This window comes from Anolis carolinensis, unplaced genomic scaffold, assembly GCF_035594765.1.
Source record: "Anolis carolinensis isolate JA03-04 unplaced genomic scaffold, rAnoCar3.1.pri scaffold_12, whole genome shotgun sequence".
NCBI lineage: Eukaryota > Metazoa > Chordata > Lepidosauria > Squamata > Dactyloidae > Anolis > Anolis carolinensis.
Window position 1 is genome coordinate 16,746,339 of NW_026943823.1, and position 118,622 is coordinate 16,864,960.

At 41.3% G+C, this 118,622-nt stretch overlaps 1 protein-coding gene and 1 pseudogene across 4 annotated transcripts; one reads left to right on the plus strand and one right to left on the minus strand.

Moving 5' to 3' along the window:
- Positions 1–17,393: 17,393 nt before the first annotated feature.
- slc6a14 (solute carrier family 6 member 14) lies at positions 17,394–60,186 on the plus strand. Of its 3 annotated transcripts, none has more exons than XM_062963820.1 (13): positions 17,394–17,897; positions 26,134–26,296; positions 29,158–29,289; positions 31,281–31,445; positions 34,923–35,061; positions 41,288–41,420; positions 49,369–49,509; positions 49,786–50,014; positions 51,323–51,448; positions 51,714–51,832; positions 53,743–53,842; positions 54,287–54,396; positions 58,439–59,406. In XM_062963820.1, exons 1-13 carry the CDS (start codon positions 17,850–17,852, stop codon positions 58,826–58,828), a joined length of 1,995 nt encoding a protein of 664 aa, XP_062819890.1. In that variant the 5' UTR covers positions 17,394–17,849; the 3' UTR covers positions 58,829–59,406. The 3 variants fall into 3 exon arrangements, with proteins under 3 accessions (XP_062819890.1, XP_062819891.1, XP_062819892.1); XM_062963821.1 differs by lacking the exon at positions 17,394–17,897 and adding an exon at positions 60,013–60,186 and having other exon boundaries at positions 24,979–26,296; positions 58,439–58,606; XM_062963822.1 differs by lacking the exon at positions 17,394–17,897 and having other exon boundaries at positions 25,842–26,296; positions 58,439–59,407.
- Positions 60,187–84,730: 24,544 nt separating this feature from the next.
- On the minus strand, positions 84,731–85,403 carry LOC100565528 (selenoprotein W-like; annotated as a pseudogene). The gene has a single exon (XR_010001033.1). The product of XR_010001033.1 is annotated as a selenoprotein W-like (transcript).
- Positions 85,404–118,622: the final 33,219 nt, after the last annotated feature.

A 118,622-nucleotide genomic window follows, 5' to 3' on the forward strand; every position in this document is an offset into this window, starting at 1 on the left:
GGTCTGGAAAACCAGGCATCGAATGTGGAAAGATGCATTTGGATAAGACCTCCAGGTTAAGGTGAGCACTTCAGATGCAGAGATGGGACCACATTGCTACTTGGCTGGTCTCCTTATGGTTCGAGTTCTGTTGGTGTCATTGCTGTTGTTGTTGTGTGCCTTCAAGTAGTTTCCAATTCATGGTGACCCTAATGTGTATATGACATTGTTGTTGTTGTTGTTGTTGTTGTTGTTGTTGTTGTGTGCCTTCAAGTTGTTTCCAACTCATGGTGACCCTAATGTGTATATGACATTGTTGTTGTCATTGCAATTGTCGTTGTTGTTGTTGTGTGCCTTCAAGTTGTTTCCGACTCATGATGACCCTAATGTGTATATGACATTGTTGTTGTTGTTATTGTTGTGTGCCTTCAAGTTGTTTCCAACTCATGGTGGCCCTAATGTGTAGGTGATGTTCATGTTATTGCTGTTGTGTGCCTTCAAGTTGTTTCCAGCTCATGGTGGCCCTAAGTCAGGTTTTTCTTGGCAAGATTTGTTCAGAGGAAGACTGCCTTCCTTGAAGGCTGAGAGAACATGATGTGTTGATGCCACCCATTAGGTTTCCATGGCAGAGCGGGGACTCCAATCCTACTCTCGAGAGTAATAACACTATGTTATTGTTCCTGGATTATAAAGGTCATTTTCTAATTTGATCTACAGTGTTCCCTCACTACTTCGCGGTTCATTTTTTGCAGATTCGCTATTGTGCGGTGTTTCAATAAACTCTAAAAGAATATTGTAAATCACTAGCTGTGCCCGGCCATGCGTTGCTGTGGCAAAGTATGGTGGCATGGGAAATAAAGTATCTTATGTTATCTGCTTAGAACTGGATTATATGAGGCCCCTTCTACACAGCTGTATAAAATGCACACTGAAGTGGATTATATAGCAGTGTGGAGTCAAGATAATCCAGTGCAAATCAGATAATATAAGATTATAAATGGGTTATATAGCTGTGTGGAAGGGCCTTGAGTCTGCACTGCCATATAATCGAGTTAAAATCAGATAATCTGTATTTTATAGGCAGTGTGGAAGAGGCCTAAGTGAGGCCTAACTCTGCCTGTCCCCTGGGCTGAGTGGGTTGCTAGGAGACCAAGTGGGCGGAGCTTAGCCTTCTAACTGGCAGCAATTGGCTAAAAACAATTATTCCTCTCCCTCTAATTAGGACTTTATTTTTCTTTTCTTTTTGTTGTATGAACGTAGAGGCATGGATGAGGGGTTGTGCTGCCAAGTTTAGTGTTTCTGGGATGTGTAGTTTTGTTGTTTTGTCCTAGGCTGAAATTTCATTACCCTTTTATATATATAGATAAAAAAATACAATTTACAGCCTAAGGAAGGGAGGAAGGAGAAGCTCAAGGGAGAGAAAAGGAACCCAAGCGGCAACGGGAGGAGAAGGAGGCGATTTATCAACACACGATTGGTTGATAAAGACTTAAAATAGTCTATAACTACTAAAATAATGTATAAATATATAGCGTTCCCTACTTCGCAGATTTTCACTTATTGCGGGTGGTCCTGGAACCTAACCCCCGCGATAAGTGAGGGAACACTGTATCATAAAAACATGGAACTGCAGAAACTTTGTCTTTGCAGGAGGGACATTTTGCACTAGCTTTTCAATGAATATCTATCTCATCGAGTCTCAACCAATTCAACATAGTTTGCGGCAGTCACAAAAACGAAGTTTCGGGAGTAGAACAACTACTTTCAAAGTAAGTACTACACAATTAAACATAACATAACACTTTCAAAACAGGGACAAAACATTTTTCAAATTTTGTCACATAAAGTAGAGTCTCACTTATCCAATGCTCACTTATCCAATGTTCTGGATTATTCAACGCATTTTTGTAGTCAATGTTTTCAATATATCGTGATATTTTGGTGCTAAATTCGTAAATACAGTAATTACTACATAGCATTACTGCGTATTGAACTACTTTTTCTATCAAATTTGTTTTATAACGTGATGTTTTGGTGCTTAATTTGTCAAATCATAACCTAATTTGGTGTTTAATAGGCTTTTCCTTAATCCCTCCTTATAATCCAACATATTCGCTTATCCAACGTTCTGCCGGCCCGTTTATGTACTTTCGAAGTAAGTACCACACAATTAAACAGGACATAACACTTTCAAAACAGGGACAAAACATTTTTTTAATTTTGTCACATAGCGTAATTGGATGATTTAGCAAATCATTTAATGACCTTAGATGTCAAACAGCATCTCATGGTATCATGTAGCCGAGTAGGTAGAGAATCAGGCATCCTCACAAATGTCTCAAGGGTCCTTGGAGGACATTGCTCTGGAGGTTCAGAAAAATGACGTCCTCCTTGCAAGTTCATTTGCAGAAAACTAGCCAGATCCTATCCTATCCTGGCCACCAAATGGCCGAGGGACAATCTCACCAGCAAAAGGACAAGTGGACCTCCAAGGGGGAGAGGGAGGGGCCACCAAGAAGGCTTGGCAGGACTTTGTGGTTCTCCCACCTGATCAATACAGAATCTCGTCCTGCATGTTCTCTCCCCTGACATACTTCTGGCAGAGCCAGGCTGAGGGATCATTAAGCGGGTGGAGCTGAGGACAGCTGAAAGTGTTCCAACTATGGAGCAACATGTTCTTTCGCTGGCTTGGTTAAACCAGGAACCACTTCAGGGGTGGCGAAATCACAGTTTGGCACATGATGTTCTTCCACTTGGCATCTGTGACAGTTTGGTGTTCAGGCAAAATGGTGAGAGAGGTCCTGGTTGCCTTTGAAGAGGGCCAGGAGATACAATCGGCATCTTTGTTTGGCTCTGAGTTTCATGATGTTGTAGATGAAGGGAGAGATACCAAGAGAGATCCTTCTGAGAGGCCAAAAAGTCCGGTTTATTATATTCAGCTGAAGACTCTGGAAGTGGAATCTTTTCCGAAAGAAAAACCAGAGCCCCGATCAAGGCGTGGACTTGCCTTTTATACATTTTCAGACAAACAACATGCTTCTACATACATCTCGTCATTAGTACGTCACTTCACATGCTTACATACATGGGCATAAATATGCACAGTCAGCATTTCCTATCTTAAGCACTCTTGAAAGCGTGTAGTAAGCCCCTTGTCAAAAGGAGGGGAAGAAGTCAGCTCTCCTTCCATTAAGCTGTGGTAGGAATGAATTCACACTGGAATGTATAGATAAAGGCCCCCCTTCTCCCTCTGTCCTGTCACTTGTGCATCCCTAAAATCTAACACAGAGAGAGTCTGATTTTATTCTACATTTCAGTGCATCTAATGTGCATGCAATATATGTCTAAAAATCCATATTTTCCGTTCCTCATCAATGACTCTCCTATGGAGGTTTCGGCATGGAGCATCATAGGATCATAGAAGAATAAAGACCACAGGGGCCATCCAGTCCAGCCCATTTCTGCCAGGCAGGAAAAGCACATTCAAAGCACTCCCAACAGATGGCCATCCAGCCTCTATTTTAAGAGCCTCCAAAAAAGGACTTTGAGACAGGAAGTTCACCTGTTGAACAGCATTTCTTATGGTCAGGAAGTTCTTCCTAACATTCAAGTGGAATCTCCTTTCCTGCAATTTAAACCTATGGCTCAATTGAGTCCTAGTCTCCAAGGCAGCAGAAGGAAAGACTGCTCCCTCTTCTTTCTGACATCCTTTCAGATATTTAAACATTACTCTTATGTCTCCTCTCCACCTTCTCCTCTGGAGGTTAAACAGACCCAACTCCTTGTTAAGTTGTTCCTTAGAGGGATTCTTGGTTTCCAGGCCTTTGATCCTTTTAGTCATCCTTCGTCCAGCTTAGAGTCAATATCTCTCTTGAATTGCTTTGCCCAGAACTGGACACAGGGCTAGTATTTCAGGTGAAATGTTCTGACCAAAGCAGAAGAAGACAGGGGCTCCATGACTTCCCTTGATCTGGACACTAAACTCCTTTGGATGCAGCCCAGAATCCCACATAACATTAGTTTGTTTTCCACAAAGACTCCCAGATCCCTTCCATAAATGGACTGCTTTCAAGCCAGGCGTCACCCATCCTGAATTTTCTTTTTTCTCCTTGTTGAATTTTTTTGTTAGTTTTGGCTCTCTCATCTGTGAAGGTCCTTTTGCATCCTGACCCTGTCCTCTGGAGTGTTAACTCTCCCTCCCAGTTTGGTCCCATCTGCGCACTTGATCCGCTTCCTCTCAAGACCTTCCTCCAAGATAGTAATAAAGATCCCGAATAGCTTTGAAAGGCCCGGGACAGGATCCTCTTTATGACACCCAAAGAGTCCTTTCTTTCCAGGATGGAGAACCATTGGGGAGAAGCACCCTGTGGGTTCGGTTGCTTAACCAATTACAAATCCACCTCAAACTCGTATTGTCCAGCCCACATTTGACTTGTTTGCTTGCAAGAAGATCACATGGAAACTTGTCAAAGGCCTTACTGAAATCAAGAGATGCTACTGATACACCCCAAGGCTGCAAGAGCACCTGAAAACCAGACAGGATCCAGTATCACGTGCAAGCAGTTTATTAAGGTATATATATCTATATCTATCTATGAGCAGTTAGCGTATAAAGTCAGTATGAAAATAGTCCTTAATGTAGAGTCTTTAACAGTTCAAAACAAGTTCAGCAATGTCCCAATTGTAATCCACAAGTGAAACTCATTAGTTCCACCAAAAAAATCGAAGTTAGTCCATAAACCAAGAACAAGACACTGCAAATCTGCAAACTGCAATCCACTTGGAGAGTCCCACCACAGGAAAAAGGAAAACAATGTAAACAAACAAGGTGTACTCGAGAGTCACGGGACGCGGCGCGGCTTGGAATGGAACTGGAAACCAGGCACGGGAACAAGGCAGGAAACAAGGCTAGGAGCTGGATACTGGAACTTCTTCCGAGGAAAGTAAAGTTGACACCGCAACGAGAAACACAAAAGAGGACACCTTTAAGGATATCCCAAGGTTGCAAGAATATGGGAGTGCATGATGCACAAAACTTCACATGGGAAAATTAGTCATTATCGAGCCTGAGAACTAACCTTTTACTTCTCACACCCTCCCTTCTGATTCTATTTCTCGTGAAAGATTCCCTTCGATTAAAAAACCCCTCTTCGCCCAAGTCAACACCATCTGGCAAAAGCAACTTTGAGGAGACATCGGAATGCTCTCCCATTAGTGGATCTTCTGGCACCACCATTTCAGGCAGCTGCAAGGGCAACGAGCCTCGTTCCAAGTCTGGAACGGCCCCTAAATCTGAAGTAGAATCTGTTTCCAAATCCATCTCTGTAGGAAGTATAGGCCATGATGGCTGAACCACAACAGCTACATGCACAGCATTCCCTGCATCTACTTATAACCCTACTGAAAAAAAGAAGTAATTACAATCACATTTTATTGATTAGCCCATCAGCCGTATCAAAACATTTAGCACATAGTCATACATACAACATACAACCCGTGGTACAAAAGAAGCTAAAATAAACAAGCTGTTAAAAAGATCCCGTGCAGGATTCTGGCCGGCCTTTTTTTTTGGGGGGGGGGGGGGGCATAAAGCTATAATGAAGTTTATTTGGCAAAAAGAAAAAGAAAAAAGAAAAAAGAAACCCAGAATTAAAGTAAAATGCATGATTGATGAAAGACAGAGGGGAGGTCTAGCTACGCCTGATTTAAAACTATACTTTGAGGTGGCAGCACTATTGTGGGCCAAAGATTGGGCAAAACTTGAAAATAGCAAAATTTTTGAATCTGAAGGAAATAGACCTGAGATTAGGGTGGCACTCTTATCTCTGGTATGAAAAAAAGATAGAAAATAATTTATAAGGTCCTCAAATCTTAAGATATTTTTTATAATATAAAAAAAGTTATATGAAAAAACACCATTATGGATATCACCATTAGAGGCCTCCCAAAGAAGAAGAATAGGGTGGGAAAATTGGCTCAAATATAAAGATCTATTAATAATAATAAAAAATGGGAATTGGGCACTAAAATCACAACAGGAAATGAATAAATTAGATAAAAATATTTCCTGGTTTCAATATTAAAAAAGAAGAAGTAATAAATTGCAATCCCAGCAATTACATCACTATTGAAATGCAAGGATCTTTATTCACCTGTAGAAGGAGTCTGAACTCTTCAGGAAAGGAGTCCAAGAGTTTGGGAGAAAATATATACACATATATATTCACACAGTTACATTACACTATGTAACAAAATTTGAAAAATACTATGTTCCTGGTTTGAAAGTGTTATTCCTGTTTCATTGTGTGGTCTTTACTTTGAAAGCCGGGCTGTGGCGCAGCCTGGTTAGCAGCCAACTACAATAAATCACTCTGACCAAGAGGACATGAGTTCGAGGCCAGGCCTGTCAGGATGAGCACCCGACAATTAAAATAAAAAATAGCCCCTGCTCGTTGTTGACCTAAGCAACCCAAAAGATAGTTGCATCTATCAAGTAGGAAATGTAGGTAGCACTTATATGTGGGGAGGCTAATTTATGACACCATAAAAATCACCCAGCCGCCGTTGGAATGAGGAAGTTGCCGTCGCAGTGGATGATGAAGCAGCTGCTCCCCCTGTGGCCGGAATCAAGCATACCCTCAGGAAGCTGGAAGCTGGAGAAGGTTTAAATTGCCTCTGCGCCTGTCTCTGTCTCTGTTCTATGTTATATGGCATTGAATGTTTGCCTTATATGTGTACAATGTAATCCGCCCTGAGTCCCCTTTGGGGTGAGAAGGGCGGAATATAAATACTGTAAATAAATAAATAAATAAATAAAGCCATTATCTTCCAGAAACTTGGTTTGTGTGACTGTTACAAACTATGTTGAATTGGTTCAGACTCAATGAGATATTCACCTAAAAACTAGAGCAAAATATGTTGCAGGATGTCCCTCTCACAGAAACAAAGTTTTTGCAGTTTAATAAACTTTTTCCATGTTTTTATGATAGAACCAATTAGGAAATGACCGTTATGGTCCAGGGACAAAAACTGTGTTACATAGTGTTATAGACAATCCAACTGAAATCCACCCTTGGAATCAAATGAATCTTATCCCCATCTGGACTCAAAGAGCACAACTTTCAGCATGGGCTAAAACCTGTTCCTCTTCTGACCATTAGAAGCTGAACATTCCCCATGTCCTTTGCTGCAATGTGTGTTAACAGCAATAAACCACATTGTATTATGCTTCACCCACTTTTGAGCTATCTTTGCTATGTTTCGTAATCAAATGACGATCTATTGGGGCATAGTATTTTGTGGTTGTTGGATCCCAAAATACATGCCATCTTTATCCGTGGGTAAGCACCTCTCAGGCTGATTCTCTTCCTCCTTCCCTTGACTTCTGGAACATGACTCCAAATGCTCAGCGCAAGCGTGAGAACTACTGTGGCGCCCAGCCAGTTTCCTAGTTTAATATCGACAGATGATTCACATTCTAATCCTTCTTTCTGTGTGCCGGCCCATTTGCACAAAGGAAAGGGAGGATGAAACCTAGGCACATTGGATCCTCCCTTTTGCGGAAATGTTCTGAGACTCCAAGGTGGAGGACTCCCATGACAGTGCGGTCCCAAAACTGGTCCAGTTTTCATTTCATCTCTTAAAGGAGCCGAGTTGGGATTGTGTCCCTCCATTGACCCTGAAGCCAAAGAGCACAAGTGGAACCATTTTGTTGTCGACGGCTTTCATGGCCAGAATCACTCAGTTGCAGTGAGTTTTCCGGGCTGTATGGCCATATTCCAGAAGCATTCTCTCCTGACGTTTTGCCCACATCTATGGCAGGCATCCTTGGAGGTTGTGAAGTCTGATGGACACTAGGATATCTGTGGAATATCCAGGGTGCGAAATAGAACTCTTGTCTATTGGAGACAAGTGTGAATGTTGCAATAGCATTGAATGGTCTTGTAGCTTCAACACCTGGCTGCTTCCTGCCTGGGGGAATCCTGTGTTGGGATTCACCAAACTGGAGCCATTCTGCATCCCATAAAGAAGATATTTCTGACCACACGGACTTTAGACATTTATACTCAACATTTTGGGAGACTTAATAAAATCATTCCACTGATATAAGAGTGACTCGTTTCTCCTCAGTTCATTCCTGGACACATTGAAACTCACTGGGGACTAAATGCACACAAGGTACCAGGTTCTGCCTGGTTTTTGGAAGCTAAGCAGGGTCAACCCCGGTTAGTCCTTGGATGAAACTATCTAGATGGTCTTTGAGGGTCCCTTTCTTCATCTATGGTCTTCTGATGGTCTAATGAGATCGTCTAGATGGTCTTTGAAGGTCTCTTTGCTTAGCTACGGCCTTATGAAACCATCTAGATGGTTTTTGGAGGTCACTTTCCTTACCTATGGTCTTATGAGACCATCTCGATGGTCTTTGGAGGTCTCTTTGCTTACCTATGGTCCTATGAGACCGTATAGATGGTCTTTGAGGGTCCCTTTCCTTACCTATGGTTTTATGATATTGTCTAGATGGCCTTTGGGGGCCCCTTTCCTTACCTATGGTCTTATAAAATCATCTAGATGGTCTTTGAGGGTCCCTTTCCTCATCTATGGTTTTCTGATGGCCTTATGAGATTGTCTAGATGGTCTTTGAAAGTCTCTTTGCTTAGCTACGGCCTTATGAAACCATCTAGTTGGCTTTTGGAGGTCACTTTCCTTACCCTTGGTCTTATGAAACCATCTAGATGGTCTTCGAGGGTCCTTTTCCTTATCTATGGTGTTCTAATGGCCTGATGAGATCATCTAGATGGCCTTTAAAGGTCCCTTTCCTTACTGATGGCCTTATGAGACCATCTAGATGGTCTTTAGAGGTCTCTTTGCTTACCTATGGTCTTATGAGATCGTCTAGATCAGGGGTCCTCAAACTAAGGCCTGTGGGGCCAGATGCGGCCCTCCAAGGTCATTGACCTGGCCTCTGTCTGACTTTAGTCTTAGGGTTGACCTAAGGTACACAACAACAACAATCCTAATTTTTTACTCTTTCATCATAGTCCGGCCCGCCAGTAGTCTGAGGGACTGCGCCTGATGCTCTGCTCCATTTTTAAAACTACAATTTTTCACCTCCAAAGCATCAAAACACATCTTTCCTATGCAAAGTTGCATGACATTATATGTCTTTATATATCTAAATTTGGAGTGACAGTATAGCATTTACAACTACAGCCACTGAGTTGCTTGAATATTTTCTTTGCATACTCATCTCCTTAGGGTTGTTGTACTGTCTTACGAGAAAATTATGGTTCAATGCTGACCAATGCAACAAACGCTTGCCCTGGATAGTCATTCCTATAGGGCCAATCAGGTGCTTTTCTTGTACCGGGATGGGGAAAACCCACTTTCTGTGTCCATTACATAAGCGAGATCAGTGCAAGCGGGATGGCTGAAAGTCAATAGGCATCTTCATGGGATCTGGCAAGATGAAGCATCCATTGCCTTGTGACATCAGTTTCTACCTGGATGGGTTTGCATGCAAAGAGGACTCGTTCGTCAAGTTGAGATCGCTCTTTAAAAATAATTGCGTCACTAGGAAAACAATCCCATGGAAGCACTTCAGGGCAAGAAAGGGCACGATTTACATAGCAAAACTATGTGGCTTCAGTTCCTGGCACCTCGTGCTGTGAAAGTGCCTTCAATAGCTGCATCTACACTGTTCAATTAATGCAGATTGGCAGCACTTTAACTGCTGTGGCTCTATGCTTTGGATGTTGTAGTTTGGTGAGGCCCCAGCACTTTTTGGCAGGAAAGGCTCAAGGCAAAAAGAGCACAGCATTGAAAGCCCGTTGTTTTGTCTTTTTTATTCCTTTATTTTGACCACGAAATGGACACAGGTTAGAAACTCAAAGCTGACCAATTGAATAAGGTGTCTCAAAGGAAAGCAAATGGTTGTGTTGTCAACGGCTTTCATGGCCAAAATCAATGGGTTAAGGTGAGTTTTCTGGGCTGTATGGCTATGTTCCAGAAGCATTCTCTCCTGACGTTTTGCCCACATCTATGGCAGGCATCATCAGAAGTTGTGTGGAAACTAGGTAAGTTGGGTTTATATATCTGTGGAATAATGTCCAGGGTGGGAGAAAAAACTCTTGTCTGTCTGAGGCAAGTGTGAATGTTGCAATTGGCCACCTTGATTAGCATTGAATAGCCTTGCAGCTTCAAAGTCTGGCTTCAGGAGTCCTTTATTGGGAGGTGTTAGCTGGCCCTCAAATAGACAAGAGCTCTTTCTCCCACCCTGGCATAGAATGTAATTGCTGAGATAAGTATTGCTATGCTTTCGATACGGCAGAGATCTTGTGTTAGCCAATGAGGAGGGACTATCTGCACGCAAGGTAACAAGCAGCCGCCCATAATGTGTTTCTACAAGGAGCCTTGGCACATATCAACCTCAGTTTCCCCCTTCTCTTTCACTCTCCATAATAGAAGTGCAAGCCATCCATTGACAAGTAAACACATGACCGATGGCATCACTAATCTGAAATGGGCTTCCAATGATGAGTTAATGCTTGGGTTGCTTTAATTCCACGTTAAGCAGGTTTAAGCTCTCAGCCTGAGAAAGCCAGTTAAGGCTTCCAGAGTGTTAGAAACCAGGCGACTTTCTCCATGTAGTTGGCTATGGCTACACCTCCAGTGACCCCTTGGCTCCTTCTCTGGTGACACTTTGGCTCATTCTCTGGTGACCCTTTCGCTTAATCTCTGGTGATCTGTTGGCTTTGTCTCTGGTGACTTCTTGGTTCCATTTCTGATGACCCTTTGGCTCCATCTTCGATGACCCTTGGCTCCTTCTCTGATGACCCTTTGGCTTCATCTCTGGTGACCCATTAGCTCCATCTCCAATAACCCATTCGCTTTGCCTCTGATGACCTTTCACTCTTCCTCTAGTAATTCTTGGGCTCCATATCACTGACCGTTTTGCTTCATCTCTCCCAAACCATTGGCTTAATCTCTGGTGACCCTTGGCTCCTTCTCCAGTGGCCATTTGGCTCTATCTATAGTGACCCATTGGCTTTGCCTTTTAGCTCTTCTTCTAGTAACCTTTGGATCCATCTCACTGATGCTTTGGTTCCATCTCTGGTGACCCTTTGGCCCCATCTCTAGTGACCTCTTGGTTGCATCTCTGGTGACCCTTTGGCCCCATCTCTAGTGACCTCTTGGTTGCATCTCTGGTGACCCTTTGGCCCCATCTCTAGTGACCTCTTGGTTGCATCTCTGGTGACCCTTTGGCCCCATCTCTAGTGACCTCTTGGTTGCATCTCTGGTGACCCTTTAGATCTTCCTCCAGTGGCCCTTGGCTCTACCCCTCACGTACCACTTGATCCCAATATACTTTCTACCCACACTCAATGAAAGTACAGTAGAGTCTCACTTATCCAAGCTAAACAGGCCGGCAGAACCTTGGATAAGTGAATATCTTGGATAATAAGGAAGGATTAAGGAAAAGCCTATTAAACATCAAATTAGGTTATGATTTTACAAATTAAGCACCAAAACATCATGTTATATAACAAATTTGATAGAAAAAGTAGTTCAATACGCAATAATGTTATGTTGTAATTACTGTATTTATGAATTTAGCACCAAAATATCATGATATATTGAAAACATTGATTACAAAAATGCGTTGGATAATCCCGAACGTTGGATAAGCGAATCCTGGATAAGTGAGACTCTACTGTATACAAAACTGAATAACAGAAGCACTGTTTATACCTTATGCCGTGTGTGTGTGTATGTATGTATGTATGTACGTGTGTATATATGTGTGTGTGTATATATATGTATGATTTAAATATCCCTTAGTCTTCCCACAAACAGAGTAGCTGAAAACTGATTTGCCTTTGTTGTGTTTTTGGATTGGTTCATCACCATGACTTTGCATCTTAGAATCAAAGGGGAGAAAACAGCGTAACCTCATCACTGCGCAATGCATAATTTAATCCTAATAAACAGGGAGAAATGTCACCGCAAACGCGTGTGTGTTTGGCATCGGGTTGCATGGTATAGTAAATATATATTATCTAGGAGGAGACGTTGACGTCATCTAGCCCAAACACAGAGGATTACATACCCTCTTCTAGAGTGGCACATTTCTTGTTTGTAACAACCACAAGGGCTGTTTCTTCATTTGGAGAAGCCTGTAAGACATTAATACACAAAGACATACTTAAGACCTGTTTGATTTCTGTTCAATGCAAAGCAAGGCAGACATGGTTGTTGACTCCCATTCTGGTGGGATGGCGAATCCGCTCCAGGTTTTTATCCAGGCATTATCCAATGTTCTGAACTTATTCATTACTCTGTGGATGAACCTTTAAAAGTTCAGACTAAACTAAAACAAATGTATTCGTATGACTTAAAAGAAAATTGGATAAAAATGTTCCATAGATGGTACGTAACCCCAAAACAATTAGGACTTATAAACACATCTCAACAGACCAATTGTTGGAAATGTAAGAAAGAACAAGGATCCTTCTTCCATATGTGGTGGACTTGTGAGAAAGCAAAAAAAAATATTGGAAAGAAATCCACGAGACAACCCAAAAAATCTTAAATATAAAATACCAAATGAGACCAGAACATCTATTATTAGGGATCTCAGAAGAAAATTTAAAAGAAAACGACGAACTTCTACTCAATTATATGATGACAGCAGTGAGAATTGTTTATGCAAGGAACTGGCGGCAAGAAATAATACCGGACGTAGATCAATGGATACTAAAGTTAATGGAAATAAAGAATATGGACAGATTATCATACCTACTAGTTAAACAACAAGGATTACCAAAGAAAAATACTGACTGGCAACCATTAATAAATTTTCTTATGAAAGAAAAGAACCTTAGGATAACATAATCACAGAATAACTATGAGGAAAATAAGGAAAACACTAATATATATATAAATATAACAATAATATTGATGATAGTGAAGCTTCAACCACAAGAAAAAACAGAACCATTGGGGCAGACCCCCACACGGACTAGAGTCAATATAGATAAAGTCTATGAACCCAATTTTTTCTCTTCTTTTCTCTTTTTCCCCCCCCCCTTTTTCCCCCTCTTTTTTTCTTTCTTCTGTTTTTTTTTAAATCTACATATATTCTATACTTCCTACTTTACTATAATTTAAAATGTTCCCCCACTTGAAAAATCTTACAAATAAATATTTTTGAAAAAAAGTTCAGACTAAATAACAATGTGGATTCACATTCTCTTCTTCTTCTTGGGGCAATCCACACTGTGGAATTAATGCAGTTTGACACCACTTGAACTGCCGTGAGTTGGATACAGTCTTTAGCCTTCTCTGACAGAATGACCTCTATCCCCCTTCCTCCAGGACCTGCATAATTTTGTGGAAATACCTATAGTATTTCCTGTGGGGAAATTGAAGTTTGGCTATAGGAATACATTGGTTCCTTCTGAATGGCCACAGGAATGCGAGGCCTGAGGTTTTCTCAAGGGTCCTTTCAAACGCATTGAGGCTAGGGGTTGTCCGTAAAGGACCAAATCGGAAAATGATGGAAGAATTAAGAACAGGGACTGTTCAGAAAGGCATTCAGTAGAGAGTGGGGAACTCAAACAATAATAGCTCTGGACCTGTCATAGCTATAGGTCCATTTGTTTTGATAGTTGGGTTTCGGATTGCAGAATTTCAGCGGATTCCATTTAAAGCCTCTGTGTTAAACTGGTTGGACTGCTGAATTGGCTCAAACATGAGGTGGTCCAAAAAGTCACAGATATCTATACAGTATAGAGGAGGTAAACAAGGTTGTGTTTGTTAAATCACAGTAATATTATGTATATATATCCAACAAAATATTTAAACGCAGCAGTGTAGTATTTCTAAAATAGATATTACAGGATTAAATTCTCACAAGTATGTGTACATATAGCAAAACAGTTTGAGTTTAATACACTCTACTGCTTAAAGCATATAGTACAGGGTTAAGCTTTTACTCATATATGCATAAGTAACAAAATAGTTGGAGTTCAATTCCCTCTTTTGTGACTTTCTATGACAATATTATAGTTGCGCAGTATGCTGCAAGTAGTTGTCTTCTTTTGCTTTTCTGTATATGAGGAGGAGGTTAGTAAGTAGAAATGAAGGAAGTCTCTGATATGAGAAATGTTTGTTGTATCCTTAAAAGGATGCACGACAAAGAGTCCCGGGTTTTTTTTTCTTTGTTTCGGGTCGAGCCCTTCTTCTTGTTCATTCAGTTCCTGCGTTGCTCTACATAGAGTGTTGTACTAAGGTTTTTTTGTTTTCCGTAGTGAGCTCAAAGAAACAAAGAAAAAAAAACGGGACTCTTTGTCGTGCATCCTTTTAAGAAATACTACACTGCTGCGTTTAAACATTTTGTTGGATATATATACATAATATAACTGTGATTTAACAGACACAACCTTGTTTACCTCCTCAAACATGAGGTGGAACAAGCCAATTGCCTCAACTGGGAGATATGGGAGGGCCAGGAAGCAGCCCTAAGCCATAGAGCAGGGGTCCCCAAACTTTTAAAACTGGGGGCCAGTTCACGATCCTTCAGACCGTTGGAGGGCTGGACTATAGTTGGCCACCGAGCAATAATAATATAATAATAATAATTATTATTATTTAGGTAAAGGTTTCCCCTGACGTTAAGTCCAGTCATGTCTGACTCTGGGGGTTGGTGCTCATCTCCATTTCTAAGCCGAAGAGCCGGCGTTGTCCGTAGACACCTCCAAGGTCATGTGGCCGGCATGACTGCATGGAGCGCCTTTACCTTCCCACCGGAGCGGTACCTATTGATCTACTCACATTTGCATATTTTCGAACTGCTAGGTTGGCAGGAGCTGGGGCTAACAGCAGGCGCTCATTCCGCTCCCGGGATTTGAACCTGGGACCTTTTGGTCCACAAGTTCAGCAGCTCAGAGCTTTAACGCACTGTGCCACATAGAGAGTCATAAAATCCTAGGGTTGAAAGAGACTGCAAAGGCCATCCAGTCCAACCCCTTTCTGCCAGGCAGGAAAATTACAATAGTCCCTAAATATTACTATGCAAGTAACCTACTGATGGGCATGGAAAATGCAAGGCATTGCTTGAATTATTGGAAAGGAAAAAAAGTACAGTAGAGTCTCACTTATCCAACATAAATGGGCCGGCAGAATGTTGGATAAGTGAATATGTAGGATAATAAGGAGAGATTAAGGAGAAGCCTATTAAACATCAAATTAGGTTATGATTTTACAAATTAAGCACCAAAACATCATGTTAGACAACAAATTTGACAGAAAAAGTAGTTCAATGCTATGTAGTAATTACTGTATTTATGAATTTAGCACCAAAATATCACGATGTATTGAAAACATTGACTACAAAAATGCGTTGAATAATCCAGAACGTTGGATAAGTGAGACTCTACTGTATTAGACAAACCCTTTTTCCTGGCAGTTTGGGTTGCCCTTTCTTGCCTCTTTCCAAACCCCAAATTATCTTTTCATGAGACCAATCCGAACGGAGCAAAGCAACTGTGAAAATGCCATGGGCTGAAACCTTGAACTGAGAAAAATATTGTAACGTTTGGTGCCAGTTGGGTTACAAATCTCATAGCATGGTGCCATGGCAGTTAAAGTGGGATCAAACTGCATTAATTCTACAGTGCGGATGCACCCTGAAATGCTCTCATCTCCAGAGTATTGCAGATGAATGCATGTGCACCCTCTCCCTTTCCAAGAAGGACACAGCCTAGACTTTCAGAAACAGTTGTGTTGCTCAAAGGGAACACTTTTCTGGATTGCAAAGCAGGCAGATGGGGCAACACCACATTGTCCGTCTGAGATCTTCCTCCTTTCTGCCTCCAGCAAATCGTTCAGCTGATTTTTGAAGCAAAGCCCTGCAATCCAGATTTTAAGACATAGCATGACTACCTTTCCTGTCTCCACGCTTCCCTCCCACTCCAGGGTTCTGAGTTCAAATTAGCCAAGATTTCTCTGGTGCCTGTATGTATTTTCCAAGAGCCAGGATGACGGGAGGTTTAGTTCACTATGGGCAGAGAACACTGTGAACCCCACTGACAATGGTTCTGGACCAAACCTGGCACACAGACTCATCATGGCCAACTTTGAATCCAATTGACCTTGGATATTGGGAGTTGTTGGGAGAATCCTTGTTGGGAGGTGTTAGCTGGCCCTGAAAGTTTCCTGTCTGGAATTCCCCCGTTTTTTTGAGTGTTGCTCTTTATTTACTGTCCTGATTCTAGAGTTTTTTAAAAAATACTGGTAGCCAGATTTTGTTCATTTCCATGGTTTCCTCCTTTCTATTGAAATTGTCCACATGCTTGTGGATTTCGATGGCTTCTCTGTGTAGTCTGATATGATGTGGGCGAAACGTCAGGAGAGAATGCTTCTGGAACATGGCCATGCATCCCAAAAAACTCACAGCAATCCAATGACTATTTCTTACATGATTTTTGTTCCTGGGTGATAAATGTCATTTCCTAATTGGTTCTATTATTATTATTTTGGGTCAGCTGATGATCCAAAATCCAGACTGTGCAAGGAAGCTGACGAAACCATTGATCATCTCCTCAGCTGCTGTAAGAAAATCGCACAGACTGACTACAAACAGAGGCACAACTATGTGGCCCAAATGATTCATTGGAACTTATGCCTCAAGTACCACCTCCCAGCAGCAAAGAACTGGTGGGATCACAAACCTGCAAAAGTATTGGAGAATGAGCACGCAAAGATACTGTGGGACTTCCGAATCCAGACTGACAAAGTTCTGGAACACAACACACCAGACATCACAGTTGTGGAAAAGAAAAAGGGTTGGATCATTGATTTCGCTATCCCAGGTGACAGTCGCATTGACGAAAAACAACAGGAAAAACTCAGCCGCTATCAGGACCTCAAGATTGAACTGCAAAGACTCTGGCAGAAACCAGTGCAGGTGGTCCCGGTGGTGATGGGCTGTGCCACATTGGGTGCTGTGCCAAAAGATCTCAGCTGGCATTTAGAAACAATAGACATTGACAAAATCAAAATCTGCCAACTGCAAAAGGCCACCCTGCTGGGATCTGGGCGCATCATCCGAAAATACATCACACAGTCCTATACACTTGGGAAGTGTTCAACTTGTGATTTCGTGATATGAAATCCAGCATATCTATCTTGTTTGCTGTGTCATAATACAATTATTATTATTATTATTATTATTATTATTATTATTATTATTATTATTATTATTATTTCTTACATTATATTTGTTCCTGGTTCTATTACAGAAACTTTGGAGGGACTCGCAAGTCGGGGAAGTTTACTGAATTGCCAAAACTTTGTTTTCATGCGACATCCTGCTGCACATTTGGCTTTATTATGGTTTCAATGAACATCTCAGGGAGTCTCAACCCATTCGACACAGTTCGTGCCACACAAACGAAGTTCCCTGCATAGAACAACTCTTTCCAAAGTAAGGACCGCACAATGAAACAGGAAACTCCACTTTCAAACTAGGAACAGAACATTTTTCAAGTGTTGTTACATAATGTCGCAGAAGATGTAACCTGGGCACCCAGCAGGTACCTAGGTATTAAAGAAAGACAATGACACCTGGGAGAGTTGCAGCTGCCAGTGGGGCCAGGTGAGTGGCAGAAAGAAGGAGCCAGGGCCAAGGAGAAGCAGGCAGAGAGAGGGCTCCTCCTCCCCTTTCTCCTCCTTTTTCTTCTCCTTCCTCCTCCTCTTCTTTCTCCTCCTCCTCCTCTCATAAAGGCTTCCCTTTGGGGCGGAGGACCATCAGTCCACAAAGGAGCCAAGGACACTTATTTACCTGCCTCTCTATTTACCTGCCAGGAGCCATGGGTTGGCTCCGACTCCCGGCTTGGATGCGCTGCGGGAAGAAAGAGGTGAGTCTGGAACTTTTCTATTGGTGTTACTCTTTTCTTTTCCTTCCATCGCTGGGCATGGACTCAATGTCTCTCTCTGCCCCAAGGAGCTTGCATTGCAACAAAATCGAAGGCCTTCAGAAGCTCAAATCAAGAGACAAAAGTAGGATATGATTGTAATATAATATCCAATTAGGATATAATATCCAATTAGATATTACAGTAATAATAATAATAATAATAAAACTTTATTTATACCCCGCCACCATCTCCCCAATGGGGACTCGGGGCGGCTAACATGGGGCCATGCCCAGAGCAATACAACATAATAAAATATAAGAACAACATATCATAACACCATTTAAAATACAATAAATAATAATAAACAGAACATCAAGAAATCAAGAAAAAAAAAAACTATAAATCAAGGGCAGGCCACTTGAACATAAAGATAAAACCCGGAGTGAGAGGGACAGAGAAGTACTCCACTATGGGCAGGGACATTTGGAAGGGGTAATCTGGAGGATAGAAGTTCGGAGGGGAGTAATACGGAGATATATGACAGACATTACTCACCGAAAGCACAATGGAAGAGTCTCACTTATCCAAGCCTCGCTTATCCAACGTTCTGGATTATCCAACGCATTTTTGTAGTCATTGTTTTCAATACTTCATGATATTTTGGTGCTAAATTCATAAATACAGTAATTACTACATAGCATTACTGCGTATTGAACTACTTTTTCTGTCAAACTTGTTGTATAACATGATGTTTTGGTGCTTAATTTGTAAAATCATAATCTAATTTGATGTTGAATAGGCTTTTCCTTAATCTCTCCTTATTATCCAACATATTCACTTATCCAACGTTCAGCCGGCCCATTTATGTTGGATAAGTGAGATTCTACTGTATTACTAATTGGACAGCAGCTCCAGAATCCTCCCACAAGAGTATGCCAACTCTGGGGAGTTGTTGTCCCAAAAGGAACTTTTATTTCCTCTCCATCACTGGGCATGGATATTATTATTATTATTTTATTATGACACAGCAAAAAAAATAGATATGCTGGATTTCGTATCACAAAATCACAAGTCGAACGCTTCCCAAGTGTCTAGGACTGTGTGATGTATTTTTGGATGATGCTGCAGATCCCAGTTGGGTGGCCCTTTGCAGTTGGCAAATCGTGATTTTGTCAATGTCTATTGTTTCCAAATGCCGGCTGAGATCTTTTGGCACGGCACCCAGTGTGCCCATCACCACTGGGACCACCTGCACTGGTTTCTGCCAGAGTCTTTGAAGTTCAATCTTGAGGTCCTGATAGCGTCTGAGTTTTTCCTGTTGTTTTTCGTCAATGCGACTGTCACCTGGGATGGCGACATCAAAGATCCAAACCTTTTTCTTTTCCACAACTGTGATGTCTGGTGTGTTGTGTTCCAGAACTTTGTCAGTCTGGATTCGGAAGTCCCACAGTATCTTTGCGTGCCCATTTTCCAATCCTTTTGCAGGTTTGTGATCCTACCAGTTCTTTGCTGCTGGCAGGAAATAATAATAATAATAATAATAATAATAATAATAATAATTATTATTATTATTATTATTATTATTATATTGTATGACATAGCAAACAAGATAGATATGCTGGATTTCATGTCACAAAATCACAAGTCGAACACTTCCCAAGCGTTTAGGACTGTGTGATGTATATTCGGATGATGCGCGCAGATCCCAGCAGGGTGGCCTTTTGCAGTTGACAGATCGTGATTTTGTCAATGCCTATTGTTTCCAAATGCCGGCTGAGATCTTTTGGCATGGCACCCGATGTGCTGATCACCACCGGGACCACCTGTACTGGTTTCTGCCAGAATCAGAATCATCTTCTTCTTCTTCTTCTTCTTCTTCTTCTTCTTCTTCTTCTTCTTCTTCTTCTTCTTCTTCTTCTTCTTCTTCTTGTTATTGTATTGTATGACACAGCAAACAAGAAAGATATGCTGGATTTCGTATCCCTATTATTTCGTATTGTTATTATTATTATTATTATCATCATCATCATCATCATCATCATCATCATCATTATTATTATTATTGACATGTACATAACATCAGAGCATATTAGGGCCAATTGTCTGGGATTCATCTCTCAATATCAGGCTCTTCCCAGTTTAATGTCCCCAAAATGTTTTGGTGGGGAAAAAATAACTTTTATTGCCTGCGTGTGAAGCAGTTTGCAGCAATTAAGCACCATAATCATTGTTTGAGCGCATCATGTGGTGGAAACCAAGCATTGCAAAGGTGCCCCAGGACTGCACATCTCAGCACCCTTTGCCAGCAAGGAAGAGGCATGCTGGGAGTTGTAGTCCACCCACAACTAGGAGACTTGCACGATCACCAACCTCTGGAGTTTTCGTTTGGAGAGCAGAGAAGGCTGGAGACTCTTGCAAAACTACAACTCCCAGGACTCCGTAGCACTGAGCCAGGGCAGTTCAAGTGATGCCAAACTGTGTCAGTTCCACAGTGTAGATGCAGCCTTCTCAGTTCTGATTAATGATTGGGCCAAAGTATGGGGAAAGTGGAAAGCTCCACTCGACTTATACTCAAGTGAGGGTCCTGGCCGGCTTCTAATCCCCATCAAATGGTTAAAAAATGTTTCCATCTTGTTGATTGCCTCAAAGCACTTTATAACTATACCACTGCACCTTAGTTCAAATGTCCCTGACACACCATGCCCTTCTATTAACCTGGTGGTTCGTTTCATTCTTATTTGGTTCTCTCATTTTATGCTTTTAATGAGTTTTTATGATTTTTGTAATGCATTGTTTTTATAATGTTGATTTTATCGTGTTTTATTTATTGTACAATGTACAACAATTTATTGATTAGCCAGTTGGCCTTATCAAGCACAGACAATACAAACATGAAATACAACGTACATCTGGTACACTTAAAATAAAATAAAAATATGCAGGTATTTGCCAGCTTGGTGCCAATGTAGCTTAGCCATAGATGTATGCATCAACTATCCTTTTTATTTATTGTAATATGTCTTAATTGTTGTATTTGTTTTGTTTTCGGGCTTATGTCCCTGTCGGGAGATGGTGGCGTGGTAGAAAAATAAAGTTACTTACTTACTTACTTACTATTCAGGTCGGCTTATACTTGAGTATATAGGTACAGTAGAGTCTCGCTTATCCAATGTAAACGGACTGGCAGATAAACGAATATGTTGGATAATAAGGAGAGATTAAGGATTCTGGCTACTTTCGCTAATACAGTAGAGTCTCACTTATCCAAGCTAAACGGGCCAACAGAACCTTGGATAAGCAAATATCTTGGATAATAAGGAGGCATATTAAACATCAAATTAGGTTATGATTTTACAAATTAAGCACCAAAACATTATGTTATACAACAAATTCGACAGAAAAAGTAGTTCAATACGCAGTAATGTTATGTAGTAATTACTGTATTTAAGAATTTAGCACCAAAACATCACAATGCATTGAAAACATTGACTACAAAAATGCGTTGGATAATCCAGAATGTTGGATAAGTGAGACTCTACTGTACTTACTATTCAGGTTGGCTTATACTTGAGTATATAGGTACAGTAGAGTCTCGCTTATCCAACGTAAACGGGCCAGCAGAACGTTGGATAATCGAATATGTTGGCTAATAAGGAGAGATTAAGGAGAAGCCTATTAAACATCAAATTAGGTTATGATTTTACAAATTAAGCACCAAAATATTGTGTTATACAACAAATTTTACAGAAAAAGTAGTTCAATACACAGTAATGTTATGTAGTAATTACTGTATTTATGAATTTAGCACCAAAATATCATGATGTATTGAAAACATTGACTACAAAAATGCGTTGGATAATCCAGAACGTTGGATAAGCGAGTGTTGGAGAAGTGAGACTCTACTGTATGTCTTAATTGTTGTATTTGTTTTGTTTATGGGTTTTTGTCCCATGTTAGCCGGCTCGGGTCCCTGTCGGGAGAAAAATAAAGTTACTTACTTACTTACTATTCAGGTCAGCTTATACTTGAGTATATAGGTATTCAGAGTTGGATAGTCTTACCTTATTATTATTATCTTAAATTACAGTTTTATATAAATATTCAAAAACATTTAACCTACTGATGCCTCAAATAATGCAATTTTATTAACATCTATTTTTTAAAAATTTGACCCGTAGCTGCTGCATTTCCCCCTCTTGTCTTATACTCGAATCAATAAGTTTTCCCAGTTTTTGTGGTAAAATTAGGTGCCTCGGCTTATATTCGTGTCGACTTATAGTCGAGTATATACGGTATTCCATCGTCTCGTGTACACTTTATGTTAATCCTCTTCAGTCATTCTGCTTGTTTTCTTTATGCTCGGTTGCAAAAACTTGCCTTTGCACTGCTTTTCTTGACTTGAGATTTAAAAACCTACCTCCACCCATTTCTAAAAGGCCTGAAATGTCTTGTTGGCGAAAGTGCATCTACACTGTAACACAAATGTCACTTTAATTGCCATAGAATCCTAGATTTGGAAAAGACCTCATGGGCCATCCAGTTCAACCCCATTCTGCCAAGAAGCAGGAAAATTACATTCAAAGCACCCCTGACAGATGGCCATCCAGCCTCTGCTTAAAAGCCTCCAAAGAAGGAGCCTCCACCACACTTCGAGGCAGAGAGTTCCACTGCTGAACATTGAAACTCTCTGGGAGTTATCATTTAGTGAGGCAGACCTTGTAAAATATAATACATATAATATTGATTATAATATTATAATGGAATACAATATTATACTACTAATAATACAATATAATAATATTAATTATCTATATATATAAAAGGGTAATGAAATTTCGGCCTAGGACAAAACAACAAAACGACACATCCCAGAAACACTAAACTTGGCACCACAACCCCTCATCCATGCCTCTACGTTCATACAACAAAAAGAAAAGAAAAATAAAGCCCTAATTAGAGGGAGAGGAAGAATTGTTTTGTATCCAATTGCTGCCAGTCAGAAGGCTAAGCTCCGTCCACTTGGTCTCCTAGCAACCCACTCAGCCCAGGGGACAGGCAGAGTTAGGCCTCACTTAGGTCTCTTCCACATTGCCTATAAAATACAGATTATCTGATTTGAACTGGATTATATGGCAGTGTAGACTCAAGGCCCTTCCACACAGCTATATAACCCATTTATAATCTTATATTATCTGCTTTGAACTGGATTATCTTGACTCCACACTGCCATGTCAGGAGAAAACCTTTACCCTTTACCTTAACTACCACCAATTCCTCAATACTTTATTTCCCATACCACCATACTTCGCCACAGCAACGCGTGGCTGGGCACAGCTAGTATATTATATATTACATGTAATATTACTAATAATATTACCACATAATGATATAGGACAATATAGTAATTTAATGCTTATATTGTGCTATGCTAATAATATATTGTATGTTTATTTGATTTGTACGCTGCTCCGAGTCCCCTTCGGGGTGAGAAGAGCAGCATATAAATGTAGTAAATAAATCAATAAATAAAACGATAACTCTCATTATCCTATTGCATGAAGCCATGGCAGTTCAAACTGCATTAACTCTGTGGGTGCAGATGCGCCCTTGAGTAGTGGGAAGTGCCAAACGAGGCGGCACTCAGAGTCCCCAAACATCGCAGAGGCGGAAGAGCATTGGATCGAGAGGCAGGAGGTTTCTGTCACCTGAACAATGGACAGGTTTCGTTTGGCACAAGCCTTCCCTGGATCCCTTTGCTGACTCACTTCATAATTGATTCCATGGCTTTCCTGTGGGCAAGACGTCCTCGCCCTATTACCCTATTTACTCGAATCTAATGCTCACCTATTTTTGTCTAAATTACTATATACTCGAGTATAAGCCGACCTGATATAAGCCGAGGCACCTAATTTTACCACAAAAAAACCTGGGAAAACATTGACTCCACTATAAGCCGAGGGTGGTAAATTTCAGAAATAAAAATAGATACCAATAAAATTACATTAATTGAGGCATCAGTAGGTTAAATGTTTTTGAATATTTACATCAAGCTCTGATTTAAGATAAGATTGTCCAACTCGGATTAAATCATTATTCTCATCTTCAGTGTAAATGTGCTTAGGTATCCTTTTAATAATAATAGAGTAAAATAATTCATGTAATAATAATAATAATAATATTCAAAGACTCTGGCAGAAACCAGTGCAAATGGTCCCGGTGGTGATGGGCACATTGGGAGCCGTGCCAAAAGATCTCAGCCGACATTTGGAAACAATAGACATTGACAAAATTACGATCTGCCAACTGCAAAAGGCCACCCTGCTGGGATCTGCGTGCATGATCCGAAAATGCATCACACAGTCCTAGACACTTGGGAAGTGTTCGACTTGTGATTTTATGATATGAAATCCAGCATGTCTATCTTGTTTGCTGTGTCATAATAAAATTATTATTATTATTATTATTACAGGAAAATAATACATGTAATAATAAATAGAGTAAAATAATAAATGTAATAATAATAATAAGGTAAAGGTAAAGGTTTTCCCCTGACGTTAAGTCCAGTCATGTCTGACTCTGGGGGTTGGTGCTCATCTCCATTTCTAAGCCGAAGAGCCGGCGTTGTCCGTAGATACCTCCAAGGTCATGTGGCTGGCATGACTGCTTGGAGCGCCGTTACCTTCCCGCCGGAGCGGTACCTATTGATCTACTCACATTTGCATGTTTTTGAACTGCTAGGTTGGCAGGAGCTGGAGCTAACAGCGGCCACTCACTCCGCTCCCGGGATTTGAACCTGGGATCTTTTGGTCTGCAAGTTCAACAGCTCAGAGCTTTAACACATTTCACCACTGGGGTTCCTAATAATAATAATAATAATAATAATAATAATAATAATAATAACAACAACATCAGAGTGAAATAATAAATGTATTAATAATAAAAATAAAAATAGAGAAAAATAATAAATGTAGCATATATTCTCGGGTATAAGCTGACCCAAATATAAGCCAGCCAGGACCCTCATCCAAGTATAAGCCGAGGGGGGCTTTTTCAGTCTTAAAAAAAGGGCTGAAAAACTAGGCTTATACTCGAGTATATATAGCAATTCTGACTTTTAATACTAATAGTCATATTAATACTATGAATACTAATATTTATTTATCGTGTTAGAAGCGAATCGAAGGTACAAGTTGTAATGTATTTGAAAACACAAGCAAATACTAATACAGTAGAGTCTCACTTAACCAAGCCTCACTTATCCAAATTTCTGGATTATCCAAGCCATTTTTGTAGTCAATGTTTTCAATACATTGTGATATTTTGGTGCTAAATTTGTAAATACAGTAATTACAACATAATATTACTGCGTATTGAACTACTTTTTCTGTCAAATTTGTTGTATAACATGATGTTTTGGTGCTTAATTTGTAAAATCATAACCTAATTAGATGTTTAATAGGCTTTTCCTTAATCCCTCCTTATTATCCAAGATATTCGCTTATCCAAGTTTCTGCTGGCCCGTTTAGCTTGTATAAGTGAGACTCTACTGTACTAATAAAACAGTAATGATACAAAACAGTTTAGGCTACAAATTCCTAACCAAATTTTGCACTCCTATTAATAATATTAGGATGCTGACTCTATTATTAATGCAGCATTGCTGTTATTGAGGCCTGCATCATTTTGCACAGTTGCTGTTGCAATTGCCATGCCAAGCCTTTACTCTTCTATTTGTGTATGTGTCAGGAGCAACTTGAGAAAGTGCAAGTCGCTTCTAGTGTGAGAGAATTGGCCATCTGCAAGGACGTTGCCCAGGGGACGCCCAGATGTTTTGATGTTTTTACCATCCTTGTGGGAGGCTTCTCTCATGTCCCCGCATGGAGCTGGTGCTGACAGAGGGAGCTCATCCACGTTCTCCCCGGGTTGGATTTGAACCGGCAACGTTCAGGTCAGCAAACCAATCTTCAAGTCATCAGTCCTGCCAGCTCAAGGATTTAACCCACTGCATCACCGAGGGCTCCTATTATTCTATGATGACGATGACGATGATAATGATGATGATGATTATGATAATGATGTTTATATTTATACCCAGCTTTTCTCTCCACAAAGGAGACTTAAAGCAACTTGCAATAAAAGGATGTCAATACAAGGCTTGGACATTTTTGTTTGTTGGGTGCCCTGGCCTTGTCTTGACGTCGGTCTTTGGTTGTTTTTCCCCTTTTCTTCTCAAAAGGAGTTCAGTTTGTCCACGGAGAAGATCGCCGCGAAGGATGACGAGAACTCGGAGCGGGGCAACTGGTCCAGCAAGACGGACTACCTGCTCTCCATGGTGGGCTACGCCGTCGGATTGGGCAACGTATGGCGCTTTCCGTACCTCACTTACCAGAACGGCGGAGGTGAGATTGTGACCGTTTGCTTCTGGGCTGTCTGGCCATGTTCCAGAAGCATCCTCTCCTGACATTCCACCCACATCTATGGCAGGCATCCTCAGAGGTTGTGATGTCTGTTGGAAACTAGGACAAGTGGGGTTTATATATCTGTGGAATAATGTCCAGTGTGGGAGAAAGAACTCTTGTCTGTTGGAGGCAAGTGTCAATTTTGAAATTGGCCACCTTGATTAGCATTGAATAGCCTTGCAGATTCAAAGCCTGGCTGCTTCCTGCCTGGGGGGAATTAAGGAACGTGAACGGCACTGCAGACTAATTCAACCAGAGAAGTCAGCCATAGCAGGGCACTTGAAGAACCAGCCTGGACACAGGATATTATTGAAGAGGCCAGAAATACTGGACCACTCTCACAACCACCATATCAGACTACACAGAGAAGCCATTGATATCCACAAACATGTGCATAATTTCAACAGAAAGGAGGAAACCATAAAAATGAAAAAAATCTGGTGATCAGTATTTAAAAAGGTAAATGTTTCCCCTGACGTTAAGTCCAGTCATGTCTGACTCTGGAGGTTGGTGCTCATCTCCATTTCTAAGCCGAAGAGCCGGCGTTGTCCGTAGACACCTCCAAGGTCATGTGCCCGGCATGACTCCATGCAGCGCCGTTACCTTCCTGCCAGAGCAGTACCTATTTATCCACTCACATTGGCAAGTTGTTGAACAGCTAGGTTGGCAGAAGCTGGAGCTAACAGCAGCCGTTCACTCTGCTCCCCGGATTTGAACCTGGGACCTTTCGGTGTACAAGTTCAGCAGCTCAGCGCTTTAACACACTTCGCCACCGGGGTTCCAATTATTAAAACAAACTCTAAAATCAGGAGGGTAAATAAATATTAACATAAATATTAAAACCTGTATTAAAACAAACTCTAAAATCAGGAGAGTAAATAAAGAACAACACTCAGAAACCAGGAAATTTCAGACAGGAATCAATCAGGACCAGCTGACACCTCTAAACAAATGATTCAGGCAGGGAGCAGTCAGGCTTTGAAGATGCCAGGCTATTCAATGCTAATCAAGGCGGCCAATTTCAACATAGACACTTAGAATCATAGAATAGTAGAGTTGAAGAGACCTCATGGGCCATCCAGTCCAACCCCCTGCCAAGAAGCAGGAAATCGCATTCAAAGCACCCCTGACAGATGGCCATCCAGCCTCTGCTTAAAAGCCTCCAAAGAAGGAGCCTCCACCACAGTCCAGGGCAGAGAGTTCCACAAGCATGTCAACAATTTCAACAGAAAGGAGGAAACTATGAAAATGAATAAAATCTGGCTACCAGTACAGTAGAGTCTCACTTATCCAACATAAACGGGCCGGCAGAACGTTGGATAAGCGAATACGTTGGATAACAAGGAGAGATTAAGGAAAATCCTATTAAATATCAAATTAGGTTATGATTTTACAAATTAAGCACCCAAACATCATGTTATACAACAAATTTGACAGAAAAAGTAGTTCATTACACATTAATGCTATGTAGTAATTACTGTATTTACGAATTTAGCACCAAAATATCACAATATATTGAAAACATTGACTACAAAAATGCGTTGGATAATCCAGAACGTTGGATAAGCGAACGTTGGATAAGTGAGACTCTACTGTATTTTAAAAAAACTCTAAAATCAGGACAGTAAATAAAGAGCAAGACTCAAAACAAGGGACAAGAGTTCTTTCTTCCATACTTGGTACTGGGGGATTTTGGGATTGTTCAGGTTTGGTGCTGGGCATACTGAGATTGTTCAGGTTTGGTGCTGGGCATACTGGGATTGTTCAGGTTTGGTGCTGGGCATACTGGGATTATTCAGGTTTGGTGCTGGGCATACTGGGATTGTTCAGGTTTGGTGCTGGGCATACTGGGATTGTTCAGGTTTGGTGCTGGACATACTGGGATTGTTCAGGTTTGGTGCTGGACATACTGGGATTATTCAGGTTTGGTGCTGGGCATACTGGGATTGTTCAGGTTTGGTGCTGGGGATACTGGGATTATTCAGGTTTGGTGCTGGGCATACTGGGATTGTTCAGGTTTGGTGCTGGGCATACTGGGATTATTCAGGTTTGGTGCTGGGCATACTGGGATTGTTCAGGTTTGGTGCTGGGGATACTGGGATTGTTCAAGTTTGGTCCTGGGGATACTGGGATTGTTCAGGTTTGGTGCTGGGCATACTGGGATTGTTCAGGTTTGGTGCTGGGCATACTGGGATTGTTCAGGTTTGGTGCTGGACATACTGGGATTGTTCAGATTTGGTGCTGGGCATACTGGGATTGTTCAGGTTTGGTGCTGGGCATACTGGGATTGTTCAGGTTTGGTGCTGGGTTTACTGGGATTGTTCAGGTTTGGTGCTGGACATACTGGGATTGTTCCGATTTTGTGCTGGACATACTGGGATTGTTCAGGTTTGGTGCTGGGCATACTGGGATTATTCAGGTTTGGTGCTGGGCATACTGGGATTGTTCAGGTTTGGTTCTGGGGATACTGGGATTATTCAGGTTTGGTGCTGGGCATAATGGGATTATTCAGGTTTGGTGCTGGGCATACTGGGATTGTTCAGGTTCAGTACTGGGGGACACTGGGATTGTTTGGATGCCTGGATTCTTGGATCTCACCTCTTGTTTAGACTCAATATTGTGCCAACAAAAGCCAAAGTGTTGCCAGTTCCCCAATGCCCAACGGTCAGCGAATCCCATTGTTTCCTTGGGGACAGTCCATTGTCTCCGGTAGTTTTGTGTTTTGTTGCCATTGCACGTTGGGAGAACAAAAGGCCTGTCGGAATGGGACCCATGTGTCCTCTCTCTCTCTCTCTCCGCAGGGGCCTTCTTGATACCGTACACCATCATGCTGGCGCTGGCCGGACTGCCGCTGTTCTTCCTGGAGTGCTCCCTGGGCCAGTTTGCCAGCCTGGGACCGGTCTCCATCTGGAGGATCTTGCCCCTCTTACAAGGTGAGCATTGTTACCATTGTTCTGCCCCGAATGAATGGGTTTCTGGGACGAAAAGAAAGGGGGAATGAAAAACGAACTGTGTGAGAAGGCTTCTCAGTCCTGGCTGAGTCTCAAAGGCAGGATTGTATGTGGGAACACACCCGTGAACAAGGGGAGTGAGACAGTGGAATGCAGTGGTTCTCAACCTGTGGGTCCCCGGGCATTTTGGCCTACAACTCTCAGAATTCCCAGCCAGTTTACCAGCTGTTAGGATTTCTGGTGGCACAGTGTGTTAAAGCACTGAGCTGCTGAACTTGCAGACCGAAAGGTCCCAGGTTCAAATCCAGGGAGCGGACTGAGCGCCAACTTCTGCCAACCTAGCAGTTCGAAAACATGCCAATGTGAGTAGATCAATAGGTACCGCTCCAGTGGGAAGGTAACAGCGCTCTATGCAGTCATGCTCCATGCAGATTTGGGGCTCAGTGTGTTAAAGCACTGAGCTGCTGAACTTGCTGACTGAAAGGTCAGCGGTTCAAATCCGGGGAGCAGAGTGAGCTCCCGCTGTTAGCTCCAGCTTCTTCCAACCTAGCAGTTCGAAAGCATGCAAATGTGAGTAGATCAATAGGTACCACTCAGGCGGGAAGAGTAACGGCACTCCATGCAGTCATGCCAGCCACATGACCTTGGAGGTGTCTATGGACAACGCCGGCTCTTCGGCTTAGAAATGGAGATGAGCACCAACCCCAGAGTCGGACACGACTAGACTTAATGTCAGGGGAAAACCTTTATCTTTACTATCCCCTCTACCATAGTCCTCATTTTCCCTTTGTATGGTGTAAACCAGGTATCTCCAAACTAAGGCCCGTGGGCCAGGTGCGGCCCTCGAAGGTCATTGACCTGGCCCCTGTCCTAAACTTTAGACTTAGGGTTGACCTATGTCTACCTGGTCTTTGGAGGTCTCTTTGCTTATCTATGGTCTTCTGAGATCGTCTAGATGGTCTTTGAAGGTCTCTTTGCTTAGCTACAGCCTTATGAGACCATCTAGATGGCTTTTGGAGGTCTCTTTGCTTATCTATGGTCTTATGAGACCATCTAGATGGTCTTTGGAGGTCTCTTTGCTTATCTATGATCTTATGAGATCGTCTAGATCAGGGGTCACCAAACTAAGGCCCGTGGGCCGGATGTGGCCCTCCAAGGTCATTGACCTGACCACTGTCCTAAACTTTAGACTTAGGGTTGACCTATGTCTGCCTGGTCTTTGGAGGTCTCTTTGCTTATCTATGGTCTTATGAGATCGTCTAGATGGTCTTTGAAGGTCTCTTTGCTTAGCTACAGCCTTATGAGACCATCTAGATGGCTTTTGGAGGTCACTTTCCTTACTATGGTCATGAAACCATCTAGATGATCTTTGAGGGTCCCTTTCCTTACTGATGGTCTTATGAGATCATCTAGATGGTTTTTGGAGGTCTCTTTGCTTACCTATGGTCTTATGAGATCGTCTAGATCAGGGGTCACCAAAGGCCCGTGGGCCGGATGTGGCCCTCCAAGGTCATTGACCTGGCCCCTGTCCTAAACTTTAGACTTAGGGTTGACCTAACTCTGAAATGACTTGAAGGCACACAACAACAACAATCCTGATTTTTGACTATTTCATAGTCCGGCCCCCCAACTATCTGAGGGATTGTGAATCGGCCCTCCACTTAAAAAGTTTGAGGACCCCTGGTGTAAACAATAGTTTTCATCCATGAAACCCAGTGGGTGAGTCAAGTCACACTCTCTCAGCCACAGAGGAAGACAATGGGGAACCCTTTGGCATACATTTTGCCAAGAAAACCTTGTGATAGGTTTTCCATGGAGTCGACATCGGTTGGAAACAAAAGGTGCTCGGCAACAATATAAAATGCATTTCAAGCCAAGCTACTTAGGTTGGGGAAACTGGTATTACCTGTGATTAGAAACCATCCGCCTTCCCTTCCCAAAATGGGACGCCTTCTGTTGCCTTTCCTCTCCAGGCGTCGGGGTGACGATGGTGGTCATCTCCACCTTTGTGACCATCTATTACAACGTCATCATCGGCTACAGCCTCTACTACTTGTTTGCCTCCTTCCAAAGCGTTCTCCCTTGGGCCGACTGTGACCCCGACTGGGCCGACGACACCTGCAGCAAGTACCCAATAGGTGAGCCATTTGGGATAATTCAATATGTACCTCACTGTTGCTGTTCTGCAGCTACGTTTGCAGAAGGAATGTAGCTTGAGGCCACTTTAACTGGCATGGAAGCCTGGGAGCTGCAACTTTACAAGGTCTTTCCCCTTCGCCATACTGCAAATCCCAGGATCCCATCGCATTTGAGCCAGTTTAAAGAGCAGCCAAGCTTCTCCCCAAAGACTTGATTTTGCAACTTAATGATTGGATTGGAATAATTGTTAGTTTTCTTTTAAAAACACAGGAGCAAAAGGCATTTGTGTGAAATGACAACCTTCCCTCCTGAAAGTGACCTGGAAATAGAACTTGGGCAGGGCTATGCAAATGAAGGGGTGGGGCCACACTCACAATGTCACCCTAACAATTTTATAGAATCCTTGTTTTGGAAGAGATCCCAAGGGCCACCCAGTCCAACCCCCTTCTGCCAGGCAGGAAGATACAATTAAAGCACTCAGGACAGATAGCCACCCATTTTCCTTCTTCAAAATTGAACTTTTTATTGGACTATTGGATTATGGACTGTTAGGATCATAACATATTGGGTAGCAGAAGAGTTCCTTGAGTCTATTGGATAACAGAAGATCACTGGGCATCTAAATATCTTGTTTCTGTTCGAAGCTCTCAGCAGGCAAAGATTGAAATAGTCTCTTTAAAATAACATGTTTGTTTTACTCATAACTTCATATATTTAAATATACAAATACATTTCTTGTCAGGTTAAACTTTAAATGTTTCAGTTTGTATATTTAACTTATAGTCTTTAATAGTCTCTTCAAAACTGTATTGCTCTGTATGGCTCTCTTTCATAACGGTCTACTTCCAAGAGATTCGAGCCTCAACTGTCTTCTAAATCCTAATGCTGACTTCTGTATTCAAACAGACTCATGCCTCAACTGTCTTCTAACTCTTAACATTGGCTTCTGTACTCAGACTCAAGCCTCAACTGTCTTCTAACTCCTAACATTGGCTTTGTACTCAAACAGACTCAAGCCTCAACTGTCTTCTAACATTGCCTTCTGTACTCAGATTCAAGCCTCGTCTTCTAACTCCTAACATTGGCGTTTGTTCTCAAACAGACACAAGCATCAACTGTCTTCTAACATTGGCTTCTGCACTCAGACTCAAGCCTCATCTTCTAACTCCTAACATTGGCTTCTGTACTCAAACAGACTCAAGCCTCAACTGTCTTCTAACTCCTAACATTGGCTTCTGTACTCAAACAAACTCAAGTCTCAACTGTCTTCTAACTCCTAACATTGGCTTCTGTACTCAAACAGACTCAAGCCTCAACTGTCATTCCTCAACTGTCATCCTTTTTAAACTGCATTCTAAACAGTCACTGAAAATAATATGTTCACAGGGTGTTCCGTCAGCCAAAAATGTTCTATAAGATATGGATAACTACCGCTTGTTATTTCAAGGCTCTGTTCTGTATGCAGAATCTGAGTTTCCGCAATATAGGCACACAAATACACACCCTTCCTGTCATTAAACCAGAAATGTAGTTCTTCATAAGATGAAACCACAGCCGCAGCAAACAGAAATTGAAGATATAAATCATCCCTTTGTTTATTCAGGACAAATATTTGCCAAAGCTCTCTCCCAAATGGGCAAAACAGACAGAGAGTTCTGTGCCTTTGGGTGATTTTTTATGCTTTGAAAACAGAACATCCTAGGTTCAATGCCAAAGAAACAGAAGGATGCAGAAAAAAGGTGGTTTTCATGCTCAAAAAAGTATTTTTGCAGGGGGAAAAAACGGTTTTCGCACAAAGCCCAGATTTTGGTGGAAATGAACCCGCCTAAGAAAGCCCAGAATTTAAGGGACAAAATAGCAATAGTCCCTGAAAATATTATTTTCTGGGCAGAAAAGGCTTGGGTTGCTGTGAGTTTTCTGGGCTATATGACCCTGTTCCAGAAACATCCTTTCCTGACGTTTCGCCCACATCTAGGAAATCATGAAAATGAACAAAATCTTGCTACCAATATTTAAAAATTCTAAAGTCAGGATAGTAAATAAAGAACAACATTCAGAAAACGGGAATTTTAGACAAGTAGGGCCATCTAACATCTCCCAACAAAGGATGCCCCAGGCAGGAAGCAACCAAACTTTGAAACTGCAAAGATTTTCGATGCTAATCAAGCTTGCCAATTGCAACATTCATACTTGCCTCCAACAGACAAGAGTTCTTTTTTCCACCCTGGACATTATTCCACAGATGTATAAACCCCACTTGCCTAGTTTCCAACAGACCTCACAACCTCTGAGGATGTCTGCCATAGATGTGGGTGAAACGTCAGGAAAGAATGCTTCTGGAACATAGCCATACACTTCGGAAAACTCACAGCAACCCAGTGATTTGGCCATGAAAGTCTTCGACACACACAAAATTCTTCAAAGAATACGTCCTCAATTGCACAGAAAAAGCTTTCTCTGGTGCCAAAAAATTTGCAATTGAGGACGTATTCTTTGAAGAATTTTGTGTGTGCGAGAAACAGCTTTTTTAACTTTTTTAACTTTTGTTTTAACTTTTGTTTTATTACCATAATGTGCTTTAACCTGTGTATATTGTGCTAATTTATTTGTGCTGTTACTTTTGTAACAATGTGAGCCGTGCCGAATCCCCACGGCGAGATGGTGGTGGGGTATAAATAATGTTGTTGTTGTTGTTGTTGTTGTTGTTGTTGTTGTTGTTGTTGTTATTATTATTATTATTATTATTATTATTATTATTTTTGTATGACACAGCAAATAAGATAGATATGCTGGATTTCGTATCACAAAATTACAAGTCAAACACTTCCCAAGTGTCTAGGACTGTGTGATGTGTTTTCGGATGATGCGTGCAGATCCCAGTAGGGTGGCCTTTTGCAGTTGGCAGATCGTAATTTTGTCAATGTCTGTTGTTTCCAAATGCCGGCTGAGATCTTTTGGCATGGCACCCAACGTGCCGATCACCACCGGGATAAAGATTATTATTATTATTATTATTATTATTATTATTATTATTATTATTATTATTATTATTCACATAAATAGCATTTCTTTACAGAAGCATTATTAGTGTTTTCTGTGCAAATCAACCACATCCAACTTTTGAATGGAATAAACCCTGAATTGCAAACAGGGTTCAACAACTGTGTGGCAGGAGGGAAATAGCTGAAACGATTCACTACTCTTTTGAAAAGACAATGAATTATTCCTATAAATTCTGCATTGTAGAATGAATGCAGTTTGTCTCTACTTTACCTGCTATGGCTCAATGCTATGGGATTCTGGCAGAGAAGGCTTTGCAAAACTACACCTCTCAGGATCCCATAACATTGAGCTGTGGCAGTTATGGTGGCATTAAACTGCATCTGTTCTACAATGTAGATGCCTTCTTAGAATGGCTTGCCACCGTGTTCTCTTCTTTCTGCTCTGTCTCAAAATGGTGCCTTCTTCCTTTCCAGTCTCCGACTGCAATGCCACATGGGAAAACGGCACCGTGATCCATGCCAATTACTCCTGGATTGTGAGCCATAACTTGACTTGCCTCAATGACACCAAGAGCTTTGCCAAAACCCAAGTGCCCAGTGAGCAGTACTGGAAGTAAGTAACACACCAATTACTTTCCATGGTTTCATGTGTCGCTTCTCACATGCAAGGTTTTTGGGAAAGAGGAAAAGGGCTGGAGCTTAAAGACGTCCATAATATAGACTGTCCCAGGGTATATCTAGTAATGGTAAAGGTTTCCCCTGATATTAAGTCTACTCGTGCCCGACTCTGCGGATTGGTGTTCATCTCCATTTCTAAGCTGAAGAGCCAGCGTTGTCTGTAGACACCCCCAAGGTCATGTGGCCGGCATGATTGCGTGGAGCACTGTTACCTTCCTGCCGGAGCGGTACCTATTGATCTACTCACATTTGCATGTTTTTGAGCGGCTAGGTTGGCAGAAGCTGGGGCTAACAGCAGGAGCTCACTCTGCTCTCCGGATTCGAACCGCCAGCCTTTCAGTCAGCAAGTTCAGCAGCTCAGCGGTTTAACCCACTGTGCCACCGGGGGCTCTACACTGTTGAATCAATGCGACTTGACACTACTCTATCCAACATGGCTCCGTGTGATTAAGTCATGGGAGCTGGGGTTTTGCAAGGCCTTGAGGCTTCTCTGCCTAAAGCAGTGATGGCCAACCTATGACACACGTGTCAGCACTGACACGCCTAGCCATTTTTGCTGACACGCTGCCTTATGCAGATTGATTGGATGACTATTATTTATTTATTTATTTATTATTTACTACATTTATATGCCGCTCTTCTCACCCCGAAGGGGACTCAGAGCGGCTTACAATTCAAATGTACATACAATATATTATTAGCATAGCACAATATAAGCAATTAAATTACTATATTGTACTACATAATTCCATGGTAATATTATTAGTAATATTACATTTAGATGTCTTTTGTGGCCAAATTTGGTGTGATTTGGTCCAGTGGTTTTGTTGTTTACTCCATGGGAATTATGCACATTGCATTTATATATATATATAGTTTCTATTATTATTCTATTATTATTGTAGTATATTATCATATTATTACTATTATATTATTTTTATATTATTCATTGTTCATGACTACATTGAAACTAGAATAGAGAGAAATCAGCATGGAAATTGCAAGAGGTACCATAGATAGTTGTACATAGAAATAATGGTAGTACAGTAGAGTCTCACTTATCCAAGCCTCACTTATCCAAGCCTCTGGATTATCCAAGCCATTTTTGTAGTCAATGTTTTCAATATATCATGATATTTTGGTGCTAAATTCGTAAATACAGTAATTATAACATAACTTTACTGCGTATTGAACTACTTTTTCTGACAAATTTGTTATATAACATGATGTTTTGGTGCTTAATTTGTAAAAGCATAACCTAATTTGATGTTTAATAGGCTTTTCCTTAATCCCTCCTTATTATCCAAGATATTTGCTTATCCAAGCTTCTGCCGGCCCATTTAGCTTGGATAAGTGAGACTCTACTGTAAATAGTTCTTGATTTATTGAATGTAGCTATATATTACAATTAAATATTTTTGTTATTTAAACTATACATATTGCGAAATTATGGGGCTTTTTTTTCTCGAAATGACACACCACCCAAGTCATGCTAGGTTTTTTGGTGAATTTTGACACACCAAGCGCAAAAGCTTGCCCATCATTGGCCTAAAGGCTACTGTTGCCTCACCAAACTACAACTCCCATAAACCATAACATTGAGCCATGGCAGCCGAAGAGCTCTCAAACTGTATTAATTCCGCAGTGTGGCTGCACCAGGGGCAGGAAAATCAGGACGTACATTAAGGCGCTATCCAAAGTGCTGAAAGCCCAATACATTCGGCATCATGGACAGCTCTTTGAATGCTATCCAAATCCCTGTCTCCGGTATTCCAGCCTTGGAAAGACTCGTCCGATTCTGCTGTGCGTCAAAATAGGCATCACCAAACAACCGAGTGATGTAGTTGTCGCTTTATAACTTCCTAAAGCCAGTGTGGCATGTGCATGTTCCCAATGTGATATGTGAAAGTTCAGTTGGTTCCCTTTTCCAGAACCAGGAGTGTTGGAAATGAGTCTTCTCAAATCCAGTGGGTCTCATTATTAGCACGAAGCTTCCACAATGAATCTCCTTGGATTATAATCCATACTTCAAAGGAGTTCCAGAAATATAGATCCAGGACCTCGGATAGCTCATAGGAACTGAAACCAGGAGTGGATTCCCAGCCCCACTAACTTGGAACCATCAGCTACTGATGGGACTTGCAGACAGATAATAAGCATATATATAGTGGCAATCTTGAGTCTTTTTTAAGAGAAGAGAGTGGGATATTGTCGCACCTCAGGATAGTTCACCTTGCTATAGAGAGTCAGACATAGAAGGCAGTCTTTTGAAGTTTTATTGAGCAAAAGCAAATATATAAATCAAATCAGGCAATTGAAAGGTTTTTCAAAGTTGCAGTAAAAGAGTCAATAAGAATCCAAATAGTTCATAAGTCATGAAAATCAATTAGTCTATAAACCATAGTAAAACTAATAATCCATAAGGCAAGACAGCAGTCAGTAGATCCCAAAAACAAGGCCCAAAGGTACAAAAATCCAGGAAAACTCTTCCTAAGCCTGAAACAAGAACATCCACACAGATGAAGCGAGGATTTGCTTTGACAACGAGCTATCTGCAAACAGACACTTTTAAAAGCACCCGAGAAAGGCATTTCTTTTCCCAGAACTGGCCTCTTTCTTTCCCGCCAGCCTCTCACTCCTATGGACCTGAGAACCTCTCCATAACAGACGGTCAGCCCTAGATAAATCAAGGTCTTCGTTATCGTTATCTTGCACCTGAACCGGGACTGAGCTCTCTCGCTCATTAACCGGGACTTGAGAGCTCTCCCGCTCATTAATTCCCATGGGAATGTCATCCTGGCTGTTATCTATGGCTTCTGGGGTCAACAGTTCATTCTGCTCAAACTGCAATTCTCCAGCCTCAGATTCAGCCTGCATTCCCATGCCATCATCTTCTGGCTCAACTGGCTCTTGTATCTGAAACCCAGAATCCCCTTCTTTATCCTGACTCTGGCTATACCGTGGCTTGGTCATAACAGATATAAACCATCACCATCACCATCATCATCATCATCATTTTGTCTACGATCACGTAGCGGACCCATAGCAGAAGGGTGATTGTGCCAAGGGGTCTTCCAGATCTAAATAGACCTCCTTTTTATCAATGATGTTGGGATTGCTTTTTTATTATTATTATTATTTTAGTGATTTTTTTTTTATAGCGAAGCATAATACAATGAAAGTGGTGGAACAATATATCGATAGGAAAGTGGGAAAATATCAAGAGGAGGAATAGTCATAGAAATAGAGGCAAAAAACAGAGAAGAGAGAAAAAAGAAAAATTAAAGAAAATAACAAAAATAACAAAAAAATCGGTTGGACTTCCCATCTTGGCTTCAGAGTTGTCTCTTTCATTAATTGTATCTTTATGTATTCCCTTTAACTTTTTCCATTTGGTCTGTTTTATATATCAAACAGGTCTATCATAAAATCCATTCTTCTTTTTGTTAGGAATTTTGTAAAGTTTGTCCAGTCTGTTTTGTTTTTCCCTTTTCTTATTTTGTCCATTTGTACTATATCCAATATTCTTATTATCCATTCTTCGGGGGTTGGGAGTCTTTTTCCTTTCCAAATCTTTGCAATTGTAAATCTTGCCACTGTGCTTAAGTAAAAAAAAATATTCTATCTTCGTTTTTCTTAAATTTTGCATTCGTAAAACTTAGTAAATACATTTCCGGTTCTGATTTAAATTTAATTCCTACAATTTCTTGTGTCATTTCTTGGGGATTTCTTATACAAGCTGGTACCCAGCAGTAATTCTATTTTCATTTATTTTCAGTAGGAAAATAAAGCCTATTGATGGGAATTTAACATCACAGGGGATGGATCTTCAAAATGTTTGGATTATTATCTCTTCTCCAAGATTGAGTCTTCTTGGGAGACTCGTCTGCTCAGAATTTGAATACAAACAACTCTATTGTATACGCTATAACACTTACCGATGCATATTTTGCAGTTGTGTAGGTTGAACCCTTACTCCTGTTGCATGTGGGTCACGGTGCCTTTGTCTGATAATTAATAAAAACCACGTCGAGGTGAAGCAACGAGACACACCCCACCCTTGTGTGGGTGCCTCTGAGAATGTGCAGAGGCACACTGGGGCTTGTTTATGGGCGGAAAAATGCTACACCTCGAAGGACTTTGGTTTGAAGGCTAAATACTGCAAAACCAACAGTGTTTGAGGACAGGAAGGCAACCCTGGCAAGCGAGTTTGTGGTTGGATGCTGGCATGCAAAGAATGGCACATCTGTTGGGAATGGTTACATTTTAGAGTCGAGATCCTCCAAGTAATTCCCATATCTGTCACCTACACAGTGGCGACATCCAAAAGAATGAACTGGTTGTTTATTGCGCATTTTATTCATTTACATCCTGGGAAAGGCAGATAGCAACCTATTTAACAGCAATATAGATTAAAAACTATATTGTTGTTGGGTGCCTTCAGGTTGTTTCCAATCTTTGGCACAGGTTGCCAGAGGGGAACTCCAGACATAAAACAATCAGGACCAGCTAGCACCTCCCAACAAAGGATTCCCCCAGGCAGGAATCAGCCAGGCTTTGAAGCTGCAAAGCTTTTTTAATGCTAATCAAGGTGATTAATTGCAACATTCGCCCTTACCTCCAACAGGCAAGAGTTTTTTCTCCCACCCTGGATCTTCCACAGGGATATAAATCTCACTTTCATAGTTTCCAATATACCTCACAACCTCTGAGGGTGCCTGCCATAGTTGTGGGCGAATTGTCAGGAGAGAATGCTTCTGGAACATATCCAGACAGCCCGGAAAACTCACAACAACCCAATCATTAGATATATCACAATCTCAAGATATCACCACTTTGTTTTTTCCTGTCATTTCTCCTTCATAGTAATCTTTTGAAATTGTGAGACTCTTAAACTTTGTTTCGGGCTTTTTCAATTGAGTGTAATGAGATTGGCAGGAAATAATAATGAGGAGGAGGAGGAGGAGGAGGAGGAGGAAGAGGAGGAGGAGGAGGAGGAGAAGAAGAAGAAGAAGAAGAAAAAGCAGCAGCAGCAGCAGCAGCAGCAGCAGCAGAGGCATAACACCATTGCTCAAATGATTATTGGAACTTGTGCCACAAATACCATTTGCCTACGACAAAGAATTGGTGGGATCACAAGCCAGAAAAAGTTACAGAGAATGAACATGTCAAGCTACTCTGGGACTTCCGAATTCAGACAGACAGAGTTTTGGAGCACAATTCTCCTGACCTCACGATCTGTTAAAAAACAAAGTATGGATTGTCGATGTTGCAATCACAGGTGACAGTAGGATTGAAGAGAAACAACTGGAAAAGTTGACATGATATGAGGATTTAAAGATCGACCTACAAAGACTCTGGCACAAGCCAGTCAAGGTGGTCCCAGTGGTGATGGGCACACTGGATGCAGTGCCTAAAGGCCTTGCCCTGCACTTAAACACAATCAGTGCTGACAAAATTACCACCTGCCAGCTGCAGAAGGCCACCTTACTGGGATCTGCATGCATTATTCACCAATACATCACACAGTCCTAGACACTTGAGAAGTGTCCGACGTGTGATCCAATACAACAGCCAGCAGAGTGTCTACTGTGGACTCATCTTGTTGTGTTTCTAATAATAATAATAATAATAATAATAATAATAATAATAATAATTTATTTGTATTCCGCCCTATCTCCCCAAGGGGCCTGAGGGTGGAAAGTAGAGGATCCGAGAGGAGGGAGCTCTGCCTTAAGAACGAAGCTTCCTGTCTCCTCAAGTGTAATGAGATTCCCCACCAATCTTATTACTCTTCAGGAGACAGGACGCTTCGTTCTTAAGGCAGAGTATCCCAAAAGTGTCAAGTATCCCAAAAGTGGTGTCTGTTTTATGAATGATGCCTCCTGTCTCCTTTGAGATAAGGGCATTGGGAGGGAGAGCAGAAGATCTCATGGAGAAACTGGTGTAGTAGAGTGATGCCTCCTGTTTCCTTTAAGTGGATGGATGATCTGGGAAGAAGCGATCCTGTGTGATGCGGGATTACCTTTACTGCCACACAACGAAGATGATTTCCCCCATGATCCCCAGCTCCCTCTGATGAAGTCCTAAGTAATATCTCAGCACCTTCTTTCCCATCTGAATTGCTCCTTGCTGACACTTTTGCCATCTTGTCCTTTCAGCAAAAAGGTCCTCCAGCGGTCACCGGGATTAGACGAGACCGGAGAGGTTGTCTGGTATCTCGCCCTCTGCCTTCTCCTTTCCTGGCTCATTGTAGGCGTGGCCTTATTCAAGGGGATCAAGTCTTCCGGGAAGGTAAGCAAGTTTGTCAACGAGCCGTTCCAGGGCACAAACCTAAGACTGGGAAGGGGGCCCTTGAGGCAGATTGTTGGGATATCAGGGATTTATCTTCTGGATTTCTGATGTTTAGCGCTGGTTTAGGGTATCTAGTGCCTGTTTCAAGCTATTTAGCAACTGTTCCGGAGTACCTGGTGCCTGTTTAGGGTCTGTAGTGACTGTTCAGGGGCATTTGGCACCTGTGTAGGGTTTTTAGTGCCTGTTCACATTTATTTTGCACCTATTTAGGGTTATTTGTGTTGTGGTAATTTCTGAGCGGTTAGACTCAATTTAACCCTCTCTGGGGGAGATTCCACCAAAATCAGCAGAGTAGCAAAAGCAAAGCTTTCAAATGCAACAGTTACTTACACTGGCGAGCAAGAGAAGCCTTTAGGATTGCAATGGACTGCAGAGTCTCAATAAAAGTTCAAAAAAATATTTATTTAGGTAAAAAGAACTCCATTGTAAATAGAAAGGCTTGGGAGCTGTCTAGATTAGTATAGACTGGTTTCTAAGGAAAAATAAGTAAGGAAAAAAATAACAAACATCTACATAGTTACATCTTGCCAGGAGAGATGGCAGGATGCTGCTTGTTAGTTTGAAGAACAAAGGGAGAAGAGAGAACCAAAATGGTTCCAACCGCATGGTCCAGTTTATTGGGGCCATAAAAGACATTCTGACCAATGGGAAGTTAGTGTCCCTAAAGATTCACATTTCTACTAACTTCAAAGTAAGGGATGTGATGTAAACAGGATAAACACAGTAAAGCCTGTCTAGGCATGCTTTGGAAACAGGGAAAGGATTCCCTCAATCTAACTCTATCATCTATCTAACTACATTTGGACTTGAGTAGTCCAGGATGATTTCCCAACAATTTGAACCCTGTTTAGGGGTGTTTGGCACCTGTTTAAGGGTGTTTGGCACCTGTTTAAGGTTAGAAGTAACCAGAGCCAGCCCTAGGTAATTTTCAAGTGTAGGTGAACAGAATTTTGGCACCCCCCCTAAACCAATCACTGAAAAATAAAAGCATTGGATAAGCGAAAATGTTGGATAATAAGGAGGGATTAAGGAAAAGTCTATTAAACATCAAATTACATTAAGATTTTACAAATTAAGCACCAAAACATCATGTGTTACAACAAATCAACAGAAAAAGCAGTCTCGACTGCGCCCCCGTATGTTTTGCGCCCCAAGCGACCGCTTAATTCGCCTCATTGTTGGACCGGCTCTACTAGTAACTAAACACAGATGTCTATTCAAAACAATATCTGAAAAATATGCAACCACGATAAAGGTTCAAAACATGAAACACAATATGTATATTAGAGCATCATATCCATAATAATGTTAACAATAATAATACAAAAAAAATTCATGTCAGGAGTGACTTGAGAAACTGCAAGTCGCTTCTGGTGTGAGAGAATTGGCCGTCTGCAAGGACGTTGCCCAGGGGACGCTCGGATGTTTTGATGTTTTATCATCCTTGTGGGAAGCTTCTCTCATGTTCCTGCATGGAGCTGGAGCTGATAGAGGGAGCTCATCCGCGCTCTCCCCGGGTAGGATTCGACCTGGCAGCCTTCAGGTCAGCAATCCAACCTTCAAGTCACAAGGCTTTAATCCACTACGCCATCGGGGGCTCCAATAATAAAATGATAATCAAATACAGTCAGCTGTAATGACACACAGTAGTAACTTACAGAGCATAAAGATTTAAGTGCTACAAAAAATAGTTTTCAGTGTAGAACAATCTCTACAAGACTCCAACTAAATTTTGATAACAACATAGTATGTGTACATTCAACCTCTCCAAAGTGATATGTAATAATATGATGTGAAACTAAATAAATCAGTAAACAATACCAAGCCCCAACCCTTTTGAGTTTTAGAAAAGCCTTAAAAACATGGCTATGTGCTCAGGCTTTTAACAAATAAAAGACAAAGATGACCCAGACTGATGTATGGATAAAGCACGAGAATATTGGATGAACTGATTTTAACCATATGTTTTATATTTTATACTGTATTTAACTATTTGTAATAGATTTTATATGCTGTTTGTTTTAATGATGTGTCGGCATTGAATTGTTGTCAATTGTACACCGCCCTGAGTCCCTTTGGGTGAGAAGGGCGGGATAGAAATATTGGAAATAATTGACTCAGACCTGGTGTGGAGTCAAATCAAATCAAAGTCTCTGTAGTACTGGAGCAATTCTTTAGAACTCCTCAGGTTGTAATTAAAGTCAATTAACAGTAGCTTCAGTTTGTTGAAAATAAATTCAGTTTGTCAGAGATAAGCTTCCAAGTTGGGGAAACAAATGTTGCTTAGATAACTATTCTAAGTAGCTGGCTGTAGGTCAATAAGACCCGTTTACACCTTCCCAGCTGTTTAAGGTTGTTAGTGCCCATTTTAAGTTTTTTTAGCACCTGATTAGGGGTATTTGGTGCCTGTTTAGGGTGTTTAGTGCCTGTTTAAGAACATTTGGCATCTGTTTAGGATTTTTAGTACTTATTTAAGGGTGTTTAGTGCCTGTTTAAGGGTGTTTAGAGCCCCGGTGGTGAAGTGTGTTAGAGCACTGAGCTGTTGAACTTGCAGACCGAAAGGTCCCAGGTTCAAATTCCGGGAGCGGAGTGAGCGCCCACTGTGAGCTCCAGCTTCTGCCAACCTACCGTGTTTCCCTGAAAATAAGACAGTGTCTTATATTAATTTTTGCTCCCAAAGATGCTCTAGGTCTTATTTTCAGGGGATGTCTTATTTTTCCATGAAGAAGAATTCACATTTATTGTTGAACAAAATAAATGAACATTGATTATATACTGTACAGTAGTTGTCATCACAAACTAGCATAACCAAACTGTGAATCCTATCAATAATTTCTTGTTACTACCATTATTCCCATGTACAACAATCTATGGTACATATGTTTACTGATCCTGCAGGTGTAATTTTATTATTTATTTATTACAATATTTATATCCTGCCCTTCTCACCCAACAGGGGACTTAGGGTGGCTTACAACAAAACATATATATAAAAACTAGCTGTGCCTGGCCACGCGTTGCTGTGGCAAAGTATGGTGGTATGGGAAATAAAGTATTGAGGAATTGGTGGTAGTTAAGGTAAAGGGTCCCCTAGGCTGAGTGGGTTGCTAAGAGACCAAGTGAGCGGAGCTTAGCCTTCTAACTGGCAGCAATTGGATAAAAACAATTATTCTTCTCCCTCTAATTAGGACTTTATTTTTCTTTTCTTTTTGTTATATCAACCTAGAGGCATGGATGAGGGGTTGTGCTGTCAATTTTTGAGGTTGTGGGGTGTTTACTTTTGTTGTTTTGTCCGCTGCCGTGATGCCATCACTCTTTTATATATATAGATTGTACAATGCACTATAAAACAGTTAAAAATTATCAACTTGCATCGAACAATGTTCTGTGTGGTGGGCATGCTTCCAAACAACATTTTTGCTAGGTCTTACTTTTGGGGGAGGCCTTATATTTAGCAATTCAGCAAAACCTCTACTAGGTCTTATTTTCTGGGGATGTCTTATTTTAGGGGAAACAGGGTAGTAGTTCGAAAACATGCAAATGTGAGTAGATCAATAGGTACTGCTCTGGCGGGATGGTAAGGGCGCTCCATGCAGTCATGCCAGCCACATGACCTTGGAGGTGTCTACAGACAACACTGGCTCTTTGGCCTAGAAATAGAGATGAGCACCAACCCCCAGAGTCAGACATGACTGGACTTAACATCAGGGGGAAATTACCTTTACTAGTGCCTGTTTAGAGTTGTTAGAGCCTGTTTAGGGAAATTTGGCTATGAGACAGTGAGCAAAAAAAAAGAGTTTTAAAAGCCCTAGACCTCCTGCCAGCTGCACAGACGTCTTGGCATGCGACAGTGGTGGGTGCAAACAGGATGATCTTGCTTGCAACCAGAGAACCAGCCGAACTGGCTGAGTGAAACCTTGAGAGAGCAGCCATGATTATCCTAAGTGGGGAAGGGCCAAATCCCTTCCTTGGTTGCACTCCTGGGTGGGACCGACCTTCACCTTGGCCAGCTCAGGGACAATTTAGCATGAGGACCTTGGGGCCCTCCTACGAGAAGCTGCCGGAGGAATTCTGTGGGCCTCTTTGGAGCAGATAAAGGTTTCATCGGAATGGGTCGGCTTGACTGACGCAACTCTCTTGAGGGTGATCCCGGGATGCCGGTGGAAAAGTCAGATTCCTGTGGCAGGCTGCCAATGGGAGTGTATACATACATACACACGCACATGGCAGACAATGTTCACTGATGAGTCACGGTTTCAACAGGAGTCAAAACATGCTTCCAGTTGAGGATTACAGAAAAAAAACAAAGCTCAGTAGCATCTCAGACAGACTACTGTAAGGGGCTTCTTTTGGAAATGGCCAAAGGCTGCTCAGGTTTAGAGGCAGAGAGGAGAGAATGCATTCCTGTGCAAAGCCCTAAATAGCTTTAGATCCTGTTGTGGTTGTTATTATTATTGTCATCGTCGTTGTCATTGTCATTGTTATAGGCTGAGCATCCCTTATTTAAAATGCCTGGGACCAGAAATGTTCCAGTTTTTGGATTCCCCTCCCTCACCACCCCAATTTTGGAATATCTTTATTCGCATAGGTGTACATAATGTTGTTGGAGAAGGAATCTAAGTATAAACCTGAAATTCATGTATGTTTCATAGATACATTATTGACTTAGCTTGAAGGTCATTTAGGACCTAATACAGTAGAGTCTCACTTATCCAAGCCTCGCTTATCCAAGCTTCTGGATTATCGAAGGCATTTTTGTAGTTAATGTTTTCAATATATCATTTGTTTGTGTTTTTAAATACATTATAATTGTATCCTCATTTTGCTTCTGACATATTTGCTTATCCAACGTTCTGCCGGCCCGTTTATGTTGGATAAGTGAGACTCTACTGTACATTATAATTGGATCCTCATTTCGCTTCTGACATGATAAATAAATTCCTACAGCCAAGAAAAACATATTTCAGAAGGAGAAGGATTTTTTTTAATGATATGGTTGTTTCGGGCACTTTTTGGTGAAAAATCAATTCCTGGGAAAAAAATCTGCACAATTTTTTTTTATTTAACCTCCCCCCCCCCCCCCCCCCCCGCCATCCTACCCCAAAAGTAGAGTCTCATTTATCCAAGACTCACTTATCCAACATTCTGGATTATCCAAGGTATTTTTGTAGTCAATGTTTTCAATATATCATGATATTTTGGTGCTAAATTCATAAATACCGTAATTACAACATAACCTTACTGCGTATTGAACTACTTTTCTGTCAAATTTGTTGTATAACATGATGTTTTGGTGCTTAATTTGTAAAATCATAACCTAATTTGATGTTTAATAGGCTTTTCCTTAATTCCTCCTTAGTATCCAAGATATTCGCTTATCCAAGCTTCTGCCGGCTCGTTTAGCTTGGATAAGTGAGACTCTACTGTATTTACTTTGCACCCGAAATAAAGTTTAGGTGCATTTAACAACCAGAACCCAAAGATGTCACTTTCTCAACCTCTCCGGGGACAATTGTGGATTTTGGAGTGTCTTGGACTTCAGATGCACCAGCTGTATTGATGTTGTTGTTATTCTCATCTTGTATCCCACCTTACTCTCAATAGTGAGAGTCAAGGCACCTAGTAGCATATTTACAGCATGACAAGGGAAACAAAATTAGTAATGGAGAAATCCCCATATCTGCTTCCTCCTCCAACCGCAGCATTAAAATGTTGGCTTCCGTCTCGTCTTCTGCCAGGGGTGGGAGGGAAACAGGAACGATGGATTGCAGTACTTCAATTACAGTCATTACTTGTAAATAATGTTTTGGCGTGTGGGAACATCCTTCATGCCAAAATATCCTAACCAGTTATGCATTTGGAAGCAATGCTATTGGCTGATTTCCAGTATGGAATCGGGTCATTTGGGGAGCCATGTCACCAACAGGATTCCAGCTTTGGAAGAATTGTTCTGTAAAGTCACCCAGGTCATCAAACAGTAGTGTGGAATGACGAATTTCTTCTGAATTCATTTATCCTTCAGTGAAAACACACACACACATCTTTGAAGTACAGGTATCTGTCACCAACAGGATTCCAGCTTTCGGTAAATTCTTGTCTGCTCAGACCCTCTAATTGTAGTGAAGAATGATAATTTTCTTCTAAATTCATTTATCCTTCGATGGAGGACCTTCTGGTCCCTCTAATAGACAAAAAGCACACACACAGCTTTGAAGTACAGATGTCTATGTCACCAATAGGATTTCAGCTTTGGGTGAATTCTTGTGAGAAGTTGCCCAGACTATTTAGTTATAGTAAGGAATTATACATTTCTTCCAAATTCGTTTATTTTTCAGTGGAGAACCTTGTGGACTCTCTAACAGACAACATACACGTACAACTTTGAAATGCAGATATCATTGACAGGATTTCACCTTTGGATGAATTCTTGTGTGAAGTCACCCAAGTTGAGTCCATGTTGTAATGAGGATGATAAGATACTTCATATTCAGTTATCTTTGAATGAAAGACCTTGTGGCCCCTCCAATAGACAATACACACACACACACAACACACATACATACGTATGTTGTAGATGAAGGGAGAGATAAAGCAAAGAGAGATCCTTTTGAGAGGCCAAAAAGTCCGCTTTATTATTTCAGCTGAGTCCCTGGAAGTGGAATCTCTTCCAAAAAAGCTTTCCAGAGAGACGATCAAGGCGTGGACTTGCCTTTTATACATTTTCAGACAAAGAACATGCTTTTACATACATCTCGTCATTAGTACGTCACTTCACATGCTTACATACATGGACATAAATATGCACAATCAGCATTTTCCTATCTTAAGCACTCTTAAAAGCGTGTAGCAAGTCACAGATACCAAAAGAGAGATCCATCAAGAGGCCACTCTTGACCTGTCAAGCTGTACTAGGAACCAATTCACACTGGAATGTATAGAAAACAGGCCCCCCTTCTCCTAGCTTGTCCTGTCAGCTTGTGATCCCTAAAATCTAACACAGAGAGAGTCTGATTTTTCTACATTTCACTGCTTCTAATGTGCATACAATATATGTCTAAAAATCCATATTTTCAGTTCCTCATCAAGTACATATGTCTATGTCACCAACAGGATCCCAGCTTTGGATGAATTATTGTGTGAGGTCCCCCAGATCAAGTCTGTAGTGAAAGATGACAAGTTTCTTTCAAATGCATTTATTCTTTGATGGACGACCTTCTGGTCTCTCCAATAGACAACATACACAAACAAATTTGAATTACAGCTGCCTATGTCACCAACATGATTCCAGCATTGGATGAATCCTTGTGTGAAGTCACTCAGGTTGAGTCTGTAGTGCAGTAGACTGGTAGGATTTGATAAAATATAGCAGTGGTTTCCAACCTTTGGGCCTCCAGGTGTTTTGAGCTTCAGCTCCCACAGTTCCTAACAGTTGGTAAACTGGCTGGGATTTCTGGGAGTTGAAGTCCAAAACACCTGGAGGCCCAAAGGTTGGGAACCACTTATATAAAGGCATATCCAGGCGATAAATTGCTGAGTCAGTAGGACAAAGCAAGTGTTTAATGCAATTTAGAGACTTCCTTGTACTCTGCATGAGTCCTACAGAGCCCAGCATAGACAACATACATATACAACTTTGAAGTCCAGATGTCTATGTCACCAACAGGATTCCAGCATTGAATGAATTCTTGTGTGAAGTCCCCCAGGTTGAGTTATAGCAAAAGACGATAGGTTTCTTCTAAATAATTTATCCTTAGATGGAGGACCTTGACCATCTATGGTTGACACAGACATGTCCCTTCCTCTAAGAACCCATCCCTCCTTCTTCATGACCTTTCTCCCAGGCTAATGTCCATCCCAACCTTGGTTTCTGTTCTTCTCCCTGTCTCAGGTTGTCTACTTCACGGCCATCTTCCCTTATGTCGTCCTCATCATATTGCTGGTACGAGGCGTCACGTTGGAAGGGGCCCGGGAGGGCATTGAGTACTACATTGGGAACCAGTCCAACTTCACCAAACTCATGGAGGCAGAGGTGAGTAGGGTGCCATCTACAGCTGCATCAAACTGTACTCCTGAAATTGGATATGTTCTACGTCTTTTTCACTAGGACCCTCAGATTTCAGGATCTGGCCTCAATCCTCAAAGGGAGGAATCTTAGGGAAAGAACTATGCCTTGAAAGAAGAGAGCTTCCAGGGAGCATGCATCTTCCAAATTCACCTGACGTTTTTGTGCAATCCAAAATGAGCTCTCTCACACATACCAATACATAAATGCAACAACCCACATTTCTTCTCTCTCCTTCACAAGGTCTGGAAAGATGCAGCGACACAGATTTTCTTCTCCCTGTCAGTGGCCTGGGGTGGGCTGGTGGCCCTCTCCTCGTACAACAAGTTCCACAACAACTGCTATTCTGATGCCATCTTCGTCTGCGTGATCAATTGCCTCACCAGTGTCTTTGCCGGCTTTGCCATCTTCTCCATCTTGGGGCACATGGCCTTCATGGCAGACAAGAAAGTCTCAGAGGTTGTTGATTCAGGTGAGGCCAGAGTTTGAATCCCTGCTTGGCCTGGAAATGCATTGGGCAAGTCACATTCTCCCATGCAGCATCTTTGTATTGTGATTTGTATCTGGATATTATTAACTAAAGGAGCCCCGGTGGCGAAGTGCGTTAAAGCGCTGAGCTGATGAACTTGCAGACCGAAAGGTCCCAGGTTCAAATCCTGGGAGCGGCTTGAGTGCCCACTGTTAGCTCCAGCTCCTGCCAACCTAGCAGTTCGAAAACATGCAAATGTGAGTAGATTAATAGGTACCGCTCCGGCGGGAAGGTAACGGCGCTCCATGCAGTCATGCTGGCCACATGACCTTGGAGGTGTCTACAGACAATGCCGGCTCTTCGGCTTAGAAATGGAAATGGGCACCAACCCCAGAGTCAGACATGACTGGACTTAACGTCAGGGGAAACCTTTACCTTTACCTATTATTAACTAAATTCTTTAGAAATAGATTATTTATTGCCAGATCTGCATTCTCAGATTATGTACGAAGAGGCAGATTTTATTTTTTAGGAATGCATTTGCAAACAGCTAATATTTAATATTTCGGGCTCTTTGCTTTAAATATTATGAGGCAAAGGCAGCGTGGGAAAGTGAGAGAGAGTTAGAATATTAACATTGTCCTTTTGCCTAGAATTGTTTCTTATTGCATCTTGTATATACTCCTGTTTCCTGAAAAATAATGCAGATATTGTCGGGGTCCTGGGTGGAGAGGGGAATAAATCGATCGTCCGCCACCCTGACTGTTTTGATGAGTCAGTTCTCTCCGTCTGCTCACCTGAAGGACCACTTGATGCAGCAGCAAAAGTGGCACCAACAAAACAACAGCTCAGTCGTTGTTTTACTGCTGATCCCAACAAGTCTAATTGCTTTATTTACAAGTTATATACAAATACTCAAAGCCATAACTCTCCAGACACATGGTGCTTCTTCTCCGCTAGCCAAGGCTGTTATCAGTACAAGCAGGCACCTCCTGCATTCCTCAGTTCATGATGAAAGTTCCGATCATACAGTTCAAACGGAAGCCCTGACCTATTGGTCCTGCGGGCAATCAATCAAGCTGGCTTGTGCTAAACCCATGCGCTGCTGGAATGCTCTGCCGGAAACACATAGTTGCAAACACCCAACAGGATAACTTGATATAACATTTCACTCTAACAACAGAACACACTAACAGATCTTTGACTATAATTCAGGCTATATCTTCAGTTCCCATGGTTTCCATTGTGGTCTGTGTTGACCATGCTCAAGAGATGCCTTCTAACATTGCAACTATTTCTGCTCCTCTTCAGGCTTCGACCTGGCATTTGTTGCCTATCCAGAAGCACTCTCCAAGTTGCCGGTTGCTCCTCTTTGGTCCTTTCTGTTTTTCTTCATGCTGCTGCTGTTGGGCCTGGACTCCCAATTTGCAACCATCGGTGAGTAGTCTTGCTACAGTTTTCCGTGGTGGCTTCATAAGCCATGTCCAAAGACAAAAGTTTCATGCATCTGGAAGAAGTGGTTGCCCATTTCATAGACTTAACTGATACTTTTCTGAAACTGAATTTAGGCATCTCCATCTCCTTCATTCAAAAGTGAAGTTGTACTTTGCTGGACTTTTTTTGAACTACATAGGGCTTACATGTATTTGAAACACTGGGTTATGAGGAGGGATATTCAACATCCTCTCACTTCCTTTTGCAGAGACGATCACCACCACCATCCAAGACAGCTTCCCCAAAGTGATGAAGAAAATGCGGGTGCCGGTGACCCTTGGGTTGTGCATGCTACTCTTTCTCCTGGGGCTTGTCTGTGTCACTCAGGTAGGATTTTGACCAGGGACAAATGAACGGAAGCTCATAAAGCATGTTAGGTTTCCAAGGTCAAATCAGGGATGGTTGATTGCCTTCATGTCATTGGAGAGACTGATGTATCTTGAGCCGCAAAGAGAGGAAGTTAAGAAATGCCATTATTATTATTATTATTTTATTATGACACAGCAAACAAGATAGATATGCTGGATTTCATATCACAAAATCACAAGTCGAACACTTCCCAAGTGTCTAGGACTGTGTGATGCATTTTCGGATGATGCGTGCAGATCCCAGCAGGGTGGCCTTTTGAAGTTGGCAGATCGTAATTTTGTCAATGTCTATTGTTTCCAAATGCTGGCTAAGATCTTTTGGCATGGCACCCAATGTGCCCATCACCACCGGGACCACCTGCACTGGTTTCTGCCAGAGTCTTTGAAGTTCAATCTTGAGGTCCTGATAGCGGCTGAGTTTGTCCTGTTGTTTTTCGTCAATGCGACTGTCACCTGGGATGGCAGCATCAATGATCCAAACCTTTTTCTTTTCCACAACTGTGATGTCTGGTGTGTTGCATTCCAGAACTTTGTCAGTCTGGATTTGGAAGTCCCACAGTATCTTTGCGTGCTCATTTTCCAATACTTTTGCAGGTTTGTGATCCCACCAGTTTTTTGCTGCTGGCAGGTGGTACTTGAGGCATAAGTTCCAATGGATCATTTGGGCCACACAGTTGTGCCTCTGTTTGTAGTCTGTCTGTGCGATTTTCTTTCAACAGCTGAGGATATGAGCAATAGTTTCGTTGGTTTCCTTGCACAGTCTGCATTTTGGGTCATCAGCTGATTTTTCGATTTTGGCCTTAATTGCCTTTGTTCTGATGGCTTTGTTCTCCTGGGCTGCAAGGATCAGGCCTTCTGTCTCCTTCTTCAGGGTCCCATTTGTGAGCCAGAGCCAGGTCTTCTCCTTATCAGCCTTTCCTTCAGTTTTGTCAAGGAACTTCCCATGCAATGTTTTGTTGTGCCAGCTGTCAGCTCTAGTTTGTAGTGCAGTTTTCTTGTACTGATTCTTTGCTGTGTTTGGAGAAGTTTCTGATTTTTGACTTCAATCAAAGCAGGTTCTTCACTTTGCTTTACATATTCTGCCAGGTCATCTTCTTCTTTGACTGCTTGTTTTACTTGTAAGAGTCCTCTGCCACCTGATCTTCGAGGCAGAAATTATTATTATTATTATTATTATTATTATTATTATTATTATTATTATTATTATTATTATTATGTGGGTTCCACGTTTTCTTGGCTGAGATAGAATCATGAACTCATAAAGTTGGAAGGGACTGCGTGGTCCATCTAGTCCAGGCTTGGGCAAACTTGAGCTCTCCAGGTGTTTTGGATTTCAACTCCGGCTGTTAGGAATTGTGGGAGTTGAAGTCCAAAAAACCTGGAGAGCCCAAGTTTGCCCATGCCTGATCTAGTCCAACCTCATGCCATGCAGGCAATTCTGCACTGAGGTTGAGTAAGATAAACCCTCTGTATGCAGAATTACACATTCATTATCCTATGCAAAGTCTAATACAGAATGGCAACCTTGTGAAACTGAACCTAGGCACCAATACTAAATCCACAACCAAATGTCCATGCGCATGATTGTGCAATGCATGTGTGCCTCCACAAGCAAAGCACATCCATGCACAAGGACATTACATGTGTGGTTTTCCTTCTGCAATGCTGGAGGCGATGCATCCATTTCACATCAGGACAACAAAACAGTTATCAATGGCTTCCATTGGGACATTTTTGCATGCATATGGTGCCAATGAGCTCCTATCCTATTGCTTATGGAAGCCCCTGAGATTGAAGCAACCCTTCATTTGAAGGATTGTGAACATTTTGTGCATGAGATGAACTTTAACCTGTTCCCTGGATTTGCAGGCAGGAATCTACTGGGTCAACTTGGTGGACCATTTCTGTGCCGGATGGGGAATCCTTTTCGCAGCTGTCCTTGAGTTGGCAGGAATTTGCTGGATTTATGGTACGTGTATCTCTGTCTTCCCCACTGCCCCAACAAGAAACAACTGATTTTTAGGAATGTTTGAGTTAGTTTAAACTCTCCTTGGTAAGTTTAGCCCCTAGGATTTAACAGAATAGTACATTTCTCAATTATGTGCTGGATATGAATGCTGTACTAAGTAAACTTTCTAAGAGTCAGCTGCTTTTAGGGTCAACGCAATAAGCACATCCTGTTGTGGAATATTCACCCCACTCTGCAAAAAAATCATACAATGGGGAAAAATAGAGAAGTGATCCAGAAGTTCTTTCTCTAATGAAAAGAAGAGAACCTTTGAACTTGTCTATTCCTCTGAGCGAAAGCAAAATGAGCAAAGGCTTCCATTCCCTAGTTTTGGAGGATATGCAATTGCAGGATTTAGGCATCCCACTTTGTTCAGAAGCAGCAACTTCTCTTTCTCTTGTGCAGGAGGAAACCGATTTATTGAAGACATCGAAATGATGATCGGCAAGAAAAGCTTCCTCTTCTGGCTCTGGTGGCGAATCTGCTGGTTTGCTGTGACCCCTTGCCTTCTGCTTGTAAGTCTCCCGGAGCAGCAAAACAGATCCGTTGGTGGTGGAAATATGGATGGAAATGCAAATCTGGGTTATCAATACGGCAGATCGGAGCACATGTCCCAGGGCTTTCAATGGGAGAGACTTAGGTTTCCCATATTACAAGATATCTCCTTTATTTGGAGCTCAGAATGCTTGCTTTCATGATAAAGGACACCCCCAATTTAAGGGTTGGAAAACTTTTCCTTTTATATATGCTTAACAAGATGTTCCTCAAGATCCCATAATTTTTGTATGCGAGTTCTTCATAAAGACCAAAATCCCATAGTTTTGGGTTCAGACCCTTCATAAACTCCAAAACCCATAATTTTGAGTGTGGATCCTTCATAAAGACCATAATTTTCAGTGTGGGTCCTTCATAAAGACCAAAATCCCATAGTTTTGGATGAAGACCCTTCATAAAGACCAAAACCCATAGTTTTGAATGTAGGTCTTTAATAAGGACCATATTTTGGGTGTGGGTCTGTCATAAAGACCAAAATCCCATAGTTTTGGATGAAAACCCTTCATAAACACCAAAGCTCATAGTTTTGAGTGTGAATCCTTCATACAGACCATAATTTTCAGTGTGGGTCCTTCATAAAGACCAAAATCCCATAGTTTTGGATGAAAACCCTTCATAAACACCAAAACTCATAGTTTTGAGTGTGAATCCTTCATACAGACCATAATTTTCAGTGTGGGTCCTTCATAAAGACCAAAATCCCATAGTTTTGGATGAAAACCCTTCATAAACACCAAAACTCATAGTTTTGAGTGTGAATCCTTCATACAGACCATGATTTTCAGTGTGGGTCCTTCATAAAGACCAAAATCCCATAGTTTTGGATGTAGGTCTTTAATAAAGGCCATATTTTGGGTGTGGGTCTGTCATAAAGACCAAAATCCCATAGTTTTGGATGCAGGTCCTTCATAAAGACAAAAATTCCATTCATGAAGTCCAAAACCCATAGTTTTTAGCGTGAGTCCTTTGTAAATAACAAAATTCCATAGTTTTGGTTGTGGGTCCTTCATAAATACCAAAATCCCATAGTTTTGGGTGTGGGTTTTCCATTAAGAGCAAAATCCCATAGTTATTTTTTTTTGCGGGGGGGCTTCATAAATACCCAAATCCCATAGTTTTGTGTGTGGGTCCTCCATAAAGATCAATATTCCATAGTTTTGGGCATGAGTCCTTCATAAAGACCCAAATCCCATAGTTTTGGGCATGAGTCCTTCATAAAGACCCAAATCCCATAGTTTTGGGCATGGGTCCTCAATAAAGACCCAAATCCCATAGTTTTGTGTGTGGGTCCTCCATAAAGACCCAAATCCCATAGTTTTGGGCATGGGTCCTCCATAAAGACCCAAATCCCATACGTTTGGACATGAGTCCTTCATAAAGACCCAAATCCCATACGTTTGGACATGAGTCCTTCATAAAGACCCAAATCCCATAGTTTTGGGCATGGGTCCTCCATAAAGACCCAAATCCCATAGTTTTTGGCATGAGTCCTTCATAAAGACCCAAATCCCATAGTTTTGGGCATGGGTCCTTCATAAAGACCCAAATCCCATAGTTTTGGGCATGGGTCCTCCATAAAGACCTTCACAAAAATACAAACGAAATATCCCCATGTATAATCTCAGACTATGTGTACACTTGTGACCAACCGGATTCAAAACAAGATCTCTCAAGGGGGTTTATGACCGTTTGCAACATTGTCCTGTCATGCCAAGTCACCCAGATTGACATATAGAACTGAAAGCAACAAAATGCATTTAAATCTGTTAGCTGCGCTTGGTAATTTGAAATCCAATGCATAGAGGAGGTGTTTGACACAGGACAAATAGCGAGATGGACAACTAGAGACTAAACTATTCAGTCGATAGTCCCCTTTCACCTCCAACCCACCTGCTGTCAAATTCTTCTCTTTTAAATGTCCACGTTGTGCTTATCTGCCTTAGAGGAAACAATGGGCATCAATATTTGGGTTAGACTGGAATGTACCAATGAAGGTGGTGCAACATTGTCTCCTTGGTTCGCTGCAAAAGTTGGCCAAGGACACAGTGTTTCAGAGGTTTTCTCAGCAAAACAGAGCCCAGTCCTTTGACTTTCTTGGCACAGTTTAGTTTTCTTCCCAAAAAGCAGAATCTAAGTTGATGTTGATTTCAGCAGAGGCACACGGTGGATCTCCAGCCACGTTAATGCATATTTTAGGGTAGGAGTTACCCAAGTTCTGGAACAGATTTGGGGACACGGAGATGAGCAATTTCAATAGGCTCCTTGAAATTTGCATTAAAACTCACAGCAGACTTACCGTATATACTCGAGTATAAGCCGAGACAAATATAAGCCGAGGCACCTAATTTTACCACAAAAAAACTGGGAAAACATTGACTCCAGTATAAGCCGAGGGTGGTAAATTTCAGAAATAAAAATAGATACCAATAAAATTACATAGATTGAGGCATCAGTAGGTTAAATGTTTTTGAATACGGTAGAGTCTCACTTATCCAAGCTGAATGGGCCAGCAGAACCTTGGATAAGCGAATATCTTGGATAATAAGGAGGGATTAAGGAAAAGCCTATTAAACATCAAATTAGGTTATGATTTTACAAATTAAGCACCAAAACATCATGTTATACAACAAATTTGACAGAAAAATTCGCAGTTAAATACGCAGTAATGTTATGTTGTAATTACTGTATTTACGAATTTAGCACCAAAATATCATGATATATTGAAAACATTGACTAGAAAAATGCCTTGGATAATCCAGAACCTTGGATAAGTGAGACTCTACTGTATTTACATAAAGCTCTAATTTAAGATAAGATTTCCAACTCTGATTAAATCATTATTCTCATCTTCTTCAATGTAAATGTCCTTATGTATCCTTTTAATAATAATAGAGTAAAATAATACATGTAATAATAATAATAATAATAATAATAATAATAATAAATACAGGAAAATAATGCATGTAGTAATAAATAGAGTAAAATAATAAATATAATAATAAGATCAGAGTGAAATAATAAATGTATTACAGTAGAGTCTCACTTATCCAACACTCGCTTATCCAACGTTCTGGATTATTCAACACATTTTTGTAGTCAATGTTTTCAATATATCGTGATATTTTGGTGCTAAATTCGTAAATACAGTAATTACTACATAGCATTACTGCGTATTGAACTACTTTTTCTGTCAAATTTGTTGTATAACATGATGTTTTGGTGCTTAATTTGTAAAATCATAACCTAATTTGATGTTTAATAGGCTTTTCCTTAATCCCTCCTTATTATCCAACATATTCGCTTATCCAAGCTTCTGTCAGCCCGTTTATGTTGGATAAGTGAGACTCTACTGTATTAATAATAATAAAATAGAGTAAAATAAATGTAATAGTAGCAACAATAATAGAGTAAAATAATAAATGTAATATTACCAATAATAATAGAGAAAAATAATAAATGTAATAATACCAATAATAATAGAGAAAAATAATACATATAATCATACCAATAATAATAGAGAAAAATAATAAATGTAATAATACCAATAATAATAGAGAAAAATAATAAATGTAATCATACCAATAATAATAGAGAAAACTAATAAATGTAATAATACCAATAATAATAGAGAAAAATAATAAATGTACCATATATTCTCGAGTATAAGCTGACCCAAATATAAGCCAACCAGGACCCTCACCCAAGTACAAGCCAAGGGGGGCTTTTTCAGTCTTAAAAAAAGGACTGAAAAACTAGGCTTATACTTGAGTATATACAGTACTATCCCACTGACATGAACATCTCCATTGTGAGATCTTCCATATTGTCAAGGATGTGAGACATGTTATACACATGTAGATCAACTGCGGTGGGTTTGTAGACACTGAAATAGAAATGAGTCTACCCAAAATTTCATTCCCTTCCCAAACTTACTCCACGTCTCAGAGGCTAGTTTTAGACCTTATCTCTTAAGTCTCCTTCCTTCTTTTCCCTTTGCGACAGGCAATCTTGGTTTGGTCTCTGGTCACCTTTGCACCCCCCAAATACGGCAGCGTGGAATATCCCGAATGGGGGTCGGCGGTCGGATGGTGCATGATCATGTTCTGCCTCATTTGGATCCCTGTCATTGCAATTTACAAAATAGCCAAAGCCCAAGGCAACCTGTGGCAGGTGAGTCTCCAAAGGGCATCTGCATGGGAAGAAAACCTGGCAAAAATGTTGTACTCCCATTGCAATTGTCAGCCTGCATATCCAGTGAATATGCACCAGGTTGCAAAGGACTCTCCAAGCTGGAAAGAATGCACGAGAAATCAATTGGTTTCCCTTAAGGTCCAAAAAATACATTTCAATATTATTTCAGCCTTTTTTGTCAGAGTAATGCGCGCAGCGTAGTAGCAGATGAATGATGTCAGTGGAGCGCAGAACGAAGGAACGTCAGAGACGATGTAAAAAGTATTTACAAAGTTTACTTGACAAGACAAACAGACTTGCAGACGATAGACACAGGACTTTCAATCTAGACAAACAGCACAGATCTTCTCAATAGGCAGAACAGAACTCATCTGATGCAATCAGCTATATACAAACACACTTGTAGTCTGGACACTCCTATCTGGTTCCAGCCACACATCCAAGGTCAATACAGCTTCTTACCAAATTAACTCTTTACACACTATAGCATTTCCTGGATGATGCAATACATGCTAGACACAAATTTCATTTAAACACTACTAATACACAAATCCCACATTAACATTTTTGTGTTCGGCTGCCTCCTTGTTTGCTGTTTTAATTCTTTTCTAATGATATACAGTAGAGTCTCACTTATCCAACGTTCTGGATTATCCAACGCATTTTTGTAGTCAATGTTTTCAATACATCGTGATATTTTGGTGCTAAATTCGTAAATACAGTAATTACTACATAGCATTACTGTGTATTGAACTACTTTTTTTGTCAAATTTGTTTTATAACATGATATTTTGGTACTTAATTTGTAAAATCATAACCTAATTTGGTGTTTAATAGGCTTCTCTCTCCTTATTATCCAACATATTAATAGGTTTAATCTCTCCTTATTATCCAACATATTCGCTTATCCAACGTTCTGCCAGCCCGTTTATGTTAGATAAGTGAGACTCTACTGTGTGTGTGTGTGTGTGTATATATATATATATATATATATATATATATATATATATATATATATATATATGTCACACCATACACCTTAATCCCCCCAGTGTACATATATATTGACTTCCATCTAAAGCCCTGTATTTGTTTAAAGCTGCTAAAAGGAGATCAGAATACATAGATCAGCTTGGGGTGCAGTGTATGGAAGACGAGGATAGTTGATGCCTAGATCCATAGTTAAGCTATATTGGCACCAAGCAGGCAAATATCTGTATTTCTGTATTTTATTTTAAGTGTACTAGATGTATATTGTATGTTGTGTTTCTACTATCTGTTCTTGATAAGGCCAACTGGCTAATCAATACATTGTTGTTGTTGTTGTTATAACAATAATAATATCAATTTTTAAAATAATCTATTTCAAATACTTCCCTCCGTAGCGTATTGTCAACTGTTGCAAGCCCCAGCCAAATTGGGGCCCTTATTTGGAGTGCCACCGCGGAGAGCGATACAGAAACATGGTGGAACTGGCCAAAGAGCGGGACCTCGAGATCCCCACCGTGGACAGCTATGTACCCAAGTTCGACTAAAGAGGAACCTTGGGGGGGGGGGGGGGGGGGAGGCATGGGTTTGTAATGGAAGCCACGCTATTTATTCCAAGGACCTTTGTGCAATGGATCATCCTTGGTTCGCCAAGCCTGGAGACGGTGGGACACCACAAGCCAAGGTCTCCTGTCCTGCAGGATGATGCTTCAACGAGGTCCATGCTGTGCATGGAGAAGGTGTCCCTTAGGAAGAGGGAGTCTCAGGTTCGAACGGAGCTCCCTAGAGGCAAAACCCAAGGGACACTTTGCTTGGATTGGTCCAAGACCTCCTTCTAGTCCATACTTGGAAAACAAGGACTCAAGAGTCATTGAAAACCATGGATGGCTGTGATTCCATCAAATTCGGTTGGACCTCAGCCTGAGCTTGAATCGTTTTGCCTGGAGGGACTTGTTTTGTCCAGTGTAATTTATTTCTCTTCCTTCTTTGGAAATGATTTCACCTAATTTATTTTTTATTTCGTCTCTCACATCCTGTTGAAGTCAGCAGGCATTCTTTGGGCACTTTCATAGTTATAAGGACTAGGAACTTGGATCAGCCCCTTGATTTTCAACGCTATCCTCAAGTATGAAAGCAGTGGGGATATAAATGTAACTACCGGTAAATAGGGATTAAATTTCCTGGAAGTGTTGGATGGCTGGCTGGCCAGCCAAGCAAAGTAACTTTTGTGGTGTCAAAGGCTTTCATGGCCGGGGTCACAGGGTTGTTGTATGTCTTTCAGGCTGTGCGGCCATGTTCCAGAAGTATTCTCTCCTGACGTTTCGCCCACATCTATGGCAGGCATCCTCAGAGGTTGTGAGGCATGGATAAACTAGGCAAGGAAAGTAAATATATATCTGTGGAGAGGCCAGAGCAGGGGTCGCCAAACTTTTTAAACAGGGGGCCAGTTCACAATCCTTTGGACCGTTGGAGGGCTGGACTATAGATGGCCACCGAGCAATAATAATTAATAATAATAATAATAATAATAATAATAATAATAATAATAATAATAAAGAGGGTTGGAAGAGACCACTTGGGCCATTGAGTCCAACCGCCTTCTACCTTTGTGCACCAAAAGCACAAGCAAGGCACCCCTGACAGATGGCCTCCCAATCTCAATGTCAATAAATAATAATAATAATAATAATAATAATAATAATAATAATAATAATAATAATAATAATAGACCCTTGGGCCATTGAGTCCAACCCCCTTCTGCCTTTGTGCACCGAAAGCACAAGCAAAGCACCCCTGACAGATGGCCTCCCAGTCTCAATGTTAATAATAATAATAATAATAATAATAAAGAGGGTTGGAAGAGAGCCCTTGAGCCATTGAGTCCAAACCCCTTCTGCCTCTGTGCACCAAAAGCACAAGCAAAGCACCCCTGACAGATGGCCACCCAGCCTCAATGGTAATAATAATAATAATAATAATAATAATAATAATAATAATAATAATAATAATAATAATAATGGTTGTAAGAGAAGAAGAAACCCCTTGGGTCATTTAGCCCAACCCTCTTCTGTCCTTGTGCCGTGGGGGCTGGATAAATTGCTTCGATGGGCCGCATCCGGCCCCCAGGCCTTAGTTTGGGAACCCCTGGTCCAGAATGTGACAAGAGTCCTTTGTTTACTTTTTTTTTTTTTTTACTATTTACTTTCCTTACCTAGTTTATCCATGCCTCACAACCTCTGAGGATGCCTGCCATAGATGTGGGCGAAATGTCAGGAGAGAATACTTCTGGAACATGGCCACACAGCCCGAAAGACATACAACAACCAAAGTAACTTTTGCTGTGCTTTGGTCCTGCATTCATTGTTTTATCTGTTTGCACCTCTCAGCAAGTATTGTCCAAGAAAGAGAATCAACTTTCTTGCCATTTGTGCAGGTTTCCCAATTTCTGGACATGTATTGCTTATGTGTATATGGGTTTTGCACAAAAGGATGTGTAGTTGTCCCCTTCCAACCCTCAGATGATGCTACCAAGATCACAGGCCTTTGAAGGTTCTGGGGATTGTTATTTTGTAGGGTTTTCTGACATGATTAATCTCCCATAGTCAGAAAATGACACATTTTTGATCCAGACTCACTGTTCCAGGTGGAGAATTGTCCTTCTTTTGCAGGTTTATTCCTCCAAGAGAAGGAAAGTTGTGTCATGCCATGATTCTGGTGGAACCCATATGAGCTTCTCACCAATACAGTCATCCCTCCTGGGTGCAAGACCCCCATAAAAAAACCTGATTCTATGGTCAACGTCTGCTGGATGTTGACTGTAGAATCTCATTGGAGGACCTAGAGATAAGGACATCTCTCCAGGAATATCTAGGTCCACCAGGAGAACTCAATGAACCTCCAAGAGATATTCTAGGGAACCTAGAGATTAGGAATGTCTAGGTCATCCATCAGAACTCCATGAACCTCAGCTGAACGTTCACCAGAGAATCACACCGGAGGACAGAGATATAAGGATTTTTCTCTGGGACTATCTATGGTAAGTCCTCTAGTACAACTCCATGGTCAACATCTGCTAGACCAGTGGTTTTCAACCTGTGGGTCTCAAAGTGTTTTGGCCTACAAGTCCCAGAAGACCCAGTCAATTTACCAGCTGTTAGGATTTCTGGGGCCTCCGGTGGTGAAGTGTGTTAAAGCACTGAGCTGCTGAACTTGCAGACCGAAAGGTCTCAGGTTCAAATCCGGGGAACAGAGTGAGCGCCCGCTGTTAGCTCCAGCTTCTGCCAACCTAGCAGTTTGAAAACATGCCAATGTGAGTAGATCAATAGGTACCGCTCCGGCGGGAAGGTAACGGTGCTCCATGCAGTCATGCCAATGGCCACATGACCTTGGAGGTGTCTACGGACAACGCCGGCTCTAGGGCTTAGAAATGGAGATGAGCACCAACCCCCAGAGTCGGACATGACTGGACTTAACGTCAGGGGAAACCTTTACCTTTACTTTTTCTATGTATAAGGAGCCCCGGTGGCGAAGTGTGTTAAAGCGCTGAGCTGCTGAACTTGCAGACCGAAAGGTCTCAGGTTCAAATCCGGGGAGCGGAGTGAGCGCCCGCTGTTAGCTCCAGCTTCTGCCAACCTAGCAGTTCAAAAACATGCCAATGTGAGTAGATCAATAGGTACCGCTCTGGTGGGAAGGTAATGGCATTCCATGCACTCATGCCGGCCACATGACCTTGGAGGTGTCTATGGACAATGCCAGCTCTTCAGCTTAGAAATGGACATGAGCACCATCCCCCAGATTCGGACACGACTGGACTTAATGTCAGGGGAAACCTTTACCTAGGATTTCTGGGAGTTGAAGGCCAAAACATCTGGGGACTCACAAGTTGAGAACCACTGCGCTAGACGTTGACCATAGTGTCACGCTGGAAGACCTCAAGATAAGGAATGTGAATGAGAAGGAGAACTGCCTTCCTTTCCTCAGGGGCCACAATTGTGACCCTTGGATTGACTTGCATGGGAGATGGCTACCATAGCAAAGAGGGAGATCTCAGACACTGGGATCATGGGTGGGAGGCCCCGGCTTGGCTGTGCATCTTTTTTACATTGAACCATGTTTATTAGTTATATTAACATGCCACTCTTCTAAATCAATAAAATTTGATTTTTTAAAGATTGTGTCTATATTTCTTTTCTGAGTACCCTGTTTCTCCAAAAATAAGACATCCCCAGAAAATAAGACCTAGTAGAGGTTTTGCTGAATTGCTAAATATAAGGCCTCCCCCGAAAGTAAGATCTAGCAAAGTTTTTGTTTGGAAGCATGCCCGCCAAACAGAACACCAGAGCATGCAGGATCGGTAAATGTACGTACATAAAGTGTTGTACATGGAAATAATGGTAGTAACAAGAAATTCTTGATAGGATTCACAGTTTGTTTGGTTATGTTGGTTTGTGATGACAACTACTGTATAGTATATAATAAATGTTCATTTTTTTGGTCAACAATAAATGTGAATTCTTCTTCATGGAAAAATAAGACATCCCCTGAAAATAAGACCTAGCGCATCTTTGGGAGCAAAAATTAATATAAAACACTGTCTTATTTTCGGGGAAACATGGTAGTAAACCCAAATCCCTGGGCCAGATATCCTTGAGCCATGGCAGTGGAAGCAAGGCCAAACTGTATTAATTCTCCAGTGTAGATGCACCCACAGGATTAGCAGGATTAACTCAGCATTGAGTGCACACAAAGGATTTGGTCGCTAGAGGGCAGCCCCAACTTACGGTTTTCTTGTATCGCTTTCTGAGCACAGGTTTAACTCAAAAGAACCTTTGCATTCAATTTAGGTCGAATCTTTCCCCATTTCTTCACTCTGGACTGTGCTCTGACTTATAAGAAGCACTGCTTGAATATCAAGCAAAAATTGGGTGCTAGAAACAATATCATACGAAAGCTGACTGGCACAACCTGGGGATCACAACCAGATACAGTGAAGACATCTGCCCTTGCGCTTGGCTACTTTGCTGCTGAATACGCATGCCCAATATACATCTCACCACATTAAAACAGTGGATGTGGCTCTTACTGTGATGTTGCTGTTGCACCCCAAAGGTACGCCAGCACTCTGAAAACCACACTGGGGCCAGGTTTTCAAGCAAAGCAGTTATTGAGGGATATATATATATCTATATATATAAAAGAGTGATGGCATCACAGCCACCCACAAAACAACAAAACTACAGGCCCCCCAACCTCCAAATTTGACAACACAACCCATCATCCACGCCTCTAGGTTGATACAACAAAAAGAAAATAAAAATAAAATCCTAATTAGAGGGAGAGGAATAATTGCTTTTATCCAATTGCTGCCAGTTAGAAGGCTAAGCTCCTCCAACTTGGTCTCCTAGCAACCCAATAAAAATAATAAAAAACACTAAAAAAATTGATACAATAAAATACTATAATAACAGAAAATAACTAAAAATAATACAAGAAAATAATAAAATATAATACAATAAAATTAATTAAAAATGCAAATAACATCAAAATTACACAACAATTTTTAACCAATACCACCACCACTTTGCCACAGCAACGCGTGGCCGGGCACAGCTAGTATATATATATATATATGCAAGCAAACAGTGGAAAGAGTCAATAGATTCAGTAGTCCATAATATAATGTCCACAATAGTTCAAAAGATAGTTCTTCAAAGTCTTTCAAAGTTATAATCCACAAACAGAACTCAAAGAGTTCCAACCAAGAGTCAATGTCAGTAAGCAGCCAGGAGTTGCAGGAATCAGGGACAAGATGCAGCAAAACAACTGTAATCCACCTGGAAGGTATTCCTTGGAAAGCACGGATACCAGAGTAACAAGGCGATGTATACTCGAGAGTAACAAGGCACAAACTCCAACTGTGTATCCTGGAAACAGCACGGGAACAAGGCAAGGATCAAGAGACAGGAACGGAGATGCTTCTCCCAAGAATGGCACTGTTGACACTGCAATGTAAACAAGGAGCGAGGTCCCTTTAAGGAAAACTCAATGAGATCCAGGGCAATCACAGCTTCACATGGGAAAGTTTATTCATTACAGCGCTTGAGAGCCAAACGTTACTTCTTCTCAGCACTTCCCTTTGACTCCTATCCTGTGAGATAGATTGTCTGCGATCAAAAGACACATCCTCCCCTACAACAACTATATCTGGTGACTCCAGCCTTGAGTTAACATCGGAATGTTCCCCAATTAGCTGTTCCTCTGGATGCACAACTTCAGGCACCTGCAAAGACATTGGGCTCTGATCCAAATCCTGGAGAGGCTCAAAGTCCAAATCAGGCTCTGAGTCCCACTCCGTCTCCTGTGGAGGGCCAGATCCTGACGGCTAAGCTATAACACTGCATTATCACAGAATGTCTATGCCCTACACTGCTGGAGAAATTATACTGTTTAGCCGGTATTGCACCACCTGACATTCATTGGAAAGTAGCAGCCTGTGATGAAAGGACCAAGGCAGTGACATCTCCGGCCCATCCTCTGTTCGGGTATCAGCCAGCAAGCCAACACCTTAAATCAAGAAACAGCTGCCTAAGATCCACAGGAATACCTCAGCAAGCAAGAGTCCAAAAGTGGCAGGTTAGAATCCAGAACCTCAATCAGTGGCTGAGACTGGACGAGAAACTCCTTCCTGGGCACACAGAAGACTGGGTACCATGAGATACAGAGCCAATCTTAGGAAATGGGGCAACAAAGTGGAGTCCATGACATGCGAGTGGAGAAGAGCAAACCACAGACCACCTACTACAAAGCAGTCTGAGCCCAACCACATACACAAGGAAGACCTTTTTACAGCAACACCAGAGGCACTCCAAGTGGCAAGCGTCTAGTAAAAGGAAATCTAGTATAATGCCCAGCTTTTAACTTTGTTTGTGTTTTTAAATACATTATAATTGTATCCTCATTTTGCTTCTGATATGATAAATACATTCCTACAGCCAAGAAAAACATATTTCAGAAGGAGAAGGATTTTGTTTAATGATATGGTTATTTCGGGCACTTTTTGGTGAAAAATCAATTATTGGGGGAAAAAATCTGCACAAAAAATGTATTTAAAACCCCCCACCCTACCCCAAAAGCAGATTTATGTACAGTAGAGTTTCACTTATCTACCAAGGTTCTGGATTATCCAAGGCATTTTTGTAGTCAATGTTTTCAATATATCATGATATTTTGGTGCTAAATTCGTAAATACAGTAATTACAACATAACATTACTACTTATTGAACTACTTTTTCTGTCAAATTTGTTGTATAACATGATTTTTTGGTGCTTCATTTGCAAAATCATAATTTGATGTTTAATAGACTTTTCCTTAATCCCTCCTTATTATCCAAGATATTCGCTGATGCAAGGTTCTGTTGGCCCATTTAGCTTGGATAAGTGAGACTCTACTGTATTAGCGAAAGTAGCCAGAATCTAGTTAGGGATATAAGATGACATTTTTATTGCATTTTTCTCCCAATTTTCCCTCTGTTACTTGCCCAAGAAACTATATAAGTTTGATTTCTAAACAAATTCTACACTATATAATTAATACAGTTACCATTTAAACGGCTGTGGCTCAATGCAATGGAGTCCTGAGAGCTGTAGTTTGGTGAGGCCGCAGCAGTTTCTCTTTGATGGAGCATATCTGTCAGGAAACCTTTGCGTGTCAAGTTAGCTCTGCTTTGATTAAAATGCAGACTAATGGATGTCTACCGAGCTAACCTTTCACTTCCAAATGTTCAATTAGTTTGATTCCAAATGAGCAGCTCATATTAATTAATCAAGAGCCAGAGAAGTCGCTGAAGTTTTTAGGGCACTGCGAAAGCGGGTTCAAAGTAGAGCAGGTGCAATATACAGCGGAGTTTTGCTCAAAATCCAGTTGATTAGGAAGGCATTATATTGATTCCCAGCTTTGTCTGGATCAATGAAGGGATTGTTGAGGATCATATCCATGTCTCTATGCTAAAAGTGGCAAATGCCTATTAGGAATTCAATGTTTCAGCTTAACCTACTGACATCAAAGGGAAGGGAAGGATAGTACCTGCTATTCAGTATTTTGAACTCATCACCTGGCGTTGCCAATCTATAATTGATCTGCATTCTATTAGATTACATTGTTATTGCCCTTAACTGGTTCTTTATTTACCATATATACTCGAGTATAAGCTGACCTGAATATAAGCCAAGGCACCTAATTTTACCACAAAAAAACTGGGAAAACATTGACCAGTATAAGCCGAGGATAGTAAATTTCAGAAATAAAAATAGATACAGTAGAGTCTCACTTATCCAACACTCGCTTATCCAACATTCTGGATTATCCAAAGCATTTTTGTAGTCAATGTTTTCAATATATCGTGATATTTTGGTGCTAAATTCGTAAATACAGTAATTATAACATAACATTACTGCGTATTGAACTACTTTTTCTGTCAAATTTGTTGTCTAACATGATATTTTGGTGCTTAATTTGTAAAATCATAACCTAATTTGATGTTTAATAGGCTTTTCCTTAATGCCTCCTTATTATCCAACATATTCGCTTATCCAACATTCTGCCAGCCCGTTTACGTTGGATAAGCGAGACTCTACTGTACCAATAAAATTACATTAATTGAGGCATCCGTAGGTTAAATGTTTTTGAATATTTATATAAAGCTCAAATTTAACATAAGACTGTCCAACTCTGATCTAATTATGATTCTCATCTTCTTCAATGTAAATGTGCTTTATGTATCCTTTAGATAATAATATAGTAAAATCATACATGTAATAATAATAATAATAATAATAATAAGGCAAGATATTTCTTCTCAGCCCTAGGAAACCCAGTGATGAGTTCACCTTAGGATCACCATAAGTCAGAAAACATAACAGACTTCTATTAAACTTTATTCCCAAACACAGATTATTGAGAGTCCAGAGCCAATAGTACTTTTTTTAAAATAATTTTTTATTGTTATTATTGAGAAAAAGTTACAATTATATAAACATATTCTATACATTTCCCCATCTTTTATTTACATTCACCCCTGTGCTCTCCTTCCCCAGAGCCATCTTTTCTTCTGTAGTCCCACCAAAAGTTCAATTCTTCATTTGGAGGTAAATTCCCAGGAAATTGGAAATCGCCAGGAAATTGGAACCTACATGCATATGTGGTGGGATTGTAAACATGTAAAAGGTTTTTGGGAATTGGTCATAAGGGAAATAGAAAATATTGTGAAAATATTGGATTCCTTCTATAAAAATTAGAAGGAATCCAATGGAAATATTACTTTTAATTAAAAAAGAGGATGAGAAAGATAAGAGGGAAAAAATTAATAGACATGCTATTAACAGCAGCTAGATTACTAATTGCCAAATATTGGAAAGGAGAAATGAAAATACAAATTAATGAATGGTATAAAGAAGTTTGGCGAATTGCACTGAATGACAAGCTAACATCAAATTTAAAAGTAAAGAAGGGATTATGGGGAAAAATGATTTTGAAAGTATTTGGAGAAAATTTCTAGAAAAAGTATTGGAAAAAGAGCCAATAGTTCTTAATGCACATCGGTACCTTTCCATTACCTTGAACAACTATGTCAAACTCCAACTCTTATGCACCCAAGAAAAACAGTGAAAGGACAACAATCTTTATAATTCAGGACTTATTCAATAATTATGATAATGATAATAATAATAAGTTCAATAAAGAGGTTAAATATTTCATCATCTCTTGACAAAGTAAATACTCGTCCTAATTGGTCAGTTTTTCGATTCCAGAGAGATGACATGAAATGGTTGTCAAACCATGACTTACGACAAAAGCGAAGAATGAGAGAGTGCAACTCACCCAAGGTGAGTCAATGGGTTTCTGTGTCTCAGCAGGGATTCGAACCTTGGCCCGCAGAGTTGTAGGGCACATCTACATTGTAGAATTAGTATAGTTTTACAGCTCCTGAACTGCCCTGGCTCATTGCCATGGGATCCTGGGAGTTGTAGTTTTGTGAGCACACTTTCACGGAGACGACTCAAGACCTTATAAAACATAGGTGTTCTTTGTTCCACCTCATTGTATAACTGAGTCTTTGTGTTGTCGAAGGCTTTCATGGCCGGGATCACAGGGTTGTTGTATGTCTTTTGGGCTGTGTGGCCATGTTCCAGAAGTATTCTCTCCTGACGTTTCGCCCACATCTATGGCAGGCATCCTCAGAGGTTGTGAGGTATGGATAAACTAAGTAAGGAAAGGAAAGGAAAGAATATATATCTGTGGAGAGTCCAGGGTGTGGCAAGAGTCCTTTGTCACTGGGAGCCAGCATTAATGTTTCAGTTAATCACCCTAATTAGCATTGGAAAGGTTTTTGTCTCTTGCCTGGGGGCATCCTTTGTTAGTCATTAGCTGCCCTCTGCCCTCAGAGTGTTGGTTCCCATCTACTGTTTTGATTTTAGAGTTTTTTAATACCGGTAGCCAGATTTTGTTCATTTTCATGGTTTCTTCCTTTCTGTTGAAGTTGTCCACATGCTTGTGGATTTCAACTGAGTCTTTTCTTTAAAGCCAGGGATGTGTCTCTCTGCTTTTATGGCTTGGAAAACAAATCACGCCCAGGGAAGAGTTCACGAGGCTAAAAGCTATGAACGACGACATTGGGACGAAGCCCATCAAAGGCAGGCTTCTTCATTGCCACTGCTTATTGAGCTCTCCATCTTTCAACATGGAAGCACAGGTCAATCTCAGCTGGGTTTTTTTGTGTTTCAAAAAGGGAAGATATTGGCATTTCTGGAGAAAGAGCAAAAAGGAGGAAGGGATTGCAAAGAAAAAGAGAAATTACGGAAATGAAAGAAGGAGACAGTTTTATTAGTGTTTGGTTTATGAGTGTTTGGTTTATGAGAGTGTTTTCATGGGAAATTGCCTCATTTTATGGGCCCTTGGGAGGAGTGGTTGATATCGCATCGGTCTCCTTGAGACATCAGGGACAGGACTCCTTTGTGGGCATCCAAACGGTGCCATGTTGCCAATGTTGGCTACCTACATCAGGCCTCTGGCTGAAAAGGGGGTCCTTTTCGCCAGCCGTTGGAGGCCCCACATTGAATCCATCCCAACTTTGACCAAGACCATGGGCTCTCCATGGAGACCAAACTCTGGCCTTGGAAGAGCTTTCTCAGGTGGGTCATAGCAACCGCTTCCTCCTTTGGTTTCAGGAAGGTTTTGGGAAGGCTGGAGGGCCGAAATCAGCTTGAGGATCAAACTTTTGGAAAAATGCTTGGGGGCCACTTCCAACGTGTGAGTGGGGCCAAAGCCACCAGTGTGTTTTAGCTTGCCCAAATTTCTGTTATAGGATGGGGAGAAACCTTATTCCATTATGTCTCTTTATAGGATGAGGAGATACCTTCTTGCTTTGTGTCTGTTTATTGGGTAAAAAGATACAGGTAGCTCCCAAGTTATGAACAAGATAGGTTATGTAGGTGTGTTCTTAAGTTCAATTTGTTTGTAAGTTGAGACAAGTACATTTTAGAAGTGTAACTCCATCTATCTATCTATCTATCTATCTATCTATCTATCTATCTATCTTTCTATCTATCTTCTAAAGCTATCTATCTTCTTTGCTCTCTGTGCTCTCATTCAGAAGATTTCACCTCACTTTCTCTCCCCATGATAATTACATTTTGAAGAATTTGGCTTGTTGTGGAAACAAGAATTGGAGATGAAGCTTCAGTGAAAATCCCTTTTCCCCATGATAATAAGTCTTCCAGGAGTGAATTTCCCTTCCGAGGGGAAGATTCCTCTTAATTCCTGATGTCTCACACCTGTTCTTACCTAGGAGTTGTTTGTAAGTTGGATGTTTGTAACTCAGAGACTGCCTGTACTTGAAGCTTTACGTCTCTTTGTAGGATAAGCAGACATGTTGTTGCTTTAGCTTTCTTTATAGGATTGAAAGATACCTTCTTGCTTTATGTCCCTTATATATATATGTCTGGTGGCTCAGTGTGTTAAAGCGCTGAGCTGCTGAACTTGCAGAACGAAAGGTCCCAGGTTCAAATCCGGGGAGTGGAGTGAGCACCAGCTGTTAGCCCCAGCTCCTGCCAACCTAGCAGTTCGAAAACATGCAAATGTGAATAGATCAATAGGTACCACTCCGGCGGGAAGGTAAAGGCGCTCCATGCAATCATGCTGGCCACATGACCTTGGAGGTGTCTACGGACAACGCTGGCTCTTCGGCTTAGAAATGGAGATGAGCACCAACCCCCGGAGTCGGTCATGACTGGACTTAACATCAGGAGAAACCTTTATCTTACCTATAGGATGGGATAGGAAGATAAGTGATGCTTCATGTCTTTTTACAGGATTAGCAGATACATTGTTGCTTTCTGTTTCTGAATAGGATTGGGAAACATCTCCTTGCTTTAGCTCCCTTTATAGGATAGGAAGATACCTTGTCAATTTATGTTTCTAGCCTTATGTGTCTTTATAGCAGTGTTCACAACCTTTTTTTGACCAGGGCCCACTTCGACCAGCCACCACTCTCCAACATTAGTACCAAAAGGGTTACAAATCAGTTTTTGGCCAACTTTAGGTTTGGTTTGGTTATCTGGGGTGCTGATTCAGAAAATTGCATTGGATAAACCACATTGGCTCTAGTTTCTGATACAGAACATATGCCAACCAGTAGTCGCCACCTGCATCTACTTAAAACCATCTAATCTAATCTAATCTATCTAAATCCATAATAAAAGCGTGGCACAGATGTCTGCTCACACAGACAGCCTCCGGCCTCCACAAACAGGCTATAGTTCCCAGAGTCAATCTAGCAAGTCACTCTTTTCCACTGACATTATGGTCATAGCGAGCGCCATGAACATGCAGCCCAGCTCCTGCCAATGTCCTCCCCAATACTACGGCCCACCACCCAAGGAATGCTTTCATTTGGGGACCATTTCATCCTAGATTTTGCTTTTTCTTCCACCACAGGCAGGCATCCCAGGGTTCTCCATTGCTGTGGAATTTGCATGGCCCCGCCCACTGCCCTTTCCTTTCCAATCTCTCTGCATAACAAACAGAGCACAACTGAGCTGCAACTAAACTTACTAGAGGAGTTTAGGGATTGACTCCACATGGTGGAAGTTGTAGTTCACCCTGCATCAAGTCACAGCACTGTCATTCCTACTGGGGAATATACAGGAGTTGTAGTTCACCTACACCCAGAATGCTATGAACCCAAAAAATGATGACTCTCGGCCAAACTTGCCATGCAGACCCGATATGCCCAGATTGGACTACTGGTGGGTTTGGAGGGGAACTGGACTGGAAGTTGAGGAGCAGTAGGTACTGGGATTTATAGTTCACCTGCAATGAATGAGCATTACACTTGGCACACAGAGCCCCCATAACCAATACAACATATTGGAAAAGTTTGGGGAAAAGGGAGTTATAATTCACTTGCAGCCAGATAAACATGACCTACTGAACATACTGCAGGTATTTGTGGGAAGGGCCTTGATTTTGGGAGTTGTAGTTCACCTCCATCCAAAGACCACTGAATATAGCCAATAACGATTCTAGACCAAACTTGGCACACAGACTGAATATTACCTGCTGTGGATACTGATAGATATTTCGGGGCAATTGCCCCGGGAATCTGGAAGTTGCAGTAGTTCACCCCCATCCAGACAGTACTGCAGCACACCTGGTACACAGGCCCAAAATGGCCAACTTATAATACTGGCAGGGTTTGGGGAGAATTCAGCCACGATTCTGGGAATTGCAGTTCACCCACTCCAAACAGAAAACATAACATTAAAAGACGAATAATACCATTCTCAAATACCCGGGCATCACCGGGTCCCCAAGCTAGTATTTAATAAGCCTCGGCACTATAAGAGGGTTTCACAAGACCAGTCGCTCTATTTACAATGGTATAGTAACTGTGAGGCTATATTTTAATTCTTGCAGACCACTAGGTCCATGGAGCATAGATTGGGAACTGCTTTATAGGATAGGAAAACCCCTTCTGGCTGCTGCTAATGCTAAACAATGTGGAGTGAAAAAAAATCCTCCCTGGCTCCTGGTAAAGCAGCCAGAGATTTCCTAGATTTGGTTTTTTATCTTCTGCTGAAGCCTACTATTACTCCATCCCCTTTAAACATTGTGTATAATTATGTTGTGGAGCCCCGGTGGCGAAGTGTGTTAAAGTGCTGAGCTGCTGAACTTGCAGATCGAAAGGTCCCAGGTTCAAATCCCAGGAGCGGAGTGAGCGCCCGCTGTTAGCTCCAGCTCCTGCCAACCTAGCAGTTCAAAAACATGCCAATGTGAGTAGATCAATAGGTACCGCTCCGGTGGGAATCCGGTAACGGCACTCCATGCAGTCTTATAGAAGTGTTTATAGAAGTGTTCTGTCTCTGCAGTTACAAATTTATTTAATGCTTAGACCATAGGTCTTTCGCATGCAAGACAAACAAACAAATACACACAAGCCAGATCATCAAATACAATATAAAACATGCCATTAAAACCCTATATAAATCATTAAAACATTAAAATGCTGCAAATATCAATGTCAGGATATGCCCTTCAGATACTACATATGTCATGGATTAGCACCAACATAATTAAAAACAAGATAAAACCAAGTAAGTAAAGCATTATTAAAACCCATGCAGTCATGCCGGCTACATGACCTGGAGATGTCTATGGACAACGCCGGCTCTTCAGCTTAGAAATGGAAATGAGCACCAACCCCCAGAGTCAGACATGACTGGACTTAATGTCAGGGGAAACCTTTACCTTTACCTTTACAATTATGTTGTAGTCGTGTGCCTTGACGTCATTCCTGACGTCGGCTGACCCTCAAGTAAACCTATAATTCTTCTGAGGCTGAGAGAGTGTGACTTGCCCAAGGGTCACTCAGTGGGTTTCTATGGCCAAACAGCGATTCGAACCCAAGTCTCCAGAGTCCTAATCCAACACTCAATGCAGTGTGCAATGATGGTTTTTGTTATTATTAACCCATTATTTTAAAAGTCATCCTCCTGATAGTCCCCCCTCCTTTTTCTATCTGTTTTCTCCTCCTTCCAAAATGTAATCTAGGACAGAACGAAAGTGCATATATTTACGTGCGCATTTTTTTCAAATCCTCTGTTTCCTGAAGTGGTGACACTGAAACATTGCTGTAACTTGAAGGCTGGGCAATTTATTCAAGGAGCTTTCTGCCCAGAAACGATAAATCATTTAGAGGCCATTTTCCTTGCAAAGTTTGCTCTGAAACGCAAGGCGTTTTATTGATTTCAGGAAAGGGAATTACTATGGAGAGACGAGGCATTTACCATTTCCATAGAAGGGAGATGGATGTTTGCTGCATTCCTTTTTTTAAAAGAAAAATTGTGAGGATATTCTGCCACCAACCTTTAAACAAACCTTTACAGGAGAAACACATAGTTTCACCTTGAAATAATAATGATATTTCCTATTCTCCCTAGAAAATACTCCAAGGTGGCTTTTCTCATGTCATCTTTGGTCAGAGGGCCAAATCGGAGGTTGAGAAAATGACCTTTTTGGAACTACAAAACCCAGAATCCCCGTCAATTTCTGGAGAAATTTGTGCAGACTATTATTACTGTTATTGAGAAATTGACCTCCCTTATAACTAAACAAGAATGGACAGAGATGAATTAAAGATGAATGTATTTTTATTTTTAACCAATTTCGCAATGTCGAAAGGCCACTCCTCTTTAGCTCCCGAAAAGTCCGACCAAATATATCTCTCCTTGTTTATGAAATCCACCATTGTGAAATTGTATAAATTATATCGAATTAAATTACCTGCATTTACTCAAATCTAATGCACCATCGGATCTAATGCATACCTCAATTTTCAAAACCTTGAAACCAAAAAAAGTATTTGCTGCTGAATATAATACTTATTATTAATTTATTTTTGTAATTTGGCCCCAAAAGGTGTGTATTACAGTTGCTGCTTGCTTCCTCTTTTGCTTTGGCTCAGGACTACGATTACTGTATTATTATTATTATTATTATTATTATTATTATTATTATTATTATTATTATTCCCCGCTTTATTTCCCCCAAAGGGGACTCAAAGCTGCTACAAGAATCTAACGAGCACCCTAATTTTGACAAGACAGTTTAGCCAAAAAAGATGAGCATTAAATTTGAGTAAATATGGTAATCCTTAAAGTGTAACTAAAACTGCAGATCTGTAAAACCGCCTTGCTTAATGTCATGCCTGGGGACAGGAAAAGGGCTAAAGCCGGATAATGTATTTAAGCCTGAAGGTGCCTGAGTCTCGTTGATGGATATCTACTGTATTTCTGTGAACCAAAACTCCTTCCCATTGACAAATCCATTTAATTTGCACTGGGAAACTTCCTGGATCCCATTGATGGGATCTGAGCCATTGGCTGATACTTCTGTTTGTTTTGCCTTCAAACTCAGTTTGTGTCTTGATCTGGCCATTGGAGTAATGAAGCTCACGGGGCTCTGAACTCACATTTTAGCAAATACAGTAGAATCTCACTTATCCAACACTCGCTTATCCAACATTCTGGATTATCCAACGCATTTTTGTAGTCAATATTTTCAATATATTGTGATATTTTGGTGCTAAATTCATAAATACAGTAATTACTACATAGCATTACTGCGTATTGAACTGCTTTTTCTGCCAAATTTGTTGTCTAACATGATGTTTTGGTGCTTAATTTGTAAAATCATAACCTAATTTGATGTTTAATAGGCTTTTCCTTAATGCTTCCTTATTATCCAACATATTCGCTTATCCAACATTCTGCCGGCCCGTTTATGTTGGATAAGTGAGACTCTACTGTAGCTGAAATCACTCAACGTCATGATAATTAATGATATTAATTCTTTCTTTTCTATCTATTTCAATCTTTCGTAGTCATATATGAAAAACAATTAATAAAAATGGTTTTTAAAAAACATAATGATAATTATTATTAATAGTCACATTATTGCTGTTGCTTCAGAATGATCTTCTTGAGGAAATCTGATGGTTAAACAAGCTCTTGGAATTTAAAAACACAGTCAATTTTAACTTCTGAATTTTGAATTTACATTATATTGGTGCTAATGTGTTTTTAATTTTTCCTCTATAAATTTGAATGGTTTTATCTTTTATCTAAATATTTTTATTGCGTCGAACACTACCTCAAGCTGTGAAAAAAGGTAGGTAACATTGTTGTTGTTGTTGTTGTTAGATACACAACAAGATTAGTACACAGCAAACAAGATCACTATGCTGGCTGTTGCATTGGATCACATGCCAAGTGTCTAGGACTGTGTGATGTATCGGCAAATAATGCATGCATATCCTAGTAGGGTGGCCTTTTGAAGCTGACAGATAGTAATTTTGTCAATGCCAATTGTATTATTATTATTATTATTATTATCATTATTATCATTTTATGACACAGCAAACAAGATGAATCACAAAAAATCACAAGCTGAACACTTCCCAAGTGTCTAGGACTGTGTGATGTATTTATTTTATTATTATTATTATTATTATTATTATTATTATTATTATTATTATTATTATTATTAAAATGTGACCTCTGCTGGTATTTTAAAGGCCGCAGCCCATTTCGAAATGAGAAAAGGCCAACAGACAAAAAGATCCTGCTGTGGACCAAACGGTTTCGAAGAGAAGAGGACATTCCTCCACTTTTGTCGTAAGTCATGGTTTGATGCTCATTTCATTTTATCTCTTTGAAATCGAAATACCGACTGATCAGGACAAGTATTTGCTTTGTTGAAAGTTGAAAAAACAATGTTTTACCTCTTTATTGGCATTATTATTATTATTATTATTATTATTATTATTATTATTATCATTATTATCATTTTATGACACAGCAAACAAGATAGATATGCTGGATTTCATATCACAAAATCACAAGTCGAACACTTCCCAAGTGTCTAGGACTGTGTGATGTATTTTCGGATGATGCGTGCAGGTCCCAGTCGGGTGGCCTTTTGCAGTTGGCAGATTGTGATTTTGTCAATGTCTATTGCAGGGGTCCCCAAACTAAGGCCCGGGGGCCAGATGCGGCCCTCCAAGGTCATTTACCTGGCCCCCGCCCTCAGTTTTATAATATAATATTTTTAATATTATATTATAATATAATATATTGTATATACATATAACGTTGATAAAAATATTATAATGTTATACAATATAATACTAATAATAATACCATATAATATTATTAATTATATGTTATATATTACATATAATATTACAGTATAGTGGTATAGTTCAATATAGTAATATATAATGCTAATATTGTGATATGCTAATAATATAATATATTGTATGTACATACAGCTGCTCTGAGTCCCCTTCAGAGTGAGAAGGGTGGGATATAAATGTAGTAAATAAATGCAGTAAATAAATAACTAATTTTAGACTTCGGCTCGGCCAAAGTCTGAAATGACTTGAAGGCTCACAACAACAACAACAATCATAACTAACTTGACTGTTTCATTGGCCAGTAGCAGGCCCACACTTTCCATTGAAATCCTGATAGGTTTATGTTGGTTAAAAAAATTCATTTTTAAATATTGTATTGTTCTTTAATTGTTATTGTTGTTTTGCACTACAAATAAGACATGTGCAGTGTGCATAGGAATTAGTTCGGGGTTTTTTTTTCAAATGATTATTCGGCCCCTCCACAGTCTGAAGGATTGTGGACCGGCCCTCGGCTTTAAAAGTTTGGGGACCCCTGGTCTATTGTTTCCAAATGCCGGCCGAGATCTTTTGGCACAGCACCCAGTGTGCCGATCACCACCGGGACCACCTGCACTGGTTTCTGCCAGAGTCTTTGAAGTTCAATCTTGAGGTCCTGAGAGCTGCTGAGTTTTTCCTGTTGTTTTTCGTCAATGCGACTGTCACCTGGGATGGCAACATCAATGATCCAAACCTTTTTCTTTTCCACAACTGTGAGGTCTGGTGTGTTGTGTTCCAGAACTTTGTCAATCAGGATTCGGAAGTCCCACAGTATCTTTGCATCTTCATTTTCCAATACTTTTGCAGGTTTGTGATCCCACCAGTTCTTTACTGCTGGGAGGTGGTACTTGAGGCATAAGTTCCAAAGAATCATTTGGGCCACATAGTTGTGCCTCTGTTTGTAGTCTGTCTGTGCGATTTTCTTACAGCAGTTGAGGAGATGATCAATGGTTTCGTCGGTTTCCTTGCACAGTCTGCATTTTGGATCATCAGCTGATTTTTCGATCTTGGCCTGAATGGCCTTTGTCCTGATGTCTTGCTCCTGGGCTGCAAGGATCAGGCCTTCTGTCTCCTTCTTCAGGGTCCCATTCGTGAGCCAGAGCCAGGTCTTCTCCTTATCAGCTTTTCCTTCAATTTTGTCAAGGAACTTTCCATGAAATGTTTTGTTGTGCCAGCTGTCAGCTCTAGTTTGTAGTGCGGTTTTCTTGTACTGATTTTTTGTCTGCTGTGCTTTGAGGAGTTTCTGATTTTTTACTTCAATCAAAGCAGGTTCTTCACTTTGCTTTACATATTCTTCCAGGGCATGTTCTTCTTCTTTGACTTCTTGCTTGACTTGTAAGAGATTATTATTATTATTATTATTATTATTATTATTATTATTATTATTATTATTGAATAAATCCTGAGTTGTAAAGTTTTTGTTCCACTACATCTACACTGTGGAATGAATGCAGTTTGACACCACTTCAACCGCCATGGGAGTTATAGTCCGACAAGGTCTATGATATTCTGTGCCGAAAAGTGACAATGCCACATCACACCACAAATCCTAGGATTGCAGAGCATGGAGCCATGGTAATGACAGTGGCATCAAATTGCATTCATTCAGCGGGGCTGATGCACACCTTTGTTCGGGATTTCTCAACAACTGATAGAGCCATTTCCTTTGAACATTTTTGTAAAACATTCCACCCCTTCTCAATGCAAAATCCAGAGAGAATAAGGCATCTCCTTCCTTCCTGTCTCTTCTCCCTCTTCCCGCCTACGCAACCCTTATTCCCCACATCACCCAAAATACATTTCAATGGCAAACATGTTTCCGCCGGAGGAAATCCATCCACCACGGCTGTGAGATATCAGAAGTGAAGTGTGTGGGTGTTGAACATGGTTTTCTTCCCCCTGATTAAACCAAACCAATCTGGGAAGATCAGTTCTCCTCTTTTCCCTCCTACTTTGGAGAAGAACCTTACAAACCCTTTGGGTCTTTAATAGCTGACTGCTGGGCAGCGACTGGTTCTTAGGGCCATTTCTAGGAGCTTATCTATCACATTAGGAAATACTCCATTTCTAAGACTGTTTGGGGACAATATCGAATGGGTCCCACCACGTGGCATTTGTCCCATTCCATCAGTATTCCGTCTATGAGAGGATGCTATTAAATCGACTAGGACCTGTTATCGAACCCAAGCTTATTGCACAACAAGCAGGTTTCAGACCAGGGAAAAACTGTACAGGTCAAATTCTTCATCTGACTGAGCATATCGAGGAAGGCTATGAGAAAGGCTGCATTACGGGAACAGTTTTTGTGGACCTTACGGCAGCCTATGACACGGTGCAACATAGAAAAATGCTGCATAAAGTCTACCATATCACCCGGGACTTTGACTTTACAAAAACTGTCCAGACCCTCTTAGAAAACCGCAGCTTCTATGTGGAGTTTCAGGGCCGGAAAAGCAGATGGAAGAGGCAAAAGAATGGTTTACCCCAAGGCAGCGTTCTTGCACCGACCTTATTTAATATCTTCACGAACGACCAGCCACAACCACCACTCACAAAGAGCTTTATATATGCTGATGACCTTGGCCTTACAACACAAGCAAAAGATTTTGAAACAGTTGAAAAGCAACTCACCAATGCCTTGAAAGATCTCTCCAGCTACTACAAAGAGAACCACCTGAAGCCGAACCCTGCCAAGACACAAGTGTGTGCTTTCCACCTACGTAACCGCGAAGCCAACAGGAAACTGAAAGTTACTTGGGAAGGCCAAGAGCTCGAACACTGTTTCCATCCTAAATACCTTGGTGTCACCTTAGACCGAACACTAACATATAGGAAACACTGCATGAACAGCAAGCACAAAGTAGCTGCACCCAACAACATCCTGCGGAAACTGACTGGCAGCGCATGGGGAGCAGACCCACAAGTAGTAAGAACATCAGCCCTGGCCTTGTCTTTCTCAACTGCAGAGTATGCCTGTCCTGTTTGGCACAAGTCTGCCCATGCAAAGCACTGAATGAAACATAGCACTGAATGAAACATGCAGAATCATCACAGGATGCCTTAAACCTACACCTGTTGATAAACTCTACAAGCTAGCTGGCATTGCCCCTCCTGACGTGCGACGGGAAGTTGCTACTAACTGTGAGAGAAATAAGGTCGAACACTGTGAAAGCCACCCACTGCATGACTATCATCCTCCTCCCACCAGACTCAAATCAAGGAAGGGCTTCATGAGAACCACCACTCCTCTTGATGTCCCTCCATCAACAGCAAGGATGTCTCTCTGGGCAGCTAAACCTGGCAATTCTAACTGGATGGCCCCCCAAGAGGGTCTTCCTCCAGGGGCAAACCAAGAATGGGCAGCTTGGAAGTCCCTGAACAGACTCAGAAGTGGAGTGGGCAGATCTAAAGACAACTTGGCAAGGTGGCACTACCTGGAGGAATCCTCCACCTTGTGTGACTGTGGAGCAGAACAAACAACTCAGCACATGTATGCTTGCCCACAATGCCCTGCCTCATGTACGGAGGAGGAGTTGTTTAAAGCTACAGACAATGCGGTCGCTGTTGCCCGCTTTTGGTCCAAAACTATTTAGTTGCTTGTGATTTCCTTTTTTCCCCCCATCATTTTGAAATGTATTTGTCGTACAATGCTTTTGACATGAAATAAAAAAAAAAAGTATTCCGTCGGAATGCACCTGCAAAGTGTCACGGAAATGCATTATTTGAACAAGGGATTCTAATCATGCTTTTTAAAATACTATGGATTTTCATAACTTTTCTGTGTTTTAATCATGTTTATTAAGTTTGCTATTTTACCTGTATATGTTACTGTTAAATTTCATAATTGCACATGTTTTTGTTCATTTGTTGTGTTTTACACTGTTACTGGTTTTTTTAAAATTTATTTACATTTATTTACAGCATTTATATTCCGCCCTTCTTTCTCACCCCGAAGGGGACTCAGGGCGGATCACATTACACATATAGGCAAACATTCAATGCCTTTTAACATAGAACAAAGACAAGACAAACATAGGCTCGGAGCGGGCCTCGAACTCATGACCTCCTGGTCAGAGTGATTCATTGCAGCTGGTTACAGCTGGCTTGCTCTCCAGCCTGCGCCACAGCCCGAGCCCAAATCTGGGCTCGACCCATGTAAATCGCCCCGAGTCCCTTTGGGGAGACGAAGGCGGGGTATAAAAATAAAGTTATTATTATTATTATTATTATTATTATTATTATTATTATTATTACCACCTTTTTATTGGCTGACTGTTGCCACTTGTCAGTAGTACAGAACAACTACAACACTTTTACAACCTCTCCATTTTAATCAATGTTTTTATTAGTTTTGTCATTTATTTTTATTGGGTAATGTGTAAATTTTTATAATTGTGCATGTCTCTTGTCTATTGTTGTGTTTTATATTGCTATTGTTTTTATTCGGGCTTGGCCCCATGTAAGCCGCCCTGAGTCCCCTTTGGGGCGATAGAGGTGGGGTATAAAAATAAAGTTATTATTTTATTTTATGCCACAGCAAACAAGATAAATATGCTGGATTTCGTATCACAAAATCACAAGTCGAACACTTCCCAACCATTTAGGACTGTGTGATGTATTTACGGATGATGCGCGCAGATCCCAGCAGGGTGGCCTTTTGCAGCTGGCAGATCGTAATTTTGTCAATGTCTATTGTTTCCAAATGCCGGCTGAGATCTTTTGACATGGCACCCAGTGTGCCCATCACCACCGGGACCACCTGCACTGGTTTCTGCCAGAGTCTTTGAAGTTCAATCTTGAGGTCCTGATAGCGGCTGAGTTTTTCCTGTTGTTGTTGTTGTTGTTATTTGGGCTTCAATCTGATGGAAAGGGTAGCTTGAGAAACCTGCCCATTGCCACCAATGAGCCGGATCTAGACGTATTTTTTGGTCACGGTCTAAAAACTGCCATCTGGCTGCGTACCCGTTTTAGGGAGGCTCTCGAAAACATTATTATCTGGCCAACAGAAATGGATTGAAGTTCAACCGAAATGCACAAGCCTATTAACCGAAGCAACATCAGCAACATTTGCAGCAATGGAGCCATGTCTGCTGTAATAACTCATTTCAAAAAGTTGATTTTCAGACTGACGAAAACATGAAACCATAGGACATTTTGTTTCAATCAGTCAAATCTATGACGGCACAAGAGGGCTAGTTTGGAACTTCAGTCCGCTTCTGACACAATAAATAAATCAAAAGCCGGAATTGTTCAAATATTAACCCAGCACCACAAAGAAAGACCACACATGTGCATGACAAAATAGGCGGAAAATTTGGGGAAACCAATACAATTGGCAGAATGGGAAAGAAGTTGGAATATTAGGCTCAAATTTACTTATGCAATGGACATGAAAGAAAACTGGGTCAAAATGTTTTACAGATGGCATTGGACACCACAAAAAAATTGCAAAATTTTATAAAAATACATCTAATAAATGCTGGAAACGTGGAGAAGAAGTGGGGACCTTCTTCCACTGCTGGTGGAAATGTAGAAAAGCTAAGACCTATTGGAAAAAAGTACATCAGAGAATTCAAAAGATGTTGCAGATTAGAATTGATTTGGATCCAAAAGATTTCCTTCTGGGGATGTTAAATATAGAAAAAGATAAAAATAAAGAAATCTTATTTAACTATCTCACCACTGCAGCCAGGATGAACTTTGCTAAACATTGGAAGGATAAAGAAATGCCGGACGTAAGAGGTTGGACAAATAAGATCTGGGAAATTATGAATATGGACAAATTAACATACTTGCTATAAAACAATCAAGGCAGACCGAAGAAACAGACAAACTGGGAAACAGTTAAAAACTACTTAAGCAAAGAAGAATATAAGGTGATTATTTAAAAGACAATAGAAGAAAAAATATACAAAACAATTGAATCTATATATATAAAAGAGTGATGGCATCAGGGCAGCAGACAAAACAACAAAACTACAGGCCCCCTAACCTCGAAATTTGACAACACAACACATCATTCATGGCTCTAAATTGATACAACAAAAAGAAAAGAAAAATAAAGTCCTAATTACAGGGAGAGGAATAATAGTTTTTATCCAATTGCTGCCAGTTTGAAGGCTAAGCTCCGCCCACTTGGTCTCCTAGCAAACCTACTCAGCCTAGGGGACAGGCACAGTTAGGCCTCACTTAGGCCTCTTCCACAGATTATCAGATTTTAACTGGATTATATGGCAGTGTAGACTCAAGGCCCTTCCACATCTATATAATCCATTTAGAATCTTATATTATCTGCTTTAAACTGGATTATCTTGACTCCACACTGCCATATAGTCCACTTCAGTGTGCATACTAAACATAAAGACAGCCATACAACAGACATTCAATACCACCACTACCTCAACAATTTCTCACCAACACCACCAGACAACGCCACAGCAATGCGTGGCCGGGCACAGCTAGTATGTTATATAAAGAAATGCATAAAATAGAGACACCAGATAGAATTGGGAGAAAAGACAAGTAAAACCTGGTGTTAAAGTTGACATATAGGACACTGTGTAAAGATGGAAGTCAATTCTAAGCTAAGGTGATGGGTTGTTGTTGTGGTGGTTTGGTTTTTTCTCTGTTTCCTTTTTCCTTTTTTTTCTTTTCACTTTTTTTTGTCTTGTCCTGTATAGTTTGGTTGCACCTGTTTGTCTCATGTTGTCTGTGTTTTAATTTTATGTCGAAAGCATTAATAAAAATTTATTTCAAAAAAAAGAAAGAAAGAAAGAAAGAAAGAAAGAAAGAAAGAAAGACCACACATTGAACACACATAACACCAAACTTGTTGAGCCAAGCCCAGTTCTGTATTCAGGTGTTAAATAAACTCAAGGTCTTCATCCGGATTTGCTCCAAGTGGCTTCCTACACAAAGGGGTTTCGGGGAACTGCCTTGCATCTAATGACATTTCAGCGGCTCCCGTCATCAAGCGCTTGGCCACAATGAACAAAACAGAGGGTTCCTTGAGCTTTTCTCCCAATGAGCTATTTCTGTGAACTACTGCTTTCTTCTAAAGCTTTACTGCTTTTTTCTGAAGTTTTACTGCTTTTTTCTGAAGCTTTACTGCTTTTTTCTGAAGCTTTGCTGTTTTTTTCTGGAGCTTTACTGCTTTCTTCTGAAGCTTTACTGCTTTTTTCTGAAGCTTTACTGCTTTCTTCTAAAGCTGCTTTGATGGCCGTTGTTATCTTGCCGAGTTTGGTGTCATTATCCACGTAGCCATCTCCATTCTTTTTGGAGTGCACCAACTTCTCTGCCACGGTCACTTCGAACCATCCTGTGGCCTCAGGAGTCCCTTCTCCAGTAATTTCCAGCTTGTCTGGAAACTCCTTTTCAAGGTCCTTCTTGAGCTTCAGATACTTGTTATAGTTTCCTCAGGCCAGGCAATAAACCACCTTGATCTTGACAGCCATGGCGGCCATTCACCTGTAATGCAGGAGCTTCTGCAAACAATGGCACCGACAGAACATTGAGGCCACCAAGGTTCTGATTCTCAGGAATGTTCTGCATCTTGTCTGAACACGTCATAAAAGATATGTCATAAGTACTTTTAAAAGATTCTTTTATTCCGCTTTTGAGTGAGACAGGTTGTATTAGGCACTTTCAGAGAAAGAAGTAGACACAGACTCCTGTATTGGGTTTTATAATAATTATATTGGTTACATAAGCAAAAGGGGATATTGCATCAACAGTTACACATATAATCTAACATTCATTCATCATTCATTCCTCAAGTATTCTTACCATCCTTCTTGTTGAGGTTGATCAGCTTCTTGAGAGGAGACGGCTGTTCATAGTGGTGTTCAGAAACTGGTGTTCAGCTGGTCTGACACACCTTTCCTGAGAGCAAAGGGTCCTTTATGTAGTATTTTCTGTTGATTTGGTTCTGAAAGTTGTAAATTGCTGACAGACAGCTAAAATCCGTTGATTCCATCAGTTCCTGGACAGATGTATACATTGCTTAATTAGCTTTCCTTATCAAGGAGCCTTGTTTGCTTCCTTAATAATGTTGACAAACGTAAGGAGCCACCATGTTGACTTCCTTACTTAAAAGACCTTGGAGTCCTCGTGGACAACAAGTTAAACATGAGCCAACAATGTGATGCGGCTGCTAAAAAAGCCAATGGGATTCTGGCCTGCATCAATAGGGGAATAGTGTCTAGATCCAGGGAAGTTATGCTCCCCCTCTATTCTGCCTTGGTCAGACTACACCTGGAATACTGTGTCCAATTTTGGGCACCACAGTTGAAGGGAGATGTTGACAAGCTGGAAAGCGTCCAGAGGAGGGCGACTAAAATGATTAAGGGTCTGGAGAACAAGCCCTATGAGGAGCGGCTTAAAGAGCTGGGCATGTTTAGCCTGCAGAAGAGAAGGCTGAGAGGAGACATGATCACCATGTACAAATATGTGAGGGGAAGTCATAGGGAGGAGGGAGCAAGCTTGTTTTCTGCTGCCCTGCAGACTAGGACACGGAACAATGGCTTCAAACTACAGGAAAGGAGATTCCACTTGAACATCAGGAAGAACTTCCTCACTGTGAGAGCTGTTCGACAGTGGAACTCTCTCCCTGGGGCCGTGGTGGAGGCTCCTTCCTTGGAGGCTTTTAAGCAGAGGCTGGATGGCCATCTGTCGGGGGTGCTTTGAATGTGATTTCCTGCTTCTTAGCAGGGGGTTGGACTAGATGGCCCATGTGGTCTCTTCCAACTCTACTATTCTATGATTCTATGATTCTATGATTCATTGTCTTTCGCAATGTAAACAACTTGGTTTTCCACCAAGAGTTAATCAAGCCAGAGTTAATCAAGAGTTAATCATTTGTCACAGGTCTCATCAGCAAGTCCATGAATTGTAGTTTTCCAGGCCTTATTCCTTAGGATGGTATCTTCAGCCCAGTTAGGCCACATTCATACACCTTTCTCACTCAAATCATACATAATATATATTTCATAACATTAGATATTTCATGACAGATACAGGATGAATCTTGATCGAAATGGAGTATGCCCTAATGCAATGATGGGCAACCTTTTGCACTTGGTGTGTCAACATTCACCAAAAAACCTAGCATGACTTGGGTGGTGTGTCACTTTGAAAGAGAAAAACCATATTTTCACAATATATATAGTTTAAATAATAAAAATATATAATTGTAATATATAACTGTATTTAATAAATCAAAAACCATTTACTATTATTATTTCCATGTACCACAATCTATAATGTCTTATCTATGTGAAAAATTGTTTTTATTGTTTTATCGCTGTTATTGTATTTTTGTGTCGGGCATGGCCCCATGCAAGCCGCTCCGAGTCCCTCCGGGGAGATGGGGCAGGGTATAAAAATAAAGTTATTATTATATTATTATTATTATTATGGTACCTCTTTCAATTTCCACACTGATTTCTCTCTATTTTAGTTTCAATGTAGTCATGAATAATGAATAATATAATAATAATATAATAGTAATAATATAATAATATACTACAACAATAATAGAATGATTATATATCTATATATATAAAAGGGTAATGAAATTTCGGCCTAGGACAAAACAACAAAATTGCACATCCCAGAAACACTAAACTTGGCAGCACAACCCGTCATCCATGCCTCTACGTTCATACAACAAAAAGAAAAGAAAAATAAAGTCCTAATTAGAGAGAGAGGAATAATTGTTTTTATCCAATTGCTGCCAGTTAGAAGGCTAAGCTCTGCCCACTTGGTCTCCTAGCAACCCACTCAGCCCAGGGGACAGGCAGAGTTAGGCCTCACTTAGGCCTCTTCCACACTGCCTATAAAATACAGATTATCTGATTTTAACTGGATTATATGGCAGTGTAGACTCAAGGCCCTTCCACACAGCTATATAATACATTTATAATGGACTTAATGTCATGGGAAAACCTTTACCCTTTACCTTAACTATCACCAATTCCTCAATACTTTATTTCCCATACCACCATACCTCACCACAGCAATGCATGGCTGGGTACAGCTAGTATATATATATATATATATATGTATATATATATATATATATATATACACATACACACACACACACACACACATATGTATAATGTGCATAATTCCCATGGAGTAAACAACAAAACCACTGGACCAAATCACACCAAATTTGGCCACAAAAGACATTAGTCATCCAATCAATCTGCATGCGGCAGCGTGTCAGCAACAATGGCTAGGCATGTCAGTGCTGACACGCTTGTCATAGGTTGGCCTTCACTGCCCTAATGTGTAAGGTCCTATATCACTTTCTTCCACTTTTTGGATGCAATTCCGATCCTTGCAGAGCCTAGGAAAAGTCCGGCGTTTCTTTTGTATCACAGTTTCCAGCATCCCCAGAATACTGGCGTCTGTGCTCTTAAAAAGCAAGGATTTATCCAGTTATTGGTCCTGTGCTTACAATCTTTGTGAGTTTTCTATTTTTTTTGCAGAGTGGAGGTGCTCAAAACGGCTCATAATCAGCTGCGCATCCAGATTTGCTACCTCATGATTGCATTGACCCTCTTGGGATGTGTGACCATGGTCATTTCCGGAAAACTGGCAAGTAAACACTTTTTTAATGTTTCAACTTCAAGTGAGCTTGCATGCATGGACGCCTCTGGGTTTGCAAGGAACAGAAGCGCCTTAAATGCTTATTTAAATGTACAATTATGCTGTTTTTAATGTATATATTAATTTTAATTTTTAAATTTGAAAGATTTTTAAATTTGATGTAATCTGTTTTTCTGATGTATATGGTTGTATTGTAAGCCGCCCTGAGTCCCCTGATGGGTGAGAAGGGCGGGGTAGAAATGATGTAATAATAATAATAGTAATAATAATAATAATAATAATAATAATAATAATAATAATAATAATAATAATAATTTCTTCTTTCCTCCTACCTCGTGCTGGAATTCTTAGCAAGACAAGAAAGGATGTCACCGTCTACATCAGTGGTTCTTAAACTTATTCGGCCTGCCACCCCCTTTCTAGAAAAAAATATTAGTGCCCCCTGGAAAGGGGGGTGTGGCTTAGAGGGGTGGGCGTGGCTACTGCTCAAGAGGGCGGGGCTGAGCCTCTCCCTTAGTCCAAGATGCAGGGCTGGGAGGCTAGGTGGGCGGGGCCACAAATGGGTGGCCAGGACTGGAATGGGTGGAGTTACGAGCTCTGAGGCAGGGCTGAGCTTCTATCCCTGTCCTGGACACAGGGGGTGGGGCTAGAGGAGGGGGCGGGGCCTCTTCCCAAGTGCCTGACGGGGCTGAACCTCTATACCCCGCCCCCGTGTTCTAACAAGCGCCTCAGGAGAAGTATACAGAGGCTCAGCCCTGTCTCGCGCTCTTGGGAAGAGGCCCCGCCCCCACTCCTAGCCCCGCCCTTTAGCCCTAAAAGGCCTCTCAGGAGAGGTATAGAGCAGGGGTCCCCAAACTAAGACCCGGGGGCCGGATGCGGCCCATCAAAGCCATTTATCTGGCCCCCATGGCACAAGGGCAGAAAGGGGTTAGGCTAAATAACCCAAAGGGTCTCTTCTTCTCTTACAACCATTATTATTATTATTATTATTATTATTATTATTATTATTATTAACATTGAGGCTGGGTGGCCATCTGTCAGGGGTGTTTTGTTTGTGCTTTTGGTGCATAAAGGCAGAAGGGGGTTGGACTAAATAGCCCAAGCGGTCTCTTCCAACCCTCTTTATTTTTATTATTATTATTATTATTATTATTATTATTATTATTATTATTATTATTATTATCATTGAGGCTGGGTGGCTATCTGTTGGGGGTGCTTTGCTTGTGCTTTTGGTGCATAAAGGCAGAAGGGGATTGGACTAAATGGCCCAAAGGGTCTCTTCCAACCTTTTTTATTGTTGTTGTTGTTGTTGTTGTTATTATTATTAATTATTATTATTGCTCGATGGCCAACTATAGTCCGGCCCTCCAACGGTCCGAAGGATCGTGAACTGGCCCCCTGTTTAAAAAGTTTGGGGACCCCTGGTATAGAGGCTCAGCCCTGTCTCAGGCTCTTGGAAGGAGGCCCCGCCCCCAGCCCTAGCCCCACTCTTTAGCCCTAAAAGGCCTCTCAGGAGAGATAGAGGCTCAGCCCTGTCTCAGGCTCTTGGAAGGAGGCCCCGCCCCCAGCCCTAGCCCCACTCTTTAGCCCTAAAAGGCCTCTCAGGAGAGGTATTTATTATTTATTTATTTATTTATTTACAGCATTTATATTTCGCACTTCTCACCCCGAAGGGGACTCAGGGCGGATCACATTACACACATCAGGCAAACATTCAATGCCTTTTTAACATAGGACAAAGACAAACAACAAACATAGCTCCGAGCGGGCCTTGAACTTATGACCTCCTGGTCAGTGATTCATTGCTCTCCCGTCTGCGCCACAGCCTCGGGCTATAGAGGTATAGAGGCTCAGCCCTGTCTCGGGCTCTTGGAAGTAGGCCCCGCCCCCCCTTCCCTAGCTCCGCCCTCTGTGTCCCAACAAGCACCTCAGAAGAGGTATAGATGTTCAGCCCAGTCTCGGGCTCTTGGGAAGAAGCCACGCCCACTCCTCTAGCTCCGCCCCCTGTGTGTCCTAACAGGTGCCTCAGGTGCTCAGCCCTCTGTCCGGCACTTGGGAAGAGGCCCCGCCCCTCTCCTGGCCCCGCCCCTGTGTCCTAATAGGTGCCATCACTGCCCCCCTGGATCACTGCAGTGCCCACCAGGGGGCGGTAATGCCCACTTTGGGAATCACTGCTCTACATCATAGAATCATAGAGTTAGAAAAGATCCCAAAAGTATTCCAGTTGAACCACTTTCTGCCAGGCAGAAAGATGCAATCCAAACCCTCCCGAGAGATAACCATCTAACCTCCAAAGATGGAGAGATATCCTACTCCATTAGAGTTAGAAGGAGACCCCAAAGGTCATCCAGTCCAATCCCCTTTTGCCAGGCAGGAAGACATTATCCAAGCCCTTCCAGCAGGGCTTCTAATCTCCAAAGATAGAGCAATATCCTACTCCAATAGAGTCAGAAAGGGACCCCAAAGGTCATCCAATCCTAACTAAACATCACCAGGTACAAACTAAATACCCCTAGCGCCTTAAACCACTCTTCAAAGGGATTCATAGTTTCCAGATCTGGTAAACCCATTTCACATTTTGGCTCATTTTAAAGGAGCTCTCCAAGGTACCAGTAGGAGCCCCGATGGCAAAGTGTGTTAAAGCTCTGAGCTGCTGAACTTGCAGACCGAAAGGTCCCAGGTTCAAATCCCGGGAGCAGAGTGAGCACCCACTGTTAGCTCCAGCTCCTGCCAACCTAGAAATTCGAAAACATACAAATGTGAGTAGATCCAGCGGGAAGGTAACGGCGCTCTATGCAGTCATGCCAATGGCCACGTGACCTTGGAAGTGTCTACGGACAACGCCGGCTCTTCGGCTTAGAAATTGAGATGAGCACCAACCCCCAGAGTCAGACATGACTGGACTTAATATCAGGGGAAACCTTTACCTTTTACCAAGGTACCAAGCCTATTTAGGAATGGGTATTGTAGTTCAGCCAGAGGCTGGAGATGAGTGGATGGTTGTGGGGACTGATGGGTTTTCTTTCTTTTTAAAAAAAAATACTTTTTATTAAGATTTCTTTTATAATACAATAATAATATAATAGTAATAAAGAAGAAAAAGGAAAAGAAAAAAGGAAAAAAGAAAAGAGAAAAAGAAAGGTTAATATATACATCTGAAAAAAAGGGACATAAGTAGAACAGATTTAAGACTGCAAGTTATAGTATCTATTTCACTATGTATATTACCTACACTAAATTGTGTATATTCTGGAAAAAAATTAATTAAAATTTTGTTATTATTGTTATAGTTACTTAATTGCAGTATATAGAAGACTATATATATATAGAAAGAGAGAGAGAGAGAGCATAGGCGAAGAAGAGATTGAGATATAAACAAAGGTTAAAATTATCAGGATAGAGAAACGATGTTACATAGCAAAATGATTGGTTGTTTTGACTTCCTGGTATCTTCCAGAGGTCTGTTCCTTTTCTATTTTTCTGTTCTATTCTTGTTCTTTTTTTCCCTTTCTTCTTTCTTCCCCTTTGTTTTTGTACATAGTTTTGTTTTTACAAATAGTTCTTATCATATCAATATTTTTTTATTCTTTAACATGAGATATTCATTAACTTGTTTCCAGTTGGTTCCCTTTATTTTCATTCCTTTATTCATAGTCGTGAGAAAGGTAAGCCTGATGGAGACTGATGGGTTTTCCATGGAGGGAAATGAGGAGATTTTAGAGCAGGATTCTGCCTGGGAAAAGAGGCCTCAAACAGCTTCTGAGCAGAGCTGACTGGCATCTGATGATAGGGAGAACCTTTGCCCTCATAGTTCCTTAGCAACACAATATAAGGAGTTGCAAGAGAGAGAAGTTTCCCATGAGAGAGGTTTCCCCTGAGAACATACCTGCAGTTAGTAGGACTTTGAGGTTCAATTTTAGGGAGGAAGGAGCTAAGCTATGGAGGTCACAATACCTTCATGAGAATCAAGGTGAAATCTTGAAGCAAAGGAGCAAATGTCAGAGACGTGACCTCATGTCTTTGTGGGTCTTAAATTAATAGATTGTTTTCTTAGGGTCAGATCAGGCAATGCTCCATTGCTGTGAAGATCTTGGGTCTTGTTCCACGTTCACGTTTGAGGTTTTTGAGAAAGTCTTGCATTCATGGTCATGGATTTCGGTTTTTAAGAAGTTCCTGTTCATCTGGTTTTGGATTTATGCTTCCTGTTTTTTGGATTTATGATTCTTGCTTTTGGATTTATATCTGTGTTATGATTCCTGGTTATTCTTGTATTATACTTCTACTAGCTTTGCCCAGCCACGCGTTGCTGTGGCTTATGCTTTCAGAGTGTTGCTCTTTATTTTCTGTCCTGATTTTAGCAATTATATTGTTCTGTATTATTATATCACAGTAATTATTACATATTATATTTATAATATTATATTACCTTCTTAGAACTGGATTATATGAGGCCTCTTCTTCACAGCTGTATAAAATGCACACTGAAGTGGATTATATGGCAGTGTGGAGTCCAGATAATCCAGTTCAAAGCAGATAATATAAGATTCTAAATGGGTTATATAGCTGTGTGGAAGGGTCTTAAGTCTACACTGCCATATAATCCAGTTCAAATCTGATAATCTGTATTTTATAGGCAGTGTGAAAGAGGCCTAAGTGAGGCCTAACTCTGCCTGTCCCCTGGGCTGAGTGGGTTGCTAGGAGACCAAGTGGGCAGAGCTTAGCCTTCTAACTGGCAGCAATTGGATAAAAAACAATTATTCCTCTCCCCCGAATTAGGACTTTTTCTTTTCTTTTTGTTGTATGAACATGGAGGCATGGATGAGGGGTTGTGCTGCCAAGTTTAGTGTTTCTAGGGTGTGTAGTTTTGTTGTTTTGTCCTAGGCCAAAATTTCATTACCCTTTTATATATATAGATTGAACTGACCTGCTGTTTGAACTATTGCCCTTTGAATGCCCTTTTCCCTTTATTTTTTGAACAGTGCATTTCATATTACTTTTTGAGTTTTTGCCTTTTAATATTTACTTTTGCTTTACTCAAAAACTGTTTATTAATACTACTGGACTCCTGTGTGGGTTGACTGAAAGGTGGTTTCCAGGCTAGAGTCAACAATGGGTTCAACCCCTTGGAAAGCTCCTTTGCATCCTGAATTTGCTGCCTTATCGATATGGCAGCTACCTATTGTTACTTTTATTCAGGTCGGTCATCTCTTGGGCAGAGTCTGGAAATATTCCTCTTTTAGAGGACAAGTCTCCAAATCTTTAGCCAACATAGACACCATTTGTGTTAAGCAGGGGATTCTAGAACTTGTGGTGCTTTTAAAAAAAGAAAAAAGAATTGAATGTTTCCAAGATCTTGCTGGAGACAGTGTTGCTGGACATATGTCTTTCTTTCCCCCCTAAAGGCTGCAAAAAGAGAGGACACCTTACTAAAGATAAATACGGAGAAGAAGGCAATGTGGAGAATGGAAAGGCAGAAAGAACAAGAGCGAATGGAGGGAAGCAAAGAATGACCACGACGAGAAGAATCCCAACCAGCAACTATGGATGACATATATACAAACGTATTGTTAGACCATTGCTTTCTGAGACTCAAGTGTCTACATTGCAGGATAGCTTATTTTTAAAATTCATATTTCAGAATCCATTTTAGTCCAAAGAGTGAACTAGATAGAGAAATGGAAGTGGCTTTTTTGTAATTATTGACATATTGGGCTGCCAAACTCAACATCCCCAAACCAACAATATATATGCCTAACAGTGCCATTACCATAGCCTAACATTGTCCATGGATGATAGGAACTGTAGTCCAACACACTTGTTATGACACATCAAACTTGCCCTAGATCCTATTTCTTGTCCCAACGATATTAGATCTAATAATAATAATAATAATAATAATAATAATAATAATAACAACTTTATTTTTATACCCCGCCCCATCTCCCCGGAGGGACTCGGGGCGGCTTAAATGGGACCATGCACGACATAAAAATACAATAACAGCAATAAAACAATAAAAACAATTTTTTTTCATCGATAAGACATCAACGTCAGTAAAACAGTCATAAAAATCAATATACTGCATAAAATATTAAAAACGGGAGGCTAAAACAGATCTGGGCCAAAGTGCAGAAAGACATCACATGGGAGAGGTAGTTTCATGGCTAAAATAATCAATAAAGTGCAAGTTAAGTAGTTTTTTAAAGATGTTTTAAAGATGTTTTAAGATGTTTTTAAATTGTTGATTTTAGCCGGTTCTTGTAAGCCACCCCGAGCCCTAGGGGAGTGGCTGCATATAAGTTTGAAAAATAAATAAATAAATAAATAAATAAATAAAAATAAGTAATGATGGCCAGGCATCCTATTGTTGAGTGGGCAGATGAATCAACCTACAAAGATTAATCCTCGAAGGCCTTTTGGAAGAGCCAGGTTTTTGAATCTAATTGAATCAACTGGATTCCCATTGTCTGCTCTGAGAGACACCAAGTAAACATCACTTAATTTAAGCCCAAGCCCGATCAAGAAGCCATGAGATCATGCCTCATACACCCTGGTTTCAAGGATTTCCCATGGTGTCTCTCTGACTGCCTAATTCATCTATCCTTCACTCCCTCTGTGCAGAGACCTAATCTGATATCACGGGAAAACTCCCCATTAGCTGAAGGTTGATTCCCAAGAGAAATTTACTTTTCCCCTGTTGCTAAGGAATGAACATTAGAATCCAAAACATCTTCTATCTCATTTTCAACTGCCTGAGCTTATCTCTGATCTAAGGCCTGTAATTCGCCCTGATCACACACGGACTCCTCAGAAGGAAACCCATAATCCCCCTCGTCCTCTGGGAAATCCCCAGCATCTTTCTGAGATCCATCGTACAGCTTATTAATTTCCCCACCACTTGAAGAATCAACCATAAAAACCACTCTATGGAGCCCCCAGCCCAGGGGTCCCCAAACTAAGGCCCGGGGGCTGGATGCGGCCCTCCAAGGTCATTTACCTGGCCCCCGCTCTCAGTTTTATAATATAATATTTTATATCAGTTTTAATAATAATATATTGTATATACATATCATATTGATAATAATCTTATGTTATACAATATAATACTAATAGTAATACCATATAATAATATTAATTATATGTTATATATTACACATTATATAATAGTATAGTGGTATAGTTCAATATAGTAATATATAATACTAATATTGTGCTATGCTAATAATATATTATATTGTATGTACATACAGCTGCTCTGAGTCCCCTTCGGGGTGAGAAGGGTGGGATATAAATGTAGTAAATAAATGCAGAAAATAAATAAATAATTTTAGACTTAGGCTCGGCCAAAGTCTGACATGACTTGAAGGCGCACAACAACAACAATCCTAATTAACTTGACTATCCCATTGGCCAGTAGCAGGCCCACACTTTCCATTGAAATCCTAATAGGTTTATGTTGGTTAAAATTGTTTTCATTCTTAAATATTGTATTGTTCTTTCATTGTTGTTGTTGTTGTTGTTGTTGCACTACTAATAAGACATGTGCAGTGTGCATAGGAATTTGTTTGTATTTTTTTTTCAAAATGATAATTCGGCCCCTCAACAGTCTGAAGGATTGTGGACTGGCCCTCTGCTTAAAAAGTTTGGGGACCCCTGCCCCAGCCAATGAGAGACCGGATCCAAGCTGGGCTGTTTTTCAGCCAATCAGAGGCTGGTGCAGGTTTTCTGAATAGCTGTCAAAGTGAATTAAATGCTGTGTATTTTACATTGCTTTGTGTCAGCACTTGAAGCACTAGCTCAGTTGATATCCTTTCTGGCCAGGAATTAAAAAAACATACAAACTCTGATTTGCCTTCAAATCCTTTTGTGCTTCACTCCAGGATTCTGAACCACACGATTTAGGAGAGCTGCAATCACATAAACACCACTTAGTTTTCCAGAAAATAATGGTAACGAAAATTAATTTCTCTGTCTAAAATTTAAAGATGGGCACGTAAAAAGGATTCTACGGTTCTAAGAATTTGACTCAACTAGAACAAACTACTCCATTATGGGATATTTCCCTTAGAAGAAACCTTGAGCCTTGCAGAACCAGCCAGCATTCCCTTGCATTCCCTTGGGTTTCATGGAAGGATTTTGTCTCACTTGCTAATATATTATTTTGCACCTCTCTTGTGTTGTCTTTGCAACTTCCCAAGCTGATGAAGCGGCTGCTATTCAACATGCCCACAAACGTGCCCAAATGATAAACAACAAAGCCCAAAGGCTCTTCTTTACGTATTCACTGGGAGGGCTCTTTAAGGCATGTTGGAGGTTGTAGAAATAAATAAATAGAAGCTTTACCACAGTTTCTGAATCAAGATAAACCCTGCAGCATAATACAGTCTCACTCAGGCTTGTGTAACAAGCAACAGTATCTTTACTTAAGTTCAAAATATCAGACAGGTCAACAATATATACAGCAGTCTCTCTGAATTCACACAGAGAACAGCGGAATAAATAGTCCCTTTAAACAGTCTTTAAATATGCCTCATTTGCCTTATAAATAATCAGGCTTCAGAGAGTTTGGCTGTTGTGACTAAGCCTTTGTGTGACTCTGATGAGGATTCTGGGATGCAGTTTCAAGATGATGGGATTCAGGTTCAGGATGAGTTTCAAGATGACTCTGATGGGAATTATGGGATTCAGGTGCAAAATGTCCCTGCTGTGGGAGATGAGGAGAAGGGAGGCTTTCCCATGGGAAGAAATGATGTTGTTACTGATGATGGTTTTAAGGTGCAAGAAGCAGAAAAGGAGAGTAGCTCTCAGCCTGATAACACTAACAAGCCCTGTGGCCTTGAAAGCAATGATGAGGCCGTGTCTCTAGATTAGGCTAGTCATTTGGAATTTTGGGTTTTGCTAGGAGTCTCAGAATAGCAAATAAGAGGGAGGTCAAAGGGCAAAGAAATGCCTTCATGTTATGCTATTAAAACAGTCTGCTGAGATTGAAATTCCTCGCTTGAATCAAGAACTAAGTCTGCTTTCCTGTATTATCTTATAGCCTGGATGTATCCTCGTTTCTGGGACTTTGGCTTCGTTTTAAGGACCTTGCTTTATGCCTAATGTTTTCATGGATTTGTTCTTACAGCCTTGTTTTTTGTAACTATCTTTTGGAACTGAACTTTTACCTTTTATGATCTATCTTTTCCTTATTTCCTAATAAACTAAACTACAAAAGACTACGATCTGTGTGCAGCCTGGTGTCTTTAGCAAGGTGAAGCTAACCTGAGGTATGACAGTGGCAGCCATTTCCTCCCTGACCATTTTCAGTCAGTGCTCTCTTCCTTCTCCGAGGCGAAAGTGGCAGTTAAAACCGTTCGTCTCTTCACCAAGCTAGAGACAGCAGCCAATCAGAATTCTGGCTTCTGACTGGCTCAGCCTATCAGCTGTCGACACAAGCCTTTCCAGTTCACTCATTATATCATGGTGCCTCTTGACAAATCCTCACAAGGCAAACTTTCCAGTCAGTGCTGAGGATGATAGGGAAAGAGGTAGCATAATGAACTGAGAGGATGCCATGGTTTTAAATGGTACATTGTATTGTTTTTAGCAGTGTTCACTGTTTGAGCCTCCTTTAAGAAATAAACAGTGGCATAGAAATAACAATAATAGCCACATAATAATAACAGACTAATAATAATAATAATAATAATAATAATAATAATAATAATAATAATAATAACAATCAGCTGATGACCCAAAATGCAGACTGTGCAAGGAAACCGACGAAACCATTGATCAGCTGCTGTAAGAAAATTGCACAGACAGACTACAAACAGAAGCACAACTATGTGGCCCAAATGATTCACTGGAACTTATGCCTCAAGTACCACCTCTCAGCAGCAAAGAACTGGTGGGATCACAAACCTGCAAAAGTATTGGAAAATGAGCATGCAAAGATACTGTGGGACTTCCGAATCCAGACTGACAAAGTTCTGGAACACAACACACCAGACATCACAGTTGTGGAAAAGAACAAGGTTTGGATAATTGATGTTGCCATCCCAGGTGACAATCGCATTGACGAAAAACAACAGGAAAAACTCAGCCGCTATCAGGACCTCAAGATTGAACTTCAAAGACTCTGGCAGAAACCAGTGCAGGTGGTCCCGGTGGTGATGGGCACATTGGGTGCTGTGCCAAAAGATCTCAGCCGGCATTTGGAAACAATAGACATTGACAAAATTACGATCTGCCAACTGCAAAAGGCCACCCTGCTGGGATCTGCACGCATCATCCGAAAATACATCACACAGTCCTAGACACTTGGGAAGTATTCGACTTGTGATTTTGTGATACGGAATCCAGCATATCTATCTTGTTTGCTGTGTCATAATATAATAATAATAATAATAATAATAATAATAATAATAATAATAATAATAATAATAGGCAGGGGAGCAACATGGTCGAAACACACCACCACAAAATACATATGTCAAAATACATAGTGGAAGTGTTAAAATACAATTTTTGCCTTCCGTTATGCCTTTGATTCCCAAAGTGCTGTGTCTAAGTGGGTGTTATTCGAGGCCGTAGCATTCAGTGTTCAGTCATTATCCGAGCTGTTTAGTTTGATGTCACTCCATCAATGAATTGCCGTTTATTTGCACGCATATTCCGGCAAGATTTTAATTTTTTTATACCAACATCCCTAGCAATAACATAATGATGTTATGATGGCACTGCATTGGGGGGGAAAAACTCGCAGCTGCCATTCAACTACTTAACGATTTGCTCATTTAAAAAATTAAACGCTTTATTAACCGGTAAACGAAAGATGGCAAAATGTATATAGTCTGCAGATTGATCTGTCTGAAAGGATAATTTTTGGAAAAGTTGTCTTTGGATTGCAACTTCCATAATCCTGCTAGGCCTGGGGGATTCTGGGAGATGCAGTTGCACCAATTAACTTTCTCAAGTTCTTTCAAGAAGTAATGGCAAAACTGAATTGAATTCTGTATGGAACAATGTGTGTGTTAATCTGAGTTGCTGTGAGTTTTCCGGGCTGTATGGCCATGTTCCAGAAGCATTCTCTCCTGACGTTTTGCCCACATCTGAGGCAGGCATCCACAGAGGTTGTTGTGAGGTCTTTTGGAAACTAGGCAAGTAGGGTTTATATATCTGTGGAATGATGTCCAGGGTGGGAGAAAGAACTCTGTTTATCTGTTTGAGGAGAATGTGAATGTTGCTACTGTCCGCTTTGATTAGCATTGAATGGCCTTGCAGCTTCAAAGCCTGGCTGCTTCCTGCCTGGGGGAATCCTTTGTTGGGAGGTGTTAGCCGGCCCCTTGCAAAAGCAAGCAATTGTGCACTGCAAAAATGCAATTGTGTATTTTTGCTGTCCATCATTGTGCGGAACTTTAGCATTAGCTAAAATAGGCTCTCAGTTAACCAACACAGGTGGGAATTGGTCAATGACATTATTATTATTATTATTATTATTATTATTATTATTATTATTTATAAACCACTTTTTTCCTCTTAAAAGAAACCCAAAAGCGATGAAGAAACCCCAAAACAATACAGTATATCATTTAAAACTCTAAGATCAAATTAAAATAAGCGGCCGAGGGGGAAAAGGAAAGGGCCTGAGGCTGTTAGGAATGGTGGGAGTTGTAGTCCAAAACCCCCGGAGGGCCCACGTTTGCCCATGCCTGAGCTAGCCTCTGTCACTACATAGACAAACAATGGTGTATTTTTTTGCTCCCCAACCTTGAGCATTTCTGGTTTTGGAAATATTTGTCTTTGCGTCACTGCACAGGAAAACCATTGTTCTTGGCCTTCGCTTGCTGTTTGCTCCCATTTCTGCAGCGAAGCCGCTGACCCACAATGGCCAAGAGGTGTTTTGGGCAACTTTGCTTTTAGAAGGAAAGCCATGGATCAAGGGAGCCGTTGGTTTCCCAGTTGGCTGGCTTTGCAAGAGAACCTGGAACGAGACACCGTCGCTGTTGCCGGCTGCGAGCAATCCTGTTGCCTTGGTAGCATTTTCGGGTCATGCAAAAGAGACATAAAAGCAGCCCAAGCAGAGCCAACGAAGCAAAGGAAAGGAGGGTTTGTGTTGCTCCCTACGGCAGGGCTAATCTGCCCTTCTCTCTGCAGGGCTCGGCTTGGGAAATGATGCTTAAAACTGACAAAACAATGTGACCCGATCGGATGTGACATGCTGGATGTTGTGCCAAGCTGAATGGAAAACCACAGGTAGACTGCATGCAATACAAGGGCAAAGATAAGGCAATACTAGAAAACGATTACATTTATACATTTATACGTACAGTAGGGTCTCACTTATCCAAGCTAAAGGGGCCGGCAGAACCTTGGATAAGCGGATATCTTGGATAATAAGGAAAAGCCTATTAAATAATAATAATAATAATAATAATAATAATAAATATTATTATTAAATAATATTTATTATTAAATAATATTATTAAATATATTAAATAATATTATTATTAAATAATAATATTATTAAATAATAAATCCTCAAAGCACAGCAGACAAAAAACCAGTACAAGAAAGCCACACTACAAACTAGAGCTGACAGCTGGCACAACAAAACATTGCATGGAAAGTTCCTTGACAAAATTGAAGGAAAAGCTGATAAGGAGAAGACCTGGCTCTGACTCACAAATGGGACCCTGAAGAAGGAGACAGAAGGCCTGATCCTTGCAGCCCAGGAGCAAGACATCAGAACAAAGGCAATTCAGGCCAAGATCGAAAAATCAGCTGATGACCCAAAATGCAGACTGTGCAAGGAAACCGATGAAACCATTGATCATCTCCTCAGCTGTTGTAAGAAAATTGCACAGACAGACTACAAACAGAGGCACAACTATGTGGCCCAAATGATTCATTGGAACTTATGCCTCAAGTACCACCTCCCAGCAGCAAAGAACTGGTGGGATCACAAACCTGCAAAAATCTTGGAAAATGAGCACACAAAGATACTGTGGGACTTCCGAATCCAGACTGACAAAGTTCTGGAACACAACACATCAGACATCACAGTTCTGGAAAAGAAAAAGGTTTGGATCATTGATGTCGCCATCCCAGGTGACAGTCGCATTGACGAAAAACAAAAGGAAAAACTAAGCCGCTATCAGGACCTCAAGATTGAACTTCAAAGACTCTGGCAGAAACCAGTGCAGGTGGTCCCGGTGGTGATGGACACATTGGGTGCCGTGCCAAAAGATCTCAGCCGGCATTTGGAAACAATAGACATTGACAAAATTATGATCTGCCAACTGTAAAAAGCCACCCAACTGGGATCTGTGCGCATCATCCGAAAATACATCACACAGTCCTAGACACTTGGGAAGTGTTCGACTTGTGATTTTGTGATACGAAATCCAGCATATCTATCTTGTTTGCTGTGTCATAATAAAATAATAATAATAATAATAATAATAATAATAATAATAATAATAACAACAATAATAATAATAATAATAACTTTATTTATATACCGCCCTATCTCCCGGATGGGACTCAGGGCGGTTTACAGTCATAAAAGCAAACACCAACATTACATAACAACATAATACACATTATTAAACAAAGTAAAATAATACAATTATAACAATAACTCACACTTACATGACCAGATCAAGGGGACGGGAACCATAAAACCAATATATTAAAATGTATCATTTTAGGCTAGGGAAATCTTGTGCAATATATTCAGGCCCAGAAATCGGCGGTAGTCCAATGTAATTACTCAAAAACCTGCCGATACCACCAGGTCTTCAGTTCATCAAATTAGGTCATGATTTTACAAATTAAGCACCAAAACATCATGTTATACAACAAATTTGACAGAAAAAATAGTTCAATACGCAGTAATGCTATTTATGAATTTAGCACCAAAATATCATGATGTATTGAAAACATTGACTACAAAAATGCGTTGGATAATCCAGAACATTGGATAAGCGAGTGTTGGATAAGTGAGACTCTACTGTACTAGAAAACATTTATACATTTATACGTAGTCCAATTGTGCAGTTTGAGAAGGGAGAGTCATTTTTTACTACTGTGTTTAAAATGTCCCAGTTTCTCTCTCGTATTTTGCGCCTTCATCTTCAGCTTACCGTATATACTCAACTATAAGCCGAGCCGAATATAAGCCGAGGCACCTATGGTGATCTGCAACTCCCAGTACCCCATAGCATTCAACCCAGGCAGTTCAAGCGGCATCAGACTTCATTTATTATCATTACACAAAGTAGAAGCACCATACAATGGCATGGACTGTCTTAAAGGTATCTCTTGACACTGGGTTACTAATTCCCAACATACCGTATATACTTGAGTATACGCCGACCCGAATATAAGCCGAGGCACCTAATTTTACCAAAAAAAACCTGGGAAAACATTGATTCCAGTATAAGCCGAGGGTGGTAAATTTCAGAAATAAAAACAGATACCAATAAAATTACATTAATTGAGGCATCAGTAGGTTAAATGTTTTTGAATATTTACATAAAACTCTAATTTAAGATAAGACTGTCCAACTCTGATTAAATCATTATTCTCATCTTCTTCAATGTAAATGTGCTTACGTATGTATCCTTTTAATAATAATAGAGTAAAATAATACATGTACAGTAGAGTCTCACTTATCCAACATAAATGGGCCAGCAGAACGTTGGATAAGCAAATATGCTGGATAATAAGGAGTCATTAAGGAAAAGCCTATTAAGCATCAAATTAGGTTATGATTTTACAAATTAAGCACCAAAACATCATGTTATACAACAAATTTTACAGAAAAAGTGGTTCAATATGCAGTAATGTTATGTTGTAATTACTGTATTTACGAATTTAGCACCAAAATATCAGGATGTATTGAAAACATTGACTACAAAATGCATTGGATAATCCAGAACATTGGATAAGCGGATGTTGGCTAAGCGAGACTCTACTGTGATGATGATGATGATGATGATGATGATAATAATAATAATAATAATAATAATAATAATAATAATAATAAATATAGGAAAACAATACATGTAGTAATAAATAGAGTAAAATAATACAGTAGAGTCTCACTAATCCAAGCCTCGCTTATCCAAGCCTCTGGATAATCCAAGCCATTTTTGTAGTCAATTTTTTCAATATATCGTGATATTTTGGTGCTAAATTCGTAAATACAGTAATTACAACATAACATTACTGCGTATTGAACTACTTTTTCTGTCAAATTTGTTGTATAACATGATGTTTTGGTGCTTAATTTGTAAAATCATAACCTAATTTGATATTTAATAGGCTTTTCCTCAATCCGTCCTTATAATCCAAAATATTCGCTTATCCAAGCTTCTGCCAGCCCGTTTAGCTTGGATAAGTGAGACTCTACTGTAAATATAAGATCAGAGTGAAATAATAACTTTATTATTATTAATAATAAAACATAGAGTAAAATAAATGTAATAGTAGCAACAATAATAGAGGAAAAATAATAAATGTAATGATACCAATAATAATAGAAAAAAATAATAAATGTACCATATATTCTCGAGTATAAGCTGACTCAAATATAAGCCAACCAGGACCCTCACCTGAGTATAAGCCGAGGAGGGCTTTTTCAGTCTTTACAAAAGGGCTGAAAAACTAGGTTTATACTGCAATAAAGGTTTTATATTAGTTTCAGTGTTGGGCTCCAGATCTGGAGATCAGGGTTCAAATTCCCTCTCGGCTGTGAAAACCCAATGGTCGAGTCGCACTCTCTCAGCCCCAGAGAATCCCATGTCTGGGTCATCATTAATTGGAAGCAACAACAGCAACAATTGCCAACAGAATGTGCAGAAGAAATCCTGAATGTTGTTGTAACCTCAGCAGAAAGGGATGCCTCTCTCAGGCACCATATAGCTCTCAAATGCAATTATCCGTCTCCAAGCGGCGCGGAAAAAAGGAAAACAGATTCCCATATACAAGCTTGAGAAGCTCGACACAATTAAACCCACAGCTGTTTGGGGGTCTCTAAGTGCTACTTGACGAGCAAATTCAGACGGCTCAAGAGAATCGTTTCCGCCTTTGTGCCTGCAGACGGATGGGTTTTTAATGGAAGCAATTTGGCTCGGTTTCTTTGGCCTTCATTTGCTCTTCGACAAATGCACCCAAAAGTCTCAAGTCCGTTATGCTCATAGGAGAAAGCAGAGGTAGTGCAGGAGGTCCACCTTCAGTACATCATGAGTGATGGTGATGATGATGAATTATGACAAAGCTTTTGAGAAAGGGCCACCAAAATCTCTCCTTGTCACCCCAGTCCCTTGAGCCTTGTTGGGTTCTCCAGATGGCCTAACTCTACCACCATAATACCATCATTTGATGCCTTCCAACTTTCAAATGAGGATAGTAATGACTCTTTGGATGTTTTGTTCTCAGTATATGAGCCTTCCAATGGGACAGGTCTTCTAATCTTATTTGGGCTAGAACATGGCCCTCAAGAACATCTTTGAAGTTCAACCCAACCATTGGGTCAATGAGGTTTCCTCATTAGTCAGGATGAGAAAGCAATAGTCTGACATGCCATATAGTCAGTCCAGCAAGTGACCCCAACTCGATCCACCCATTTACCCCATAATAAGAAAAAGATAACCGTCATATATCCTCTTTGGTCTGGAATGTGGCCCTCAAGAACATTTCTGAAGTAAACACAACTGTTGGGTCAATGATGTCGCACCTCAGGTTAGCTTCACCTTGCTAAAGACACCAGGCTGCACACAGATCGTAGTCTTTTGTAGTTTAGGAAATAAGGCAAAGATAGTTCATAAAAGGTAAAAGTTTAGTTCCAAAAGATAGTTACAAAAACAAGGCTATAAGATCAAATCCATGGAAACATTAGGCATGAAGCAGGGTCCTTAAAATGAAGCCAAAGTCCCAGAAACGAGGATTTTTATTTTGAAATTTACCCATAGCTGCTACATTTCCCACTCTTGGCTTATACTCGAGTCAATAAGTTATCCCAGTTTTTTTGTGGTAAAATTAGGTGCCTCGGCTTATATTCGTGTCAGCTTATACTCGAGTATATACGGTAAAAAGAAAAAAGACAACAATGATAGATCCTCTTTGGACTATAATATGGCCCTCAAGAACACATCTGAAGTAAACACAACTGTGGGGCAGAATTAAATGTTCCCATTGACCGGGATGGGGAACAAAAGCCTATACTTGGTTCAAGGTGCCATATAGCCAGTCCAGTGAGTGGTCCAGACTCTGGCCCACCCACTGATGACCCTATGACCTCACAGTAAGAAAATAAGGATCGTGATGGGACCCTTGAGATCTTCTTCCATCTTGCTGCCTGGTTTGCTTTCCGTCTTTCCTTCCCCAGGGTCTCCACAAATTAATCATTTCAGCTAAACTGTGCAGCCTCTAAAGCTTTAATGGGGTTATCTCTACAAATGGGGCTTCTGGCATTGGTTCTCTCTACATGGGAATTAGCTTGCATTAAAACTAAGCTCTGCCTCGTTTATTTTCACGGCGTGGAGATGGTTTCAATTATCAGTTGTCTTCTGTGGGTTGCTCAGTTCCTCGCTGTTTCCTCCCTCCATTCATATTTCCTCAGGCAGTAGGAGATGTAGGACAAGGGGCCAAGGGTCAGATGTGACTTCCTTGTCACCATCCCTGGCTCTTTAGCACCGACTTCTCTTGACCCTGTTAAAAAATAATTACCAGTCTCTTAGGATTCCTGGGCTGACATGGGCTTTTCTGTTGATGTGTTGAGACATTTCCTGAATGAAGAGATAATGAGACAAAGGAAGAAGACCATCCCAATGTCTATAACAGGATTGGGATTCAAACCCTGGTCTCCAATCATACTGACTCTCCAAGGCGACTTGCAAAAGTTTAATACAAACATTAAAAATAGAATTACTGTATATACTCGAAGAGCTGAAAAAGCCTCCCTCGGCTTGGTCATGGTCAAGGCCGGCAAGGGAACCTGCAGGCTATTGCTTGCCATATGTGATCTGTTTCTCTCTTCTCCTTCCTTATCAGTGTGTTTTCTTTTGAAAAGCCTCCCTCACTCTTAATCAAGGGAAGGAAAGACAGACACTCTTGCAAGTCAGGAAGAAGAAAAATATATATTCATTAATCTTATGAAAGCAGAACACATCATGCGACATGCGGGGCTTGAGGAATCCAAGGCCGGAATTAAAATTGCTGGAAGAAACATTAACAACCTTAGGTATGCAGATGATACCACTCTGATGGCCGAAAGCGAGGAAGAGCTGAGGAGCCTTATCATCAAGGTGAAAGAAGAAAGTGCAAAAGCTGGGTTGTAGTTAAACATCAAGAAAACCAAGATCATGGCAACTACACCTAGTGATAACTGGCAAATAGAGGGAGAAAATGTGGAGGCAGTGACAGACTTTGTATTTCTAGGTGTGAAGATCACTGCAGCCAAGAAATCAGAAGACGTTTCCTTCTTGGGAGGAGAGCAATGGCCAACCTTGACAAAATAGTGAAGAGCAGAGACATCACACTGGCAACGAAGGTCCGCATAGTCAAAGCAATGGTATTTCCCATAGGAACCTATGGATGTGAGAGCTGGACCATAAGGAAGGCTGAGCGAAGGAAGAGAGACGCTTTTGAACTCTGGTGCTGGAGGAAAATCCTGATAGTGCCTTGGACCTTGGCAAGAAGATCCAACCAGTCCATCCTCCAGGAAATAATGCCCAATGGCTGCTCACTGGAGGGAAGATATTATAGGTGAAGCTGAAGTATTTTGGCCACATCATGAGAAGACAGGAAAGCTTGGAAAAGATCATGATGCTGGGGAAAATGGAAGGAAAAAGGAAGAGAGGCCGACCAAGGACAAGATGGATGGACGGTATCCTTGAAGTGACTGGCTTGACCTTGAAGGAACTGGGGGCGGCGACGGCCAACTGGGAGCTCTGGCTGGACTGGTCCATGAGGTCACGAAGAGTCGGAAACAACTACAACTATACGACAATGACAGGATGGAGAATCTAGTTCGGTTTTTCATTCCTACCTCTAAAGGAATGGAACTTCCTCGACCAGCCAACCCATTCAGGCGGAAACCCCATGCGCAGGGCAAATTGTGAAAAGGGATTTGAGAAATCGAAAAAGGTTTCCAAACCCTTTACAAGGAGCTGAACGAGAGGAAAAATATGAAGGACTGCAGGGATGGCAAAACCCTCGAATGTGTTTGCTCAGGAAATTGAAACCTGGGCCGGCTTGTTTGGAAACAATTTATCCTCATTGAACTCAGGCGTCAGGAGGGAATCTGGCGTCCCTTATCGGCATCCTTGTGCTTATCTTGCTGGCATCGCAAGACCCGAGTGGAAGCATCCTCGTCTCTCTCCCTCCAGAGGACCATTCATCACATGGTACCCGGCTGAGGTTGCCTAGCAACCACATCCACTTCCGTAGCACCAGAGCAAGGATGCTAACCGACTGATGGTGCTGCGTCCAGGGAGAAAGAGAAGGGAATGAATTCGTGATTTAGGGATCTCCGTATCTCCCATTGTCATGACATTGATGGGAGTTATAGTTCAACCCCTTTTAAGGCAATTCCTTGCATTGCAAGGTCATCTGGGGCTGAAATGTTGGGAAATGTTTCAGGCCCAGGAGCTAATTAACTTCTGCACCGCTTTCATTTTGAGCCAGAGCGAACCCTTGGATCGTATCTTCCTTTCACAAACTGGCTGCTTTATTCTATGCATTTGAGCATTTTATTTTATTTTAAAGGCAAGAGGGAATTCTGAAAGGATCCTTATTCATGAAAGAAATACAAAGAGGGAAATTCTTCTTCTTTAATGGGGTCAGAAAGCACCTTGAGCGGTTGGCCTTTTCACACACACATACTAGCTTGGGTACCCGGCATTGCCCGGGTAATTTGTACAATTTTCCATTGTACAAAATGCATAAGGTTATGGGTGAATTACAACTCACATCAGGCCAGGTTAACCCTGAAAAACTCAATCAATACTTAAAGTTTGTTATGTTGGGCAAGTTTGCTCTAGATGCATCATTGGTGGGGTTCATTGTGCCTTCTGGCTGTAGGGTAAACTACAACTCCCACTATGGCGAATCAGTCCCCTTAAACCCCTCCAGTAGGTTGAGTTTGTCATGGGGATTCTGTGAGCTAAGTTTGGTCCAGGTCAATCATCGGTGGACGTCACGGTCTCCCTGGTGGTGGGTGAACTACAAATCCCAGAAAGAAAGATCGGTTCCCCCCAAACCCCTCCAGTAATCAAATTTCGGCAAATCAGGTATGTGTGCCAAGTTTGGTCCTGATCCATCGATGTTTGGGTTCACAGCGCTCTCTGGATGTAGGTGAACTACAATTTCCCCAAATCAAGGTGAATTTCCTCCCAAAACCTCCAATATTTTTTGCTGGTCATGGGGGCTCTGTGTACCAAGTTCGGTCCAATTCCATCTTTGGTGGAGTTCAGAGTGCTCACTGATTACAGCTGAACTATACATCCCAGTACCCAGAACTCCAAAATGTCCAGGCCAATTCCCCTCAAACCCCACCAGTATTCAAATTTGGGAATGTCGAGTATGCGCGCCAAGTTTGGTCCAGATCCATCATTGTTTGGGTTCATAGTGCGCTCTGGATGTAGGTGAACTACGACTCCTATCAATCCCTCCAAAGGGTTGTTGTATGTCTTTCGGGCTGTGTGGCCATGTTCCAGAAGCATTCTCTCCTGACGTTTCGCCCACATCTATGGCAGGCATCTGAGGATGCCTGCCATAGATGTGGGCGAAACGTCAGGAGAGAATGCTTCTGGAACATGGCCACACAGCCCGAAAGACATACAACAACCCTGTGATCCCGGCCATGAAAGCCTTCGACAACACATTAAATCCCTCCAAAGACCTCCGCAGGCCTTGAGTTGTTGTTTTAACCTGTTTCAATAATGTTCTATTGTTTATTTTATTTTATTTTATTTACAAATATAGTTCCAATTTGTTCCACTCTGTCCTTTGCCTTTGTGAGTTATTCTGTGATAATATTTGTGTTAGAAGGTCCATATTTCTAATGTCTAACATTCTCAAAAACCATTTTTCAAAGGGGGAAATTTCTTGGGTTTTCCATAATTGTGCTAGGTATATCCTGGCAGCTGTTACAAAGTATACAAACAGCTTGTTCGTATTAGGGTACACAATTTTTCTTTAACTCTCTGTTGTGGGAGGGGCTACAGACCATGTGATCAGATCTGGGCTTGTTCGGGCTCAGACTCCGTTTTAGATACAGTTCAGGTTAGACTTCAGTAGGAACAGTAGACTTAGAGACTCCATTGGACATTCACACCTGACTCTATTAGATTCTCAGAACAGAGAGATGCTTTGAACTATGGACTATTGATTCTAAGAAAGCTGCCCTGAGTTACCCACACAGAGAAACTACTTCAAATCTATTTGTAACTGGATTGATGTGCAAAGTACCTGTATGCTGAATACATAAAGTTTGTGAGTAAACCAACCATGTCATTTTTAAAGAAGTCTGCTTATTTTTATCTCTTGAGAGCATGATTTAAAGGCAAACATATTTTAAGGGAGAGTAGATGTTTTGGGGCAACTAAAAAGAACACTTCTGAAACTCTGCTGAATATATATACAGTAGAGTCTCACTTATCCAACCTTCTCTTATCCAACGTTCTGGATTATCCAACACAGTCTGGCTCCAGAGCTCTTTCTCTAGGCAGCAAGGAGTGAACTTTTTACAGATTTAATTTCCAACAATGTTGTTACTGTAAGTTCATTTTATGCAATTCTATCTTTATTTGTAGTGAATTTGTTAGTAGCCAATGTTTTTGTAGTCAATGTTTTCAATACATTGTGATGCTTTGGTGCTAAATTAGTAAATACAGTACAGTAGAGTCTCACTTATCCAACACTTGCTTATCCAACGTTCTGGATTATCCAACGCATTTTTGTAGTCAATGTTTTCAATATATCATGATATTTTGGTGCTAAATTCATAAATACAGTAATTACTACATAGCATTACTGCATATTGAACTACTTTTTCTGCCAAATTTGTTGTCTAACATGATGTTTTGGTGCTTAATTTGCAAAATCATAACCTAATTTGATGTTTAATAGGCTTTTCCTTAATGCCTCCTTATTATCCAACATATTTGCTTATCCAACATTCTGCCGGCCCGTTTATATTGGATAAGTGAGACTCTACTGTAATTACTACATAACGTTACCATGCATTGAACTGCTTTTTCTGTAGATTTGTTGTAAAACATGATGTTTTGGTGCTTAATTTGTAAAATCATAACGTAATTTGATGTTTAATGGGCTTTTCCTTAATCCCTCCTTATTATCCAACATTTTCACTTATCCAACGTTCTGCTGGCCCGTTTATGTTGGATAAGAGAGACTCTACTGTATATTTGTCCATGGGCATATCTTTGTCCCTAACAGTTCAAAGACATACCTAGGTACATCAGTTTAACAGATAACCTAATTGCCATGCATGAATTATTTTATCTAATTATTTACAGTATTTATATTCCGCCCTTCTCACCCCGAAGGGGACTCAGGGCAGATCACATTATATACATATAGGGCAAACATTCAATGCCCATAAACACATCAGAGTGAGACAGAGACAGACGCAGAGGCAATTTAACCTTCTCCTGAGGGGATGTTCGATTCTGGCCACAGGGGGGAGCAGCTGCTTCATCATCATCCACTGTGATGGCACTTCCTCATTCCAACGTTGTAAATTAGTTAAATTTGCCTCCCCACTTTATAAGTGGTATCTTATTTCCTACTTGATAGATGCAACTATTTTTCGGGTTGCTAGGTCAGCAATGAGCAGAGGCTATTTTTTATTTTTTTATTGATGGGTGCTCACCCCCACGGGCTGGCCTCGAACTCATGACCTCATGGTCAGAGTGATTTATTGCAGCAGGCTGCTCACCAGCCTGCGCCACAGAATGCCATTTTCCCAAAAGATTATGACTCTAACAAGTCATGCTTTTTACCAAAAGGTTATGACACATTTTTCAAAAGGTTATGACTTCTAACAAGCTCATGCCCTTCCAAAGATCATAAAATCTCCAAAGGGTTATGGAGATTTCAATTTTTCCAAAACATATACAGACACACACACTAATATAAACCCATTCACAGACAGAGACAGAGTTTGGGAAAGTTACTTTTCTGGACTACTGCTTTCTATTTTGTCTAATTCTTCAGTGGCAACCTTAAAAAGGCCACTTTCTGCTCCAGACGGCCTTTAATCTGACAGATTAATTGCTTGTCAGTTTTCCGCTGTCCTCCTTGGTCTCCTTTCCTTAAAACCATCCTCCTTCTTTCTTTCCTCATCTCCAAATGATGATTCACTCCTCATTCGCTTTGTGTTGCTTGGCACCGTCCCCTGCTAATTCCCTTTTCTCCGACTCTCTGAAAATCCTTAATAGATTCCTGTCGTTTTGGGGGCTCAAGCTGCCTGATGAGGCCGTCCATATTCCCCGACTGATTTCCATAAGCCCTTCTGTCTTGACATGATTAATGTGCTATGAAAAAGTTGCATTTGGGGCAATAAACCTGTTTTCTCTTTGCAAACTCTTCCCCTTGTTTCAAATTGGACACTGAGCATGTATTTGGATCAGACTAACCTTGATCTTGGAAACATGAATATGAATGAGCAGGATTAGCATAAGGAAAAGGTGCAATAGCTACAAACTCAGGAACTTTGAGACTAAAAGTTTGCCTTGAATCCTTCAGCCTTGAAATGTTTTTTTGAGCAAGAATCAAAATGGTTAAAAATCCCAAAAGCATGGGTACTTCTTCTTTCCCTCAGAAAAGGACTGCAACTCACCACCACTTTGAGGGAAAGAGGAGAAATGGAGGCTCGCCTGCTTTGCTGCTTGCTCTGAGGGAAAGGTGCCTCTTACAAACCCGGAGTGAGGCCCTAAAAACCTATCTGTTCCCCGCAGAGACTCACCCGAATTCAGAGGAATCTTCATTCTGCTTTTGTGAAAGCCACACTCTCTCAACCTAAAATAAAAGCAATAGTGTTGTCGACCGCGTTTTAGGGGATCGGGCCCTTAAGGAGAGACCCGATCCGGTCCTGAGAGAACGGACCTTGGCGGAGCCAATAGGAAAATATGAGCCGCAATACAACCTGAAGCCGAAATGAAGAAGGTCCGCCAAAGTTGAAGGAAAATCCGCCAAGGAGTCTTTATTGCGCAATTCAGCTGAAGAGGACTCTAGTAGCGATCATTCAGTCTACTAGGGTACCACATAATCAAAATAAAGCCATATTTATACAAAATTTCAGTCTGACAGCCCTTTGAATTTCCCGCCCCGCTCCCCCGCCCATCTGATCGTTGATAGGCTAGAAGGTTGAACGAGGCGGGCTTTCGTTTCCCGCCTTGCTCCGTTGGCCCAATAGGAAGCTGCCTTTTGTCTCTACTCGGGCCAATCAGGAAGGAGAAGGCGGGAGTTATTGAAACAATGAAGTGACAGGGCAGGAAATATCGGATTAATTCCTGCTAGACCGATTTCTAAAGGGATTAATGGCAGCAATCAAGGATGTCCGGGTTTCTGTCACGTATACAGATTTTAGATATGCCTTGGGGTGTCAGAGGTGGAAGCAAAGATGGGTGGTGATGAGCCATATTGACAGGCTCTGCAGGGCACCTTCCTGAGGTGTCCTGGATTTTCCTTTGGGTGAGATATGACAATGTTTGCCTTGGGGCGAATCACCTTTAGGTCAACACTCCGAATTCGGCGACTCAAGCCCTATATTGTCCATGCAATCTGAATTTGATTGGGTTTAGCGGTGGCAGATTATCCTTTTGTTTTGGGGAAGGGAAGCCTGGGTCATAGGAAATGGGATAGGTTCTGGGGTTCAGGTTGAGTTCAAAATATTTCCTATTTGATTTCATGACTTGGCAATTATATGAAATAAAATGAAAAATAAAATAAAGTTGGAATATAAACCCTGCTGGGAAAAATACATATTTTCCGGGGATCCCAAAGAGTACAAATACATATAGGCAGACAGATAGATTTCATGGAAATAAGAGAGAATCCATAAAAGTGAGTTACATTGCCTAAAGGGGAATCATGAATGATATAAACAATTGAAAATATTTGATAAGAACGAAGTTCATAACATCTGGAGAACCCAGCATGGAAATTCATAAAAGTGGAGTTTTAGCAGCATGATTTTACAATTCATGAAGTTGTTATCTCTTGCCTCAGAGTGCAGGGATAATCCACAGTAAACTCCAGTAAAAAGTCTCAATCACCTTCTACTATAAATATATGGAATATAGAACATAAAGTCTTGATTTTTGAACTATCTTTTACAAAGTCCTGGGGGGAGGGTGGTCACCTCGATCACATTTTCCCCCCTTCGGGGCTTGGAAATGGCTATGAACATTTCCCAAAGCCCCGACATTTCACTGCATGCAGGGCCTCTGCCTTGGTAGATCAGATTGTGACTTTTGTTGGAGGGCAGGAGCTTGAAGAGGTGAAAGCTGAGGTTCAGTCAGTGGTGGGTGATCCCATGGTGTTGAAGCAGATGTCCCTTGGTCTGGAGTCATGGGAAATGGAGCATGAAGGTGGAGGTGGTGAGGGCTGGGGATGATGGAGGCTGTCATGCAGTACTCCCATTTGGCTGCCTTTTCTTGGCTGCAGCTTGGGCCCCCCTTTGTAGTTGGCAGCTGGGGGCAACTGGGCACAGCTTCTGCGCCTCACAGCACGGCGCCTCCTGGTGACTGCAGGCAGGTCCAGCACTCCAACAGAGGAGACGGGAAGGAGAGAGTGCCTAGGGAAACTAAGGACAGATTATAAGCCCCCCCTCCCTCCCATGGTGGGGTTAGTCAGGGAAGTCACTCATACCTTGTGAGGGCTCCAGCAGTCCTGGGGTCCTTCTTTGGCACAGCTCTGGTGAGGGCGGAACATCCTTCCCTCATGGTGGTCACTGGTAGAATCCTGTTCACTTCTTCTGGGACATCTTCTGCCATGGCGGCCAATTCTGTCCCCTGGTGATGTCATGAGGGCCTCCTTGGCAGCGTCAAAGGCAGACCTGCACTCAGTAGCCCTTTGCCAGGGCAGAACCAGGCCAGCTGGAGGGCACCATACGGTGGTCTGGCCATAAAAGCCTGCCATGTGCAAGAATCCTTTCAGCAGTGTCTTAGTCTCTAGCCCCTGAGCCAGGCAGATGGGGCTGCTTCCCCCGTAGGGGTCTCAGATCAGCCACAGGTGGGGCTGTCTCTTCTGGGTGACTGGGGGTCCGGGCTTACCCTCACAGGACCATCTCCAATGGCCTCTGGGTTCTAGCTGCTGCATGAAATCCACAGCACACTCCGAGAGCCCTTACCCAGGTCTTAGAACTGTTCATGGTGGCAGGTATGGATTATGGGTCTTGCAGTCTGGTCTGATGTCCTCAGTCAGGTGGTTGGGTCCGGTCCTCTGGATCTCTTCAGCTGTGCCTGGAAGGTCCCCTGGACTCTAATGCCCTCCTCATATTTAAAGGCAGTTAGAGGGATTTTTAAAACATTCACACGCATGCACTCAGGGAAAGGGAGGGAGAAGGACCCGAAGGGAAGAAAGGAGATTGTTGGGGAACTGTGGAGAGTGAAAGAGTGCCTTTACTATAAAAGTAAACCAGGATTTTGACTGTATGTTTATAAGGAGAAATGGGGATGCTGGGAGTCCCCTTCACAGGGGAAGGAAGGGGGGGGGGGGGAGAAAGCTTTGAAAAAGGAGAATGTTGAAGTGCATTTTGGCCTAGGAAAACATGAAGTGGAAGAGAGAGAGAGAGAGAGAGAGAGAAAACTCACATATAGAAAAATACATCCATTCTTCCACCCCCCACCCCTTTCTCCCTAAGATAAGGGAGGTTTGAGGAGAGAGAGAGAAGAAAAAGTTAAAACCACAGAAGCAGCAGGATTTCTCTGGGGGGGGGCACAAAATATTAGGGCTTGAACCTTTGAAAATAGGGAGGTGAGATGGCACAGAAGAAAAGGGAGAGAGAGAGAGCATAGCACTAAGCTAGTCCATTCCAGCCCTCCTTCCCAGAAAACTATATATCACTGGTGGCTTTTAAGGCAAAGGGGTGAGTAGAGAAGAGTTTACAGCCCACACATTACATAAACACACAAAATTTAATCAACACTTTTCTGGGAGTCCCCCTCCCCCACCCAAATCCTTTGCCATGCTTCCCAGATGGGAGAGAAAGAAAAGGGGAAGTTAAGAAACAGAAGCGGCTAAAGGAATGCCCCCCTTCCCCCCATTTGTAAGGACCAAAGGAAATATAAGACAACACTGAGGTAAAATCTTAGGGATAGTGTCTAGAAAATGGGAACAAAGGGAAATAAGGGATTTTAAAAGGTGAGAAGAGAGGAAGGAGAGGAGAAATGGATTTGAGATTTGAGAGAGAGAGATTTTCACTCAGGCCGGGGAAGAGAGAGAGAGAGGAAAAGAAAAAAAGGGTACAATTTGAGGGTAGGCAAGGCAGAATATCAAGTTGGAGAAGGTTTGATTTGAAAGAAGGAAGGGATCCTTGGAGAACTATAGATCTTGGTGGGAGGCTTCAGGACTGAATCTTCTCCCCCCTTTGCCCCTCCAAAAACAGGAAGAGAAAAAAAGTGTCCTCTTTGCACAATCTCCCCGCGGCCCCTCCTTCTCCTCTCTCTCCAAGAGAGGAATGAGCGCAGAGAGAGAGAGAGAGAGAGAGAGAGAGAGAGAGAGAGCCTGGTGGGGGCAAGAGAAGGAGGGGGGATGGTGGGGTGATTCTTCCCATCTGAGGAAAACTCAGAATGTGGCAGGAGTTGAGTGGCAGGGGCAGATACAATTTTGGGGGGGGGGGGCATCAGGCTTCAATGGAACGGCTGGGATGGGGGCTGAGAGAGAGATGGACGGGGCGAGGAGGAGGGGGAAAGGGCCTGGAGAGGGTTTTTTTGTTGGGGGTGATGGAAGTGGGGGCTAGAGGGGGCAAAAAGGGACAGGCAGGGAAGCGGATGGGGAGGTAGGACAAGGGGCGGGCTGAGCAGTGATTAATGGACAGCCAAGCAGATTATGAAAAGGATGGACGAGTCAATATGTCCAATCTACATATTTGTCTGACACGCTGATCTGGTTTATTGACAAAGGGAGAGCTGTTTCCTGAATAATTGTGTGGATGAAGGGTGGGCTATTCTTCCTTCTGATGGCCTGCTCCGAACTCAGAAGGAGGAACAGCCTGAATAATTGTGTGGATGAAGGGTGAGCTATTCTTCCTTCTGATGGCCTGCTCCGAACTCAGAAGGAGGAACAGCCTGAATAATTGTGTGGATGAAGGGTGAGCTATTCTTCCTTCTGATGGCCTGCTCCGAACTCAGAAGGAGGAACAGCCTGAATAATTGTCCATGCAAGAGTAGGTGATAATCTCCTCTGGGCAGGGTACTCCAGCCCATCGGAGGGGGGGGGGCTGTCTGCACGTAGCTGAGTCAAACCTCAGTCACTCTATTTTTCATATATGAGGCATTTTGGGAAGGGAGACATATAGGAATACATTCATAGAATCAGAAATCATATTGCCCACTCCCAGCCGCCCAAAGTTCGAGAGTTCATAAAGTTTCATAAGAAAATCCAGGATCCAAGGGAAAAGATTGTAAAGCATGTGGTTTAAAACTGGCTTTTTCCCTTTGCTAACTCCTTTGTCTGGGTAAACAAAAGGAAGTGCTTCTGTCACTGGTTAAAGAAAAGATTAAGGAGGAATGGGAAAAGGCTTAGAGGGATTCGGTTGGGGGGGGTGGAGAGGTGAAGAATGGCTGAGAGAGTGTGTCTTGAGAAGAGGAACAGTGTTTTGGATCGAGTGTGTTTTTGGGATGAGAGGGGAGGGGGCTGGGAGCCCTCCTCCACGTTAGACTGGGCTGAACTCTCTGGAGGGAGGGGAATTTCTTGGGGGGGTATCCCTGAAGTAAGGGTTCCCTTGGAAGGCCAATTTGAGAGTCCAGGATCAGTGTAGGACTCAGGGTGAGGAGAAAAAGTAGGGATAGGGATGGGGCAGAGGGCCTGGGCTGATGGGGTGGGGGAGAAGGCAAGCAAATGTGTCCAGAAAATCCTCTGGAGGAGGGGGTAAGGGGAAAGGGTCTAGAGAGGAATCTTTGGGGGGGGTTGTTCTTGGAGCCCAAATCTCTGCATGGGAAGACGTGGACCCCCTCCCCCCTCCAATTCTCTCCCTGGCTTAGGGCCATGAACATCGCGGCATAAGCAAGCTGGAACCACCTGCCCTCCCCATGGCAATGGCTCTGGAGTCTCAAGATGAGACTCTCATCCACACTGCCATGTGGGGGGGGGGGCAAGCTGTTCCCCCTTCAAGGGCCACAAGGGGCCACTTATGCGTGCTGAGTTAGCCCAACCTGGCCTGCACCATGTTTTTCGATGCAAGCCCACCCCAATTGGCCAGGATCTTACCCAATGGAGAATCCCTGGGGATGTCTGCTGGGGTGGGACACCCTAGACATGCTGAACAAACACCCATCCTTAGCTCAGCCCCTGCCTACACCGACAGTTAATGGAGTAACGACTCACCCAACCGGTAGGATGCAGCTCGTCCTTTCAATAGTCCCCTCCACCAAGGCTGGATGGCTAGCGTCCATAGAATCCGTAGGTGACCCGGGAGCACAACCGTTCCCCTATCCTACGATCCTTGAACCTGCAATCTGCAAGCTAGACTGCTCTCACATGCTTTCAGGTGCCAGATGTTCCCGCGTTTCACCAGGATTTGTTACCGAGCTCGGATCCGAAGTGCAATACCTCCAGAGCTCCTCCCACCTGGGTCTTAACAACGGAACCGGTTCCTTTTCAGGGCGTCCCCTGTTTCACGTTGGCGCCTTTCCTTCGAGGAGCTAAAAATCTGCTTCCTCCTATCTGGCTCCTTTGTTCAGTACCCTGAATCAGATCTAGAGAGAGAAAGGGACTGCCAGAGAAATTTGGATGTGAAATGAGGTCAAATTGTTGGTCGGAGGGCCCTCCTTGCAGCCGTTTCTCTCCCCAACCTGTTCCAGAATATCTGGACCAAGGTCGCCGCTTGGAATTTTAGCCTAAAAATTGATTTTTTGGAA

Excerpts from the sequence above, each read along its gene's own strand:
- slc6a14 (XM_062963822.1), top strand. The coding sequence starts at position 26,038 with ATGTCAATACAAGGCTTGGACATTTTTGTTTGTTGGGTGCCCTGGCCT. Across the intron at positions 26,297-29,157 it reads CACTTACCAGAACGGCGGAG|GGGCCTTCTTGATACCGTAC; the intron begins GTGAGATTGTGA and ends CTCTCTCCGCAG. Across the intron at positions 35,062-41,287 it reads CCCAGTGAGCAGTACTGGAA|CAAAAAGGTCCTCCAGCGGT; the intron begins GTAAGTAACACA and ends TTGTCCTTTCAG.